Genomic DNA, 144,179 nt, shown 5'->3' on the forward strand with positions numbered 1-144,179 from the left:
AGCCTTTGCATTAGCAGTTGCTTCATCAGTTGTATTTCTTCCTGACAACATGCCATTGAAATGCCTGCTATGGCTGCCTGCTTTTCTAGGAGTAAGGATTTCATACCTGTGCAGTGCTCTCTGCTCCCTGCCTTGTCTCCCTGTGGTCTGTCTATACCTACTCTGCTCCAGGGCAGTGCCATGGGAAGCACTTTGCATCTCATGCTCCATTTCTGGGAGGAGGGAGTAGACAGAACTGGACTGAAACAGGCTCTTCTACTGCACAGAATGTATGGAGTTTACGATACCTTGTGGCATCTCAGGGGTTTATTGGTTAACCGTTTCATACCCATTTTAAGAGTAGGTGATGATTATGCCAAACATGGACTGTCTGCATTTTCCTAGTTCAAGTTTATCAAAATAAATTAAATACCTTTTTTTTTCATTACAGGATGATAATATGGTTTTCCTCTTTTGATTTATTAATACATTTTCTACTATTGAACTATCCTTGCATTTTTGAAATTAACTTTGCTAGGTCATTCTTTTTTTTAAAAAAATTTTTCTTTTTTATTTATTTAGTTTTTGGCTATGTTGGATCTTCGTTGCTACACGCGGGCTTTCTCCAGTTGCGACGAGCGGTGGCTTCTCTTGTTGCAGAGCACGGGCTCTAGGCGTGCGGGCTTCAGCAGTTGTGGCTCACGGGCTCTACAGTGCAGGCTCAGTAGTTGTGGCGCACAGGCTTAGTTGCTCAGCGGCACATGGGATCTTCCCGGACCAGGGCTCGAACCCGTGTCCTCTGCATTGGCAGGCGGACGCTTAACCACTGCGCCACCAGGGAAGCCCCTAGGTCATTCTTTAACGTTTAAAAATATTCAAACTAAATGGGCTCATCTTTTACTTAGGAGTTTTGTGTCAGTTCTTTTAAGGGCAGTTGGTTTGAAGTTTGTATTCTCCTTGTTAGAATGGATGCTAACTTCATGTAAGGGAGAGAAACAGTTTCTTTCTATATCTATGTTCTGGACCAGTTTATATAACATAGAAAAAATTTGTTCCTGGAAAGTTTGAAATAATTCATCTGTAAAACCATCTGCGTCCTGCACATTTTTGAGGAGTAGTTCTGTGACAACTTTATTTTTTACATGAAAATTGATTTATTTAGATTTTCTACCTCGTCAAGGGCCAATTTTGGTAATTTATATTTTCTTAGACTACTGTTCATTTCTTTCTGATTTTATTATTATAGAGATGTGCAAAGTATTTTCTTGGAGTTCTTTTAATATCCTTTCTGTTCTCTTTTTCATTTCTGTCTTTGTGTATAGGGTACTTCTGGCAGCATAATTGCTTTTTGTATGATTGTTAGAAGTCAAGTCATTTTTAGATAAATTCTTTAGATGAAGTCCTATACATACAGTGTTATGAATTGGAGCTCTGGTCCTAATCATGCTATAAAAATACCAATGTTAATCATAAAGTAAATGCAAGGAAATTATAAAATATAGTTAATTAGAAGCAAATATTTATAAATTCATAAAACAAATATTTACAATAAAATATATATTGCAAATATCCCATTTTGAGGATTTTTCTCTGTGGAATTTCTTTAAATGAATTCAGAAAGTTTGGATTGAGATTGTTTTTCTTTGTTTCTTGAAAGGTTCCTTGAAGCAAATACAGATGCTCTTCATTGATCAAGGTAAGATCTTCTGCCTTAAGAATTCCACTGTGCAGGGTTTTTGAATGGTAAATTCTGGAAGGTAGGGCTATTTTCATGATAATTCTATATGACTGATCATAGGGTACAAGGGGTAGAGATGAATCTGGACAGAGAGGCAGAGAGCAGTTCATGATGTGTCCTGTATGTTATGTACCATCTACAAAACTTTGGGCTAGATCCTTGTAAACAATGGAGAGTCATTGAAGAGTTTTAACCATTTGTGTAGTGTGATCATATTGCATTTTATAAATATAACTCTGCCAATATGAGGCATGGATTAGAAGAAAGAAAGCATGAAGGCAGAGAGACCAGTTAAGAAGTCAGGGAAATGACTTAGGAGACAGAAGAGATAGATTCAAACAATATTTAAAAGGTGAAATGGCAAGTCTTAGAGACCAATTAAATGTGAAGGGTGGGGTAAAGGAAGACATTTAGATTGGTTTCCAGATCACTCATGGCCAGAATGATTGGGTGAATGACGGTATCATTTGTTAAGGTAATTTGGAAAAGGAACAGGTGTTAGTGGGAAGATGATAAATTGCTTTGCACATATTGAATGTTCAATGAATGTTCTATGGCACATTCAAGAAGAGCTGTGTGTGGGAGCCAGCTGTATATACTAGTCTAAAATTCAGCAGAGAGGTTTGAGCTGGATCATGAATTCTGGCACGATTAGAATACGCTAACCAAAGGCATGAGATGAGTTTGCCTAGAGAGTGTTTTGTGGAAGAATGAAGAGGGCCAGGACCAAACCCTGGGAAATACCACAGTTTAAAAACCATTATATTTATTTATTTATTTATTTTAAAATATTTATTTATTCACTTATTTATTTACTTTTGGCTGTGTGGGTCTTCGTTGCTGCACGCAGGCTTTCTCTAGTTGCAGCGAGTGGGGGCTACTCTTTGTTGTGGTGCATGGGCTTCTCATTGCAGTGGCTTCTCTGTTGCAGAGTATGGGCTCCAGGCACATGGGCTTCAGTAGTTGCGGCACACGGGCTCAGTAGTTGTGGCTTGGGGGCTCTAGAGCGCAGGGTCAGTAGTTGTGGCGCATGGGCTTAGTTGCTCTGTGGCATGTGGAATCTTCCCGGACCAGGGATCGAACCCATGTCCCCTGCATTGGCAGGTGGATTCTTAACCACTGCACCATGAGGGAAGTCCCAAAACCGTTACACTGAAATAAAGTGTTTTCATCACGCCCTCCCAAAATTCGATCCTCTCTTCTGATGAATATCTTTTGAAGCCCTTAGGCTCAAACCTTCAGGTCATATTCCTTCCTCTCCTGCTGAGTCTATTCTCTTCAAGTGTCTCCTCTCTGACCCTTACTCTCCATTCTCCCTGCCCATTCCCTAGACCCCTAATGTCACCCACCTGGCACGAGCCCTCCAGCCTCAGAAAAGGCTCTCTTATCTGAGATCATCGGGGCCAATGGCTTTCAATGTTGTTTTTCAGTCTGTTTAAGCAGAGAATTGTAAAAATAATGACACTCAGATACCTTATGAACATATAAATATACACTCACTCATCTTTCGATGTAGCCGTAACATTTTCCTGACTGTTGATCCATTTATTGCTATTCTATATTGTCCTCTTAAAAGCTATATCCATAGTGAATAATAATAATAGTAATAATAATAATAATAATAACAGCCCTTCTTTAACACTTTCAATGTAGCAGATACTCTTGTATGCACTTTAAAAAATTTAAACTCTATTAATCCTTACTGCAAACTCTGAGGTAGGTACTATTAGTAACCTTATTTTACAGATAAGAAAACTGAGGCACATAAAGGTTAGGTAAGTCTCATAGACAGCAAATAATAGAACTGGAATTGGATTTAGTAAGTTTAGCTCTATAGGCTCTTACTTGCTGCGCTACACTCTGAAAGTGCAAAACTCTTACAAAGTAACTCGACTATAGAATTTTTTTAGATGTTCATTTCCCCCCCCCCCTATCTTTTACCTGTCTCACCCACCCTTAATCTTACAGCATTTATTACACTCTTATTTAGTCTTTCCCAAAGCAGGTAGTTTCGTTTTTACAGAAACTACCACCCTCTTTCCTTTTGCACTCATAATTAACTTTGTCTTAAAATATTTAAATTATGTAATTGCAACTAAAGTTCATACACAACTTTGGGAACAAATATCATGACTCTTGGTCAGCAAGCAACTCATCTGGAAAGAGGAAGAACACAAGGGCGTGTTTGGGTATATCTTCCTGGTCTCCGCATCCAGCGATTTGAGACACAGCATTGAGAGCAGAGATTAATGAGGCATTTCAGTTACGAGGGGGTCAGTTAAGAGAACTTCTGCTTTCTCTCAATTTCCAGTGTCTTGCTCTTCTGATCCATTCTGCCCAGGACTTTCAGGGTGAGTCATTTTCCTAAATGATTAAGTCACTCACCTGATCGAAAACATGCAACCGTTTCTCCATTGCCACAGAACAAAGTCTTGAGTCCAACAGAAAACCTAAATTCTCAGCATAAAGTCTTCCTTGATTTATCCCAGACTGATCTCGGGTGGCCTGGGCCTGCAGCGGCTTGAAGCAGGGTTTCAGTTCCCGGCCAGTGATTGAGGTCTGGTCGTGGCGGTGAGATCACCGAATCCTAGCCACTAGACCAGTGGTCAGTGACAAAGCCCTGGCCCTACAGCTTTGCAGGAAAAGAATTCCCACAAAGACGGAAAGTAGTGAAACAAGTATTTATTAGGAGAAAAAAAGAAGTACAGTACGTGTGGATAGACACACAGGTGGGCTCAGAGAGAGAGTCGCTCCCTTGAGGCAGTTTGAATCACTGTTATGGGGCATTTCTTCCAGGTTTCCTTTGACCAATTATTTTGATTTGCCTGGTTCAAAGTCCGTATTTGGTGTATCTCAGGATCGTCCCACGTGTGCGGGCACATCTCTTTGCCAAGATGGATTCTACCGAAGAGGCCTATGGGTAGTGAACGTCAGTTGGCATCACTCCCTTTTTGACCTCCAAGGAGCCTTTCTGCTCATGTGTAGTCAGGTCTCCTGACTTTGAGAATGAGGAATATGTGGTCTCTTATCTTCTATCTGGGCGGGGCCCAGCCTCCTCTCTCAATTGTCTTATTGTTCCCATCTCGGAATGGAATATTGGTCTCCAGGGAAGGAGCTCAGACCTTTGCCCTGAGGGCCCATCTATCTCCTGCCTCAAAGCCACCTCTCTAAATACATTTTTCCTCTCCATGCTCCAGGAATATTAATCTATACTGAGTTTGAGTTTTGAAAACCCATAATCAACTTTATTAATAATTCCCCTAGGCAGCATGTAGGCTTCTTATTAAGTCCTCTGCCCCCTCTCTTTATTCTAGAAACTGCAACAGCTGCAAGGGGTATAGGAAAGGGAAGGAGAAAGGCAGAAACAGAGTACACAGGATCGGTTGTATGAGCTCTCCAAGGCCCTGTGGCAGATTTTCCTGATATGGCTATGGCAATATTTCTGCTTCAGACATGTTCTTAAGAACGTTGCCATTCTTCCCTCCAAGAGGTGGGGTCTCTGTTTTCTCCCTGTGATTTGGGACGGGAACTTGTAACCACTTCTGCAATGTAATGCTATATAACTTCCAAAGCTAGGGTATAGAAAGGATATAGTCTACATATGGCCCTCTCCCTTAGGATGCTTGCCCTTTGAACTCTGCCACCATATTGTGATGAACTCAAACTAGCTTTTTAGCCTAGAGACCATATGCAGAAGCCCAAGTGGAGAGGAACTCCAGGCCCTAGCTGACAGCCAGTATTAACTGCACGACACGTGAGTGAATGAGCCTCCAGATGATTCCAGCCCTTAGCTTTGCAGTCTTCCAACTGGGGCCCAGAAAGTATAGAACAGAGGCAAGCCGACCCCACTCTACTCTGTCCAAAACCTGATCCACAGAATCTGTGAGCATAATAAATTGTTGTTTTTCTCCACCAACTTTTGGAGTAATTTGTTATGCAGTCATAGTAAGTGAAACAGGCCCTTTGTACAAATAAGTAGATAAATAGGGGTCCTCGTCCCATAATTTTGAGTTAGAAATGGTTGGAGAAGCCCCTCCCTTTGAAGACTACTTGCTCAATATTTTTATCCCCAACTCCTACTGCCCTTTACTACCGGGTTCCACTGGAGTATGAAGTGGAACTGGGGGCCTGGACTTGAAGTCTCAGCCAACAGCCCCTCACCCCAGGGGCCTCCTGTGCCTCCCCCCACCATCTTCCCTGTGCTCCGATTTTGTCAGATGGCCGCCAGCACAGTATCGCCGGATGATTCTTTTTTCCTTCTGCGAACTCCTTAAGCTCCTGCTTAACGTTGACTGTGTTGGTTAATGCCAACCTCAGTTATCTTGGGCCATTAGAAGCAGTGAAATTATAGTGTATGTGCTCCCTAGAAAATCACTTCTGCTTTAGAATTTCATCACATACCAATCCGTGTTCAATAACAATATTTTCACAACATTGATCAAAAGGGGGCAAAATGATCACAGTATGCTGTGGGTAAAAAAAGGGTTGGCGATATTTTGCTATTCTTGGCAACTCTCTCTTATCACTAGTCCCCCAAAACTCTTCCTGCCTCTTTTTCCCCTGCAGGCTCTTCTTCATGTCCTTGCCTTTGCCTGGAAATCCTTGGAATTTTACCTATCTTTTTTAGCTCTGTTCAACACACCAACTCCTTTAAGTAGCCATGCTTGGTGGCATCTTATCCAACTTTATGCTCCTTCAGAATTTTGTTTATAATGCTTTTAAGTCCTCTTCTTGTGATTAACATATCTGTACATATGGATTATGTCCTTGGCTAGGGAGTGAGGTCTTTGTTAGTGTTTATGTCCTCCGCACTTAGCAGAATACCTTTCACATAAGAGATCCACAGCACAAGTTTGTTGACTTAAATTTCTGAGTTAAATTTCTAAATGACAAGGAATGGTGAAATATTATAATAAGGTTATAATAGTATAATAAGGTTTATATGATATGTATTTATTATATATGATTATAAGCTTCAGAAATTTAAAACTGATTAGAGTCTTTGAGTCTGGTGTGTATGTGTATGTGTGTGAATAGATATATACGTAAGTATAAAAATATATATATATATTTACATGCAACGTAAATTAGTGTCTCATTTCCTTCACATTTCTATAAATTATTGTTCCCCCTATTTGGGCTTAACTTTGTATTTAATTTTAGAAAAGGCTTCAAGGGACTTACCTGGGAGAACCAAGGAATTTTAGTGATGGCAAGTTATCACACACATCTAGTGTTTAATCTGCATAGTTGGTAGAAGTGTACCCTAATTATTTGGTTCTGATTAAGAATTAATAAACCCTTACAGCAGCTGAATGTGAAAATTTGAACATGGAAAGTGATAAAAAATATGACAAGAGGGAGCAAGAAAAAAATGTTAACTTTTTAAAATATTTATTTATTTATTTTTGGCTGCATTGGGTCTTCATTGCTGCGCGCGGGCTTTCTCTAGTTGCGGCGAGTGGGGGCTACTCTTCGCTGCAGTGCACGGGCGTCTCATTGCAGTGGCTTCTCTTGTTGCGGAGCACAGGCTCTAGGTGCGCAGGCTTCAGTAGTTGTGGCTCGTGGGCTCTAGAGCGCAGGCTCAGTAGTCGTGGTGCATGGGCTTAGCTGCTCCGAGGCATGTGGGATCTTCCCAGACCAGGGATCGAACTCGTGTCCCCTGCATTGGCAGGTGGATTCTTAACCACTGTGCCACCAAGGAAGCCCAATGTTAATGTTTTAACATAGCTTTTACTTTAAGTTAAAAAGTGTTATTAGCATATTTCTATTTCAAAATATTTGCTAGAATGAATAGCTTCTACTTTGGAAGTGAGATAAACTACATAAAATAATTGTTTAGAAAAAGTACACATGAATGAATTGTTCCTTACTAACAATATGATATACATCTTCCATTCAAAGATATTAATATCAATCCTTTCTTTATGCAAAACTTTTTCCAGCTACAGCATTTCAATTAACATACCCATCTATTTCCATATGAACAGGGATCTGTGCTAATTTTACACTAATTTCTAAGATGAATAATTGAGATATTGGATGCAACGCCTCAAAAAACTGAATCTTGTTTGGTGCTTGAAGTAACAAGTCCTGAGCCGTGAGTTAATCAAGAAAACTATAGATAGGTCTTCATTAACATACCAAGAATCAGCCCACCAATAACGAAATCACTGAACATGCACATTTAATGGTGCAAAATTCAATCACATTTAACTCAGCCTGAAAATATCAGTATCTTAATAATTCCTTGTGTTTATATAGATGAGAAACTTTCCTGTGGAGAGAGCAAAGTTCTTTTGCATATCTTGATTAACCACATTTAAGAGCAAGTGCCATTATCCGCGCTTGACAAAATATCAAGAAGGTGAAGTAACTTAGCCAAGGTCACACTGACAGAGAGAGATCTAAATCAGCTCTAGACATCTTGGCTGCAATTAACACTCTCCTGAATCCAGAAATAAACAAGACAAAATATATTTCTATACTTGGATGCTTCCAAGATATTATAAGGTCTCAAATGGTACTGTCACCCACCTGTGCCTCCCTCCCAGTGCTATATGCAATGAGTGAGGAAGTGTGGAAAGCAAAGGAGGCACCTGCCAGCGGTTTTGAAGCCTTGATTCTGGAAAAGGATGTAAATGGAAACCAGAGACACATCTATGTACCCAACTATTTTGAGCTGTGGCTTGGTCATAAACATTCTATAGTATGGTTCAAGGGTGCTGTAACGTGATCCTTTGTGAGCATAGAATCAGGCACAAAGCACCCAGTCATAATATGGACCCCTTTAAAAACGCTAGAGGATGAAGGTTGCCATGTATGTGGTGCTGAGGAGCCCCAGATGCTGGTCAATCATGGAATAAGGGGTAGAGGAAGTCTGAAAGGGAGGTGAAATTGGCAGAGTTGTCCTAGGCTCTTGGTATGTCCCCAGTCCTTCCTCAGATGTAATTTTGCGGCCTGGTTGGTACTTGTGTCTGGATCGAGAAAGAGTTAAAAAAAAAAAAAAAAGAGAGAGAGAAGGAAAGAAAAGAAAAACTCAGATTAGAAGTTAGGGTTGATACTAGATCTGGATTGGAAAATAAAAGGTACATCTGTCCTCATTCCTCTGTCCTGTGGCACTGGAAGTGAAACTCATTTGTCACCCTGGACTAGATGCTCTTTAGAAATCCTTCTAGTTATATCATTTTCGTATCCTGCTTAAGTAAAGAGCTTTTGAAAATTACAGAACAAAAAATTTTTTTCCCAAATGCTCTAGTCTGTTAATTGCCCTCTCTGAATGCATGAAAGTGTGATTGTTTTCTTAAAGGTATAACTTAAGGCAGATATAGCACTACAAGGTCATCTCAAGAGGAACAGGTAAAAGAGCAAGATGTCCTCTGTTTAGATACATCAATATCTAAAAAAAAGCTCACAGAGAATGTCAACTGACTGATTCAACACATTTCCAGAAGATGAAGGTATATTAGAATCCTGAAGAAAACAAGGCAGAGAAAACTTTGCTCATTAATCAACAATTACTGGTAGCTAGTCAATATCACAGGTTTGATAAAGTGCCAGAGCCCACTGATGGTATGAGAACATTAAGTCTTTGGTCACAAAGTCACAGCAAGACCTCGTTCAGATTTACTTTGGAGCTGTCTGGGCTTGGAGCTGTTGCTGTGAATAACAAATCTGATATTTTTCTTATGCCCCCATTTCTGTGCTGCACTTGCACTTGGTGAAAACAAAAGCAGGCCAGAGCAGAGTAGCAGCTAGAGATTGGCATTACTGGTTGAGAACTTTGACACATAGAAAGCTAAACTCACCCAGCTCATGTAGTCTTGGCACATGCCAGAATTCAATCTCCAAAACTCTGCTAATACTGGCTGTTGGCTTCCTCAATTACCTTGAAAGAAGGGCCAGCTACAGTCTTCTGAGACTAAAGGGATACCCACTTGGGCTATCACCTCATAGATTTTTCTCTTGCACCGGCCTTTTCAGTAAAATGAAAATAGAATCTAGATTACCTCCCCCTATTCCCAAGGAAATTTAAAACCATCTAAAGGAGTGACACACACATTTAACAAGATTCTATCCACTTACTACCTTATTCAAGACTTCAGTTAAAGTTGAGATATTGCTCTGTAATATTGGTGCTTGGTCATGCTAAATCTTCATAGGTCAGATACAATATTCGCAAGTGAAATGGCCTAAAGCTTTCTATTCAAAGTGTAGTTCAAGGCTTTGTAGCATCCATATAGCCTGGGGATTGTTACAAGTTCAGAACTCAAGCTCCACCCAAAATCAGAATCTGTATTTTAACGTGATTCCCAGGAGACTCAGATTCACATTAAAGTACTGGCATATATGACTTTTACTATTTTTACGACAAATGGTATTTGTCAGGCGTTCCTTGTGAAAGAATGCCTACTTAGATTCCTACTTGAAGTCAGAAGCACAGACAGAGTTGGAATAGAATAAACCACCAAACACAATTTGTATGTAAGGTCCAACTCTCTGTCTAAATGAACATAAATTCTTATTAGTGGGAGAATAAATAGTGATATTGTCCTTACCAAAAAATGGCCCCTCCCGTCTTCAAAATATGACCTTCACAGAAAGTAGCTCAAAAACCCACTCTTCTGAATTTCAAATACTTGTGTTGTTTCCCTAAAGAGGTACTTTTCAGTGACTGCATTAAGCTTGCTTCCTAGCTGCACTAAAGGCTATGGGAAAATATTCATTACTAGGGAAATAGGACATACAAATATGAAATTAGCTCAAGACCTCTCATCCTATAAAATAGTCCAACACTATATGAATAGCAATCTACTTAGTAAATAAAGTGCTCGGTTCCATAACTGATTGATCCCGGCTGACCATTGTTAAATCTTGTCTGGCCCATCTCCAAGACGTTTGTGTTGTCCTGGCAGCCGCAGGCGTTCTCAGGGGGCAGGAGACCAAGAGGAGGGAGGAAGGGGGAACGCTGCCAGCAGCCCATCCTGGATTCTCACCCTCTTCTTTTAGTGACTTGCTTTGTGAGTCATTTAACTTGGAGGAAAGACCCCCTACTCTAAAGCAATCAGATCTGTCACCATTAAAGGCTGAAATGATAAGCAAGAAAAAAAATAGCAGAAAGATAGTGTATAATAGGAACTTTATCCTTGGTAACATTTTGAGGAACCCATTGAAGAAGAAAGTCAATTTCTCCTCAAAACTTGGAAAACTTCTACCAATTTATAACCAGAAGAAAGAGAGAGAGAAAAAAAGAAAGCTACTTTTAAATTTATTTTCTATGTTTCTTTGACATAGAGGAATTTTTCCCAATAATAAGGCACTGAGGATTCTAACCAAGAAATCTCAAACAGTTATAGTATCACAAAGGATGATACTTATAGATACGCTTTTAGGGTGCTTCTTGCCAGATGATGTTTGTCTGCTCACACACCATCCAGAAGAGATAATGCTGGATGAAGGAAATAGGTCGTCAGTGGGTACTGGGTTTGGGGGAAGCTTTATAATAAAGGTTCACCAATTATTGTAAAGATTTCATTTTAAATTATGCATAATAAATTATTCTTGGTTCATTTGTATTTACTATATAGGTGATATTATTATTATTTTTAAAATAAATTTATTTATTTTATTTATTTATTTTTGGCTCCATTGGGTCTTTGTTGCAGTGCACGGGCTTCTCATTGTGGTGGATTCTCTTGTTGCGGAGCATGGGCTCCCGGTGTGCAGCCTTCAGTAGTTGTGGCACATGGGCTCAGTAGTTGTGGCTCACAGGCTCTAGTGTGCAGGCTCAGTAGTTGTGGCTCACGGGCTTAGTTGCTCTGCGGCATGTGGGATATTCCCGGACCAGGGCTTGGACCCGTGTCTCCTGCATTGGCAGGCGGATTCTTAACCACTGTGCCACCAGGGAAGTCCCTGTGATATTATTTATATTAACTTGATGGGGAAAATAGTTATGGCTCAGTAACAAAAAGAGGATATACTTCTTTATGTTCCAATGGATATACGTAACCTAGAAAATCATATTTTCATAATTTTCTTTTAAATAAATACATAGATTATATTACAGTGGGGCCAGGATATTCACACTTGTGCCAGAGCACAAATAAATGAGTGAATACTGAGTGTTTATCTGGATAATCCAGTCACCTCAAATCTTCCACTGAGGACAAAATAGTTGTAAGGGATTAAAGACTTTGAATTATATGGAACATTACTACTGAAACTCTCAGTCACATATCACTTTTGCTTTACCTGTATGGACAGAGAATATTTGCTTTTCTTCTGTCGATTACCATGCCACTCTGTGAATAGACCATAGGGATCTGCCTAATGCAGACACACAGGAGCTCTTTTAAAAGCATCTCCACTTAAAAAAGGAAAAGTAGGAAGGAGAGGGATTGTAGCCTCAACTGGGTTTAGTGGAGGTCCTGACCACAAGCTTCATTTTCACAGCTGTGTGTTCCATCCATCGTAGAACCACAGGTGTGAAGGTACTTCAGGAAGAGATCTATTCTGTCTACTGTCTCCAGGTGGTATTTCTCCTATATTATTCTTGACCAGTGAGAATCATTTATCAATGCTAAAATTTTAAGTAAATGATTCAAGCTATAGAAGAAAGAACAGTACAAACAGTATGAGTTAGATAAGTTATTTTAAAAATATATTTTAAAAATATTTAAAAGTATATTGCAAGATATCCCTTCAAGGCCTGTGTAGATTGTCTAAAGTTTTATCTGGTTAGTTTAAACCATCTTACTGGTTTGTAATTAGTATTCACTTATCAAAGATATTAGAAGTTGTAAGTTAGGAGACCTATATTCAAGTCTTGGCTTTGCCAGCAACTTACCATAAGTCTTTGGGTAAATTAGTCACATTTTCTGGGCTTTTCTCACCTCTGGTGACAATGGGAAGGATTAGACTAGAATGAACTTGAAGGCTCTGTTCTGACACTTTGTACTGGAAAGACTCAATTTCTGATCTTCAACACCTTGTAATAAATATTAATAATATTCATACACTGCATACTACTTTATAGCTCACAGATTACTTTCAAATATATGATTTCTTTTAACTCTCTCCAGTGCCTGTGAGTTAGGCGCATTTCATAGACCTGGGAACAAGCTCAGAGAAGTTGTAACTTATCCAAGATCACAGCGTTACTTACATTGCAGAGCTAGATAGACAGGTCTTCCTACTCCCAAGTTCAATTTTCTTTCTATTGTATTCAGCTCTTTCAAGGTTATGGTAATATAGAAGCACGGATTAGTTTAGTTTTTGTTAAATAATAACATGAAAATGTGGTATCATTAAAAAACAAAAAAGAAAAAACAAAAACCCCAAAGCCTCTGGATTTAAAGTCAGAGAACTAAGTTTCATGGACAGTTCTGACATTTTGATTTGGGGAAGTCACCTAACCTCTCTGAGCCCCAGTTTCCTGATCTGTAAAAAACGAGGTTTGGACTACATGACTTTTGGGCTTACTTCTGGCTTAAAATTCTTATTTTCTTCTTAACGGCTACGACTATTTCTAGACTAATTTTGTGATAGGTTAATATTAAAGTGAAACTCTTTTCTAGACTGTAGGAGGTTTTAAAAAGTACACTGATAGACCACTTTCACTACCTATTATTCATGCTCTTTGGCCACCTGCAAATTAAAAACCTTGGGCTAATATTACTGACTGAATGCCATTTTCCAACAAACTAGTTAAGATTTCACAGAGGGGTAAATTATTTTGGCTGAGTTATGTAGGAAATGTATGGAGTTGCATTTTCTGAGAGGTCTTGACAGAAGAACTTACTTGGGAACCAACGGCAGAAAACCTAAGGGAGTTCACTATGAAGACATTTGGGGTCCTCTTGGCAGCGTATTGAATGACATCTCTGCCTCTCTGGTATAGTATCTTAATGCCATACTTACTCATTGCCCTGAAAGTTTATAACTGGTAGAAATTTCTTTTTAAGATGAAGAAAAGGGACTTCCCTGGTGGCGCAGTGGTTAAGAATCCACCTGCCAATGCAGGGGACACGGGTTTGAGCCCTGGTCCGGGAAGATCCCACATGCCTCGGAGCAACTAAGCCCGTGCGCCACAACTACTGAGTCTGCGCTCTAGAGCCCGCGAGTCACAACTACTGAGCACGTGTGCCAGAACTACTGAAGCCCGAGCGCCTAGAGCCTGTGCTCCGCAACAAGAGAAGCCACTGTGATGAGAAGCCTGCGAACCACAACAAAGAGTAGCTCCCGCTCGCTGCAACTAGAGAAAGCCTGCACTCAGCAACGAAGACCCAATGCAGCCAAAAAGTAAATAAAATAAATAAATAAATATAAAGATGAAGAAAAATCACTTGAAAATAGCAGAGGGTATGACGGTGAGTGTTTCAAGAGTTAGAGACAAAGAAGAGTTTTGAACCTGCTGCTTCTTTGCCCGCCTCCCCATCCGAGCAGAACATTGTAACTTTTGAAGCTAACATAGAATGGATCATAAGCAACTTGCTGAGCTGGTGACTTTATGCACAATTAAGCTTTGTTGGGACTTTCTTTATTTGTAATAGCACTGTTACGGCGTGGGATGCTATTCAGCTCTAAACAACATTCCATTTAATAACGAGGCATTAGTTCACCCATTAAATCAGTGCCATCATGAACTGATAAGTATCACCCTTTTCCTTGGCCTCACTTGGCTCTTCTGCCCAGCAAACAAAGCACGGCAATGGCATGGCCCTTGAGATGAGAAGGATGGAGGGAGGATAGATTGAACAATGATGATCAAAATTCCATCTACTCACAGAAATGGAACTTTGCCATGGTCTTTTCCTTTCCTTAAATATAACCTTATATACGTTCCAAGCAGCACTTCAAGTGCCTTTAAAAACAACAGCACCAACTACTACATCTCTTACACACCAAAAAAAAAAAAAAAAAAAAAGGAAATGTATGGAAGGGAATGCAAAAGATGTGCACTGACAAATATGAGTAAGAATGTTCATAGCAGTATCACTTGTAACAATCAAAACTAAAAACAGCTCAATGTCCATCAGGAGTAGAATAGATAAATAACTTAACGGTATATTTGTGCAGCAGAAACTCGAGAAACTACCACTACACTCAACAGTATGAATAACTCTCACAAACCTAATTTTGAGAGAAAGAAACCAGATTCAAAAGAGTGTACATATAGTGTATGAATCCATCTACATAAAGGCAAAAGTTAGCAAAACGAACCTCTGGTATTAGAAGTCAGGATAATGGTTACCTTTGAGGAGGAGTAAAGGGTAGAGATTTAGAAGAGCAAGGAGAGGCTTCTGAGTGCTAGTAATTATTTTTTTTTTATCTGAGTGATGAATACATGTGTATGTTCACTTTTCATCAAACTCTGCGTTATATTTTGTGTCTTTTTCTAAAGACATTTTTTACTTCAATGAAAAGTTTATTTACAAATTATATGAGAAATGAGAAACTGTTTTAGTAAGACTGAGTGAGTGCTCTATGGACATCAGCTCAATTAAGTCTAGCTGGCAACCATAAACAGTTTCATTTACTTACAATTAATTTATTATTTGTAATCCATTCTTTATTTTAGAATAAATCGAGATTTACAGAAAAGTTGCAAAGATGATACAGAGAGTTCCCTTATATCACTCATCCATTTTCCTTTTATTGTTAATATTTTATGTTACAATAGTACCTTTGTTACAACTAAGAAACCAGCACTGGTACATCACTATTAACTAATTTCCACTCTTTATTCTAGTAGAACTAGATTTCCCACTAATGTTCTTTTCATGTTCCAGGATCCCATTCGAAATACCATGTTACATTTAGTGGTCCTGTCTCCTAAGGGAGAGGGCTCTGGTCTGTGACAATTTCTCAGTTTTTCTTCTTTTTTTGTTTTCATTAACTTGGCATTTAGTTCAGGTTTTTTATAGGATACCTGGGCTTTCTGCTGTTTTCTCAAGGTTAGACAGGGTTTACAGGTTTTGAGGAAGACTATCACAGAGATGAAGTACCCTTTTCATCTCACCATATCAAGGCACATGCTATCAACTTGGCTTATCACTAACCGTGTTAACTTCCATCTGGCCAAGGAAGTGTTTCCCAGCTTTCTCCACAATGAAGCTACTTTCCCCTCCTTTCCATATTCTTTGCAAGCAAGTCACCAAGTGCTGGCCACACTCAAGGAGAGTTGAGGGTGGAATGGGGATTAAGCTTCAATTCTGTTAAAAATTTTCCATTTTTATATACAATTTATACTGCACATCATGTATTAGCTCAGTTCATGTATTAATTTATAAATAAATATCATTATTTTGCCTCTTTAGGAGCAATTAGATAGCAAGTAATGTGTAGGTCAACCTTTCTTCAGTATTAAATGTTTTCCATCTTAATGGAAACCTTGCAATATGCAAGATAAATATGCAAACTAAAAAAAGAGTAATATTGTATCTACTCAAAATACATTAAAATGATTAAGGGAGACCGTGAGAGCATCTTCTTCAACAGAGATAATGATCACGGCCTTCGGAATGTTGGGAGGGAGGTGAGCCTGCAGGAAGGACTTGTATCTGGGACAGAAGAGGTTTGCAAACTTGGTGAATTATGCCTTTAGAGCGCCTATAACTTTTGTTCCACTTTTCCTCTGAGAACCTTAACATCAGTAATCCCTGTGCATCCCCTGACCCAACAACTCTAGACTGGAGAAGTCCTAGCAGGCCGATAAGAGGAAGAGATTATTTCCGCGGTACATTTGCAACCGCTGCCTTCTGGGGAGTAACGGGCAATTTGTAGGGTACGACTCCGGCAGGGAAGGCAGTAGGAAGCTCTTCCCCTCGGCCTAGGAGAGGCGGTCCAGACGCCGCTGTGGCCCCGCCCCGTCCCTGGCCCCGCCCCTCCGCGCAGCCTGCGCTTCTTCCTTCCGGGTCGTGCTCGGCCGGGCGTGCCGTTGCGCCGCTGTGCGGAGCCTGGAAGTCGCCCCCGCGCCCCGGCCTCCCCGCGCCGGCTGGTCGCTGGTGGAGCCTACGGCGCGCGCCTCTACCGGACCCTGCAGGGTACGGCCCTTCCTTTACTTCTCCCTCCTGCGGGTCTCCGTCTTCCTCTTTCGGTGCTGGGGCTGGGCCGGGCCCGGGCGGAGCCGCGCTTCGGGGAGCCCGGGCGCCCGGCAGAGGTTCCCTCCCCGGCCTTACTGGCCCCGCCGCCCGCCTGCGCTTGCTGGGCTTGCTGGTGACCCTGCAAACAGCTTACTTGCTTCGGGCGCTGCTTCTCTGCTCGACTGTCTGCCGGGCGTGAGGCGTCGCCCAGTGCGCGCGGCGCAGGGTTGTTTACACCGCGGGGTTGGCGGGTAGTGCTGACCCTGCAGCCCCGAGTTGGCCACCTGCCCGCCTGTGTACTTGTTGCCTCCTGCGCGTGCTTCCTTGATTTCTTTTTGGCACCCGATGGTTTTTACCTAACCAGGCCCATGTCTTAATTCAGGACTGCCACGAGATACCCGGCAGCAGCCCTGTTCCTATGTTTTAGGGATATCCTTAGAATACAGTGTGATGATGAACATCCACTTAGCCTCCTTGTCAGCATGTTTGCAGTGGGAGTGGTTTTGGATTTCCTTGATGGTTTCCCGAACGCTCGTTGCCACAAAGCCTCGCTTGCAGTCACAAATTAAAATATACAAATAACTAGAAAGTCAAGATGCTATAAACCTGTGGTCAGGTAGTTGCGTTGGCAAGGATGCTGTGTCTGGCTTTATGCCCCGGAGGACTCACGGCAGGTGCGGGGATCTTGCCTGCTTTGGTCTGTTAGAGGACACAAGCTGCTTTTACTGCTTCTTGGTATTCTTAAGTTCAGAATATAAGTACATTTTTTTCCCCTTAAAGCTCACTTCATTGCTTCTGTTGTCCTATATTACATATTGTACCTGTTGGTTGAGTAGAGAGAGATTTTCCAGAGACATCAGTGTTTCTCTAGCCCTTTATTAGATACTAAGTTTTTTGGGGAAAGGGACATGTCCTTATTTTTCTAGTGACAGTATGCATCACCCCGTAGTAGGTGTTCTACTCGTTCATTGAATTGGATCCTTCGTTCCACACTTCCTTTCTGAGTACCATATCTTTTCTTTTCTTTCTCTCTCTTTCTCTCTTTTTTTCTTTTTACTACTGTCCCAAATTTTGGCTTTTCTGAGTCCTGCATTTTCATACTCTTCCCTTCTGTTATGGACTTGAAAATCAGAGAGGTCAGCTCAATGTAAGATGGTTAATTCCTTTTTACTAGCGCCGCGATCCAGTAATGCAATTATAGTCCTCTGTACAGTGACATCGTAAAATGTTCCTGTTTATCTTTTACTTCTAAATATGGCCAGTTAACAAAAACCGCCCTTTCTTTCTTTACTGGGTTAGTCTCATTGCCTCACCCTCTTAAATTTTGCTGTGATCAACATAATCGGTTTTAACTTCATGGATCTAACTCTGATATCCTCTGAAGAAAGACCTTTTGCCACGTGAATTGTATATAAGTGTCCTCCTCTGTTTTCTTCTAGTACTTTTAATGGTCTTATTCTTTTTTTTTTTTTTTAATTTTATTTATTTATTTATTTATTTATGGCTGTGTTGGGTCTTTGTTTCTGTGCCAGGGCTTTCTCTAGTTGTGGCAAGTGGGGGCCACTCTTCATCGCGGTGCATGGGCCTCTCACTATCGCGGCCTCTCTTGTTGCGGAGCACAGGCTCCAGACACGCAGGCTCAGTAGTTGTGGCTCACGGGCCTAGTTGCTCCGCGGCATGTGGGATCTTCCCAGACCAGGGCTCGAACCCGTGTCCCCTGCATTGGCAGGCAGATTCTCAACCACTGCGCCACCAGGGAAGCCCAATGGTCTTATTCTTCATATTGAAATCTTTAACCTACCTCAATTATATTTTAGTATAAGGACGGAATTAAGGCCCTTTTTTTCCTCTCTCCTAGTTGTTAGTCATTGTCCCCGTCATCATTTGTTGAATTCTGTTTTTCCCTACTGATGGCAAGTACTGTATTTATCTGAGGTCCTAATTGTTGTATATTCTTGGGACTTTTTCTGAATTAATGTTTAGCAGTCTCTGGCTTCCTGTACTGATACCATGCTGGTCTTATTACTTTAGCTTCATAATGTGTTTTAGTGTCTAGTGATTCAAACAGTACCTAAATATTTTTGGAATGGACACATTTAGTGAGGGTAAGTTGATTTCCTTTTTTACCCCTTCCTCCCTACTCCACCCCCTCCTTAAAGTTTCTTGCCTCTTGTTGAAATTATTTTTTAGCTTGCCTTTCTCATGGTCAGTTGAGTCATTAACCATTGTTAAATAAATCCCTTCTCTTGCTAACTCACAACTCGCCATGTTAGAGTTGCTCCTCAGAGATGTACCTAGAAAAGCAGCTTGATTCAAATCTGCATGTCTTTTGACTTTGCATTGTGTACTAGTAAGTGGAGTGTGTCTCTCCTCATCAGCTGTGACTCGGGATGTTCTGTACCTGGTTTCAGTAGCTCTAAGGGATAAATGCCTATAGAAGTGATCCCTGGGACTGCACCATGCCCATTTGTATTTTACTATCCCAGTTGAACATCTTAAACGTAATGAATTTTCAAGTGTTGCTATAATAGATACTTAGAAATGTTATTAGATCATAAAATAAATGTATACGTTCTTTAAAAAAAAGTCAAGTAATACAGAAATAGCCAAAGGGGAAAGTAAAAGTGTGGTATGCCCATCTATCTGGTAACCCCATTTCCCAGAGATCATCACTGTTTAATCACTTGTTCTCTTTCCTTCCAGACATTAAAAATACATGTGTATAAGCCTATGTGTGTTTCATAACTGGCAGTATACTACGTATAAGTTTCATTAACTGCCAGTTAGTAATAATTGATGAACATCTTTCTGTGTCAGTGCATATACCATTATCTTTTTAAAGTATTTTGATATTTCATTGTAGGAATAACCCAAAATTTATTTAACCAATCCTCTGGTGATATTTAGGCTATTCCAAATTTATTTCTGTTAGAAACAAAGCCTCAGGGATTACTTTTGTGTGCACGTATTTGCACATTTACTTAGTTCCTTAGTGTGAATGCTTAGACGTGGAATTGCTGGGTCAAAGGCTATACACGTTTTAAAATTATGATAGATTGTTCCATATTTCTCTTCAAAAGGTTGTCATAAGAGTAAATTTATACAGTTTCTGAGAATGCTGTCTGCTGTTGCTGTATCATTGCCAGGAATTGTCAAGGCTGAGTTTTACCCTACTTGCAAGCTCATAGTTTTATGGTTGCTGGTAGAAGACATGAGATCCTGGGTCAGAGACAAAGCACAGCAATAACAGTAACCAGAGGATCATCATTGTCTTGTGCCATTTCCTTGAACCCTAATTTCCACAGGGTGACGTGATGAGGGTCAGATGATTCTAGCACATGCAGTAGATTGCATTACAAGAGAGGAACCCTGAGCTTAGGGAACCTGACTCATTCATAATAGGCTGCAAGTAAACCTGCCTAACCTTTGCCCTAGAGAGAGACATTATCTTTATTATGCTGGATAGTAAAAAAAAAAAAAACAAACCTTCCCTCTACTCCAGAGGGAGACCTCTCTTTATCTGCCAACAATGTTTGCTGTATAAATACCCTTGAAAGGATAATTTGGAACAGAGATTATCAGTGACCCTGCTTATAGGATATGCAGAAATGTGAGAGACCTGTGAAGAATTTTCCTGGAAAAAAAATCACTGCTAAAATGGTATCACTTTTTACATCTTAGTAATTTTATGGATGAAAAGTAGTATTTTTACTGTTTTAATTTTGCATTTTTCTGCTTATTGATGGAGTTGAATATCTGTAAATGTTTTGTTACTTACCTGTTCATATTCTTTGCTTAGTTTTCTGTTGAAGTGTTCCTCTTTTTCTTACTGATTTGTAATAGCTCTTTACATGCCATGCTATCAATGACCTGGTACACCATTTGCTAGTATTTTTTCATAGTTTATTCTTTACATGCTGTTTCTGGGAGCTTTTGCCATGTAGAAATCTTTAATATGTATGTTGTCAGTTCTGTGTTCTATTCCTTTATGGCCTCCTGAGTTTCCATTCCAAGGTTTTTAAAATACTCTTTGTACATATTCTCTTATTGGATATTTTGTATTATATATTTAGATTTTTTAAAAAAATGGTTGCTTTGATAATATAGTTGACCAGTGAATAACATGGGTTTGAATTGCATTTGCTAGTATGATGTGGATTTTTTTTCAATAGTAAATGCTCAGTACTACACAGTCCACTGTTGGTTGAATCTGCAAAACTGAGGATAAGGAGAAACTGTGTATATGCAGGGCCAACTATAAGTTATACATGGATTTTCAACTGCACAGAGGTCCCATGCGCCTAACCCCTGCATTGTTCAAGGATCAACTCTGTATTCTAAATTTACTTTTCTAAATGTATGGACATTTTCCCAAAACATTTTTGATAAGCTGTCCTTCCCCTGTTTTTGGTTTGACACATTCATTGTACTATATCCTTATTTACTGTTTTCTCAAAACTGACAAATCAGTAAGCAAAATATATTAGTCTCTTACTGTGACTGTGAATTTGGTTGGATTCATCCTTAAAGATGTTTGTTCTTAGTGGATTTTAATCTTATAAAATATAAATATTTTTTGTTCTGTTTAATGATTTCTGATATTACTGTTGCCATCTCTGTCAGTTTTGTGTATACTGGATAGATCTTTATTGCCCATATGTTTCTTTCAGTTATTCTACATCATTTTACTTTACTTGCCTCTCTTATAAATGTAAAACATCATCTAGCTAGACTTTCATTTTTCCTTAAAACCTTCCCCCCTCCCAACTTGAAAGTTTGTCTTTATTTATTATTTATTTTGCTTTGTTAGAAAACTTTTTTAAAAAGATAATTATAGATTCACAAGCACTTAAAAGAAATTATACAGGAAGATCTTATGTATATACTTCACCCAGTTTCTTCCTGTGGTAACATCTTGCATAACTATAGCACAATAGTACATGCAGGAAATTGACATTGACACAATCTGCACACTTTACTCAGATTTCATCAGTTTTATCACTACAGGCACTTGTGTGTGTATGTGTGTTCTCTGACATTTTATGTAGATCTTGTCACCACCACCATAGTCAAAATACAGAATCACTCCATTATAAGGATCGCTTGCAAAAGGGCTTACTTCTTAATAGGAAAATTTAACCTATTCATATTTACTTTTTTTCTCCTCTGCAAGTTTGGAAATTCTAAAACCATGTAGAATTGACTTTCTGTTGCCCTCACACCTCCATTTAATAAAGTGAGACCTTGACTCCTTGCCTTCCCCACATTCTTGGTTCTATTGATTTGATTTCCTTTTTAAATCACTTATCTTCTGTTTTATTCCCTAACCATCCTTTTCAACTTTACCACTACTGCATCTATAATGATTTAGACTTAACTATAAGGTCACTGGTTACTTGAATATTATGTCTTCCCTTTTTAAAAATTATTTACTTTAGTTCATTTGTTTTTTGACTGGAATACTTTCTTGAGTAATGTTTTTAAGAAGAGTTATGGGAAGTATACTTGCATGTCCAGAAACAGTTTTCTGTTTGTTGTTTGTTTTTCTATGTGAATAAGAGTTTGAGTCAGTTCTTTTTCCTTAAGGATTTCTAAAATATTACAGTATCTTCTAGCATTTTCTTGAATTTTCATCAGCTTCAATCTCTTCTTGAATTCACTTTATATAGATATTAGGTTTCTTGCATCTGTGTTCCAGGTTACTTATTATTTTTTTCATTTAGATTTTCAGTTTATTTTGAATACCGTGACTTTAATTTCCACGAACTTAAAAAAAATTTTTTTTCTAAATTAGCTTGTACTTATTTTATGGATCCTATGCCCTATTAATTCACACTAAAGATAATAGTTGTTATTTTAAAACTCTTCTATTTTTTGCATTAACTTTTATTAGAGACCACTTGCTCTAATTACCCAAGTTATTTCTATGTCTTTAACATGGCTAATTCTACTCATATATATAAATTCAGATCTGTAGTGACTGATTTGTTCCTGGTCGGGAATCACTCTGAAGTCATGAAGGTCTCTTTTCTGGGCAGGTGGTCCCCAAGGGCCAGGTGAGCGGCTGGGGCTCTGAGATCAGGCTTTGCCCTGTGCATAATGAATGGGCAGGACATGCCAACTAGTAGATACCTTTCAGGATGTGCTGGTCAAAAACAGACTAATAAGCTAGGATGCCCATAAACAAGCCGATTCTGGGATACCAAATCTCCAACTTGACTGTCTTGGTCCACAGCAAAGACTGAAAACAGAAGCATACAGAACAGTTTCATTGCTGTAAAAATTCTTTTGCGTGGCCCCTTTGTAGTCATTGGAAGCAACCCTGTCTTCTCCCCTAACTCCCCGGTAACCACTGATCTGCTTTCCTTCGCTATAATTTAGCCTTTTCCAGAGTATCATGTACATGAGATTAAACAATTAGGTAGCCTTTGTGTGTCTTCTTTCAGTTAAAAAATGCGTTTTAAGAGTCATCTCTGCTATTGCCTGAATCCGTGACTCATTCCTTGTTATTACTGAGTAGTATTTCATTGGATAGGTGTACCACTGTTTATCCATTTGCCTGTTGAAGGACATCTTGGATATTTCCAGATTGGAGTGATGATGAATAAATCTGCTATAAACATTTGTGTACAGGTTTTTGTTTAAATACAGGTTTTAATACACTTGGGTAAATACCTAAAAGTGGGATTGCTGGATGGTTTGGTAAGAGTATGTAAACTTTATAATAAACTGTCAGACTTTCCCAAAGTGGGTGTACCATTTTGTATTCCCACTGGAAGTGTTTGTAGCATCCAGTTTGATATCTTAAAATTTGAATGATCTGTATTTAACTGTTCCCAGATTTAAGATATTAAACACTATCTGTCTTAGGGTTTATTCTTTTGAAACTGCTCTTAAGTAAAACACTTGCTAGGACACACAAAAATATGTCATAAAAGACAAATGATAAATTGCCCTTAAAAATTGAAAACTTTTCTCTTTAAAAGATATTATCAAATAGATGAAAAGGCAAGGGCTTCCCTGGTGGCACAGTGGTTAAGAATCTGCCTGCCAATGCAGGGGACACAGGTTCGAGCCCTGCTCTGGCAAGATCCCACATGCCGTGGAGCAACTAAGCCCACGAGCCACAACTACTGAGCCTGTGGGCCGCAACTACTGAAGCCCGCGAGCCTAGAGCCCATGCTCCGCAATAAGAGAAGTCACCACAATGAGAGGTCTGCACACCGCAATGAAGAGGAGCCCCTGCTCGCCGCAACTAGAGAAAGCCCGCTCACAGCTACGAAGACCCAATGCAGTCAAAAATAAATAAATAAAATAAATGTATAGAAAAAAAAAGGCAAGCACAGACTGGAAGAAACTATTTGCAAAAGATATATCTGATAAAGATTGTATCTAGAATGTATAAAGAACTTTTTCAACTCAATAAATAATAAGAAAACAAAAAACCAATGAAAATGGGCAAAATAGACATTTCACTGAAGAAGATACATATGGCAAATAAGAACATGAAAAGATGCTCCACATCATTACTATTCCATTGAGAAATGCAAACTAAAACTGTAGGGTATCACCACCCAACCACTGGAATGTCTAAAGACTGACAATATTAACTGTTGATGAAGATGTGGAGCAGCTAGAACTCTCACTTATTGCTGGTGGGAATGTAAAATGTTACAGCCATTTTGGAAACATTTTGGTCCTAGAAACAACCCAAATGTCTGTCAGCAGGTGAATGAATATGTCTGTATAATAGATATGATTTAGCAAGAAAGGAACAAACTACTGTTACATGTAACAACAGGGAAAAATCTCAGTTATGCTGAGCAAAATAAATTAGACACGAAAGTACATACATATTTCACTTATATGTTAACTCTAGAATAAAGGACAATCTGATTTATAGTGACAGCAAGCAGATCAGTTTTTTCCTGGCACAGTGAGTGGATGGGTGATTGGGAGAATAGAGATATTCTATATCTCGGTCCTGGTGGTGGTTGCATTGGTATATGTCTTTGTCAAAACTCATTGAACTGTACACTTAAAATGGAGTACATGTTTTGGAATGTAAATTATACCCCAAAGTTAATTTAACAGTATTACGCCATTTTAACTAATGGCTCTTTTAGCTTGAATGGCTAGCAGTGACATACCTATGACCTTGTACTTGGATTTTTGTTAAGAAGGCTAAATAAATTCAGTATATTTTTATTAGGTAAAATGCTCTTTATTTTAATGTACAAATGTATAGTTAGTATTTGGCTAAAATAAACTCACATTTACTTTATGGTTTTAATAGCTAGAGAGAGATTGTTTTCTCTCTTTAGTGTGTCCATTAAAATTATCTGCCACCAGATATTCTTAATTTTTAATACTGTAGGTTTTAGTTAAATATACATTGTGTGTCTGCTAAAGGTTTAGGGTTATTATAGTTCTTCCCATTCAGATGGTTTATTCTTATTCATCATTAAACAATTAAGAAACATGTAAAATAGAGATAATATAGCATTAGTGACATTTGTAAGTAAGGTACTTTATAGTGTCATACCTGTGTAATTAGAAACATGTCCCTCTTCGTCACTCGTGAGATAGTATCTTGGGTAGGAAGAGGGTTTCCAGATCTATTGTATCAGAAAATCACCATTCATTTATCCTACAGTTGTGTGTGTGTGTGTGTGTGTTTTTAACATTGACTCCTTAATTCCTTTTTCTTGCTACTAAAGATTGCTTATGAAATAGTTAATAAGTTTAGATATGCTTGTTAAAGTCTAGGAAAGAAAGAGGAGAAATAAAACATTCTGTAGCACTAACCATTGTCAATTCCTAGTTTAAATTGATTCTAAACCTCCTTTGTTTTCTGACAAGTTTATTCCTAGTTTCACTGGTTAGGCACTTCCTGCTTAGTCCTCACCATTTGTTCATTAACTCAGCAGAAATTTTGAAGAGCCCACTGTGTTCCATACTTTTTGTATTTTCAAAGCTGACCTTGATTCCTGGAAGAGAAATGGATACTGTTTACCTCTTTGGTTTTCAAGATTTTTCCCTGGCCTTTAGGTTTTTCTTCCTGGTTGGTTCCCTTGCCTTCTCCTTCTGCTTTATATGCCTGGATTTTCAAAAAGCCTTGAAGCTGGATAGGAAGCTCTCTTCTCTCTGTTCATCCACATGGTTCAGTTAAGAACTCAACCTGTTTATTCTATATTGGGGCCTTGTTGGTTAAAAAGTATAGTCATAATAAAAATGTTTCAACTGGAGGAGAATTTACTTAGAGGAAGAGAGAAACGTCAAGTAATAATATTCAACCCCCAATAGTCTCCTTCCTGACACTGTCATATTTTTTCAATATAGTACATTGTAAGTAATTAAGGGATGCTTTTGTTAAGACTTTGCTTCTCCTTAGCATATCTAATACCTGAACAATATTAACCTGTCATTTTACCCTTACTCTTATATTATTGCCTCTCTTGGCCTGTCTCTTTTCTTTTGCTTGAGGTTATCCCTTTTTTTTTAAAGAACTTCTTTTTCATCCACAGTTTTTCCAGTTCTCCATAATCACCGTATGTTAAGACTTAACAGAGATTTGGAGTGTTAAAAAAAATCATCATATTTGAGAGAATAGCTTTCTTTTACCTCTCTAATCATCTCTTTCATGAATCTTTTTTTAATTTCAATCAGAGTTTCTTTGTGGCCAAGGTCAGGTCTTTTTACGTATTCAAGGCTGCTTTTGTACTAACAGAAATTAGTACAAAAAGTTACCACTTTTTTACATTCTCTTTGAACAGTAAAATTTCAATATATATACTATTCCTTATTGGAGGGCTTCAAGGAAGGTCATACATTTGGTTCTTACCTATTGTGTTTCCGTTTTTCTTATCCATTTCCCCCCTCTTTTTCTTTATATCAAGATATGGAACTTTTTTTGCTTCATTTTTTGGTCTACATGTGCCTTATATTGAAGGGTTTTATTTCTGTGTCTATTTTAAACTTATTTATTTTAATTCTCTTCTGCCGTCTACTCTGCCAGTCTCCAAAAAAATAAATAAATGTTTATTGAGTATATATTGGCATGTGCTAAGCCCTAAAGATATAGTTCTAATTAAGACACATTCTTAGAACCTAAGGGGTTTGTAGTTTATTAAGGTAGAAAAAATATCTCAGCATGTAAGAAATGGCACACAAACTGTAAGAGCAAGGAAGAAGCGGGTGGTGGTTAAGGTCTGAACCTTAAAGATGAGTAAGAGGGTGCCAAGCAGAGGAAGAACAAGGGAATTCCAGAGCCACGCAGCCTCAGTGGGAGACTCGAAGATGCTGAGGTGTGAAAGCACAAGTGCAGTTGAGGCCGTGGTAGAGGTTCTGGTGGGTCTACAGGAAGGGTGGGGCGTGTAGAAGTGGAAGGGACAGGGAGAAGACTGGTCCAAGGTAGGTGGGAGCTTCTCATGTATCATGTTATCAAAAAGACAGCCTTCCTTTAATGGGACCTCTATATATTTTAGAAGAATGAGGAGGGAGAAGACCCAGAGAGGAGACAGAAGTTACCAGAGGGGTGGGAGGAGATAGGAGAGCATGTGGTGGCGTAGAAGCCTACAGGGGGCAGGCCAGGGAAGGGGGCTGGTTATGTCAGCTGCTGCACCAAGTTCAAGTGTAATTCCATTCTTTTCTTGATTGATATTTTCCTCCATTCCCTCGTGTCTTGATGTCTAGACTCAACTAGAAAAGTCCTTTCCTTAAAGCAGTGTCTCTTGATCGGTTTCATCAGGATTCAGAAATGACAGCACTTAAAGTTCAGCGTTTTTTCTTGATCTGTTACCACATTACGCCTTTTATGACATTTTGGTAACATCCTGCAAGGCTGCCGAAACCCTCGTTTTCTTCTATCACTTCATTGACACATCTCTGTGGGCTATTTTACAAGTAAGTATTGTGTTATGACTTGCCTTTAGTGTAGGACTCTGCCTTTTTTGCCTGGCCTTTTTATCTTTCCCATATCTTTTGACTTTAATATAAGTTGAGAATCCTCTTTGGAGTTTTAAACTTGTTTTCCAGGTTATTCCATCACACCATGAACCTAGGCTTTCGAGTTCATCCCAACTGCCTCCTTTTGTTGATTTCGTGAAAAGCCCTTTTCCTTCCTCCTCTTTCCTCTGCCATCTTCTCTGCAGTTCCTGCCATCCTGCTTCTCTCTGCCTCATCGACTCCCCATCTCACTTCAAATCTCAGTAGTAAACATATGTTCTCCCTTGTCTATACCTCTTAATTTCTCTTTTCCACTGTTATTGCTTTCTCTGTAATTGTATTGTTTAAATTCCATAAGCATTTTATAATATGAAAGATGTGGTTGAAAATAAAGTTGCATTAAAATAAAATCATGTCGTATAAAGCAAGTTGTTTCCCAAGGTGTATGAAAGTCTCCTGATGCAGGTTAAAATGGCTGTTGTTTTGTATTCCTTGATTGTGCTAGTATAAAATTTCAGTGAGTTGTGGGGAATTTCTTACTTCGTAATCATTGTTGACAATTGATTAGATAAAATAACTTGTAAAATAAAGATCACCCTATTTCTATTTCAAACTTTTTGTTAAATGGAAAATAATATTTTTATGTATTGTGAGAATCTTTAAAATTAATGTAGCTTTTTTTTGTTTTGCTCAAATGTTTTATTGCCAAAATTATTTGAAAAGCACATTTAATATATTACAGACATTTCACTGTAAAAATGATCCTTGTATAATGTAGCTTTTCGAATGAACTGGAAAAGAAAGGTATATACCTCCCAAAAGGTATATCTTATAGTCACCCTCTTGGACAAATTTAGTGTACCAGACTAATATTTGTTTATTTGCACCAGGTGGGAAAAATCATTTTGTCTTTGAATTCCATTCTCCTCCTAAAGGGGAGTCATTGTATCTTTTGCGTTTGGTTCATTGCCCATTGGGATATTCACTGGTTATCACAAATTGCCTCAATGCCTTGGCAAAAGTCCAGATAGTACATGGACAATTTAAACTTCTGCATTGGTCGTTGTTGCCCACATGAGTCCTGAAACTGTGGCTCTATTCCCTTTTTCAACTTCATTTCCCAGGGAAAAGTAGAGTGAGCTATCCTTTCTTCTCCATATGTTCGTCCCCACCCCCCAAACACTTTTATGTGTCATCTTAGTTGACTGGAAAGGAGTTTAGAATCAAGAAGGATGTTAATTATGGGTTTACACATTTCCCTTTTTTATTTCTATGCCGTGTTTGTTTTCAAAAACAGGTTTTAACTTCATTACATTTTTCCAAATAGTATGGCTGGAAAAAGAATAAATATATTTGCTTTTCCAGTACTTTTTTTCCAGTGCTTTTTTTTGTTTTTTTACACTGCTTTTCCTTCTTTTAAAATTTTTGGTCATTTTAGCTTTATCTCACAAAAAATTAACTCTAAAGATTATTGTTATCCACAGTTGGAAAAAATCAAGCATCCATTTACATTTCTCTTCTCTACTGAGAAGTTTGAACTTCTTCATATGTAAATGTGAAAATGTAAACTTCATGTGTAAATGTAAACTTCTTTATATGTTATAAAGTTATAATTCACTTTTACATATATTACTTCAGTGCAAAATTTTACTTAACTTTAACAACAGCTTAAACATGATATTGCCCACGCGACAGTCTTGCTGTTTTTGATATTATCCCATGATCTATGATGGTAAAAGCTAGCTGGGAAACAGTTGTAAAGTTCGTGGCTCGGTAGGTCAAATAGAATTTGTCTTTCACAATTTGTCTCAACCTTTTTGCCAAGAATGATTGTGAATATTCACATGAATGATGATATCTTATTTTGCAGATGTTTCTTTGGTTTTATAAAACTATTACTTTCTGATAAATGCAGTTTTATAAAGAAAGTAAAAGGAGCTCAGTTGCAGCAATTTATAGACTGTGGAGGGAGAGGTGATGTCCATAGATTATACAGTCAGACCCATCCATCCACCTTGGCAGATGGGTTTCTGTCCTTCCCTTAAAGATTTCCAGGAATAAAACATCCACAGTCTTCCAAATTAGCTGAGCTGTCAATTGAGTTGGATACTTGTACATTATTCTTTATTTCATAAATTTCATTTTTGCAGTTTAAATTTGCTTCATTAATTCTCTTTTAAGAAAGAGATGGGCCAAGTCGCTTCTTCAGAAAATTATACTTCTTAATTTACCTGGGGGCCTATTTTGAAATAAAGTGTATGTGGTAAAAGAAAGAGCTACTTCATTTCAGGTTTTGGTGTTAAAGGTTTGATATTTGTGCATTTGTAAATTTTTTTATTTGACAGATTTATACTTGTGGTAGGTGAAATGTCTGAATAAAGAGGTGATATTCTAGATAATTATTTTCCCCACATTTATAACCTGTCCTATACTTCAGCCCTTGGTATTGTATGTCCTGAGGTGAATCTGATTTGTCAACTCATGATATGTCAGCATTAGAGCATGTGCTGCAGAAACTCCTTATTTATTTTAATACATGCTTTGTTAGTCTTTTCAGAAAAAGTCTTGTTCAGAGTGTTCTATTATTTCTTGTTTTTAGGGTGCAAGTTCTTCCATTTAGTGCGTCTGCCTACTGACTGTCCGTCCCTGTGGTTCATTTTCTTTTACGGTCTGTAAGTTTGTACTGTGATGCATCTTTAGTAAGGGTTTAGTCAGTCTCGTGTTGTGGAAGCATCCCTGCAAAGAGGTTCACATCTGCCCCTACCAGTTCAGGACCACTCTTTCTTTTTAGATCTTTTGGCTTAGGGATGGTGTAGGGATTCTCAGCCATGAAGACAGTGTGAATTTAGGCCCACACTCTGCATGGTACACGCCTAACAGGGTTCTGATTTCCCTCCGGTGACTTTCCGCCACTGCCTAGGTTGATGTCAAGTGTCCTTTGGCTTCCTGGCTGGTGAGCTAAGTTTTCGTGTTCCTGGTTTTACAGATAGGGTGATTTTTCCTGAATTTGGCTTTATGAAGTTTCTTCCAGATGTGACCTGTGGCTTGAAATAACCTCTCTGCATGCGTGTTAGAAAGTCCCCTTATTACAACCACTAAGACCCATAATTGGTTCCCTGACTCATATTAGCTTCAGCTCCTGCTCTCCGCGCTTTGACTTTCCTCTTTGTTTCTCACAACTGTGGGTTTTCCTCACTTGTTTCTAACTCAGCTCTTTATTTACTGTTTTACCGGTTATATTTTGTCAGGCATTTCAGTGTGTTTGGATCTGGCTGGGATTGAGAGGAAGAGGATGCTGTTATCTAATTTTAAATTATTTTAGATTTGTATAATTTTTTTGTTTGCTCAACATCTTTCTGTCTACATGTGACATATTTTGTGCCTACTGTGTACTGAGTACTTTGATAAATGAAATCTTTGGCTAGATTCCTTCCTTCAGGAAACTTGGTTTTAATGTAGGCCCTTGTGGGACAAGGGTATATACCTGATACAAAGGTGGTATCAGATAATAAGCCGACTTATGGAATAAAGTGGTTGGAAAAGGAATGTAGAGGTAGAGTTAAAGTAAAATATGAAGGGTGTTTAGAAAGTGAAAGAGTTTACTGCATTAGACAAAAAGAAATGGGTCTAGCTTGAGGAGAGCCTTGAAATGTCAAACCAAGGGATTTAGACTATATCTTGTACGTAAGAACAAAAAGCTGTTAGAGGTTTTGGGTTGGAGAGACGGTTTAATGTTTTATAATCTTAGTGTTAACGTTTTCCTCTACTAAAGAAAAGTTGTTTTATTTTCCTTCTTTTACTTAGGAGAAGTTAAACTCAAGACTTTACAGGTAGAAAAATGAGGATGCTTGATTTCCCTGTTTGTGTAGACAAGAGGTTATTAGTCAGTGCAGACAGGGGCCAGGCCTGTGTTGTAAACTAGTAGAGCTGGCTGGGAACAGGAGCGGCCACCAGGCCTCTTCTCACAGGATTTTCTTGATTGTTAAAGGTTGCAAACTCCTCCAAATTTTAAAAATCACTCTTTGGTCCTAATATACCTGCTGGCATGGTTTGACCCATAAGCCATGGGTTTGCAACCTCTATATAAAAAGGGTTCATTAATAATATTTTTATTACATTCTGTCATAAAATTTTAAAAATATATTAATTATTCAGAATTGTCCCCACGATTCAGAAAAATGTGATGTGTTCAATTTGAACGTTCTGTATCTAATAAGTAGCTGTTTATCTATGATAATAATCTTGTTGGGATATTTGACTTCCCAAGTCAGAAATAAAAATATTTTCTAAAACTCTTGTCTTACAGGTAAAAGAATGTCATATTTCAACATTTGTACCTGAAATCAGAGTGAATTGTCAGGCCACATGGATGAGTGACAACTTCTGCATTCCTGGTGTGTATCCTGTGACCCTTCTATCTGGGGTGAGTGATTTCTAAGAGTAGCTGGCAACAAACCAGATGCCAGCCAGCCATGGACTACCCTCACAAATAATGCTAGGGGTTATAAATTAAACACTGTCTGGTGATCTGTGATGTGTAAGGCAGTTAATATAGTTGGTCTGGATTAACTCTCAGCTCCAGAAAACTATATTCCCATAATGTGAAATCTGTACTTAGCATGTTCGGAAGTGAGTCATAATTAACAATAGGGAATCATTTGTTAAAATGTGAAGTTATAAAATGCCTAAGATCCTTTTGGATTTACAGCAGTATTTTAGTGGTTCCCCGTATATTTTAAATAATTTTAATTTTAAAAGTTCAAGGACTTAGTATTTCTTGAAGGATAGTTATAATTTTGCGTAACATAGGTTTTTTTGGGTCATACATCTGCCATTGCCTTATAATATCAGTTTTGATTCCCATATAGCATAAAATTGTATACATTTTCAATGTTCAGTTTTCTTAAAAGTACATTAGATAAATTATACCAGAGAGTCTCATTTACGTGAATGTTGTTGTTTTCAGTTTCATTCTGGGAAGTTACATTGGGTAAAAAGCCTGTTTATTACCTTGTCCATGCATTTTTCTGTTTATTTAAATTATTTTACTTCAACAAGCCATTCATTTTTTTAGAACATCCTTCAGAGAGTTCACGCATCTTACCGAGGACACCTGACCTTTTGAAGCTTCATAATTCACACCTAGATGCCACCAGTCTTTCCCATGTTAACAGTTCTGACTATGTTTTATTATATGTGCCTTCGGCGCCGAGCCAGGACAGCTACAAGAGGAGAAATGATGAACAGCCATAGAACTATAGAAGCAAACAGCCGGACTTCCCCTCTCAATGCAGAGCTGGTCCAGTATGCCAAAGAAGTAGTGGATTTCAGCTCCCATTATGGGAGTGAGAATAGCATGTCCTATACCATGTGGAACTTAGCAGGTGTACCAAACGTATTCCCGAGTTCTGGTGACTTCACTCAGACGGCTGTGTTTCGAACGTATGGCACATGGTGGGATCAGTGTCCCAGTGCTCCTGTGCCATTTAAGAGGACGCCGCCTAATTTCCAGAGCCAAGACTATGTGGAACTTGCTTTTGAACAACAGGTGTATCCTACAGCCGTGCACGTTCTGGAAACCTATCATCCTGGAGCAGTCATTAGAATTCTAGCTTGTTCTGCAAATCCCTATTCCCCAAGTCCACCAGCTGAAGTCAGGTAAGACTCATTTTTTTAATGACCATGTTCTATGGCTGAAAGGTTGTGGTGGTTTTAATACTGGAGGTCTTTTTTCACTGGAAGCATTCTCTTAAGTCATTTAAACAAATTCGAGTTTTAAAATGTTCCTTAGTTTTCTGATAGGGAAAGAAAGGTCAGACATATGCAATGTAATGCATTCTTTATACCTATAAAACCTCACACCATAATAATCATGGATTGTGAGATTTGTGTGTGAATTTACTATAAATGAAAAGCACAATTTGAACTAATTGGGACATGGGACAATCTGAGAAGTTAGTTGGAAATATGATTTCTAACATATTTTCAAACAGGCATCATATTACTGCTTTTAAATACTTGGAGTAACTCAAAGTCGACCTACAGAGTGACACTTTAGAGGAAGTCCTTAGGGGATTAGCTTTAATCTTAGGTGGTTGTTTTCATAACAAGTATATTCATTTAAAAATAAATGCTGGGGACTTACCTGGTGGCACAGTGGTTAAGAATCTGCCTGCCAATGCCGGGGACACGGGTTCGAGCCCTGGTCCAGGAAGATCTCACATGCCATGGAGCAACTAAGCCTGTGCGCCACAACTACTGAGCCTGCGCTCTGGAGCCCATGAGCCACACCTATTGAAGCCCACATGCTACAATTACTGAGCCTGTGTGCCGAGAGCCTGTGCTCCGCAACAAGAGAAGCCACTGCAATGAGAAGCCCGCACACCGCAAGGAAGAGTAGCCCCTGCTTGCCGCAACTAGAGAAAACCCACGCGCAGCAATGAAGACCCAATGCAGCCAAAAATAAATAAATTAATTAATTAAAATAAATAAATGTTGCCTTAAGTGTTCATGCATTCTCCCTAAAGGCGCTCGCTCTCTCTCTCTCTCTCTCTCTCTCACTTTTGTAGTTCAGCCTCCTGATTTTTTAAAATATAATTATTTGACTAGGTAATATATTCACATGGTTCAATAATCTAAAAATTACATAATGCAGTCTTGCATGTACCCTGTTCTCCATGTGCCTCGGACCCACCCCTCCCTCAAAGAAACCACTTTTATCCACTTCCCTTGCATTGTTCCAGAGTTTCTTTATGCAGATACAAGCAAATACAAATGTATTTATTTTACTTTTCTTTATACACAAAAATAAGCACACTATTTGCATTGTTCTGTACCTTATTTGTTTCACTTACTGGTGTATATTGTATCTTTTCATGTAAGTGCAAAGAGAGCTTCATTATTCTTTTCTACAGTTGCAAGTAATGCAGTGTATGTGTACCCCAACTTATTAACAACTCCCCTATTGATGGGTTCTTAGTTGTTTCGATACTTTTGCTATTATTAATATTAATGCAGTGAATAACCTTGCCATGAGTCACTTCGCACGTGTGCAAGTATATCTGTGGGATAAGTTGCCAGAAAGATTGCTGGGCCAAGGGTCTATGTATTTGTAATTTTAATACGTAGTGCCAAATTTCCCTCCAAAGAGGCTCTCCTATTTCTATTCCCACCAGCAATGTATGTGCATGCATGTTTTCCCGAAGCCTCACCTACAGAGTGCTTTAATAAATTTTAGCATTTTTGTCAATTTGTTAGGGGAAAAATGTTAGGGGAAAAATGTTATCTCATGTTAACTTTCATTTGAAATGCTTTTATCATCTCTGAGGTTGAATATCTTCTCATGTTTAAGAGCCGTTTCTATTTCCTTCTCCTTGAACTGTCTGTCATGTTATTTGTCCATTTTTCGATTACCTATTGATCTTATCAGTTTTTAACCTTTATATTGCTTGATTCATTCATTAAATATTTGAGTGTCTACCATGTGCTAAGGCATTGTTCTGGGTATTGAGCATACATTAGTGAACAATGAACAAAACAGACAAAAATCTCTGCCCTTATGAGCTTATTCTAGCCCAAGGGCAGTCTGTGACACCTGTTAAACTGTAGGAGCCCAGCTGCCTGTGGAGGAGTGAGGGTGCAGATCACGTTGCATCTAACACACTGCTTCCTTGAAGTCCCTGTCCCCTCAACTCCCAGGGAGCACCTCCCAGTCTACCAGGAAGCAAATGCAGAGTACAGCTCAACTCAAGCTGGAGACTGCTGATATCATCTTTATCTGTTCTTATCAGAACGATTTTGATAATTCATTGTGAACAGTATTATTAATGGGTCAGTTTTTTTAAAAAAACAGGAAACCAGCATCCTTTAATATACAGGCTTTTTTTCCTTAGAGGAAAAAAAAGTACTTTGAGTAGGATCCTTTCTTATGGGAGAATTGTTTCATTGGACTCTGTCATTGTTTGCCTCTTTCCTACAAAGCTATCTAGTTTTTTTCTAAAAAGATGAACCAGTATGGGGATAAGATCCATGCAACATGTAACGTCTTTCCTCTGATCTAAAACTTAATGTCTGCAGAACTGATTTTGGGTATGAATCATGCTCTTGGGTTCCTAGCTGAGAGCTGTAGTGCGTGATTGTGATTAAAGTGACAACTTTATTTATAGATGTAGCTCTACTTTGCCTAACTGATTTTTAGCCTTATTCCACAGAAAATACCATTAACTTTTAAGAGAAAAAGAAGCTAACCAATATATATTATTGCAGAATAAAAAAGGGCCTTTTAAATTTTACTGATTATGAAATCAGTTTCAGTGTTTAAAAAACTTGTTAGAAAATACCAAAAAAGAAAATATATATAAAAAAAAACAACCCAGTTCTTCTGCCCAGATTCAGTAACTGTTAACGTTTTGGTGAATTTCTTTAGACGATCAGAAACACTGATTGAACACCTTCTCTGCCCACTCACTGCCAGGAACAAAACAGAGCCAGACAGATGTGGGTCTTGTTCTTTGAGTTTTACAGGCCAGCCTGGAAGAGGGCCGTGAGATTGCAGGGTGCATGTACTGGCAGAGGGGAATGCCTAACCTGTGGAGCTCCGAGAAGTCCTCCCAGAGGAAGTGACTTAACTGGGACCTGAGGGTTGAGTGAAGCTTTAGTTTGGGTAGGAGAGGTAGAGAGAGAATACCACGTGCAAAGGTGAAAGCATGAGGTGAGATCTTGGTGTTCTAAGAAGTGAGGAAAGCCCCAGAGTGGAGGGAACAAGCTGTTGAAGGGCCACAAGCTTTGGGATTTCATAGAGCTCTTGGATCCAGTTTCCCAGAAGCAGACCTTGAGAGGACTATTCCTGTACCAAAGATTTGTTAAGAAAGTGCTCCTGGAGAAACTGGTAAGGAGTGGGGAAGATAAGGGAGTGGGGAAAGCACTGTAGGGAAGGGAAGAAGTCACGCCAGGATGCAAAGCCCTGTGACATCCCAGTCAGCCTGGAGGCACAGTTGCCCGGGAGCTGGGCTCTGATGCTCCTGCCTGTCTGTCTTGGGCTGTGGGCTGGGGGAGTGGGAAGGGGGGATGGAAGTCTTCCAGGCACGTGCCACTCTCAGGATGAAGCGGCTCTGGGAGCCTATGTAGATCTCTGTAGAAGGCTACAGGTGGGAGCCCTTAGGAGCAAGCCCGCACATCTGGGACATGGGCACCAGACCTACCAGGAGATCTAAGCAGAGCACAGGTAGAGAAAGTAAACTCCAATAAACTGGTAAACATAATGGTATTGATAATAAAAGAGAACTGATTTAGGGTTGTCAGATTATTTACTTTGCTACCAACATCATTTTTCATCACTATCATTTCATAAAAGAAACCCCAGTTTATACTGAGAAATTAGCATGCTCAGAATCTCGAATAAAGAGCGGTTGGCAACTTACGTGTATATGTGTGCATATCTTTATATATACCAATGTATTCTTTATTTTTCACATTTAATCATGGAAAGCTCTATCACACACTGTGGTTTAGGAACCACTGGACTGTACTGCCTATTACTTTAATTAATTGCATACGGTTTTATTTCTCCCTTAGGAGTTAGCAAATAAGGGAGTGTGTTGGAGTAGCTCAGGAATTTATGGGAAATGAACTTGTCCCAGAACATTTAAAATTTAAAAGCAATCTTTCTCCATTTTGTCTGATTGCATTTCTTTGTTCAGTGAGTGAGGTAGGAAAGTTACAGGTAATTCTGTAAGATCTCAAAGTCTTCTGACTTCGGGCCTAGTGAAGAAAAAAGAAAGAGAAAAGAAAAAAGGTAGTATAGAGTGTCCTGGTTCTGAGTATAAGATCTTAATAGATGCTTGTGCAAGAGTCAGAAAAAAGCCTAGTGCAGGGTTACACATTGGAAGAGAGACAGGGAAAAGAGGAGGAAGAGAATGACAAATTCAGGTCATATTAAGGAAGCCTACTGGAATGAAGCTATTTGGGGATAAAATTTAGTGGTGTGGATTTTTTTTTTTTTTTGAGTGTTGAAAGCATTTTCACTACATAATATTGAAGTTAAGAAAGCAGGGAGAAAGAAAGTGGCCGTCACAGAAGTTGCCAAAGGAAGTTGCTTAAGCAATGATTTCACGAATTGGTCATAGTCTGGTCCCCTTGACTTTGTGAGTCAAGAAGCATGACTTTGTCATTTAAGTCAGAAATGATCAGACCCATTATCGGTTAGTTCTTTTTAAAGCAGATGCCACTTTGTTAGTTACAATCAGAGACAGGCTGGGAAGCAGGGAGTGAGTAGGTATACCTATGAGAGTACTTTAATTTTATTCTAGTTTGTTTTCCTATTCTATCCCTTCACTTTCAGCAGGTAAAATGGAACAGTGTTGGCAAGAGAACTTTCTTTTTGCTGGTTACTAGATGTGCTTACTAACCAGGAGGAATTTTGTTTATAGGGAAGCTCTCTGCATCCATGTGCCTGGCTTCCAACCTGAATATGTTGGAAAACTTGCTTTCTCCGGTTTCCGTTGATGAACGTCTCTCTTCCTCTATTGCCTACCTGCTGCTTCCTGGGAGCCCTAGAGAGACGTTCTCAGTGAGTAACAACAGGTCAACAGTTACAGAGACAGAGTGCTTTGTGTCCAAGCACGGGACATATAGTAGGCATTCAGAGCAATCAACAGAAGGAGAAATAAGTGGGCTGGTAAAGAGAATGCTGGTTACCAACCCAGAATTAAGGACTCCAAGTGCAGACAAAGCACAGCCTGATAGGGATTCCATGCTGAATTTTGCACATGATACTGTAGATTTAAAATACTTACAAAGGACATTAGTGTTTGTCAGATTTGTCCAGTAGATGAATACAGTGTGTGGGCATATATAGTCAGCACATAAATGTGCAGACTACAAAGGCCATGACTTAAAGCAGTTTAATCTCATCAACACTGTTCTGGGTCTAGAGGATTAAGAGTCAGGGCTATCTCATGGAAAATTGTGTGTGTTTGTACACACATGCATGCACATATGCATTTGCTTGTATTTGCTTATTTTCACTGACTAGTTTTTTAAATTCTGGCATTAATTTTCTAAAATAAAAAGATTGGCATAGGAAATATAGCCATTATTTTATAATAAATTTAAGTGGAATATAATCTGTAAAAATATTGAATCACTGTGTTGCATACCTGAAACTATTATAATATTGTAAATCAACCATACTATAATTTTAAAAAAAGATATTGGCATATTCTCTTGTTGGGTAATGTAGATATCTTTCTCTTTCTAACTTTAAAATAATATATTCTAGTTCTATGAGAATTTTAAACAAAATCACCTTAATACAGATGATACCCCCAAATCAATTTGTATTGGTCTCAGAGTTAATGTTAATTTAATTCAACTGGCCACCGACCTATAAAATAATTTTTCCATCTTTTTACCACTTTTCTTTATTACTTCTTAGGTTATCAAGAAAAATCAAAATAAAATATAAATAAACTAATGATACTTGAATTTTTTTATGTTTAGACATTTAAAAATATTTCTAATAACTGATAAGGTTTGATATTTTTCAACTTTAAGAATGCTATCATATTTAAACTTATGATATATGTATAACTAAATATATAATGTTTATGCTATATAAAGTCAGAAGCAAAAATGATGCTAACATAGCATTAAACTTTTAAACATGCTAGAAATGTTAAGGAAGTCATTTTAAAGCATCATCTTAACCTTGTCCATTCTGCAAGGTAGAGAGAGAGAGAGAGGACTTTAATAGATTAATACATTATTACAATAGAATATTTGTGCTCTAATCAGTGCTTGTTTTTAAGCTTGTTTTATTTATAATTTTATAATGTAATTTGCATTGTAATGCAAGTCAGGCTATACATAAAGAACACGTTTTGTCTGTATCTGTATTTATTGCAAAGAACCTGGCAGAGGTGATTTCTATATTACATTTTCAGTGTTTCTGTTAAGGCTCATAAAAAGTTCTCATTGAAGCTAAACAATAAAATAGGCTGGTTTAGTCCACATGTGTTGTGAACCAGTACAGGCAGTTATTTCACAGGGTCCTGAGTGGTCCTTGTTTCTTGGACATGAGACATTCCTCCAACATCATCTTGTGTCATTTTCCAGCAGCAACAAAAGGATGAGTAAAACCAAAATTTGAATTTTCTCATACCTTCCACCATTTACCCCAGGATTCTTGGAAATGTACTGTCCAAAATTAGGAATGCGTTTTCCCACGAACATGGTTTTAAATGTTTCATACTTCTATTCCTGTATAGCTAGCTCTGTTTAACTGTGTGGATTTTCAGTAGAGTGTTCAAATCAATTCCGTTGTTGGAAACCCTAAAGGTTTTTGCATTTAGGCTTTGGGGGCACTTCTTAGGTCTAGGCTGGCATTCCAAATTTGCTTTTCTGCCTTGTCATAGAAAGTGAGAAGATGCCCAGCTAGCTTTCCTTTCCTCCTTAAATCTGCCACAACCTGCTCTGTTCCTTAGAACTCTTCCCCTGCCTCCCAAGATTGGATATAGAGAAGGACCAGTCTCTCCATTCCTACTTTCAGGTTGTCTCTGAATACAAATACTCACAGGTTCTTTATATGTTTGATGGGTTTTATTCCTAGTTTTCAGGAGAGAAGTAGCAAATCTAACAAATATGGGGTGATTATAAGGGTTCTGTTAACTGCAAAAGTCCTACTGTTACGGTTAGTGATATGTTTACTGGAATCCCATTGAGTTTCTGCCTTATGCTTTTATTCCTAAAGGTAGAAATTACCAAACTTCCCTTCTCCCAAGAGTGGTGCTATATGCCTTTCTTGCCCCCATCTTGGCCTAAAGACCATTATGGTACTTGTATGTCGATGACTGCTATAGTCTCAGCTCAGATTTCTCCCCTGAGTTTCATACTCTTTTGTCTATTTCAGTTCCCTAAATGCCTTGCTGTAATCAGTTTTTACCTGGATCTCAATAGGCCATTGGCTTATCAAGAAAAAGAGGGAGAGGACTCAAATGAATAAAATTATAAATGAAAACGAAGACGTTACAACGGACACTGCAGAAATACAAAGCATCCTAAGAGACTACTACAAGCAACTCTATGCCAATCAAATGGACAACCTGGAAGAAATGGACAAACTCTTGGAAAGGTAAAACCTTCCAAGACTGAACTAGGAAGAAATAGAAAATATGAACAGACCAATTACAAGTAATGAAATTGAAACTGTGATTAAAAATATTACAACAAACAAAAGATCAGGACCAAATGGCTTCACAGGTGAATTCTATCAAACATTTAGAGAAGAGCTAACACCCATCCTTCTCAAACTCTTCCAAAATATAGCAGAGGGAGGAACATTCCCAAACTCATTCTACGAGGCCAGCATCACCCTGATACCAAAACCAGACAAAGATACTACAAAAAAAGAAAATTACAGACCAATATCACTGATGAATATAGATGCAAAAATTCTCAACAAAATACTAGCAAACAAAATCCAACAACACATTAAAAGGATCATGCACCATGATCAAGTGGGGTTTATCCCAGGGATGCAAGGATTGTTCAATATACGCAAATCAGTCAATGTGATACACAATATTAACAAATTGAAGAATAAAAAACATATGATCATCTCAATAGATGCAGAAAAAGCTTTTGACAAAATTCAATACCCATTTATGATAAAAACTCTCCAGAAAATGGGCACAGAGGGAACCTACCTCAACATAATAAAGGCCATATACGACAAACCCACAGCAAACATCATTCTCAATGGTGAAAAACTGAAAGCATTTCCTCTAAGATCAGGAACAAGACAAGGATGTCCACTCTCGCCACTGTGATTCAACATAGTTTGGGAAGTCCTAGCCACGGCAGTCAGAGAAGAAAAATAATAGGAATACAAATTGGAAAACAAGAAGGAAAACTGTCACTGTTTGCAGATGACATGATACTATACACAGATAATCCTAAAGATGCCACCAGAAAACTACTAGAGCTAATCAGTGAATTTGGTAAAGTAGCAGGATACAAAATTAATGCACAGAAATCTCTTGCATTCCTATACACCAACAATGAAAGATCAGAAAGAGAAATTAAGGAAACAATCCCATTCACCATTGCAATGAAAATAATAAAATATCTAGGAATAAACCTACCTAAGGAGGTAGAAGACCTGTACTCAGAAAACTATAAGACACTGATGAAAGAAATCAAAGATGACACAAACAGATGGAGAGATATACCTTGTTCTTAGATTGGAAGAATCAGTATTGTGAAAATGACTATACTACCCAAAGCAATCTACAGATTCAGTGCGATCCCTATCAAATTACCAATGGCATTTTTTTACAGAACTAGAACAAAAAAATCTTAAAATTTGTATGGAGACACAAAAGACAATGAATAGCCAAAGCAATCTTGAGGGAAAAAAACGGAGCTGGAGGAATCAGACTCCCTGACTTCAGCTACAGTAATCAAGACAATATGGTACTGGCACAAAAATAGAAATATAGATCAATGGAACAGGATAGAAAGCCCAGAGATAAACCCACACAGCTATGGCCAACTAATCTATGACAAAGGAGGCAAGGATATACAATGGAGAAAAGACAGCCTCTTCAGTAAGTGGTGCTGGGAAAACTGGACAGCTACATGTAAAAGAATGAAATTAAAATGCTCCCTAACACCATACACAAAAATAAACTCAAAATGGATTAAAGACCTGAATGTAAGACCGGATACTATAAAACTCTTAGAGGAAAACATAGGAAGAACACTCTTTGACATAAATCACAGCAAGATCTTTTTTGATCCACCTCCTAGAGTAATGGAAATAAAAACAAAAATAAACAAATGGGACCTAATGAAACTTAAAAGCTTTTGCAAAGCAAAGGAAACTACAAACAAGACAAAAAGACAACCCTCAGAATGGGAGAAAATATTTGCAAACGAATCAACAGACAAAGGATTAATCTCCAAAATATATAAACAGCTCACACAGCTCAATATTAAAAAAACAAACAACCCAATCCAAAAATGGGCAGAAGACCTAAATAGACATTTCTCCAAAGAAGACATACAGATGGCCAAGAAGCATATGAAAAGCTACTCAACATCATTAATTATTAGAGAAATGCAAATCAAAACTACAATGAGGTATCACCTCACACCAGTTAGTATGGGCATCATCAGAAAATCTCCAAACAACAAATGCTGGAGAGGGTGTGGAGAAAAGGGAACCCTCTTGCACTGTTGGTGGGAATGTAAATTGATACAGCCACTGTGGAGAACAGTATGGCGGTTCCTTAAAAAACTAAAAACAGAATTACCATATGACCCAGCAATCCCACTACTGGGCATATACCCAGAGAAAACCATAATTCAAAAAGACCCATACACCCCAATGTTCATTGCAGCACTGTTTACAATAGCCAGGTCCTGGAAGCAACCTAAATGCCCATCGACAGATGAACGGATAAAGAAGATGTGGTGCATATATACAGCGGAATATTACTCAGCCATAAAAAGGAATGAAATTCAGTCATTTGTAGAGACGTGGATGGACCTAGAGACTGTCCTACAGAGTGAAGTTAGAAAGAGAAAAGCAAGTGTATATTAACGCATATATGTGGAATCTAGGAAAATGGTACAGATGAACCGGTTTGCAAGGCAGAAATAGAGACACAGATGTAGAGAATAAACATATGGACACCAAGGGGGGAAAGCGGGGGGTGGGGTGGTGGTGGTGGGATGAACTGGGAGATTGGGATTGACATATATACACTAATATGTATAAAGTAGATAACTAATAAGAACCTGCTGTATAAAAAAAAATAAAATTCATAAAACGTAAATAGGCCATTGGGGCAAGGAAATGAACTGACAATATATTGGAGGGGAAAAAAATTGATATGATTAATAAGCATATGAAAACATTTTAAGTGTTAGTAGTCAGTGAATTATAAATTATGTCACAGAGACCTGGGTCACTGTGAAATTAGAGCTTATTTTTAAAAATAAAGAGTGCTTTCAGTGGTCATTCTTATATACTGTTGGCATAAGCTTCTTTGAAAGCAGTTTGTAGTATGTATTGGGAGACTTAAAAATGTTCTTAATCTTTGACATAAAATCTTTATGTAAAAGTTCTGCTAGCTAAAGTAAATAAATAGAAATAGAAGTATTTATTGAAGTATTTTTGTTTGTGTTTTTAATTTTCTCTGATATATTAGAAAACAATATTAGAGAAATGGTTATTTATGCCATATATTTGAGAATATTATATATCTAATGATGCTATGTTATGAAGAATCTTTAAATAATTTTGGAAAATAATTTTTTAAGACCTATAGAAAGACATGGAATATGAGTTAGGCCTTGAAGAAAAGATGGGCAGATAATTGTAGGTTAGGCATTTCATTGGGAGAGGAAGACAACATGAGCAAACACCTTCGTGTGGAAATAAGTTTATTATCTGTAAAGTAATGATTAACCTGGCTGAAAAGTAGAAGTTCATTTTGAAGGAATAGGAGAAAATGCTATTCACCTGTTATGTGTTAGCTACTTGCTAGGTACTGAGGATACAAGGATGACTAAAAGATGACAATAATGGAAATTTAGGAGAAGGGCATATATGAGACAATTTCATGAAAACTCTGATAAAATTTAATGACTGGATAAAAGAAAATCAAAGAAAAAATGATAGTTTTGGGACTTTCCTGGTGGTCCAGTGGTTAAGACTCCACACACTTCCAACGCAGGGGACGCGGGTTTGATCCCTGGTGGGGGGAGCTAAGATTCCACGTGCCGTGTGCTGTGGCCAAAGAAAAATATAATGAAAGTTTTGAATTTGTATGGCACCAGTAACAGAAACAGAAAAGGGGACCTTCGTGAGGCAAGGTGAGAAGTTTAGTTTCCACAGTTGGTTTAGGGCATGCACACAGGAGTGCTTTCTACTGTGTGCTTTAATACTTCGTGTTTACTTTATCTGTAAAACTGAATGTTGTTCATGTACCTCTGACTACCTATTCTAGTTTTTAACTTACCAAAGTGAAATCTGCCAAAAAGGACTTTCTAGGGAGTTGTAAAAATAAGTTAAGTAGTAAAAATATTTTAAGTAATAAGGTCTATGGCATTTAGGTTTTAAATTTTTTTCATGTCCTGGAAACAATTCTTGGTTTGATCCTATCCACCTTGTTTAATGCTTTTGCTTCACACTGTAACGTATTGGGCTGGGCCCCTAACATTAAGGTAACAGTAAATCTCATTCTAAACTGTATTATAGGGAAGTTTCTTTCTTTGGCAGATGGGAGATTCTTTGGTCAGAGAAACCTACGAAGGTGAATGCTTCCCAGGCTCGCCAGTTTAAACCTTGTATTAAGCAGATAAATTTTCCCACAAATCTTATACGGCTGGAAGTAAATAGTTCTCTTCTGGATTATTACACTGAATTAGATGCAGTTGTATTACATGGTACAAAGGACAAGCCAGTGCTTTCTCTCAAGACTTCACTTATTGACATGAATGATCTAGAAGATGACTATGAAGAAAAGAATGGATGTGGAATGGACAATCTGAACAAAAAGTTTAGCAGTATTGCCCTCAGGGAAGGGACAAGTAATGGATATTTTGATAAACTGCCTTATGAGGTAAGCCAAAGATATTCAGTAGCAATATTGGACATACTATCATTTTACAATGTTTAGATGTTAATGTTTATTTTGCTAGATGTCAGAGAAATCGGAGCATTAGCAAGGTATACATAATCTGATGTATTGTGTATTTTGATTTTGGAAAGACTAGACAAAATTGTGTTCAGTAACTTCACCACCTTTGTTTTGGATTGACTTTAGTGATTCTGGATAAGCTATTAAATATATGTTATTTTATCACTGATTAACAATAACCAAAATACATAAAGCAATGATAAATTACACTCCACTTTAATTCATAATTACACAGTGTTAATATGGGCAATATGTGCTTAACTTGACACCGGTTATGTTAAAGATGATTTGCTATGAAAAATAAGAGTATTAATAAGACTGTGAGAGAAATGCTTATTCTGTTTAATAGTGCGCAGTTTCTCCAAGTTTCATATAATCTTCTATACTAACTCTATTCTATATTCTAACTAGCTATGATTTTTGGTCTAGGCAGGTATAGAGTGCCTTTTACCTAAAGTCTTGTTTTCAGTGTGTCACTACAGGGGTGTTTCCAGGGTATATTTAGCACTCCTGGCTCACAGGCCTCAAATGCCATTAGCACACCCCCCTGGGGTGGGAGTAGGGCCAGGCATTCCTTCCCCTGCTTAGAAGAGCTGTGTGTGGTTAAAAATAATATAATCAGATCTTTTAAAGAAAATTTTATAAACTTAAGCTTTAACCAGTTCAGCTATCCCCCTTCCACACTGGTGGGTATTTCAGGTTTCATTGTAATAATACAAGTAGCTTAACTTGCATGGAACAATAAGGTCGCCTCTTGAGTGCCTAACAGGAACTATAATGCCTGTTCAACATTTCGCAATTCAAATGCTATGGTACATCCTGTGAAGTAGCTAAAGTTGCCACATAAAGATGAATTTAAGATCCAAGGTAATTCAGTCAGTAAGCCATGGAACCAGGATCCAACCCAGGCCGTCTAGGTCCAGTCTTGTGTTATGGAAGGAAGCTTCATAGGTGGACAAGACACCCTGGCCCTTAGAGGGAGGAGGGAGGGAGGAGGGAGGAGGAGCTGAGCTGGGAGAGAGGAGTGTGGGATGTTGACAGCGTTGTTCCCTGGGGCTTCAAGGAGGGTCTGTCCTGGCAGCAGTGGCAGCAGTTCATCTGGAGGAAGCTCACTTCCTTGATTCTTACCCATTTCCTAAAACTACAGTATAGAGATTGAAATTCAGCAAATGTATTTTAAAGAGTTTGTTGAATTTTATCCAGACCTAGTAAAATGCTTAACATATCACATTCAAATGAATAACGGGAACTTCAGGCAAAGGGAAGAGTGTGTCCAAAGGTGAGAAGAAGTGAAACTGTGTGACCTGTTTGGGAACTCCAGTATTTCACTGTGGCTGGAATAGGATTTGATAGCAGAAGCTGCAAGAGATGAACTTGGACACAGGCTCAGGGCTGCCTCGGTGCATCACTCCATAGGCCACTGTCCACACAGATGACAGTGATTGGGACATCCCAGCCCTGGCAGCGCACAGCCCACCCTGCCACGTCGTAGAGGGCTCTGTGGGTTTTACCGAGAGGTTTGCATTTTCTCTCTTCAGCCAGTGGTCCTCAGGCTGCTGTGTCTCTCCTGTACGCAGCAGAATCAGTTGAGGGGAGTCATAGAGACCTTAGATTTTATAAATCATTTACCTTTGGTAAAAAATTAGAACAAATCCAAGATTATACCTATAGTAATTTCACACTCACTTTCTTGTGTTCTCTGAATTCTTCATATGCTTTTTTTAGTGGGAGAAAAAGATGTGGAATAATAGCTAGCATTCCAGAAATTATCCATAATATGCAGGCATTTTTTTAAAAAATTATTTATTTATTTATTTATTTATTTATGGCTGCGTTGGGTCTTCGTTGCTGCACACAGGCTTTCTTTAGTTGTGGTGAGCGGGGGTACTCTCCGTTGCGGTGCATGGGGTTCTCATTGCTGTGGCTTCTCTTGTTGTGGAGCACGGGCTCTAAGCGCATGGACTTCAGTAGCTGTGGAACGTGGGCTCAGTAGTTGTGCCTCGCCGGCTCTAGAGTGCAGGCTCAGTAGTTATGGTGCACGGGCTTAGTTGCTCCGCGGCATGTGGGATCTTCCCGGACCAGGGCTCGAACCCATGTCCCCTATGCAGACATTTTTGCACATGCTTTGGCCCACAGTTAGAATAATTGCCCAGGTGTTTGGCCTCATGTAAAGTTTGTTTTTCATATATGTCATGGTATGAAGAAGATTGTGAACCTTTTCTGTAGTCAGCAGGGAAACATTGAAAGTTTTATTCATTTTAAAAGAAGAAAAACAAAATGAGATTTCCTTCTTAGATTATTCTGTTGGTAAATGAAGAATAGACCAAAAGGAGGTCAGGGTGGGAAGCAGGGATACCAGTCGGGGAGCTACTGCAGAAATTTAGGCAAGAAGTTATGAAGCTTTGGCTACTGGAAAGTTTGGAAAGGAGGTAAGCTGGAGAAGTATTCCAGAGATGCAGAAGGTAGAAATCAAAGTAACTATTGAATGTGGACATGAAGCAGAACATCACAAGGACTTTCAGGCTTCTGGTTGAAATGACCTGGTGGATGGATATGCCATTAATCATAAACGAGTGGGTGAAGGTGGAAGGGTGCATTGACTTGGAGGTGCCTGTGATTCATCAAAGCCAACTTCTCTGATTGAGAAGTTGACAGTAGGCAGTTGCTATTTGAGTTTGAAACTCAGGAGGAAGGTCTGAGTTTACATTTGTGTGAGTCTTCTCAGAAGAGGAGAGGGCTACCATGGTAGATGAAACTGACCAGGAAAGCTCTGAGGGTGTGAATAAAGGGCCAAGAATAGAATTCTGGGATTACTAACATCTAAGAGTCCAGTAGAGGAAGACAAGTCAGAAAAGGCACTTGGGACAAGGATGAGATTGTCTTAAAAGCAACGATAGGAAGCTAAAGAGGTATAGAGAACATAAAATGGGTGTGGTCAGCCGCACCGCTGCAGAGAGCTCAGTGACAGGTGCCCGCTGGTTTTGGTCATCGGGAGATCTCTGATAATCCTTTACTGTTATCAATTCAATGGAACTATGACCATAGGGTGAGAGATGAGAAAAACCTTACCATATCTGGTTAAGGCATCAAGGAGGGGGGGAGAAGCAGAGACAAAAAGTGTTTGCTCTCTGAGCATAAGCAGAAAAATATTTCTGTTAATATACACCAATCATGGGCAAGACTGTCCACCAATAGTGAATAATACTTGGCATCCTAACACTCCACCCCTTCATGTCACACTCAACAAGGCATATCAAAATGATGAAGAGTATGAAATTATTATAGATATTATTTGCTCTAATTTATCTTTTAAAAGGAGAAAAGACGAGTGGCAGAAGATGTAGCAGGGTGGGAAGGTTTCTGTTTGTGATGCAAGCTGGGAGAGATTTCAGTATGCTCTTATGCTGTAGGGAAGGAGCCAAAAAAAGAGTAAAAGCTTCCAGTACATGCAAGGGGTTTAATCAGTACAACAGAATCACATAGATGAAACCAAGAGATAGAATCAGTCGTCCTGAAAGACATTAATTAGCCATGATGAAAGCAGTACAATGCATAAAGAGTTAATGCTGCAAAACACTGAATGATCTCACAGTGAGTAAAAAGAGAAACTCTTTTTTTAAAAGTTGCCCAAATTATAGGTAATCCAAGTTATTTAAAGGAGAAAAAACCCCACATTTAAATATGTCAAGTGACATAATGTTTCCTTAATTGAAAATAATTGTATTATGAGTAGAGTGGGTTTTGAGGGCAGATCAGCTGTGTTTTGAGACATACAACATCCTACATGCAACATCTTACTTTCAACACGGTGTCAAATGGTACTTTAGGCTAGGATAACCCCATATAAAAACATCTTTTGACAGACACTAGATACTAGATGAGTAATAATTAATGGGTATTATCTTGTGGGCCTAAAACCTGTTATCTTTTGCTTAATCAGAATCCAAAAGTGCTTTTTCACATGCCAATGTCATGGTCTCAATAACTTCATTATTCTTTTTCTACTTTGATATTTGCTTAAAATATTAAGGATCAGAAAATTTTCACACAATATACATCTTTTAATATTGGTGACTTTGGAATGATGCCAGCAATTGCTGGGCGTTATTTAAATTATAAATCATCTGGAAAAAAGTAAATTATTTATCCTCTGATACATGGATATATTTAACTTTTAATGCCTCTTTGCACTAACTGCTTAAAATTTTTACTGAAATAGCTTTTAATATTGTAGTTAAAACAACAAATTTTTAATTCATTCTACAAATATTTAAGGTCCTACAGTTGCCAAGCCCAGATGGCTCATAGGTTCTTTCAGACATTTAAGAAGTGATCAAATCCTGTATTATTTAAACTCTTTCATAACATAAAGAAAAAGGAAAGTTTTTAACTTCTTAGTGAAGCTGATATAATACTATGGCACATAAAAATAAAATTACAGACCAATTTTACTTCTGCAAATAAAATATAGTGAATAGAATTATTTTAAAATATAATACAAAAAATCATTCAGGATGTATTCCTGGAATTCAAGGGTGTTTAGGTATTAGAGAATCTATATGATAATAGTACAGTACTATAAAATAATAACATAGTCAAAGGAGAAAAATCCTACGATCGTCTCAGTAGATGTGCAAAATTGTTTGACAAATGGCAGCTGGATAGATATCCAAATTTTTATCAGTGTCTGTTAAAAAGTAAATACCTTATTAAGCTATCTACGAATTGTCTGCTACCAAATATTAGTAACCAAAAGCTAACATCATATTTAATTATCAAACACTAAAAATGCATGGTTCAGTATGGTAGCCACTAGCCACATGTACTGTTGAGCACTTTATGTCTAATCTGAATTGAGATGAGCTGAAAGTATAAAATACACACAGGATTTCAAAGACTTAATATGGCAAAAAAAGATTTAGTATCTCAGTAATAATTTTTATGTTGAACACATGTTGAGATGATCATTTTAATATATCTCATCAAATAAAATATATTAAAATTAGTATCACCTATTTTTTTAGAATTTATTTTATTTTTTAACTTCATTGAGGAATAATTGACAAATATAATTGTATATATTTAAAGTGTACAACATGATTTGATATACATTGTGTAGTGATTACCGAGATCAAGGTAATTGACACATACATCACCTCACATTGTTAACTCTTTTGTGTGACTGTGTGTGGTGAGAATGCTTAGGATTTACTCTCAGCAACTTTAAAGTATACAGTACTGTATCATTAACTAAACTCTTTTGACTTCTAAAAACTTGTAGTTACTAAAAATTTTTAAATTACATATGTGCCTCACATTTATGGCTCACATACAAATTAAAGTCAGGAACAAGACGTCAGTGTTACTTAACATTGTTCTGGAAATACTATCCAATGCTGGAAGATGGGAGAAAGAAATAAGAGGCATGATTTTTGGAAAGAAGGCTGTACAATTATCATCATTTGCAGACAATATGATTTTGTATTAGAATACTCAGGAGAAGAGACCAAAAACTATTTGGAACAATAAGTAAGTCAGCAGGTTACAAAGTTAATAGATAAAAATCAGTAGCTTTAGGAACTTCTAGGATCAAAAAAGATCATTAAATGGTAAATCATGCCATGCCCTTGAGTAGGAAGACACAATGAAGTAAAGATTAAAGATGTCAGTTTTCCTTAAAGTAATCTATGTGTTCAATGAACTTCCAGGTAAATGTTGTTTGTTTTTTAATAGGAAAGTTCACCTAAAAACTATGAAAATGTTCAGGAAAATTCTGGAAAAGAAGAGTGATGGAGGGAGCACTAGTCCCACCAGATAATAAAGCACATTATGAAGCCATAGTACTGATATTTGTGGATCAACAATGAAGATAGAGTCTCATTTGCAACCAAACGATCCAGTGCATTCCCACACATAAACTTTTAAAAAGTCAGAACAAAAGTTATTTGACCCAGAGGGCTATTGATATGGGAGAAATAAATGGAACAGAATAGAGTCTAGAAACAGACCAACGGGAAAGAAGGGAACATTGGCAGTTCCCTTGGCAAAGGATTACATTTCTGTAGTTAAAAACAAAGCAAATTAGGGCATTCCCTGGCAGTCCAGTGGTTAGGACTGTATGCTTTCACTGCCGAGGGCTCAGGTTCAATCCCTGATCGGGGAACTAAGATCCCACAAGCCACGCAAAACAAAACAAACAAAACCCCAAGACAACAGTGCCATACAATTTTTGTTTCTGTTTTATTTTATCCTTGTGTTTTTTTTTTTTTAATAGCTACTTTATTTATTTATTTATTTATTTATTTATTTATTTATTTATTTTGCTGTGTTGGGTCTTTGTTTCGTGCGAGGACTTTCTCTAGTTGCGGCAAGCGGGGGCCACTCTTCATCGCGGTGCGCGGGCCTCTCACTATCGCAGCCCCTCCCGTTGTGGGGCACAGGCTCCAGACGCGCAGGCTCAGCAGTTGTGGCTCACGGGCCCAGTCGCTCCGTGGCATGTGGGATCTTCCCAGACCAGGGCTCGAACCCGTGTCCCCTGCATTAGCAGGCAGACTCTCAACCACTGTGCCACCAGGGTAGCCCCTGTTTTATTTTATTTTTTCCTTCTCCTGCTTTCAGAATGGCAACATTTAAAGTATTGATACCAGTGCTGTCTAGGTTATGAGTGAATGGGTACTTTTATGCCCTGTTTGTGGTAAATTGATGCAAACATTCTGAAGGGCAATTTTGTGTTTATATCAAAACTTTTAAATGCATGAAATTTACCCTAAGATATATTTGCAAAATTTGCCAAGATACACATAACATACACAAAATGATATTGCAGTGTTATTTGCAATAGGGAAAAAAGCAGGAAATATATCAATGAGAAATTAGCTGAATTAGTGTATCACATCTGTAAGGTGGAATGGGGTGGATTTGTATGTGCAGATATAGAAATATCTACAAGATACATCATTCAATGAGAAAAGTAAGGTGCAGAACAGTGTATAAAGTATCATTCTTTTAGTGCAAATCCAAGAATAGAATTTCATACATATTTATGTGGAAGAGATCAGAAAAACTGTTAGCAGTATTTACCAAGGGGCAGAGGGATTATTACATTTGAGGTTGGAGAGGGAAAAACTCATTTTCTACCTGCCTTCAGTGTTTGGATTTTCTAGTATTTTACCTGAATTTTCTTGTGTTGTTTGTATAATTTGCTTGTTGACAATTTGTATGTCATCAGAATGATGAGATTTTAGACTAATTTTTAATTTCCTTATATTTCCCTGTTTTTATAACACATACACACCCACCTTAATGTTATTTTTCAAAAGCCCAGTTCAAATGTTAAAAATAAATAGCAGAGATTTCCCTGGTGGTGCAGTGGTTAAGAATCCGCCTGCCAATACAGGGGACATGGGTTCGATCCCTGGTCTGGGAAGATCCCACATGCCGTGGAGCAACTAATGCCACGAGCCACAACTACTGAGCCTGCGCTCTAGAGCCCACTAGCCACAACTACTGAGCCCGCATGCCACAACTACTGAAGCCCACGCGCCTAGAGCCCGTGCTCTGCAACAAGAGAAGCCACCGCAATGAGAAGCCCACGCACAGCATCGAAGAGTAGCCCCCCTCTCGCTGCAACTAGAGAAAGCCCGTGTGCAGCAACGAAGACCCAATGCAGCCAAAAATAAATAAGTTTTAAAAAATAAATAAATTAAATAAATAAATAGCAAAAACACCCCAAGCCTTCTTATACTAAATATATGTATTAGTCAGCAATCCTCATATTTTATATGTACTCTTCAAGCTTATTTTAAATATGTTGTTGTCACTCTTTACTTTGTCATATTTTGGCCTCAAACAGTGTTATTCTGACCTAAATTTAATACTGGGCCTGCATAGTTAAATAAATCGACAAAGAGCATTTAGGTTAAAGGGCATAATTGCAAATCAAAACGTATAGCTAGATAAATACACTGCATTAAGTAAGAAACCCAACCTTCTCTCTCCTCTAAAGATTTTTTTACCATTTAGCAAATATTTGATTTTTTTTTCTTAGTGTTTCTTGGTTCAGAATAGGCTATTTAGCAGTGATTCTTTGAAAATTAGTTTAGGAGCCCCCGACTGTTCACCATTAAGAAAAAACAAATCTTGAACTAGTTCAAAGAAACTATTTTAATTAGAGATAAAAACCTTTCTGATTCCTCCTCCTTAATACTTTTTTGTATTTGTTAGCTACTCCCTAGTCACTGCCAGTTGCCGTAAGCAGGCCCCTGATTCCTCTTTTCTGGAATCTGCAGTAGCCGCCAGGCGGGTTTCCCTTCCTGCCTCCGGTAGTGTCCCCTGCAATGATCTTTCTAAACCATAAATCTGACTCTGTCACTCTGCAGTTACATAAATCCCTTCAAGACTCCTCATTGCTTTCAGAATAAATCCAGGCTCCTCTGTGAGGCTCTCTGTGACCCAGTCCTTACCACTAACCAATCTTTCCTCTCCCCAGTTTTGCCTCTCACTCTTTAAAGCTGAGCCTTGCTGGTCCAAGTCCGCTTTCACTGTGGTTAGGCCTGTGTCTTGTGTCAGGCTCTAGTAGCAGTCTGTGCGTCTATCCAAGCTATTAAAACATATCATCGTACATACCAGTCCCCACTGGACTCTGGAAACCCTGAAAGTGGGAGCTCTTCTCACCAGTGTTTGACGTGTAGTCGATGTTTAGTAAATGTTAAGTCTGTGAAAAATTGTATTATTCAATAGATTACCAAAATATATCTTTGAACTGTAAAAAAAAAAAAAAAATAGTTGACATGAATATACTTTGAACGCTCTTGAAATGTAATATACATAGCCTTATGTATGTATGGTTACTACTGATTTGGATAATTCTGTTGAATGTTGATTTATTTAGTATGTGAAAGTATTGTTATAAAATGTGTGATACTGTTGTTCTTTATTAGATCATATCATATGCTTCAGAAAGTGATACTGTTTTTTCAGTCTGGGTGATCTTGGTTTCTCTGTTTTATGTAGCTCATTCAACTGATTCTGAATCATCTGACGCTACCAGACCTGTGTAGATTAGCACAGACTTGCAAACTACTGAACCAGCATTGCTGTGATCCTCTGCAGTACATTCACCTCAATCTGCAACCATACTGGGCAAAACTAAATGACACCTCTCTGGAATTTCTGCAGCCTCGCTGTACTCTCGTCCAGTGGCTTAATTTATCTTGGACTGGCAATAGGGGCTTCATCTCTGTTTCAGGATTCAGCAGGTTAGTGCCAAGCCTTGTTGAGGTTATTTAAATCAGCAGGCTATACTTACTATGTAGTAGTTTCGATAATAAAAGTTTGAAATTATATATCATGTACTTTAGATCATGTTCAGAGTGCTTCTGCTTACAGAAGTGGATGAGTTAGTTTCACCGTCCTCTTCAGCTAGACTTCATAAGATGGAGGGAAATTATGCCCTTTACCGCATATTTTTTAAATCCCAAGTAACTTTGAACAGAGCTCCTTTTTTTTCTTTCTCATATTTTCAGCACAGATGATTAACACATTTTAAAAACTATTTCCAAATCAAAATCTACCTCCCTAATGTGATTTGTCAGAAATGGAAAACAATTTATTATAGAACATTTTAAATTAAATCTTAATTACATGTGCAATACATCACCCAAATTTAGAAGCTCATTTAAACTAATTATGTTGAAAATGCAATTGCATGTTAAATAGGCGACCACACTTGCAGACCTGCCCAGGTGTTTCTGCTCCTTTCTATTTAAGCATTTAGTTTCCCTACTATTAAATGTCACCTGTTAAACATTTGAAAGCTTGCACGAGTACATATTCATTTAGTAATGCCATAGTCATTTTTCTTGTGAAACAAACAGGTGTTTTTCTCTTAACCTTGATGGTTATTCTCATTGTATGTTACAGTATAGTCCGTTTCATTAAGTTAAATAACGAAGAAGTAGACACTTTGGGGAAATTACCCGTTATTTTTGATTAACGAATAATCTCCTATCCTGTTTTTAGAAGTTAGAATGAACTACAGCCCTCCCTACACATATCCCCAGTGGATACATTCCTCAACAGTGGTTTATGAATTAGAAATCTGTATTTTGAGCTTTGTTCCCCTTGACTTAGAGTATAAAAATAAAGATGCAGTTCCAGAAATAAATATTTGATACCATCAGATGAAGTCATGTTTGAAATAGTACCAATGTGTTCAAAAGGCTAATATTGATAGTTTATGCATCCAAGTAAAAAATAAACACACGCAGTAATGGCTTATAGCACATGTTGAAACCATGGATGCACTGAGTTTCTTTCTTTTCTGCCAGAAATAGAGCCAGGGGAAGGGGTTCTTAGATAAAACATGATGGGACTGTGGGTCAGAGTGTAAAGATTTTACAACAGGCTAAGTATACAAAATTCTTTTTTATTATGTAAATTTGCTTAAAAGGGGATATATATATAATATATATATTATATATGTATAGTAGAAAAATAAGGCATTTCTCTTTGGCAGTGTGATTTTGGTAAATTTTTATAGAATCCACATTTTGAAAATTGCTGGATCTTTGACAGCTCTCCAGTGGAACACAAGCTTAGTCCTTTTTACTTCCTTTTGCTGCAGACACACCCACTTCATTGGCTAATTTTCCTCGCTATTAATGGGACCAAGAAGAACTGAAGCTAATGATGACTGTGGGTATTCAGAGCGTGCACTATAGATCATAAACCAAGACTAACTGACTCTGAGAGCAGATAGAACCGTTGGTATCAGTAAGCATTATTTTACATTATAAGGACCTTTGGGTGTTTTAATCCCTCATAGCACTTTTTTCAATATTTCCCACCATTAGGAAATTACTGTTTGTTTTCACTCTTGGTGTGTAAGGCATTATGGTGAGTGTTGTGGACCATGTAAAGAGATAGATAATATAGTTCCTGCTACCGAAAAGATAAAGAATAAGAATAAACATTTAAACATATCCTTCCTATATTTTTATAAATAAAATAACAGGGAGGCAACTAATGAGTATAGACATTAAACAAAATATTGGTAATGAATGGCTGAAGTCCAGCTTCTTCGGCAAAATGTTGCATATAACCATGGTATAATGAATAAAATATAGAGATAGTATTAAATCAGTTTTTAAAAACTCTTTATGTAGCTTCTTCTGGTGCATGAGCAGAAACATAAGTTGTGAGAAGAAGACCGCAATGCTATTTTTTAAATTTTAGACACGTGATGGATAAAGATCTTCTTTTATGAGGTTAAAGCTCCAATCTACTTTCTCACCAGCAATTTCTCTTCCATTTTCAGTTCAACCATTTAGTTGCCATGGGGCTGTTTAAATAATCACAAAAGTACATACATAAATTTAAGTTTTCCATATTTCACAGGAGTATTTCAGCCAGTAAAACCATAAGTCTTGATAGCATTCCTTTAAGTATAGTCATTGTTCTCATTAAGAAAATAAAAAGGTTAAATAACAGGGAGAGAGGATCTTCTCTTGGGTGGGAGATACTGGAGTTTTGCCTACTCATTGCTGTTGGCCCCCTTGACTTGACTGCTGAATTGATAGTCATTAGGGTTTATAGGCAGCATTCCCAGAATAAACAATAAATATTCGTGGCTTGATTATTAATGAATAATCTATGAGTAAGTATGGTCTATTTATGCTCATTACTGTGAAGAAGACTTGTAATACTTTAAAGAAAAAAAGTACATTTTTAAAATAGAGACCAATGATGATGAGCTTGCTTTTTGAGTAAGTCCTTGGGAAAAGCTTGATATAGTTTATTTTTGTTACCTGAAAACCTTATCTTCACAAGCTGGAATTGTTTCACTGGATTTTAAAGAACTTAGGAATTTATTTTATTCAAAATAACAGGGAAATTGGAATAATAAGAACTTAAAACTTTTAATCAGTTATTAAAATCCTGTTCTATCTACAGATTTGTGATTTGTAACTTCAAGTACTGCTCATTTATATCATGACTCATTAAAATCACATCTACTGTAATTCCACTTTTCTCTTATAATACACTTCCCTAAAGTCTCGGATATTCCTTTGCCTCCCTGCCTGTTTGTGCTCTGAGGCTTAATCATATCATTGTGATGTTCAAAAAGTCTTAGGTTCTGTTTATTTTTCCTCTATCGTTTTTCTTCAGATAGTTGCTCAAAATAATCACCTTGAGCTCCACCTCAGTTATGTAGAGATTTCTATCCCTCACCCTTCTACTTGTTCCCTTCAGAAAACATTATTGGATGCTTTCTAGATTTAAGAACTTGATGTTTTGACACAGAGCTACAGTTTCATGGACTAGAGAGCTTTTTGCTTATTCATATATTTGTTTATTCAGTTGCCTGCCTGTGTTTTACACTGTTGTCTCTTTTAGATGGTCAATTCCTAGAGATTAAAGACAATTTAAGACTTTCTTTTCCACTTCCTTCTACCATTGCTAGATCGTACCGTACACAGTTAAGCAAGAAGTTTTGTTTTTAATGACTTTATTTTGGATCAGCTATAGTAAATAATGCTCCAGCTATTTGGGATTAAAATTATCTTAAATATACTGTCTCATAAAACTCAAGTGAGTCAGCTAACAAAACATGAGATGAGCAATCAGAGGCCATGGATATTTAGACCTAATTCTCCCCTTTACCTTGATACTTCAGGCAGCTTGTAAGGATTAGTGCCTTTTATTTCGTGATGAATAAACTCAGATTAAATCATTCATTCATGTGATGTTAATTATTTTAGGGTGCAAGTTACCATTTAGTAAATTAATTTTTATGTACTTATATTAATCTGGACAAATGAATTCACCTCATAAAGATAAGCAATTTATTTCTCTCTCCAGAGACTCCATTTCTCGTAGCAAGAGACCTCGTTTAGGAATTGTTTGTCTGAACTTAGGTCTTCTCTTAATACCCTCAGTATCAAGAAATACTCGATGAGAATTCATAACATGGTATGAACAGGCTGCAGGAAGTAGACAAGCTATAATTCTCCTTTCAAGTGACCAATATCACAATTGAGATGAATAAATAGATGACTAAGACAAAAACATGTATGTAATTTTGCGTTAACATAAAACTATGAGGAGCATTAAGGCAAGAAACAAGAGTTGTGTTCAGCTAATTAATTGATTCTGCTCCTAATTCTACCTTCTTGGAGTGGAAATATTATGAAAAAGTAGGTAGTGTAGATCTTGTAAGTTTAGGAAGAGAGACGATGGGGATATTGACCAAATAATCTCAGTAAAAATATGCAATATAGAAAAAGGAAGAGAGAGAGTCATAAAGGTAGATAAGCATGATCATTATCTTTATTGTGCTTCCAGATTTTTTCATTCATTCAATCAATTTGGGATGTTTTCTAGTCTATTAACAGTTGGCTTTCTGGTGATTTACTTTCTATCTTTAGAAGGGAAAAGTTCATTAATGAGAGCAAAGAGAAAAGAAATGTCAAAGTATTCCAAGTCCAGTACCAAAAAGAATTGTAGAACAAAGTGCTTTGCCAAATAATGAAGACCTTCAAGAGATAAGATGCCTAAAGATTTTAATTTTAAGAGTTAATATATACTCATCTAACTTTTGTAATCTGCAAATAATTTTAGAAGTATCAAATCAAAATAGGATACTCCAGATCTCTGACACCCTACCTTCATTTCTAGATTGCTAGCTTATAAATAGTGAAGAACTAGCCATAACTACGATGTATACTCAGAGTAAGGTAAAAACGTTAATTTTGTCACATTTCTTAGGAGTACTTTGAACCTCTTAATGGAAAAATTCTCTGAGTCCATAAAACTTAGTCTGTTCCAGAGTAGAGGAAATCTAAATCCTTCAAATGAATATTCACCATTGGAAGATTTATTCAACAAAGTCATCCAGTGTTTTTTACATGGCTGACATCATGCTAAGTACTGGGTACACCCAAGAATCTATTTCAATTGTCGAAGGATTTGAGGCACCTTATAAAACTCAATGTAAGCAAATCAGTATGTAAGGAAACTGTGGTTAACAGAAAAATAAATTACTGTTGAGAAATAGGGGAGCCTGAGTTCAGTTCAGTATGAAGAAGGTATGTCATAATGTAGTACACACTGCCTCCCTTTGAAATAGATCCTGAGTCTGAATATTGAGCACCACCTTCAGTGCCACCACCGGATCCAGTGCACCGTCCTCTCTTCCCTGGATATGGTCGTGGTGTCCTGAGGGTCCCCCTGTTTTTACCCCTGTTCTCCTTCAGTCTGTTCTCCGCACAGAAACCGGAGTGACCCTGTTAAAGTACAAGCAGGTTGTGCCACACCTCTGCTCAACACCCTCTGATGACTGAGGATCCCATCTCCCTCAAAATAAAAGCCAGAGTCTTTATAGGACACACACTCTGAACTGCCCCTTACCTCTCTGATCTGCTCCGCATCTCCCTCTCACTTTGAGCCTCCTTACAGTTCGGCACTCTAGGCGTTGTCTGAGCTATCCCGCCTCAGAGCTGTTGTGCCTGCCCCTCCCTTTGCCTGCAGTGCTGCTTCTCCAGGGAACTGCTTTGCTCACCCCCTCACTTCTTTTGGGTCTTGATTCACCTTCTCAATGAGGCTTCCCTTACCACCCTGTCTACCCTTGACACTTCCTGTTGTCCTTCTCTGCTTTTATTTTCTCCTTGGCACTTTTCACTCTCTAATATACTATTAATTTTACTCATTTAATTTATTTGTTTATGGTCTACCTCTCCTACCAAAATGTAAGTAAGCCCCATGAGAGCAGGAACTTTGCTTTGCCCACTGCCAACTTCCAAGTGCCTGGAGTAATGCCTGGGTCATAGTTGGAGCTCAATAAATATTTGTTGAGTGAATGAATTAAGGTGCTTGATGCAAACTGGCAATTTAGCTGCTATAATGGCAAAGGACACAGCAGTGAGACAGGTTGGAGGAATTTAAGGAGAGGGAATAGCGTGAGGACTATCTGAGAATTTGAAGGAAGGTGAGGGCGGTTGTGTGAAATGCCACAATAAATCAGGTAATACAAGGACTGGAAAGAAAGGCCGTTTAATTTGGCATTTAAAAGGAAAGGATGAATTTAGGGAGAGCAGAACATACGCTGCAATGGATTAAGAGTAAAGGGATGTTCTTGGATGTTTGGATGTAAATAAGATGTGTGGGCTGCTGAGTTATTTGCAACATTTAAAATAAATTTGTAGCAATTAAATTTTTAAATTGTTGTTTGAATGTGTGTTGGCCAAGATTTCACTTTTATTTTAGTGTTCGTGGGGTACTTTGGTCTTTGCAAACTGCTTTCACTTATTGTGGGATGTTCAAAACCACAAACAGTGTGGTGAATGCTGTTAACATATTTCTAGTCTGCCTTCTACATTGGAGGAAATGCTGAGACTTGGGTAAACGCCTTTTCCAAGGTCACATGCTAGGAAGTGGTGGAACAGGGCAAAGTATCCATCTTTTGACTTAGAAGTCCAGTGTTACTTCCTTTACTTTCATAAGTGATTGATTTAGTCAGTTTTATTTTGCATGTGTATTTGTAAGCTAATAATTAAATCATGTAGAAAAAAGATGCGGCATAAATAAAATAACAGTATATGACTGATGTGACACTGAGATGGGCAAGAAAATGTCAAGAGACCTGGACAGGGATGAGTGGTGCGCTTGTTTAAGGGATAAACAAACACACCACTTGTTGATAAAGTTTCAGGGATATGAATACTCGTAGGCTCACAGTTTACTTTTATTATCAGACGATGATTATGGACAGGACTGTTTTCCCCCCATCTGTAATGTAATGAAGACAAATATTGTTATTCCTACTCTGATAAAGGGTTTTGTGTCCTCCACATGAAGTTATTTCTGTGTATTTTGTGTGAAGCTGCAATTGAATATCTTGTAATAATTTCAACTTCAGTCTAGGCGTTAAATAGTATCAGTTACAAGGAACATATCTCAACAGTATAGTTAAACCAACCCAGAAATTTTCTTAGTTGAGAGGAGGCTAGTCTGATTTGTTTTGAGGTCATTTAGAGATGGCACTTTGTGTGCCACTTTCAAAATAAATTATCCAGTACTGAATGGGTACTGTTTAGGGAGAAATATCTTCCAAGAGTTTAGAGTTTTGTTATGTTTTGTTTATTGGCTCTACCAGCTCAGATGTGAATTACAGGTAAGTAGAAGAAAAACACCCTCTGCTTTCTTAATTTCCCACTTAGCAGTAGCTGACTTTTTATGTGATGTGAATCCATTTTATCTTCTTAGGTTGATATATTTTAGCCTAACTGTGCCTGTTTTGGCATGCAGTAAATGAGAATTTAAGTGAAACAAGTTTTTAATTTTCCCTAATAGAAATCTGTTCTTCTGAAGGTGTCTGCTTAGAGTCGATATAATTCCAAATTGCTTGCAAAAAATATCTTTTAGTTTTATGAAATTCACATGGAACATTGTTTTTACAGGTTTCTGAAGGTCTGTGGATCTGAATTAGTGCGTCTTGAATTATCTTGCAGCCACTTCCTTAATGAAACTTGCTTGGAGATTATTTCTGAGATGTGTCCAAATCTACAGGACTTAAATCTCTCATCCTGTGATAAACTACCACCTCAAGCTTTCAACCACATTGCCAAATTATGTGGCCTTAAACGACTCGTTCTCTATCGAACAAAAGTAGAGGTAAGATTTACACCTCTGCTAGTGTTAATAGCCAACCGAATATTTAGTTACCTGTAATTGCTCATAATAATGTGATTTCTGACTTTCAAATAGTTTAAGTGTATGATGCAACCTGACTATTCTAAAATCATTAGAGCTGGCTGATTCAGTCATTTTAGAATTAGTCTATTGTGTTGTTTTTTTTTTCATTTTAAGAAAATGTTATCCTCTGTGCTCTTAGAATTTTTGTAATGCTGTTCATGTTTCTAGGTAAAGAAGCAAGCAATGGGTTGAGGTGAGCTGAAATGCTGGCAGGGAATGAATTAGAGAAAGAGGTGGGAGGAAAGTATGTAGGAGAACATTTGCTTGGAGTGGGAGGAAGAAAAGTGGAATTTATCCAGGACCAGACTTTGGAGTTAAAATCCCTAATACATAGTTTAGGAGTCTCATTAAAGAAAAATGGAGTCATATAATATTTATTGATCTACTTGCTTTTTTTCACATAGCTCTAGGACATCTTACCAGGTCATTACATATACTACCACCTGACAGTTTTCATTTTTTTTTTTTCTTGGAGAATAATTGCTTTACAATGTTGTGTTAGTTTCTACTGTAGAACAAAGTGAATCAGCTATATGTATACATATTACATTTTACCGTAATCTACTTAACTGTTCCCCAAGTGGTCAACATATCGGTTTTTCCAGCTGTTTTTCTTTTACAAACCATCTAGCAATAACATTATTTTGCACAGAGTTTTATATGTACCGGTTATTATTGCTGTAGGATAGAGTTCTGTAAGTGGTATATCTGGTCACAGTATGTGCCTGGGCCCCTGTGGTAAACATCCACTTACTGCCATATACTTGTTTCCTCTACTCCAGTCATGTTGGCCTTCTTTCTATTCCTTGAGCATTCTGATCCAGTCCCAGCTCACAGCTTTTTCTCCTCTGCCTGTCTGGAATATCCTTCCAGCTCATTACATGGCTGCCCTCTTCTCAACTCAATGTCCAACTTGAATATTTTTTTTTCAGAGATGGCTTCTTAGACATTGATAAAAGGTAACCCTCCCCCCCTTCTAGTTTGCTTCTGTCATATCACCCACAGTGTATTTTCTTTTTAGCAACTTTATCACTATGAGATTATCTTATTGGTTTTCATACTATCACCTGTCTCCTCACATTGGGATATAAGTTTCATGAAGGTAGGACCCTTGTCTGTCTTTTTCATTGCCGTGTTCCTGGTATCTAGTATCATACTTGGTAAAGACTGGCCATTCAGTAAATATTTAAATGAATGCATAAGATAGCCAAATTACTTTTCCAAAATGGTGTACCCCACTCTAGTGACCCCTTGCCTGTCTTGAATGTTGCCTTGGCCAAGTATTCAATCTCTCTGTTTCCTCATATCTAAAGTGGAGATAATAAAAATACAGATCTCATAGGGTCATTGTGAGAATTAATTAGATGTAATGTACTTAGAGGGTGCTGAACACATAGTAAACTCTCAATAAATATTAGCTACTAATAACAGTAGTAAGAGTATAATATTACTATGGCAGTTTTGTAGTATGTTTTACTATGTGTTAGGAAAATCCCTCTATTCTTTTTAAACTTAAAAAAAAATCCTTGTGTATTATTCTTTCAGATATATCTTTCAGCAAGGATTTTATTAGCAGTACCTTTATTATATTTCATTTTGCTCTTTATTTTTTTTTAATTAATTATTATTATTTTTTAAACAGTCATCAATTTTATACACATCACTGTATACATGTCAATCCCAATCGCCCAATTCATTTTGCTCTTTAATAAGGTTCCTATCTGTTCATATAGGTCTTATTTTACATCCAAGAACATGTTATAGTTTTCTTCACTTAGGTTTTATATCTTTCTGGTTAAATTTAACCCTTGTATTTTTTAGTCTCAGATACTATTTTCTTTTATTTAATTTTAATTGGTTATTGTTAATATAAAGAAAAATTAGGTTTTTGTATATTTATCTTGTATCTGCTCACCTTACTGAATGCTTATAATTGTTCTAATAACTTATGTCTTTTGGGTTTTCTAATGATACAATTATATAACCTGGAAATTAATATACTTTTTCTTTCTGTTCCAATATTTAAAGTGTTGCTACATTAAGTAGAACTTCATAAATAATGTAGAATAATAGAGTCACAATAGGTATACCATTTGTATTTCTAATATAGAGGGAATTTTTTTTCTTTTTTTAATATTTATGTAACAAATATTTGCATGCCTGTTATGTGCCAGGCACTGCTCTAGGCACTGGGACTTCATTAGTGAACTAAATAGAAATTCCTCATGTAGCTTACTAATTTTATATATTGTTTGATGTTTCTTTCTGATAAGTAGTCTTTATCATTCTCATTTGATTAAGAATATTTTTATCAAAAATGTATATTGTATTTAAAAATTTTAAAGCCTCCATTATCACACTGATCTTTTTTCTTCTTTTATTTATTAATATAATGACATGTTGAACAATCCTTACATTCCTGTGGTAATTCCTACGTGTTTTAACTTAATACATAGCTGGATTATTTTCCTAATATTTTGGAGTCAAGCTTTATCACTTAGAATCCAATATTTCGGATTCTAGCTTTATCACTTATGAATTATGTTACCTTGAGAAAGGTTCTTGACCCCTTGTGCTTCAGTAAAGTGGAGATAATGATAGTATGCCTTTCAAAGAGTTGTTATGAGGATTAACTGATTTAATATATATAAAGTGTCTACAACAGTACCTGGTTCATTGTAAATATTCTTTAAGAGTTAAGACTTATCAATACTTTTTACATCTGCTTTCTTCAATGAAACTGAGCTGTGTTTTTCCTTTTCATGCCATTTTATCAGGTTTGGAGCTAAGATTATGACACCTTAGCAAAATGATTTGTGACATTGACATCTTTTTCTTTGATCTGGAATAACTTTAACAAATGAGAATTATCTGTTTGATAGAATTTATCTATAAAGCCATCTGGGTGTATAGCATTTTTTATTGGTAGATCAGAGTAGGTATCTTAGCTTGACATAGTTTTTAAACTAATCTATGGAAGTCTGAATATAGTATTCCTGGTTTGGGGCAAAATTTTTACCTAGAGTTTAACTGGTGACCTGCTTTGTTGGAAAGAAGACTTTGATTCTAGTTCTGGCCCTACCAGTGACAAGCTTAACTCACACAGTCTCTCAAATTCCAAGATTCTTTCTTTGTAAAATGAGAGGACTATTGTCCCTGAATGCTAGTTTAAAGATAGTGTTAGCCCATGTTTTCACTGGTCTGTGTTGAAATGACTCGTCATTTATGTGGGTGTAAAATTGTCAGCTATCTTTTCTTGGGTAGACCTATCTATTCTGAAATTATGCTACACCTGCTTTTTACTGGTGTATTAACTGTTTTATATTGCTCTGTGTGTCTGATATCCTCTGAGCAAGATGATGCCTCATTTTAAAATATTCTGATTAAATTTAACTTTAAGAAGAAATGTAGCATATTTCATTAATAAGTGAACCTTCAGGAAGAAAAATCGGGTAAAAACCAAGAAATTATATCAGCTTGCTAGGCATCTTGCATCTGTGATGATTTGTAAAAATATATTCCATGTGATGCTTTTGAAATGTCATAAATTAACATGATTTAAGTGTCAGGGAATCATTACATAGTCCACAGTTTTCTTCCATTTACCCCAAGAAACTGATAGAATATGACTACATATTTTTTAAAAAGTGTGATTTATAGGAATTGAGAAGATTTCATCTCTCAAGAGTGGAGACCTATACATATGTATCCAAGTCTAAATAGCATCAGCTCAGCTTCCCTCAGTTACTTAAACATAGATGTGAAATCACTGTATGACTGCATTAAGTAAAATTTGGTTTGTACCATATGTTACTACCTATTAAAGTTTGTTTTTATTAGTCTATCTGCTAAAATACCATAAAATCATTTATAAATTTACCCTACACAATTTTTCTGACATTTAGTACATAGAAAAAATCATAAAATTGATTTTCATTGATCTACAGTTGACTTACAATAAAATAAAAAATAGTGTCATCTTAGTGATATAAATGGCAAAATTCAAAATTGAGAAAAACCTACCCAGGCAGTGTTTACTTTTACAGTTTCCCAGCTCTCTCTGCCTATACTTTATTCACTTCTGTTATCTTGTCATTCTTGGGATCTGCATCAGACTCCCCCACGGGCACCAAGTAACTCAGAGGAATAAAGGGAAAAGACAACACAATCAGCTGGTCTCTTTTAAAACAAACAGAAGCCACAGCACTGGTATTCGCATCAATCTATAATCACCTCCCTTGTCACTTAGGCAAAGCATTATGTCACCCCCTTTTCCCTTCCATATGTTCACTGCTTCAGTCCTGCACTCAATGATGTTGGTGGATGAGAGAAAACAGAGTGAGAAGACAAGATTTAGGGGATTGGCTTCTCTCTAAACCTTCCACATAATCACTGGCAGTACATTCAGATGTTATAAACTGTCTTGGAAAGAAGGAATAGCAGTTGACTTCAGATGCCTCTGATGGCTCTAAGGAAATATATGAGGAGAAAAAGAAGATATGAATTTGAACTTCCTGGGAGAGGTTTTTTTTTTTTTAAAGGAATACAAATTATCCAGTGCCACTTTTACCCTTGTTTTTCGAAACACTACATAATTATAAAATAAGCAAAAATTAGTATTTAAAAATGTTGACTCTATTATAGCGTATAATCTTCAGAGAGGTCAGATTTATGATGTAGTAGAGTTATATTTATGTGCCTATATATAATTTACATTAATAAATGTAATATATTTATGCCATTTTATAAGATAGAAGCAAATCTGTGTACATAGTGAATATAGCTTTAGAGGATATTGGAGACCTGGGTTTTAGTCCCAAAGTTTGGGAAAACTTACTGAATATGTTGTTTGCTGTCCTAGACGTTTCGCATATTATTTAATCCTTTACACTAGTCTAATGACAGTAGATGTTACTCTTAAATCTTACAGATGATGAAATGAAGGTCCCAAAAGATTAATGTTTCCCAGTGGCACAGAGCAATAAGTTAGAGTCAGGATTTGAACCCAGATTTGGTGGCCTCAGAGTTACAGTGAAAATTGTGAGATACATAAGAGCATAGAGTAGTAGTTATTCTAATAGCTTGGCTGCCTCTATCTAAAATAGAGCTTTTCTCTTTACCACTTAATCCTTTTCTAATCCGTAATTGGTAAGGAAATATAACATTGTAAATAAGATACACAACATTTTGATCCAGTGTAAAATGCAAACTATTAAGTTATATTCTGTAAACATTTTCTAGTCTAAAATACCTACTATAGACAAATGGACTTTTGCCTTTTATTTTTATTATGAACAAACTTAGTTTGAAGTCTTAGTTCTGAATTTATAATAACAGTTAGTTATTCAAATTACATTTAATATCATTTAAATAATAGTTTGTGGAATCCATACATAATGAACTACCTCAAGCAAATGGTTTATATATATAGGCCAACTCTCAATATTACACTATAGTGGGGAGCAGCATTGGTACATATAATTTCCCCAAATATGTTAGCATGTAAAGTGGTGCATTGTTGATGTCTAGGTAGTGTGTTCTTAAGTGGTTAGGTATAGCCAGGCATATTGCAGGTCTGGTTACTCAATAAGAATGAGAATGCAGGAGAACAAAACTATAGTAGGGTCAGAATTGCCTTATATGCACATAGGTAGATCCTGGTGTGCTGCTGTGGCACCTCCCTGAGCCAATGGTGAAACAGGCAGTGGGCCCAGGGCACTGGGCTTCTCTCTACCTGACATTTTACCAACAAGGCCTGCTGCGTTGACCACTGAGCCTCATGTGTAACCTTGTCAGACACTGGGGCTATATCCCAGTGCATTGTACTGCTTAATTGCTGCTTTGGTAGTCAACTATGTGAGAGCAACCTTAAAACAAGCCCCAAGTGTCATTGTCACCAGTTTTTGAGCCCAGCCTTTTATGACCTGGCCTAGCTCATTAAGATTTTTCTCCCCAGCTCCACTGCTTTGGCTAATACCATAGCTAGTACCCTACAGTGAGAGGAAGCAGCAGTAGGATCTTGTTCAGACTTTAGATATGGTTAAAACTGCTTAGCAGTGAGGTCTGGGTGTTGATTCAGACATTATTTGATAATTTAAAAGCTGGGAAGATATTTGTTATTTGGTCTGTATCAGAGACCAATGTCAAAAACCTCAGTCCTAGAGAGTTCCAAGATGGTGGAGGAGTAGGAGGACGTGGAGTTCATCTCTCTGTACGGATGCATCAGGAATACATCTACAGATGCAACAGTTCTCACAGAACACCAGCTAAACACTAGCAGAAGACCTTGGACACTGGAAAAGACTATAAAGATCCCCGTATAACTGGGTATGATGAAAGAAAGAAGGGAGAAGGAGGGGGAGAGGAAGCGGGACAGGACCTGCACCCCGGGGGGTGTGGGGGTGGGAAGCTGAAGCAGGGGAGAGATTCCCGCATCCGGGAAAGCCCGCTCACTGATGGGGAAATCGGTTGGGACAGAAGGGAAGCATTTGAGGCTGTCAGAGGAGGGTGAAGCGACCAATCTGTGGCAGATGGGACAGAATGAAAAAACTCAGTCCTTCTCTTGGCTTTCCCACTTGAAAGATTTTTGTGCTTGGTTAAGTCACTTAAACTAAGCTAAAAGTTTATTTATCTGTTAAAAAAAAACCTTACCCTATCACATAGGCTATTGAGAAGACCAAATTAGGTTGTACATGTAAACGACAACAACACACTTTATAAGTTAGATGGACTTGTGTAAATGTGAAAATGATAGTATAGGTTTACTCAGCATAGTACTACACAATTATTCCCAACTTTGTGAAGTATTCTTATAGGTCTTCCTAAATAGGAATATCTTTTCCATCATGTGCTAAGAGAGATTTAGGCCGATTACTGCTTTCACACTTATGATCTGTTTCTGGTAAAAGGAATGTTCATTCCTAACTTATAAACTCCCTAATGGGAGGGACCATGTTTGACTGTTTACTTTTTACAACCAGTACATAGAACAGTGTCTGGTATTCACTATAGTGAATATATCTAGTAGATATTCAGTAAACTTGTGATGAATGAATGAGTGATAACTCTCGCTTGTCAATTCATTTTTTCTTTATTTGCTAAGTTAGTAAGCATAAGTTTGTCTTTCTACAGAATAACCACATCAACTAAGCAGAGGGGTGGGTGGATCTACAACTTGGAAAACTTGTAAGAAAATATTTGAACTGTATTTGTCCAGAATTTTTAGCTCTAAAAAATAGTGAAATATAGTTCTATTTGTTTTGTTAGTTTATTTCATGAGATCTTTTTCTTTCTTTAGGTATGCTTAGGATTGTGATGAAAAATCACTTCATCAGAGAAATAGCAAATATCTTCTTATAACATCAACCAAAAAAAGAAAATCATTAAATAACCTCTTTTCAGAGTTAGAGGTATACATTTGTTGAATTTCAGCAGTTGCGGAGCAGTAAATGTATGCCTGGTGAAAAACAAGATAGTACTAGGTGATGGAGAGACAGAAATGACCCTCAAGCTGAGATTTAGACCCTGTTTACTGCATGATCCCAACATAACTAGTGAAGTGAGTGGTTAAATGCAGTAATTTTCTTTTTACTAAATTTGGTAGATCTTTTAGAATTGTGTAGGCAAGACTTTTAGGCAAAAGATGGGAACTTAGAACAAACAAGAAGGAGAACTTTAGTTGTGCTTAGTTTCTTCTACCATTCGTGACAAAGAAGTAATTATAGTAAAGTGAGGTATATAATGATTGGAAAGACTTTAAGTACCTTTAGTCCTTTTCATCTCTATTCACAAGATTCTTATTATTTATGATAAACATTAATTGCAAGTACTTCTTTAGCCATACATGATGATATATTCTTACGAGAGGAAGGCTATAGAAATTTTACTCATTAAATAGACTTTTAAATACTTAAAAGGAAAAAGCTTTTATTTTAAAATAATTTTAGACTTACAAAAAGTTGCATGAAAAGTAGATTTCCCTACTATATGCATATTTTTTTCCTGAACCATTTGAAAATAAGTAGAAGATATAATTCTCTTTTACCCCTGAAGGGACATATACCTGCAACCTATTTGTAAATACTTGTGCCATGGGCTGAATTGTGTCTCCTCAAAATTCATATGTTGAAGTCGTAACCCCCATTACCACATAATGTGACTGTACTTGGAGGTAGGGCCTTTAAAGAGGTAATTAAGTTAAATGAGGTCATTAGCATGGGGCCTAATCCAATAAGAGCAGTGTCCTTATAAGAAGAGGAGATTAGGACACAGACACACACAGAGGGAAGACCATATGAAAACACTGGAAGGAGATGGCCAGTTTCAAGCCAAGAGGAGAGGCCTTAGAAGAAACTAACCCTGCTGACACCTTGCTCTCAGACTTCTAGCCTCCAGAATTGTAAAAATTAATTTCTGTTGTTTAAGCTACCCAGTCTATGGTACTTTGTCATGGCAGTTCTAGCAAACTGATAAAACTTACAAAGGATAGCATAAGGATAACTTTTTAACATATTGCATAAAAAGTGACTTCAAGAGAAGTCCTTTGCATTGCCTAAAACAATCTGGATTAGTGTTAGGAATTTGAGCCTATTTATCTCTTCTTTGTTTGGGAAAAAATATCTGAAGTTGGGGGTGAGATGGTAGCATGATCGGTAGCTCAGTAAGAATGTCATTCTGTTGCTTAGCAGCAGACAAGAAAACCAAGAGTGTTTTTTTTAAAAGTTGGAGTTATAAATGGAACACCTGCATCCAATTTTGATTGCCTCACTTCAGGAATGATAGAGCATAAATTGAAAGAATCTGAAGTAGTGCGAAAACTGATTATAGGTATTGCAGGGGACTAGTATATGACAGTAATCCATAAATGTGGTTCAGCAACTGTTTACTTGGCCCACTAGGCTGGGATGACCGTATCAAGGACCCCACTGCCTTCATCTTCATGAACTAGAAGACAAACAAAAATAGCTGATCTTTACTTCTGTTGGATATCAACACTCTCCTCCTAGTTTCTTTTTTCTGTGCCAGTTTATTCAGCAGAGTGAATATATAAGTAAAAATGCATACCACCCTGTCTGTTAATGAAAGCACCTGAGCTCTCCTACAAAAGATACGTAAACTGTCTTTTGCAAGCAATATGATTTGATTTCGTGCCATGAATTTGCTTTCTGACGCATAGATAATGGTGTTCTCCTGACTGCGTTCTTATTTGATTTAGAGAACGCATTCCTGTATACTGGTAAGTAGAAGCAGGGATGGTCTTTCTTTTAGTAGAGCAAGTGCATTTAACAGACTTAAGGAAAGGAGTGGCCTCTCACCAGAGCCAGTGCTGATTATTAACTAAGATCGAACAACTGAAGCAGGAAGAACCTACTTTGGTCACCTAAATTGACTAATGCAGGCTGTCATTAGCTGCCACCTAAAAGGCAGTCCATTTCAGACAGATTTGTTTAGCTAGACAACATATAAAACAAAAGATATTAATAATTACTTTGTTCTTAAACAGAATCAAGAATTAAGATTTTAATAACTTTTAATATATTATATCCTAAAACTAACAAACTTTTAAAAGTCTTTAATATATGTCTCCAGGCAAGAATATGTCTATACTTCTTTTCTATCCTGGATGGATTTACAGAAGTGCCAGTGGGAAGTGCCAGGCTTTTGGTGGGGTTGAGTGTGTGTGACCTGCATGATGGGCTATGATTCAGTCACAGTTGAGAAGCTTCTTGGGGGTCAGATTCATTATCATCCACATTCAAGACAGTAACCAGTATACCGGGTATAAGGAATCTACCTGGTAAGGACACATTCATTAGAGATAGCTGATTAACACATTCTCTCACTGTTGGCATGTCACAGGGGAAACCAAATTACAGTTATAAGACCTGTCTGGTGAGTTCAGAATGAGAACAGTGAGCATTAGTTATGTGACTTAAATGCTTGAAGGCATCAACAAAAAACAGATTGATACCTTCCTCTTAACAGGAAGGAAAGACATGCTTTTGGAAGAAAATAGATAAAGTCTTTGGACCAGTGTACCCTCTTCAGCTGAGCATCGTTTAAATGAACAGTGTCAATCAATGTGTGCTTCAGATTCCTATGCTCCCTTGATGGTCCAACCCGTACCCCTCTGATCAAAACATTCTTTCTTTTATATAGGCAATAAGGTTACAGTCAAGTCCAGCTGGTGTGCAAACTGGCATGACTTTTTTTTTTTTTTTTAAATTTGAAGGGCTTTAGTACTGTTTTTTTTTTTAAATTTATTTTTGGCTGCGTTGGTGTTTTGGTGCTGCACGGGGGCTTTCTCTAGTTGCGGTGGCTTCTCTCCTTGCGGAGCATGGGCTCTAGGTGCGCGGGCTTCAGTAGTTGTGGCTCACGGGCTCTAGAGCGCAGGCTCCAGCAGTTGCGACACATGGGCTTAGTTGCTCCGCGGCATGTGGGATCTTCCCGGACCAGGGCTCGAACCCGTGTGCCCTGCCTTGGCAGGCGGATTCTTAACCACTGCGCCACCAGGGAAGCCCCTGCCATGACTTTTTGACTGCTCATCTCTGCCATCATCCATCATGGGTTGATATGGAAATTGATCAGTTTAGTCATCTGTGAGCAAAGATGTGTTCAACTGTATTATTATAGGAGAGATCCACTACAGTGGTAAAAATAGGTTCTGAAAGGAGACTACAGGGCAAGGCAAATGTGTGTGATTTAGTCTTAGGTTTTGTTCTTTCACACATATGGGTTTTTGGAATTTAACACATTATTTGAACCTTATACTAAAATTTCTGAGACTGTGGTCTAGGGTAGGTCTACAGTTAGGTTTAGAGAACTTTCCTTTTTTTTTCCTCAAAGGCATGTATAAGAGCTTTATTAATTTATGTCATTTATGACCTTGAACATTCTCTTTTTAGAGAACAATCAGAAGTTTTACTTTTCCACCACAATGCTGATCTTCAGGTTTAACCTATAAAAGACAATATTATTTTCAAGTTGTGATTGTGTATCAGTATGTAAACTATACCGTATTGTAGATTTAAACTGTATAAATTTGGTTTATAGCAAATATCTATAAAGTAATTGAATTGAAATATTCTAAATATAGTTAGTTTCAAGTACTTTAAATAGGTCTTAAAATACTTCAACTTTTATTCTATATTTCCCTTCCCCAAATTTAGAGATTGGAACACTGGGGCAAAAAAAAATTAAATTAGAGAAAGAGAAATTCATACATATATGTAGATGGATCTTAAATTACAATAACTGAGTGATTGTGTTCTTAGGATTTCTTTGGTGGTATTTCTTTTGTAAATTTATAAATTTTCATTTAATGAACATACTTTTATAAAATAGTATCTCATTACTTGTAGTTATTGCTGTGATATGTTTGAAATATATCATCGGTGAAGGTATACTTGTGATCAGGTGATGTCACTAGTCTCTCTGTTTTAGCTGGTGCATGTCTGTGATATATAAACTTACCTGTTTCTTTCAGATGCTTTCTAGGAATCATGGTTTGTTTATTTGTTTGTTTGTTTTTGCCATGCCGTGCAACATACGGGATCCTAGTTCCCCGACCAGGGGTGGAACCTGTGCCCCCTGCATTGGGAGCACGGAGTCTTTTTTTTTTTTTTCTTAATAAATTTATTTATGTATTTATTTTTGGTTGTGTTGGGTCTTCGTTGCTGCGTGCGGGCTTTCTCTAGTTGCGGCGAGCGGGGGCTACTCTTTGTTGCGGTGCGCAGGCTTGTTGCGGTGGCTTCTTTTGTTGCAGAGCACGGGCTCTAGGGGTGAGGGCTTCAGTAGTTGTGGCACATGGGCTTAGTTGCTCCGCAGCATGTGGGATCTTCCCAGACCAGGGCTCGAACCCGTGTCCCCTGCATTGGCAGGCGGATTCTTAACCACTGAGCCACCAGGGAAGTCCCGGGAGCACGGGGTCTTAACCACTGGACTGCCAGGGAAGTCCGTAGGAGTCAGGACTTAGAATAGAGAAATATAGACTTGGGATCCTATCTTCCTATATTGAGTGTTACAGGTAAGGGTTGTATTCTTTATTAAAGATAAGCAACAATTAATTTTTAACTGCAAAAATTTTTAATTGCAAAAATTATTAATTAGTTATAATAATTATAAACCTGTATTAATATAAAATAGTGAACACAGTATTGCATATGTGGTTTATGTAAGGTTTCATTATATTATAAAATGTACATGGTATGCATAATTATAACTCTACTAAGCTATAAATATGGAATATCTGAACCATTTATGTGAGTATAATAAGTATCAGTTATCATTTTATTAAGTATTTTTGCTTAGCACTTTAGTAGTGTGGAGGATAGGAGATTTTGAACTTTATGGGTAGCATCTCTTAAAAAGCTGTCAATGAAAATTTGAATTCCTGCCTTCTTTTACCTCTTAATAAATTTCCTTGTAACAAGTAGAGGCAATAATAATTCTCTATAAGTTAATAGTTATCCATTGGATTTTGAGGCTGCTGAACAGGGTTAGTAGGTAGATTTTAGGTTGAATATAAAAGGATTCTTTATTTCTTTTTTAAAAAAATATTTATTTATTTATATTTTGGCTGCATCGGGTCTTAGTTACAGCACGCGGGCTCTTCATTTTGATACGCAGGCTTCTCTCTAGTTGTGGCGTGCGGGCTCAGTAGTTGTGACACACGGGCTCTCTAGTTGTGGTGCACGGGCTCAGTTGCCTGGCAGCATGTGGGATCTTAGTTCCCCAACCAGGGATCAAACCGGCATCCCCTGCATTGCAAGGTGGATTTTTAATCACTGGACCACCAGGGAAGTCCCAAAAGGATTCTTTCTTTATGAACATAAATCCTACTACCAGGTGCCAGCTTCACCTAGAGTATGTTTTGAAAATTCTGTAGAAGAAATTAACATGGAACCATTCACCTCTTAGTGACTCTGGTTCCACAGTGATTTAAATAAGGTTGGCCTTTGTTTAAAAATTGCAAACTCATTTGAAAATGAATCTGCTGCTTTGCATTATTAAAGCTGCTAACTATTTAAATTGTGTTTTAATTTTATAGAGCTACTCTTGTGCTTATATTGAATTTTACAGGTCTAACCAGCAGAATTTGTCAATTTGGGAACCTAAAAGATATCTTAAGTCTTAAGTAAGAGGTTCATAAAATTGTTCAGTTTTTATTTCTGAATACCTTTTTTTGTAGTACACTTAATATAGGTTTAATCCATCTATTTGTGTGTTCTACAAGGGTAAAAGTGATGCAAGTACTCATTAAGGTAGAATTGTTTTAAGTTGGGGGTGGGCGAATTCTTTCTGCGAAGGGCTAGATAGTAAATATTTTGGGCCTTGCAGGCCATATGGTCTCAATACATAAATGAATGGGTGTGCCATGTTCCAATAAAACTTTATTTACAAAAACAACCAATGGGCTGAATTTGGCCCATGAGCAGTATTTTCTCAACTGCTCTAAATCACTGAGACTGTGGTCTCTCTAAAATCAGGTCATTCTATGTCTGGAAGTGAAGAGGAAGTTTCTCCTTTTTGCTTTAGCATCAGTAGTAGTACTTTAATTCTGAATACTAATAGCATAGAGAAAGAAGATACTAAAGATATTCTAGGAGGAAATTGGTTAACTGGATTTGGAGAGATTGCAAGCTGATCTATAGATGTGTGCTCTATACCTGGGTACTCCCACAGTCTCTGGCTTATCATGAGCTCTGCTGGAGAAAGTCAGGAAACTGTTAACTTGTGCTTGCTCACCTCAGTGCTACCAGTCAACCCTTTTATTTATCTCTATTTGACTCCTTGTTACATTCCTCACAGCATCCCTTCCAAGGTCATCCTTATCCCTTTATAGCTTGGTCTCAGCGTTTGATCTCACGTCTCTTATTTGGCAAAGATGTGTGATATTCAATATGAATCTCTTATGTTCTATGTTAGTTCCTTTTTCAAGGTAGGAATGAAAAATGATAATTCTCTCTACTACTAAATGAATTTTTAATTCTCAATTTAATATGCAGACTGTGTAAGTTACTGTAAAATATCTGCCTGAATAAGTATAATAGGCCATGTATTCCTCTTCTACGACTTGAAATTCCTTCAGAATGCAACTACCCTTACATAGGTGTTTTCTAGATACATAATTATGAGAATATTAATTCAAAAGTGATCCATAATGTATAGTAAAGTTATGTAATTTTCAAGCATGTTTTTAAACCCTGAGTCATGATAAAGGTCACTTCTGAGAAAGTATGTGAATGGATGGAGGGATACACAAATAGAGTAGATAAGCAAAGAGGGCAAAATGTTAAGATTTGATAAATCTGAGTTGTGACCACATGGGTGTTTATTGTCTTGGACTCTATACTTGTCTGCATACTTGAGGTTCTTAATTGTAAGTAATTTAAAAATAAATGACCAAACAGTTTCCCTGAATCATGAATGAGGTATGTGTATATGTATTTTTTTTAATTTAAAATTTCTTATCCACAAGAATATATGGGATCCTCTCTAAAAATTCTCTACCATGTTCTGGATCTTGCTCTGGGAAAATCTTATAAAACAACCTTGTGATAAGATCTGGTACTTTAATAAAAACAAACCTAATGTCATTTTCCCATCAGTAAGTTAAAATAGCTAAGTATTATGGAGAATCTGAAACTTAACTTATCTTCATATACCTCTTCTGATGTCAACATTCTGAGAGCTACATGGCATTGTCTTATAAATGTTATAAGTTGTGTTGAAACTTAAGCATAAAATCAATATAAACTTTTTTTTTTTGCTTAAATTTTAAAAAATGCACAACAGTGAAACAATTAGTCTTAAGTCTAGTACCAATCTAGGGCCTATTATAACTATTATTATTTTATTTTTGCCCTAAGTTTATTTTAAATGAAGTACTTCGTTACTTTATTTTCTCTATAAGAATCTGAATAAATATTTTGTGTTGTCATTGGCACATTCCTCAATCCCTCCCCAACTGATAATTTTTTCGTTTCTGAACACTTGGAATAGATTAAACAGAGGCTGTATAATATCATCTTAATTTTGTTAAATATGATTTATTTAGCTCAGAGGTTTAGAAAGTTTGCCACATGTTTGAGTAGTTTTTTTTTTTTATTTATAAAAGGAAAAACTCGAGATCTGAATGCTTTGCATTGCTCGTTTTTAAATTTTTCATGGCAGGCATGTCATCAAGTGAAATTTTGACTGTTTAGAGATATTTCAGGAACCATGATTATGTAGCAGTCTTGGACACCTTTGGGTTTCTTTAGTGGTGAGACCGTTTCCATTGCACAGGACGGATGGGCTGAAATGGCAGAAACATGACTAGAAAGTGCACGTTTCAGTCAGCATGTCGCTAGTGACAGGTGCTCGATGGTTGTTGGGATTCTTGTCAACAAAGAGAATTCTTTGACATTAAAGTCACCGGCTCAATCCTGAGTTGGGGTGGCTATTGGCAGTTCCATCAGCCTGCAGCTGATCAGTGAATGTCAGAGCTGCCACCGTTCTACAGTTGTCACCAACCCTCGGTGCTCTTTTTTTTTTTTTTTGGAGGGAGGGAGGGATGGTTTAGCTTGTCTTGTTCAGTCTTCACCAGGCTTTCAAATTGCTTATGTTTGGAAAATGCACTGAGAGGTCATAGGGAATATAGGTGTCTTTAGGGCATGCAAAATCATGTACAGAGTGACGACTTACTACGTGGAGACGAGTAATGATTACCTTGACTCCAAGCCAATCAATGGTGTGAACACCTGGGGACTCATTAAATGGCATTTGTGGTGTTTGTAACAGAGGTTTTGAGCTCTATTTCAGGAAAAGCAGTGACAGCCTTTAATGTCTAATTGACCTCTTCTCTTTGTTTCACTTTCTTGTCCTTTCCTTATTTGCCTCTGATGTGGTTCCTGATGGCAGCAAACAGCCCTGCTCAGCGTTTTGAACTTCTGTTCAGAGCTTCAGCACCTCAGTTTAGGTAGTTGTGTCATGGTGAGTATTTGAAAATTCTTTATACTCAATTGCTGCTTCTCTTTTTCTTCCCATGGGTGACTTTTATCCTGACCCGACCCTCCGCACACCTGCCCACAGCTTTTCAGATTTATGCATAACTATGTGCACCCCACTTTAAAACATTTTTCTTAAGTGGGAGAATTTGTCTTTGAAGCATTGACATTATTTATATGTGAGAACAAGGAAAGAAGTATAGTGTGGTGCAAAGAGTGTGGTTCTACCTCAAGCCAGATGTTCTCTCAGACAAACTATTTAACTCTCTGGGCTTCTTTACAAAATAATATATCAATCATACCCAAATGCCAGTAGTCTGGTAAGTTTTTCACAAAGCTAATTTTAGTTTTTGAGTTCAGAGATTATTTTCTGGAAATGCTGATGATAGCAGATAGGTTTATTTTGTTTGTTTTACTGTCCTTACTGAGTAAGATGAAAAGATGGACACCAACCTATGTTGGAAACGTTACTGGTCTGTGAAATCCAAAAGCCTAGGGACTGTTGGAATAAATAATCTTGAAAGTCCTTTCAGATACAAAATTATAATTTATATGTCATTGGAAGAGTTCATGGGATGAATTAAATGTTTTTCAACTAAATTACATGATTAATAAGACTGACACTCAAGGGACAGTAGAACTCTGTGCGCGTGTGTGCACACGTGTGAGCCTGTGTGTGTGTGTGCATGCATGCACACTCACAGGAAATGCGTCTCCCAATATAACTGACTGTGGAGCGATCCATTCCTCTTTATTTTCTTACCTGCCCCACCCCATACCTAAAGCAGATTCAGGAGATCCTAAACCATTCCAGTTTTGCATCCACTTATTAGGAAGACCTGAATAAGCAGGATGGTTGCAAGATCAGAGAAGTTTTTAGGCCTTATTAAATCCCACGTATGGGCTCAGGCCCATCCCGGTCTCTGGAAACAATCTGAGAGCCCACTAACTCAGCATTAGGTTTCCCTTCTGGTCAACTTTTGACGTTAGTAAGCCATTTCATGGGCTTCTGTTGGGTCCTTCTAGTGGCTCTTCTGGATGGGCTCAGTGACACTCCATGGCACTTTCTGTGACAACACAGCAGCCAGTTACTGTCACTTGGACTTTGCTTATTGTTAGCCTGCCTTCTTTAGATTGGTAAGGACCCTGCTTTGACTTTGGCCAGAGGTACCTTATTCTGCCTGTTAATTACCTCCCCATAACCTAGAGCAGCATCCTCTAGAAAAGCAGGCCGCTAATCACAGACACTTTAGAGTTGGAATTATGTATGTTTATAGTTGGAATTAGGTGTAGTTGAAGTCAGCATTTTCCAAAGCTGACCTATGGAACATTAGTCCTAAAAGATATTCAAGTTAAAAAGTTGTGTATTGTAGGGGGAAAGAAGGGGGAATAGGAATTTTGGGTCTAAATTAGGAAACGATGCTCCTATATCCTCGCCCTGGAGTTTTCAATGGTATGTCCTACAATAAAGAAACAGTTTGCCTTTGCTTAAACCCGTGTTTGCCAACTTTACCTGACTAATGAACCCATTTTTTCATGTTACATCTATTATTATGTAATATGGTATGGGAAATGCTATTTTAGATAAATAGGCTATTTTTAAATTAAAGTATGTAGTTACCAGTATTGTTACAATTGATATTTATTCGCCAGAAAATGAAGTTTTAAGGACTTGACATTCAAAGTTCAGAAATACTGCTAATACTGCTGATACTGCTACTAACGTGGTGATTGAAACATTTCATACTTGTCACAGAAGTACTGTTCTTCACAGCAGATCTGGGTTCACCAGGACAGTAACACGCACAGCTCTTGGTTGATACTTTAATACCATGTTTATTTCAGTTTCTTTCCTGTCAGCTGACCAAAAGGCAGGATGATTCATTTGATATTTTATTTTTGACTATCAAAATAATAGCAATCAGAATCATGGGTTTTGGAAAGTTTTTAAATTGCTTCTTTCTAAAGAAGCTAATTGGCTGCACTAATGATCAAAGCTACAGTTTTGTGTTGTTCGGGTCCACTCACTTAAGAAGATAGTTGTATTTACCCAAATCTATTTCTCGTGGTCTTCTGCATGATTGTTCCTGAAGAACCTTAGAAATCATCACCACTGTATCTAATCTATCAGCTCTTTGGTTCTGACTCAAAATATAGCCTCCAACCTGTCCACTTCTCCAATGCCACTGCTTCACCTTAATCCAAGACCCGGCATCTCTCCTCTGCGCTAGTGCAGGCCTCTTCACTGGGCTTCCTCCTCCATTCATACCTACCTTAGACCATCCTCCAGAGTCCGGAGGGGTTTTTGTTTTAATGTGAATCATATTTGTTTCAAACCCTCCATTGATCTCCTTATAGTTAAAATAAAAATTCAAAGTCCTTCACGGCCTGATGGTTTGGCCCCTGCGTAGCTCTCTGGCTTCACAGCCTGCCCTCTCTCTCACTTCCCTTGGGCCGTGTACCCATCATATTTCTGTTCTTGAATGAGCCACGCTCATTCCCGGAGATCCCGGCAGCCACCCCTCCCTCCCTCAACCTCTGCCACTCTGATCACTCTCATGTCACCCTGTTTTATTGTTTTACTTATCACTCTCTGAATTTATTTTGCTCATTTATTTGTCTGTATGTCTTTCCAAGAAATATGAACACAGTCTTTTTTTTTTGATTCACTGTTGCTCCTAGTATCTGGAGTGATGCTGGTACATCGTAGATGAAAATATGAATAAACAAATGAACAAAAGGAAGTAATCATTGGAAATGTTTGCTGTTTTGTTTCCTTTGACTTCTGGTGATAATGCTGATACCTGATTATAACAAAATCAAATAAAACTCCTAAAAGAATCTGTTTAAAGAAACATTATTAAAACATTCAAAGCCCATGAACTGAAATGTTTAATTCTTGACTAGTGGAAGCTTATCCCACGATCATGAGGTAAATCATTGGACACCTCCAATAACTGACAGCAGCTAACTTATCACAATCTAAATTATTTTTCAGGTTTCATTTTCAGTCCCCAAATGCCTCATTTAACCCAAAACTAGTATCCTTATTAGTACCATCAGCATATTCACTTACTATTTTAGAGCCTAGCAAAGTGCATACCTTTATCAGGGAGATCTTACATATATCAAAGTAGCAACAGCACGGTCAAAATGGGAGGCATACAAGGACAATACATAATCCTCAGATTCTTTAAGAGGGACTGAGGATTTCAGACTGCTTTGGGATTTAATTCATGAATGTCCTCTGTCTGGAATTCTGTTAAATGGATTTTTGAGTAAGTGATTACTCTCGCTGTTTAACGAAACCGTGGCAGATCTGTGAGATGAGTGGGGAGATCTGTGTTAACAACGATGTGGGTATGTTTGCACAGAAGCAAACAACAGGAGATGATTAAGAATGCTTTAACATGCTCAAAACAGTTTTGTATTTCTGAGCATAATGTGGGAAAGATTGAAATTATTTGGTTTCCAGATTGAAGACTATGACGTGATAGCTAGCATGATAGGAGCCAAGTGTAAACAACTCCGGACTCTGGATCTGTGGCGATGTAAGAACATTACTGAGAACGGGATAGCAGAGCTGGCTTCTGGGTGTCCGCTTCTGGAGGAACTTGACCTCGGATGGTGCCCTACTCTGCAGAGCAGCACTGGCTGCTTTGCCAAACTGGCACGCCAGCTTCCAAACTTGCAGAAACTCTTTCTAACAGCTAACAGGTCTGTGTGTGACACAGACATTGAAGAACTAGCATGTAATTGTACCAGATTACGCCAACTGGACATATTAGGTAAGGATACAATCTGTAAATTTCTTGTAAAGCCTTGACATAAAAACTAACCTCAGACTTTTTATAGGGAGAAAAAAAATTCTTGGATACAATAAAAATGTTGTCCTGATAATTATAACTGTATTTAAGTAAAAGAGTGAGGGTAGTAACAGAATTTTATAGTTGAACCTATCAGAAAGCTCTAAATAACCATAATTCTTGGTCTAGTAAGAAGAGTGAGAATTTGTGTGAGCTGTGTTCTCCATTATTATTGACAGATAAGAAATTAATCCATTTGTATAATGAATTCAAGGCACACACACACACATATGGCTTCTTGATGTTAAATTCTTGATTAAGGAATATTGTGAAATTTCCATCCCTGATGATTCTAGTTTTTAGGAATAGTTCTACCCTAAGGCAGAGCTATTGAAAATCCTTCCCAGTGCTAGGATTCCTTGTGTCTTTTTTGCAATTTACAGCCAGAAACCCTGTGATATTTTGTTACTTCTGACATTGGCCAGAAGTGCTAGCAATGCCACGGTTATAATTGCCCACACAGTGGTGAACCCAAATAGCACTTGCACTGTGTTTCTAGTAATCTATTAATACTAATAGATTAGTCCTTGAAGTGCTAATTATATCCTTTCCTGTTTATTCAACATTCAACCAAAGGGAAACCTGAAGATTTTCAACACTTATGTTTGTAGTTTCAGTTAAAATCTCTCCACAGCCCAGGCTTATGGTACATTTGTAGATGTTGCTTATATAGTTGCATGTTACTTATTCAAGTTCCTTGTAGGCAGAAATTCTTGCTTAAAAATTTAGGAAGGGAAAATTAAGCATATGGGATTAACAGATACAAACTACTGTATATAAAATTGATAAGCAACAAGGATATATACACTGGAATTATATCAAGTATCTTATAATAACCTATAATGGAATATAATCTGCAAAAATTACTGAATCACTGTGCCATACACCTGAAACTAACACAATATTGTAAATCAACTGTACTTCAATAAAAATAAATAAAATTTTAAAAATCAATAAAAACAGTTGACTAAAAAAAAAACCTTAGGGAGAAATTCTTGCCTATTATATGCACACTTTAGTCTAGATACTTCATCTGTGTTATATTCTCCTTAATCTTCATAGCTCAGGAAGCTGGGTATCATTGTCTTTTCATAGATGAGGATACTGGAGCCAGCAGTTAATATGTGGCAGAGCAAGGGTTCACGTACAAGGGTTTTGTCTCCACAGTCAGTACTGTCTTTTCAAAACACCACACCACTTACCTTGCTTGTTTCTTTGCCTGCCTATCTACCTTCCCCCTTGAATTAGCCTAGACTTTTTAAAATAAGGTAATTATTTTGAAACGTTCAAGAAAAAGTCATGACTTCACAGGGACAATGAGGAAAGGCAGTCAAGGGCCTTTTAAAATGATCACTAATTGCGTCAGGCTTCACTTCAGAGGGTGGTGCCAGTGTTGTTTAAAATCTAGTTTACAATTCTCCCTCCAAAAAACCCTCAAATAAACCCAAAAAACATACACTAGAGATGGAGAGTAGCCAGTAGCTGAAAGAGATGCTACCAAAGAAGTCGGTAACACTGATCCCAAAACAAAAGCACCGTTGTGATGAACAGTGGGTTCAGTTGTCAGGTGGCCTAAGTTTGGTCTGTAAATGTATGAATTACTTGACAGAGACATAAAAGAAAAGCAGGTACGGAGTATAATGACTTCTTTTTGAAGACATTTGTGACTTTCATGAGCATAAGAGCAAGGCAGTATCATTATTTATTATGTCAAATCTAATTACCGATGCAAGATGACCGTCATGCGAATATATTGGAACATCTTATTTCAAATATAAAGAGCACAGTGAAAAGTAATATCACTAGTAGTCAATAATTAATATTGTTAACAACAACATGACTATGTGCTTTATACTGTTCTGAGCATATATTAACTGATTTAATCATCACAACAACCTTATGAGGTAGATATTATTATTAGCCACAGAGGAGGAAACGGGTGGAAATAGGTTAAGTGATTTGCCCAGGGCTCATAACTAGTAAGGAATCTGGACTTGAACCAGAGTCTATGCTTCTAACCACTGTGGTATATTTTCTTTACTTTTATTGTTGTTTTTTGGTTTCCTTTCATCGTTTAGTGTTAGAATCCTTATTTTTTTTTTTGAAAAAAAGGATTCTTAGTTAAACCATGCTGATATTCATTATTTTGTCATTTTGTGATTAGCACATATGAATGTTAAGTGGCATATCTTCGTCATACTTAACGTACTTATCGATCAGTACAAAGCTGAATAAGACACAGTCCCTGTCCTCAGGAGTTGAAAACCTAGCAAGAAAGAATAAAACAAGCATATATATAACTGTAGTGCAAGCCAGAAGCAAGTCCACTTTGATGGGGCTCAAAGAAAAGAGAGTATATATATGATCAGAGAAATAAGGAAAAGCCTAATTTAAAAGGCTAATAGATATTTGAAAGGTATCCTTAAAAAGTGAGCAGGAAATTGGGGGAGAAGGGCATTTTAGGCAGAATGAATAGCATGAAACAAAAGCAAAGGAGTTAAAAGTACAGAATATCTTTAGAGAATAGGCAGTCTAATTTGATCTAGAATGTTAGTATAATGGAGGGTATCATGGAGAGTTTTGAACACCAGGATGAGGCGTATGCACAAAATTAAACAAGAGCTTTTACTGGGTTTTAATTAAGGATATGAGTGATGTATTTAGAGCTGTGTTTTAGGAATACTTATCTGGAAATGAGTAGTAGGTGAATTGGAGAAGGAAGAAATCAAAATCAAAGAGATTAGCTTCAATAATCCATCTCACGAGGGTCTACACCAGGGTGATGGCGTTGGGCAGTTAACCACCATTCCTTCATTTTTTCATTCATTACACACTTATTGAGCATATACTGTGTTTGGCATTATTTTAAACACTGGAGATATTCAGTACCCTGAAGGAGCAAGCTGACTGAAAACAGAATTTTGTCCTAAGTGGATAACAAAACAACAGCACACAGTACCCTGGAAACATAGGACAGGTGACCCTAGCCCAGTTAAGTGTTCAATCTCTGACTTCCTTCCCTGGCATTCTCTTAGGCTTTAGGGACTCCTAATTTATCAGGAAACTCAGATTCTAATGACCAAGACTGGCAAATAGAAAAAAGTCACAGCCCTAGGTGAAAAGCTCCACAGAGCCAAATGGCTTAGGTGAGGTTCTCTGATCTTATATAACAGAAACCCCCTCAAGATAACTTAAGCATACGAAAAAGACGATTATTATGAAGATACAGGTGTCCATCTCAGATCCCATGGGTAGAAGCTGGGTATGGTCAGACCTCAGGAGAGACTGGAAAACCATCAAAAGGCGAGGAAGCTTTTTCTCATTTTCGTTCCTTCTCCTATCCTGCATACTCAGGCCCCTGTCCCTAACCCACACCCTCTGCCGCTGTACACTTACAGAGACGTTTGTGTCTGCTTCTCCCTTTGGTTTTGCTTTGTTCTTTTCTTGTCATGCTGGCCATCTCTGTTCCTCTGGGTACACATGGCTAAATATAGCAGCCCTGACCCGGTTTTCCATGTCTTTAGTTCAAGAGATCAAATGGGCACTGGAGGCTTTACTGAATCCCAATTCTAAATTCCCAGGAGAATCTGCATTGGTTTATCATGGGGCCATTCGCAGCCAGGGTAGCAGTATAGTTACAGCTTCTGGTAGAAGTATAGTTACTTCTTCCTTCTCATGGCGGGGAGGCGCGGAGAAAGGATTTCTCAGAGAAAAAGGCATAGACTTGTGTTTCAGAACCTTTAATCCCCATCCCAGGTATGTATATGTAATATGATTGTGATGATTTTTTTTCTCCCTAGAAAAGCTATAGTTACAACAGATGACATCTTAGAGCCTAGTGATATTTGGTACTTATTGAGTGCCTGCCATGCATCAGGTGCTTTACATAATTTATATGATTTATAACCCATCTGAATATCCCATAATCACTTCAGATTTAACATGGGCTAAATAGTACTCATCATCCATCATTTGTCTTCCAGTAATGCCATTTTATACCTACCACTTACTGTAAAACTTATCGAATTGTGTTGTAGTTATTTGCTTTCAACTCTAGTCGATGAGTTCTTTAAGGCAGACACGTGTCTTACTCATCTTTGTATCTCCAGTGCCTGAAACAGAAGTTTCTACAGGGTAGTTGCTCAGTAATTGCACTGCATGGAATTAGAGGTTGAATCATTAAGTATTGCTGCCTGATTTGACCCATGGGTTCAGGAAAATGAGATGTGCAAACAGTTTTGAACTGGGGTGAACAGAAATAGGAAAGTCTGGAGGAGCTGATTGGAAAGGGTAGGAGGTAGGACTGAAGATAGAATGGGTAGAGATTGACAAAATTCAGGTCCTAGATACCAATTTGGCTGGGAAATTTTATTTTTTTTTAACAGGACTATTTCAATATGAAGTCTTGTTTTAAGAAATGTTTTTAATTTGTAAAAGTCCATTTTAAGTGTATTTTAAAAAATAAAAAGGGACTTTTTATCAGGATATTATATAAATGTTATATAATATTTTGTTTGGTTTTTTTTAAACAGGAACAAGAATGGTAAGTCCAGCATCCTTAAGAAAACTCCTGGAATCTTGTAAAGATCTTTCCTTACTTGATGTGTCCTTCTGTTCACAGATTGATAATAGAGCTGTGCTAGAACTCAATGTGAGCTTTCCAAAAGTGTTTATAAAAAAGAGCTTTACTCAGTGACTTCATATATGTCTTATAATAAAATTAATGTGCTTTTGTAGGGTTTTGTTTTGGGGTTGGTTTTGTTTAGTTTTTATAATGGTGGGAATATCTTAAGACATTTGTGGATTTTAAAGAAAAATATGGAACTGTCCATTAAATCATTAAATCAGTGATGTAAACAAATGTTTTCATAGAATATTGTAAGCACTTTCTTTCAAGAATATATGAGTGGCTCATATTATTTTTGTCTTATGTTAATCAGTGATATTATGCTTTAGTCAATAACTACATGTTTAATAAAAGAGTAATATGGAAACATTTTAACTTATTTTGAAAGGAGCACTTTGAACAATAAAGTATCATGATATTTATGCAAAAATAAAGTGAATTTTTCACACCGCCATGTAAAGATGCCTTATTAATAATAAGCCTTATGATCTGGCCAGTATTTCGTTTGGTATGTACAAAATTGTCAGAGTTGGTTGGAGAAAGAATCTTACTTTTTATCTGTTAAGATTATTTTTTACATTGATATACTAATTCTTCAACTTGAAAGTTTTCAGTTTTTCCAATTTTCTTCTGATATATTTATCTATTTTACTACTGGATAATATCAGTAGTAAAATATGGGCATAATCAAGAACAAGAGGTAAACTATTAAACGAAATAGTTTTCCAACTGTTCAGCAGATACCTTAAAAATTTGCCAGAGGGAAAGGTTTAAGACTTCTGAATTATATGTGGATTTTATTTTATTTTTTTTCCTGTGCCCCAGCACCTTAAATAATTAGAAATCAGCAACAGTGGAGAAAACAAACAAACATTGTTTTGTTAAATAGTAAATTGATTTAGTTCTGCTGCTAAGAAAGTAGACAGAAAATATTTTGTGGAATGAAAAAGCAGGGCTGTTTCGAATAGCAAACTAATACTAAATATATAGTGTAACAAAATTTATTTTCCTGCACAGGGCGAAATGTTTATTTCCAATATCCACACATCCTAGAGTGATCCCATAGAACTCTGCTGTCCAATACAGCAGCCACTAGCCACATGTGGTTATTTTATTTAATTTTAGTTAACTTAAATTTAATTAAAAATTCCGTCCCTCAGTTGTACTAGCCACATTTCAAGTATTCGGTAGTTACCTGAAGCTAGTGGTTATCATATTGGACAGCACTACTCTAGAATTTCTTGCTATAAGATGTAGTCATTTAAGAAAAAGCATATTTAGTTTAAAAATTAGCACAGTTAATATATATCTCTAGGAAAGTTTTGAGGATACTCTCAATAGTACATATATGAAAGCATTTTACCACCAAAGTAAAGCTAGTGGATTTATACATACGGAAAATAGTAGACATTCAGTAAATAGTTACTGAATGAATAAGAATATATTATTGAATTAAACCATATGTCAAATTTTAAAATTATAAATGTTATAAATTAATAGTAGCACTGTGTTTATTCTTTTATAGAATATAAAGAATGTAATATGTGACATTTAAAATATTAAAATAGTAATCCAATCTCCTCCACGTAAGAAACCATTGTATGAGAGCTGCTGTCTTGTTGGTATGCCCCACAATGTCTTCTATTTGATGGCAGAAGCAAAGGGCCGTTGGAAAATGGCTTGGTTATCCTCTGTTATTAGCTTCACGCATTTGGATTTCCTTTTCACCCAGGAATGTATGTAAACATCTTAAATGTTTTATTCAGTGGACCTTTTAGGAGGATGAGGTTTATAATTGGACTACCAACTGGGTGAAGCAGTGCTTTTATCTTAAGCTAACAGCTGCCACTGAGTTAATGCTTACTTTGTGCCGGGCACCCTTTCCTGTGTTTTGCATTTACTAACTCACTTAGTCCTCTTAAAAACCCTGTAAAATAGATACCATTGCTTACTCTCATTTACAGATGAGGCAGAGAAAGATTGAAGAACTTACTCATGATCCCATGGCTGCTAGTGGCAGAGCCAGCAGCATACAGACTCAAGCCATCCAGCTTTAGAGACAGTGCATTCAATCCACGCTTTTAAAAGTGTCCAGGTAGTATCTGGTTCTAGAGCAGAGGTCAGCAAAAATTTTCTGTAGAGGGCCAGATAGTAAATATTTTAGGCTTTGTGGGCTAAGAGGCAAAATGGAGATTATTATGTAAGTACTTACGTAACTAAAGAGAAAATGAATTTCCACAAAATTTTTATTGACAGAATTCAAAACATAAGAATAATTGAGAACAGTTTTTTGCATTACAGTTCTACTAAGAAGAAGAAAGAAATACTTTGGGGGAGGATAACATTTCACTTAATTGGGATTTAATGTTAATATTTCCTGTCATCAAAATTGATTGTATGTATTCTTCTGTTAATGTTGATCTATAGTAAGATTTTACATATTTTGTTTTTGAAAATATCTTTCATACAGATAAGTATTGCCAAATACAATTAATCCACGAGAAAATGATTTTCATGGAGCATATTTATCACTTGGAAGGCATTGAAAGAATTCCATTAGGTTCTTTCTTCTCTTGATATTTTTCTTTTAGAATGTTATTACATTGCAGATTACTCACTTCCCGACTCACTTCCTGATTGAAGGTTAGGTGGAAGCTCCTCAATTGCATAATTGAATGGATTTTGACAAATGGGTGTTTCCTTTACACTTGCACTGAGGTCCAGAAAATGCTGCTGGACATATCCTTTGAGCTCAGAAAGTATATCTGCTGCCAATTCATGTGAGAATAGAGCTCCTGCTGCTTATCTTACCTTTGATAGCACAGGAAGTATATAAAGCAGCTTGACATGACTTCATGATTCAAACAGTGTTAGTTGTCATCAAAATTACTTTACTGTAGTCTGTTTCACATCTAAGCACTGTTTTGCTGGCTTCACCTCCAGAGCTTCTGATTCAGTAGAATTTGCATTTCTCATGGTAGTCAGGTGATGCTCATGCTGCTGGTCTGAGGGCCACCGTTTGAGAAGCACCGCCCTACAGCTCTCCTTGAGTCAGAAGCTTTTCCCTGAATCCCAGTGACTCCCACCTACAGTGGGAGGAGCTATTCTCACTGTTGTGCACTGTTTCAGTTTTTGGTTGCATTCATTACAAAACATTATCAAGGCTGCAACAGAAGCTAAATTACAAAGCCATTCAGTATTCTGTAATACTGGTTGAGTGCATTTCTTCTGTTTCAGAAAAATCTCAATATCAACTCTGATCTCAGAAACTCACAATAAAACTACCACTGCTTAGCCAACAGACTGTTGTGTGGGAGGACAAATCAGGATATTCAGCTTCTATATCTGATGAAAAAATAACAGGTGATGACGGTAAGATGCAGTTCACCATTGACACTGCTAGTTCAGTAACATAAGATTGAATCATACATATTCCACAGAGTACCTGCAGATGAATAATACAGTAAATAACCATAGGTTTTAAACATTGCATTTTCACAAACTTCGTAAATTTGACCAACTAAGCCCTTGTTTACCCCACACGTATTTTTACCACCACAAGCTGTAACACATCTTAGCAGATTCTACTTCAGGTTATACTGAACTCATGTTTTCTTAACTTCTTAGAAAATATTCTTGTCTGTAATTGTCCTATGCAGACGACTCATAGAAACCAACCCTTCAGTCACTTCAACGTTGGCATTGACTCATCAAATAAATCACAATAACCAGGCAGTATCGGTAACATCTTTTGACACATCAAGAGCCAAGGAGAACAACTCAGAATCATTTGCCTTGGTTTTTTATTGACTAATGATGTTGTTCTCAATGTTCTCGATTCTTTGAGCAACTGTTCTTGCCAAAAGGCTAATTTAATAGTCTTAAGCAAGTTTACTTTGGACACATTTCTTTAGCTGACGAATCAAAAACAATTTAATTAACTCACCATTGGTAAATGGCTTTCCTTGCTTGGCCAACAAATGAGCCACTCAGAAACTTACTTTGGCTGCAGCTTTATTTTCATTTTTTAATTTTTGTAAAGAAATTCTGCTGTGATGAGATAACTTGTTTTAAGTTTTCTAACTTTTCTGGCCACTGCATTCCTATGAATTGAAAATATTGTGGTGAGCGCTTAGTGTGGTAATTCCACCGTGTATAATATTCTTTCAGAGCAGCTACAGGGTCTTTGCATTTTAGACACAATGCTTTGCCATCTAATTCGTTAACAATCCATACTCCTCCGTGCCTTAAACACATGAAGCTTGAAGTCTCCTTTTTTGTTGTTCCGACGTTATCAGTATGCACTGGTAATAAAAAATTTTGAAATATTGTGGAATGACAGTATGTGTGGCATTCAAAATGTTGGTGGTAATAACTATCACTACAATTTGTAACGTGCTGAGCAGTAGTGCAAAACGATGAGAGCACTGCCTAGGTCTCTGCTGCTACCGCTCAACTCTGCCATTGTAATGTGGAAGGCACCATAGACAAATGAGTGAATATGTGTAGGCACGTTCCCATAAAACTCTATTTCTGCACACTGAAAGTTGAATTTCATGTGATTTTCATGTGTCACAAAATATTCTTTTGATTTATTTATTATTAGCTGTTAGAAAATGTAAAAACCATTTTTAAGTTGCAGTCTGGATTTGGCTTGTGGTCCGAATGTGCGACCTCTGAGGAGATTCTCAGATCAGTTAGTTAACTCAGGTTTGCCCATTCCTAATTTTATAAACCACATTCAAACCTGTCCTCAGCTTATAATCTTTCTCATTTTACCATTTAGATTGTAAAATTAAGGACAGTATTTTACTGACTCAGAGAAAACAAAACTTTTTTACCATAACAAGAATTTTGGATTTTTTCCTTTTTTATTGAGGTATATTTGACAATTTAGAATTGTATATATTTAAGGTATACAGTTATTCAATTGATAATTCGATATACATATACATTGTGAAAAAAAAGTCACATCCAAACTAATTAACCTATCTGTCTATTCAGATAGTTAACACTTTTTTTGGGTGGTGACATTAAGATCTACCCTCTTAGCACATTTCAAGTAAAAAGTATTGTTAACTCTAGTCACATTGTTGTACAATAGATCACCAGAACTTATTCATCATGCATAACTGAAACTTGGTACCTTTTGACCAGCCTCTCCCCATTTCTCCCTCCCAAGTCCCTGGTAACCACCATTATACTCTCTGCTTCTATGAATTTGACTATTTTAGATTCCACATATAAGTGAAATCATGTGGTATTTTTCTTTTTTTTTATCTGAAAAAAAATTTATTGATGTCTCTCTGGAAGTGAATCAAGTGGATGTATGGCAGCAAGAAACACAGCATTGAAAATCAGCTATACACCATTATAAAGTAAATTATAAAAAAGAAATACAAAGACAGTGAGAGAGTGAGAAATACTTACAAAATACGTTCAGGGGCTGTAATGCAACGTGGACTGACTGCACAAGACCCACAGCTGCATGAGACCTAAGGCTGGACGCTCGTGGGGCTGAGAGAATTGGTGAGGATGGGTCAGCAAATGCAGCCCCTTTAGAGTAATACTTCCTGGCCCCCGATTGCATGGGTCCCAGAACTCCAGGTGCAGGGGAACCTTCCTACAGCTGAAACATGCATGGGACACAAAGAGGATGGTACATCGTCTGATCGGGAAGAGTTTGGAAAAGGCCCCTCATCTCCTCATCTCCTGGTGCTCGGGTTCTCCCCACCGGCCTCTTTCCTAACAATCTCCCCACTTGGGGAATCTGCACCTTCAACATCCTGTTTCGAACAGTTTGCAATTTGTCCGGAGGATGAGGGGGAAGGGGTGGGGGGAACCAATGAGAGACAAGCCCTAGGTGTTTGGACAGGCATCATGTAGTATTTTTCTTTCTGTCTGGTTTATTTCACTTAGCACAATGTCCTCCAGGTTCATCCATGTTGTTTGCAAATTGCAGGATTTCCTTTTTTTTTAAGGATAAACAATATTCCATTTTATACATCCCCCCCCCCACCAATGCACAAACACCATATTTCCTTCATCCATTCATCTATTGACAGACATCTAGGTTGTTTCCATCTTGGCTATTGTGAATCTGTGAATAATGCTGAAATGAATGTAGGGGTGCACTCTGTGAGACCCTGGTATCATTTCCTTTGGATGTATACCCAGAAATGGGACTGCTGCATCGTATGGTAGTTCTATTTTTAATTTTTTGAGGAACTTCCATAGTGTTTTTCATAAAGGCCATACCAATTTATACTTCTACCAACAGTGTACAAGGGTTCCCTTAATAAGAGAGAATATATAGACTATCCATTAAAATTTGAAGCCAGATGACCCATTGTTACTAGCATTGTCAACTGACTTTTAAATTTTTTTATAATTATCTTAGAATTTTGGTAAGACAAATTATCTTCCCAGTGGCTTGTAATAAATAAAAGGTATGTTCCTGACTCTGGGAGCATAATTAAACCATCCTCTCAATTTAAATGGCTCTGAAATAAGACCCTAAAAATAGACAACATGTAGCAAAACGTTTAGACAGTTAGTGTTGTTCCTCTCCTTCGGAGTGATTAATTTTGAACCAACATGTAGCAAAGAAAAACATTTCTTTTCAGAAATATTTCTATTTTTTGGTGTTTCCTAGGAATTAGAGACTGAAAACTCATATTTGCAAGTGTAATAATACTAACCAAGGAGAGTCAATAAAAATTACATTTGGTTACCAGATATATTATTAATGAATGTTGGGCTTTTCATTTTTTACTTTAAGGTATAAAAAGGATGCCTATTACTAACAGAGTAATTTTCATTTTCAAAGCCATTTATCACACATTTATTGGTGTTGCATGTTAGTTTCCCCCCATTTTGCACATTTAATATTGCTACTTCAGAACTTTTTTTAGCCACTCCAAAAATTTTGTCAATGACCCTTAACAAAATGTTAGCTATTGCCAAAACACTACTTCTTGCAGCTATGGTTTTATACTTGCAGCCTAGTTCTTTAGCAGTACATTAATGTCAATAAGCAAATGAGGTGATGATTGGCAGCTATAGCTACAAGTCAAAAGGGAAGAGATAAATTAATCAGAGATGATTTATTATATATATTTTATATATTGCTTTATAAATGTGGATAGAGGCCAAGATTTTTCCTTTGGCAGAGCAGAGTGTATTTAATGTTTTTGCCTATGAGTCTGAATTTTTGGCTTAAATTTTTGTGCATATGAATACCATTCATTGTTTATTCGATTTTGAAAGGAAAAAGGCTATTATGTCAGAATCGACATTTTTCAGAGGAAGGAAGATTTTTTATCAATGTATTTGGTAAAGTAAATTAGTGCAGTCTTAGCTATAAAATTTTTAAGGAAAAATTTTAAAGCAAAGCAGTCATATGATCAGATAAATTGAGTAAATTATGCCAAAGATAAAACAGCTCCGTTACAAATGAGAATCTGTGCAGACAACTGACTGAGATGTTTTAAATTTTATTTGTATAAAAATGCTGTTCAGTGTCTAATGATTTTCATTGTTCATATTATCCTGTACTTTAGAATAATAAGATAAGCTTGAGTATCTCATTAGTTCACTTTCAAAACGGATCATTTCAGGACACTGCTGAATATAATGGAAGGTTTGGGTAAATAGGTTTGTGTCACAGCCTCTACGAAATTATTAGACGAAAATAAACCTGGAAGATAAGCTATCATCTATGTGCTGAACACTTAACAATCCATCCTCATGCTATGAAATGGCATCAGCTCGGGTGCGTTGTAAACCCTAAAATTACATGCATCTGCAATTAAACTGTAAACTGCATTCGCACTGTTATTTACTTTTCCTTTATACTTTCTCAGTAGTTACCCCAAATAAGATTTATTTACTTAAAGTTTGTTTAGTTTGTTATTTAAAACAAACCAGGGAATTCCCTGGAGGTCCAGTGGTTAGGACTCCACACTTTCACCGCTGAGGGCTCCGGTCAGGGAACTAAGGTCCCACCAGCCATGCAGTACGGCCAAAATAGTAATAATAATAAAATAAAATAAAACGAAGTTTGATACAGTGTTTTCCTACTTTTATTTATAAGGTGTCATGTACCTTATTTGCTTTTTGTAGAAGCCAATTCCTTCATTACCAATAAGCTCCTAAGTTGTTCCACAGTTCTTCGTCACACCCAAACTACTTTTAGTGAGCTAGAATGGAATAAATGACACAAGATGAAACACATTCATCTATTCATTTAGTCAGCAGTATATACTGACAACAAAAATGTACTGACATCTGTGTGCTAGGCAAAGATGCGGCGGGGGGTTACAGAATGTATATAAACAACCACAGAGCAATTTTCAAAAACGGGTATATGCAAAGAAAATTTTATGGTGAATAAGCATAGGATACAATGGATTCAACAAAGTTAGGTTTCTTTACTACTGAACTTCAGAACCTTTAATATCTAATGGACACTGTGAAGGTGGGATAGAGTGAAGATTTGTAGTGTTTGCCAATTTTCTGCAGAATACCTGTAAACATTTCTTGGAAACTTTAGTTTCTCAGAGCACAGTTTGGAAAATGCTGCTAAGCAGCATTATATGCTGTGTTATCAAAAGTATTCACTACAATAATTTTTAATATATTTGCTAAAGATTATACATTATGATTTGTTTCTAATAAAAATATTTTTAATTTTTATTTAAGAAGATTAGGAAGTTGACTAAATACTTTGATGGTATGAATTTAAAAAAATATTTCTGAGCATGATTACTTTATATTTTGGCCCATAATTTCTAACTCAATTTTTATTCATATATTAGATTTTTAGAATATGTGTTTACTATTGGTTTCCTAAAATCCTGTGAAATATGAATCATGGTCTAGTCATTGGAAATGCCTAAAGGAACTGCTGTACCATCTGATTATTTTTAATATTTTTAATATTTAATTCAGTATTAATAACACTGAATGGTGGTAGAATTTCACTGTCAAGTTGCTTTATTTAATATTTGTGCCAGCCCATAAACAATTCTAATCATCAATTGTGGAGTAATAGAAAAAAGTAGAAATTTTAGATTAACTTCTGATCAGTGACTATTTTAAAAATATTTAATATGTAATATATTTTTTTAAAGATATAGTACCAACAATTCACTACTATCATCTGTTGCTAAAGTCTTTTAATAAAGGAATGTAATTTATTATGAGAATCGTTTCTTCCATAATAGATACTTTTATATGAACTCTATTAGATGTTATTACATGTATATACATGTATTTATTTGTCTCACAAAAAAATATGTGTTTATTTTGTTAAACTTTTTTTTAAGTGGGAAGTTATATTTCAGCAATATGTTCTATAGAATATTTATGAATTGCTGCTAGGATTACAACAACACAAGCTAGAGAACTGTTAATACTAACACACATTCTGGCATACCATTCTTCTTACTTGAGATGTTTTTGCTGACAGACACCCCAAATAAAGAACTGATAGTGTTGAAGCCCTGCTAACTTGTTTAAAAGTCTTAAAAAGAATTGCACCCAGTAAAACCTAAAATAAATATTTATACATTTTTATAATCAGAAGGATTTGTAAAGTTGAAAGACCTTTAAATGTGTGTTTTTAGCATACTTTATCCTTACTGTTTGTCAGCAGTGTCTGACCATGTGTATCTACCCAGAAAACAGAAACACTGTTAGACTATTAGATGACTGTTCAGCTTCTGTCTTTTAAAATATCTTCTGATTTCCCATCTATGGGCACTCCTTGCCAAAATCAAGGGTCTCATTTCTTAAGCTGGGTGCATCAGTTTTACCAGTCTCGAGTCTGAGTGGCACAGGCGCATAATCTATTCTCATGCCTCAGTGCCTTCTATCCTTCTGAACCTCTGTAACAAGCCACTAGCTTCCGTTGTAACTGTAGCCTTACATCCTCCCTCATAAATCAAATTAGGCCATCTATTTTTTAATATTTTGAACGTTAAAATACCAAATGTTAAAGAAGGTGAATTTTTAAGCCCAGTGGTACACTGATAAGTGTTTAAAAACCAGCTCTCTGGCAGAGGGGGAAAACCCCTGATTTGTAGTGCTTTCCAATTTTTGTCTTATAAATTCTCCCACTGTGACTGATTTCAAGCTATCAATGTGAAGTCCCTCAAGGCGAGTTGGGATGAGATGCACACTTTGCTCTTTTGAGTTGTTATGAACTGGCTCTAGTTCACCACTGCCAGGTGACGTTATTAAATGTTGATCTCATAATTTCTGAGAAATAGACATAATAAGCTATTGCTAGTTTTCCTCCAGAGGTGTAATCAAGTGGTCCTTCAAAATCTATGAAATTCTTCCTTGCCATCGAATACATTGAAAGAATAAAATTCAAAAGCATTTTTTCTAAACTAATATTCAGTAATCAGTAGGAGAATTAAAAATATTAAGAAGAAAAACTTTGAAAAAACTCACAAGGAGAAGCCAGTTGTTTTTGCTAATGTAAAACTGACACTGGTCATGTACGTTGATAGAGAGCATTGTGTGTTTGTGGGATTATAATTTTAAAAACCATTTCCCTATATTTCCATGGACTGAAAATTATATCCCCAGATAAATTGTGACATTTCCTTTCCGCATGTTGGTGCAATTTTACATTATGAAATTGTCATGTAGATTCATTACACCTATTTTCCAGACACAAATGACCATAACTCAAATATGCACCTATCATATATCAACCTCTAAACTACATAAAAAACATCACTAACGTATATGCAGGCACATTGATAAGATATTTACACGGTTTTGTTATAACAAAGACTCTTGGCTTGGGACCCTCAAAATTTTTACTTTTGATATTTTTCTGCCTCAGGTACCAGATTTTTGTCCTGGATATGGAAGCATTTGTGTGCTAGCTTTATCAGGTTGCAGTGAATAACAACCTCAAAAATGTCAGTGGCTTTCAATAACGTTTATTTCTCAGTCACGTGGCAAGTTGGCCTCTGTGGGCTGTTGGCTGTGGCTGTCCTTCAAAATGTGGTTCAGGTTCAGGTGTGCCCCACCAGGACCCAGGCTGACAGAGAAGGCCTTACCTGGAGTACGCCCTGTGGTGGCAGAGGGCGTGGATACGGGAGAACTGACAGCAACGGGAAATGCATCTAAAAGTGTCTTAAGTGCTCTACAGTAGGTCCTTGTTGGTTACGGGGAACTCTGCTCAGTGTGATGTGGCAGCCTGGATGGGACGGGAGTCTGGGGGGAGAATGGATACACGTATATGTATGCCTGAGTGCCTTTGCTGTGCACCTGAAACTATCACAACATTGTTAATCGGCTATACTCCAACATAAAATAAAAAGTTAAAAATAAAAATAAAAAATAAAAGCGTCTCAGTGGATATACTGCTCATCAAGTCTGTTCACATTCTGTTGGACAGAGCAAGTCATGTGACCAAGCCCAGTCGCTAGACAACAAGGCTACTCATCCTGTTGGAGCTATGGTTAAGTCATAGCCCACAGTGTTGGGAGCAGATAATTCTGAACAGTGATACCACAATGTACCACACATATTTGCACTCACTATGAGTAGCCAGAGGACGTCAAAATAATATGAAAGGAAATAACATCTTAATGTTTAAAAAAAATCTATTACTGATTATATTGGCTTAGGTTCAGGATTTTTAGAAGGATCCTTACTCTTTGTATTTCATTTTTTGGAAAATAAAATAAATTTTTCCCAAATATCACTATCACCTAATTCTGTAGGAAATTAAAAATATGATAAACTCACAGAAATATTCCTAGATAAGTGATGGTGTAGTAATGGAAATAACAGAGGGGAAACGGGAGTCATGAGACCACAGTCTGGACTGTGCTTCTTTTTGGCTGTTAATTCAACTTTTCTGAGTCTCAGTTTTCTCATCTGTGAAATAAGAAAGTTGTTCCACAAGTTTCCTAAGGTCATTCTTACTATAAAGCTCTCATTCTAATGCTTTCTTATCGTCATCTAATTAACAAAGCATATCCTTCTGCAATTTTTATTATAGTTTAACTCACTGTTTTTTTAAAAATTATGGCAGAGCGATAGAATTTTAATTTTCTTTCATTCATATTGTGCCCGATTAAAAAATAGATTTGAGACAAAGTAATAGAATGCAATCCTACTTGTTTTTATCGTAATATTTAAACTACTATTCTTCCATTACTCTGAGATTTACTGGTTTAAACATCATTATATATAAGAATCATCTGGAAGCTTGTTTAAAATGTAAATTTCCTGTCCCCAAACCCATGGAGATTCTGAGACTAGATAGAACCCAGAAAACTACATTTTAAACAAGCACCCCAGGTGTCCAAACTAGTCTAAGCAGTACAAATCCTATAAATTATTTTGATAATAATAATTATTTTAAAACCCACATACTGGGATACTATACACTTAGCATAATAATTTAAAATTAGTTATTAATACCATGCTTCTCAGTTATACATTCGTTATTTGGTGTTTGTATTTTGTCTTTGTGAATTTAGTTTTTTTATCACCACATTTAGTGCATGGGACCTCTGTAAGTGATGGAATTATTTCATATATAAATCTTAGCAATGTGGAAACTAAAATATCTTAATATTCCTTTGAAGTAAAAGTGCTTAGATTAGTGTTAGCCTTCTCCAAATGCATACAGGGCAGATCCATCTCAGAATGAAATGAAACTGAAATACTACAAACTTAGAACTACTGTTGGATTATTACATCCAGTCCCCTGCTTCTTCCCTTGTTTCCTTTCAATCTAATTTCCATATCCATATACTTCTTTTAACATGTACTCACATCATGTCATTTCTCTGGTTAAAATCCTCCAGAATAAAACCCAGAGCCCTTATCCTATCAGATCTTAGTTCCTCAACAGTCCCCCTCACCTTCAGCATCTCGCTCCTTAATGAAATGCTCTTCCCCATATATCTTCACCATGCCAGCTCTCACTTTCCTTAGATCTCTGCTCAGATATTGTCTACACAGAGAGGTCCTTATTGATCATCCAAAATAAAGTAGCATAGTCTCTTCCACCCATCAATCACTGGCCTCCATACGTTGCTATATTTTTGTTCATAAAAGGACTGTTATGACTATGGCACTTACGACTATTTGACAAACTATGGATTGATTTATATCCACCCCTCTTTCATTTTTAGCTCTATAAGCACAAAGACTACTTTGTTCATTGTTAAGTCTCCAGGGCTTAGAATAGTACCTGATACATAGTAGGTACTCAATAAATATTTGTTGAAAAAAATTTTGGAGATTATCCACAGCTTGGCCTGTCTCTAGTATAAGGGAAGACTATTAAGATCCAAGTTTTATAAAATAGGCAATATTTTAAAAGGCAGTTTTATTTTTTCTTAATTTCCCATCTATTTTGAAAGTCATTTTAATGTATTACTTTCAGATTTATCATCTCTTTTGCAAACTCTCTTCTTTCCATCTTTTTCTTGTCTATTTTTTAATTATGTGTGATACTTTATTTTAAATGGTGGCAATTTAAAGTGGATATTTCATTTCAACAAGTTTTAATTACTTAATTGAATATGAAACTCCAACTATGAATTCAATGTTGGTGAAAGGCACGAGATTTACATTCCCATAAAACTGAGCACTTATCTTCACGTGAAGCATACACAGGATAGTATATGAATGGGTAATAGCATTCAGGATTTCCTCTGAAAACTAGAAACCTTCTTGATTAAAAAACAAACTAAGAGGATAATTTATTCTTCAGCATCCTCTGATACATGCCCGCTAAAACCAACACATATACTGGTAGAGGTTTTTCTGCCATAAAAATAAGCCGACTGGAACAGAACTGAGGTTATTCAGACAATAGGTCCAAAGCACTATGAAAACTGAAGGAAACAAATAGCTGTTGAAAAGTTTACAACATTTTTAGTAAAATAAGATTAAAACACATTAAAACAGTCCACTTATTTGGACATTTCCCCCACCCGAGACTAGACTTCCCTGCTTGTCACTTACTGCCTGGCCTGGTGCCTCAGTATTCCCTATATGACAGTACACTGTCAGGTATGAAGCTTTGGGTCACCTCACCAGGTAAAGAACCAGGACCAGCAGAGGTGCTCGCTAAAGGCAAAGGGAATACGGAATAGGTAGTGGAAGGAAGTAGTCATGAACACCAGCCAGGACCATGTGACCAGTTACAGAAATAAGGACTGAAATTGTCATATTTCTTCCTTATTTTGCTATGAATATGTTTGTGTGTGTGTTTGTATAGCAAATATCTTTGTTTCTTCCTTCTCTTATCTCCTTATCAGGTAATATAAGATGTACTGTCTTTATATCATAATATTTAAGTATTGTTAACTTTCCACTGTAGTATTTAAGTTAAGGATATCAAGAAGAGTAAACATCGTCTAAGGACATTGCATCCTCTCCTCAGGAAAGGGTTAGTGCATTTTTGGTTGTATGCAGAATAATTGTATCATGTTAGGTGGAATTGTGACCTTCTTATTGTCTTTATTTGGAGATAAGTATGGTCTCAGGAGATATGTATGGATGCCAAGTTGACAAGGAGTACATTTGGAATGGTTAATTGTACATGTCAACTTGGCACTATGGAGTGCCCAGATTTTGGGTCAAACATTATTCCGGGTGTATCCTTTGTGTTTGGGTGAGATTAACATTTAAATTGATGGACTTCGAGTAAAGCATAATGCCCTCCCTAAGGTAGGTGGGCCTTACCCAATCAGTTGAATGTCTGAATCGAACAAAAAGCTTGGCCTCTCCCAAGCGAGAGAGAATTTCTCCAGCACACTGCCTTCAGACTTCATTTGCAACACTGGCTCTTCCTCTTCCTACTGCAGACTACCTTTGGGCTTCAACTGGAAAACTGGTCCTCCTGGGTCTCCAGCCTGTCAGTCCACCCCTACAGATTTTGGACTTCCCAGCCTCCATAATCCCATAAGCCAATTCCTTTATGTATGTATATACATACATACATATATATCCTTTCTCTGGAGAACACGGCCTAATCCAAGAAAGCTTATGACCTACATATTATATACAAGAAAATAAAAACATTTTATTAACTAGATTCAAAGTATTGTGTATGTAATAATGACATCATACAATCACTCAAGGCTAGCAGAAGTTTACATTACATATACTTTTCTATCGCCATGCTCTTGCCTACCTTACAAACATCTACTTTATTTTTTAATAAACCTCATTTTTGTAGGACATTTGCTTTTTTATGAACTTGAGACCCAGAATATTCAAGTTACTTTATCACTACAGACATTTTTTTGTAAATTCTATAAGTTAACATAACACTGATGCACAATGAAACCCATTTTCAACTTTGCGTATTACCAATAATGGTAACAATTTATTTCTTACAAAATAGTAGAAATTGTTTCTGTTGTATATAGTGCTAATATCTGTAGGCTGAATACAAGCTAGGAAGGAAAATAAAAATCATATTTAGGGCTTCCCTGGTGGCGCAGTGGTTGAGAATCTGCCTGCCAATGCAGGGGACGCGGGTTCGAGCCCTGGTCTGGGAAAATCCCACATGCCGCGAAGCAGCTGGGCCCGTGAGCCACAACTACTGAGCCTGCGCGTCTGGAGCCTGTGCTCCACAACAAGAGAGGCCGCGATAGTGAGAGGCCCGCGCACCGTGATGAAGAGTGGCCCCCGCTTGCCACAACTAGAGAAAGCCCTCACACAGAAATGAAGACCCAACACAGCCAAAAATAAATTTTAAAATGGTCCACATCAAAAAAAAAACTTAAAAAAAAAAAAAAAAAAAGAATGAGGAAGAAGGCGGTCTTCCCCCCTCCCCGCTTCCCTTTGGTTAAAAAAAAAAAAAAATCATATTTAAATATGTTGGTGACTACAGACATAAAATCAATTACATATGAAATTGAGCCACAGAAAAAAGTACAAAATTATGGGATATATTTTCAGAATCATTTCAGAAACTTCTGTGAGTTATCAGGCTCTGTAGAACAGTTTACAAAACAACATACAAGAAATTAGAGTATAACATTTGTAGGCTTCCTACCAGGAAAAAAGCAATTTTTGAAGTTCCTTCAAGGACAAAAGATAATGGATGTTTTTATAGTTTGCATCTGGACTAACTCTATTAGCATCATTAGTGGTAATGTATTCCAGAAGCCATTTAATGTAATTATGCAGATAATATTTTTTCGTCAAGAATGTTGTAGAATTTCAAATAAGTACATTTTTTAGATGAAATCTTTTAATCTTCTAAGGGTAGTTTCCTAGAAAGGTCTATTACCTCTACAGTAAGAAATAAGGAAACAGTAGGGTAAGAGACAAATAACCTTCTCTTTTGTAACTCAAATATTGATATAACCTATTTCTTTAAGTTGCTAAGTCAAGATAGAAGAGAAAAAGAGCTCTCCAAGTATCCTTACTTTAAGTCATAGCCAACAGATGATTAAAATACAAGTATTACTGTATTAAAAGTACATTGACTATAGTAGACACTTTATTTTATTCCATTTATTTTGTTTATTCAAACCACATATTACCCCTTCCTGAACCACCACCCTGATTTTCTTTAGGAACACTCAACTCTCAGACTCTCAGGACATATGGTTTGGATGCAGCTGATTCCTTGGTTTTAGAAGTTGGCATGTGAACTCAGGACTGACCAGAGCATTGCAACCCTCCTTACACACACCTGTACACACACGCACACGCACACACGCACACACACACACACACACACTTACTGTTTAAAAAGATGGGCAATAAGACTAGTTCGGGCCTCAGGTGGAACTCTTTGAGCTAGGGCTCCTCATGGTACAGAGTACAAACTTACAACTTCAAGCCAGCAGCTCCAGGCACCAGAATGCATTCAGCTGCCAGGAGAGGAAGTGAGCCAGACTCAGTCCTGCTGACGCTTTTTGTCTCCCGGGATTGAGTCATTTCAGAAGGGTTATGTTGTCTGATCCAATAAACTCCCATTTTTGTTTACTTTGGGGTTTTGTTTTGATTTTGAGGGCTTAAAAGCCTGTTTGATTGAATTTCAGTTAGCTGCAAATGGGAGTATCCTAATAGTCAGATCCTACTATTTTGAAGAAATAAGCAACTCCTCCTCCCAACCATTTCCTATAAACAGCAAGTTCTCTGTCTTTTCCATTCATTCCCTCTTTAGAGTACCATCCCACTTCTTCCTGCCAGATCCCATCTTCTCACTTTATTAAACACTGCTAAATCATTTTCTTACCCTACTCTTCCTAGCTTTGGATTCTCCTCCAACTAAGGATTCTAACTGAGTCAGCTGACACATAATACCTATCTGTTTCTGTTTTTCTGGAAATTGGTATGTGTTTGTGTACTTGGATTATAAACTCCTCATGGCAAATATAAATAATACTGATATCAGAGGAGTTCAGGGCTCCCCACATGCTTAGGGAGTCACTTGGACTGGTTGTGTGAAAAATTTCATCTAGTGTAAAGTCTCTGTTCATATTAGACATACCTTGGAGGATTGTGAGTTGGGCAGGAATGGCACCCCAAGAACTTAAAAAATATTTGTTTTTACTATGATGCAGAACTGGTAAGACTTCCCTCTGTGGACGTTTTCCTACGACTTCACCTTACCGCGCAAATGTGCCTGAGCTATAGCACAAGCCCATTCTCATATTACCTTGTTTCAGTTATTTATTCCTGCGTTGTAACCACTTCACAATGTCTGGCTTAAAACAATGATGATTTATTGTTCCTCTTGATTCTGTGGATGGTCTGGGCAGTTCTGATCTTGTGTGAGCGCCCCTGTGGCTGCATTTGGCTAGCTGACTGGCTGGGCTTGGGCTCAGTCAGGTTGTTGGCTGAGGCACCTCATCTCTCCTCTCCCCTCAGAGGTTCCAAGCGTGCAAAAATAGAAGTGACAAGGTCTTTTGAAACTTACCTTGTAAGCCATGTAGAGTCATGTCTATGGCCGCGTTTTCTTGGTAACAGCAAGGACCAACCCAGCTTAGGCAGGAATGGTGGTGGGGGAATAACTCTACCGCCTGATGGGAGGAGTGGCAAAATCTCATTGCAGAAAGGGTGTCGGATGGGGGTTACAGTGTGACGAGCTTTGGAAACAATCTACCTCCCTCTTGTTTTTATTTATAATGGAGAAAGAAACTAGTACACTTTTAATTTCCAAATTGTCGTGATGCATATAGTAGAATCCTTCCTGAACCATGTAATACTTATAAAAGTACTCCAAATGAAAAATAATGCTTTCTATTTGAAAGTACGTATTTCTGAAGGGCCAAGTATTAGGACATACAGTTATTTATAAGTACACATACATTCCAGTCTATTTTCTTTGGCTTATATACACAACCAAGCTGATAATTTATAAAATATAGAGATTTTGCTCTTATTGAAAAAGGCAAAAACGCATTGTAATTACTAATTCTGCCTTTTGCTCTGCTCTGCAGAGCTTCAATTTTTGAAAACATAACTGGTTTGGAAGAGCCATACAGGCCTTTGAACCAATAGGTTGCATTATGTAAGTCTGAAAAGTATAGCAGTGTACCCAAGATGCCTTTTGCATTTGAGATATTTAATATTGTTTCTATGAAGTGTGGTTTACTCAAAAGTTTTATGTCATTTCTATAAAGTTTTTACACATAAAAAAATAGAAATGCATGTGTAAAAAATATGTAGAAAAATATTTTAAAATTCATGGATGGCAAAACTGTATTCAGGATAGCAGTCACCTCTGTTGGGGAAGAGAGGAGAAGGCCATCATGGAGCCATAACTGAGGGGTGAATAACATATTGGCAATGTTTTATTTCTTAAACGGTGTGGTAGGTGTGCAGGTATTTGTTATATTTTTCTTTCGATCTTTCTGTATGAAATACTGCAAGATTATAAAGAGAATGGTATCCATTAGAGTTATCAGCTGATTAAGATAGCATTCAAATCTATGCTACCTGAAACTCTCTCAGAAATATTTTTTAAATTGGTTTCTAAAATGTTGCCTCACTATACAGATTATTCTGATAATGCAGCCCCCATGCACTATCATTTCACAATACCCTTTTCTTTTCTTTCCAAATTAATTATGGTAATAACAAGCAGAGAGGCTCCACTGTACACATACATCTTCCAACTCGGAGCCAAAAGCCTGTCCCGTCCACTTATCTGCACCTGAGAGGTTTTTTTATATGGCATATTTGTAAAATATTGCAGGGGGTGGGGTGGGCTTGGAGTAGTATGTCTACATCTAAAAAAAGTGCTTGTGAAAGTACTCCAGAAAACTTTCTCTTAACATATTAGGACTACATCTTATTCTGACAAATATTGCAGAACATAGTTGCTCATTTTTCTCCCAAGAGCCCCCAAATATTAATTTCTAACAAACTTTTTCAGGTGAAAAGTTCTTTTCTGAATACTACTTAGGATGCTTCTAAGAAAAAAAAAATCAAGGTCCTCTGCTTAGCTTGGTTTTAAATGGGAAATAGCAAATAGAATCACCAGGGAATTCCCTGGTGGTCCAGTGGTCGTGACCCCAGGTTCAATATCTGGTTGGGGCCAAAAAAAAAAAAAAAAAAAAGAACCACTGTAGGTTGACTATCAGTGGCACACAAAAGAGGAAAATATATGATGTGGAAGGCGGTTTGTGCTCTGTCGTTTAAGTCAGGCAGTCTCAGTTCCTTTATACTATATTCAAGAGAATATTGACATACTTGTATTCCACTGGCCTCTATTCAAATTGCCTGCCTTTCCTCCTAACAAAAAGTAATCCACTATACCATTCCTATCTTTTGAAGGCTAGGAAATCTTAGAAAGGGGTTTCTGCACTTTAATTGGGAAGTAGTATTAAATGTAAACAAATATCCCCAAATCTAACCCCTCCTAGTTTTAGATGACTTAACATGTTAAGGAAGGAAATTTAACGGATGTCTAAATTTCCTTAAAATAGACTCCTTTCTTTAACTCCCTTGGAAGCAAATAAAGATTTGGATGAAAATATATGGTAGAAGATATATGAAAAAAAGAAGTGATATGGCTCAAGCAGGCCTCCTTCTGGGAAGTTACAGGAAGCCTGGCTGTGGGCCTTCTGTAAAGGTTTCGCAGCCCGTGGATCCCACCTACTACGTATGAAAAATGTGTGGCCTCTAATTTATGTTCATTTTCTGTTCCTTCCTATTCTCTCCAGCTCAGTTAACAGAAACACCATTTAGGAAAGAGCCTCGCATATGGTAGGTAGGTGCTTAATAAAAATTTCTTGAATTGAAATTAAGTTGATTTTAGTAGGGTCTGCCTTAGAGGTAGGTTCAATAGACAGACAAATGTTGCTGAGAAAGCTGCTATCCTGATGGCTTCATGAGACTCTGTGTGTGTGTGTGTGTGTGTGTGTGTGTGTGTGTGTGAGAGAGAGAGAGAGAGAGAAGGAGGGAGAAACTAGTGCAAGTAGCACATCTGAAACTGAACACAGTTTCTGCAATTCTCCTTGCTTCCCATTTCTCTATCCTGGGCCAACCGATTCCACCCAGGTGTAATCATGGCCTCACCATTCTCTCCCTCCTTTCCATCAGCTGCTGTCTCTTTCAGACTTCTCTGACCACTGTGGAGTCAGGGCCCTCCCGCAGGTCCCCAGCTAACCTTCTTGCTTTCTGTCCTCCCAGACCTACCCAATGCACTGCGCCGACTCTCTTCCTTCCGGAAGCCTGATATTCATCGGATCACTCCTCTACAATGGCTCTTAATTGCCTTTCGAATCTAATTAAAACTTCTTCAAGACCCTCTACTAATTAACTCCATAGGAAGCTCCTTAGCAGCCTTCTCGAGCCGCGTGCCGGCTCCAGTGCTCTGGCCCAGGGACCAAACCAGCTCACCCTCTGCCTTTTCCCGCTTCCCCGCCTCACCTTGGGCCAGTCGCCTCCTACCTAGAGGGCCCACTCCACTTTCTTTTTTCTGCCAAAGCACTCTCTCTCTTTTTAACAAAAAGAGTGCTAAATTACCTTTCCCTTCCAAATTTGATTATTCCAACTAAGGATCCTAATCGATGGAACTTGGGTGTGTCCTTTGGGAAACGCGTGTGGGTTCACGTCCAGGCATTAGCAACGCCTTGTTGCGGGAAGCAGTGCCCACACACCTCGGTTCAGGACTCCACGCACTTGGTAGAAGTCCTGCGGTCCGGGGGCTAGTGTTTTGGCTTTTCCTGTAAACAGGTGACAGTGCATCTAGTGTGCAGTCCTTGGCTCCCGCCCAGAGGCCGTCCGGCTGCCCTCTCGCTTCCCTTCCCCGCCCACGAGGCGCGCTGCCCTCGGGGCCTTCGGCAGCCTCCGCAGCCCCTCTGCCCCCATCGTGGCGCGGCGGGACCAGGGAAGCCTCAGGGGCCTCCAGGCGTTCAGAAGGAAACCATCTAGGCGAGAGCTGTTGGATCACGGCTGGGGCCGCCGGGGAGCGGATCGCGGGACCTCAGGTCATTTCCCGGCCGGGCCACCTCCTCGTCTGCGCGGGGCGGCTTCTCCGGGTCCCGGGGATGCGGGATGCTGGGGCCCCCGATGCTCCGCTCGGCGTGGCGGCTCCGGCCCCTGACCAATCGCCTCTCGCCTCCCCACTTGAACTCCTGGGGAGACAAAGTGTTTGTAAAACTTGGCCCTGGCCCAGCCCCGGCCGCCCCACGTTACTAACAGGAAGAGGGAGTGCAGCTCTGACCGGCCCGGGGCGAGCCTCGCTCCGCCTGCACATCGGGCGCCCCGGGCCTGCCCGCGCCTTTGGGGCTCCCGCGGGACTCGAGCGCAGACTCCGCCTCGCCCGCGCCCGACCCGCACGTGGGACCCCAGCTCCGGCGCGGCCCCTCCCGGCTGCGCGCCCCAAGGGGGGCCTCCCGGGGCCAGCGAGAGGAGGTACTGGCCGGGCCACTCCTTAGGGCGGTGGAAGGACTCTCTGAGTGGGACGGGGCCCCTGAGCGGCGGAGGGTACCCCGGAGTGGGGGACCGACTTCCGCCACAGCGCCTCTCCGGGCGACTCCAGAGTGTCGCAGAGCGCCTGTTGGATCCAAACCGTCTTTATTTGCAAGCCCAGTGACTGGATGTGGCCCTGGAGCGCTGGAGCTTTCCACAGGTGGGGGGCCTGTATCTATTCACGATGAACTGCTGGTGGTTAGTGCTCTTGGGGCTGCTGCTACTTTACGTGTGTGTGTGATTGGTTTTTAAGTGTATGATCCCAGTATTCCCTTCCTGACTAAGGCGGGCTGCTATAAATGACTCCCGGAGAAGGATGCAATAAACGTCAAGAGGTTGTAAGATGTCAAAGACGTGGAGTGGTTTGCAGGAGTCCTGGGATGTGGAGCTGGAGGCCCTCACGACGGTTTTAACTACAAGCCAGGGCCTGAACATCCTAAATACAAAAAATCTCATGCAGCGGCAGCCCGGTTTTAAAGCTACTCAGAATTGGTGATGCCTTTCCTGGATAATGCAATTGAGATGGCCGTCCCTGCATTTCTCTTTCCCCACTCTGGTAGACATAAGACTGCATCATTATTTTTAAGTTAAAAACCTTTCTTGCTGGACAGTCACAGCAGAGGCCTCCACTGGCGTTGGCAACAAGAGCCCTTTCCATTAGACTCACACTTTATATGCATTCCTGGACATTATTTCACTTGAGCCTTACTTAAATCCTGTTGGAAAAGAAAGAAGTGGTATTAACCACATTCTGCACAGCAAGAAACTGAGATTCGGAGATCAACTGACTCCCTCAGGTTGCTCACAGAGAAGTGCCGAGCTGGTGCACAAATGCAGGTGTTCTGACTGCAGGCCCATTTCCAAGTCCATCTACCTCCAGACCCTTGTTCTCCTCTTCTCCCTCCTTGTCATGTTACTTGGCAGAGGCAGAGGGGAAAATCGCCATCCATGGTGAACATGGCCTATAGAGTGAAAGAGGGACTAATTCACTGGGCTCTGAAGAAAGCAAAGCTCAGCTCTGCATGCTGAATTGACACCCCTGGTAGGTGTTGAGGGAGCGGGGGAGATGTTTTCCCTATTTTGGAAAGTTCTTTCATGGATGGGTCTCTATTCAAGTTACAGATGGAAACTCTCTTTTGAACCCTAAAACTGAACAAACCTACTTAGATAGGAAAAAATCACAGGTGAAACCTAGGTTGAGTTAAAATAGCGTTTACTGGACACCCTTTTTCCTGATATTAACCATTGCTTCTAGCCTGGTATTCTGGTCTTGATGGCCCTGAAAAGCTGGGGCTTCTCTGAGAGACTGAAGACTTGCCCACCACAGTCCAAACATGCAGGAACCAAGGACTGGGGGAGCGCGCTTTCCTCTTAACTTTGTTTGGGAACTTTTCTGGTGTTGCATGTATGGTCTTTGCAGACGCAGTTTTTCAAACTCCTACTTAGGAACCGAATGGTTTAGAAACTACTTAGTTTCTAGAACTGGATGTTTAGAAACCTTTGTATGAGTAAGATGCATAGAGTCACCTTCACAAGCGTTTGGTTAGGAGTTGAGGGAGAGAACGCAGAGTTAGGAGGCAGAGGAGGAGGATAGGGAAGGAGAATTGGATCTTCAACAAAACATTTGAACAGATTAGGAGGCTGTAAAACCCAGAGTAATTCTGAGCCGATGCCACTGTGGGGCGCCAAAGTTCTACTCGGCTAAGGCCTGCGGCCGTCTTGGGTGCGAGGACAGAAGTCCTGGAGAACAGATGCACCGGGGGAAGAGAGGGGGGAGGAAGGAGGGAAGGAAAAGGAAAGAGGGGGTGGGGCTGGGGTGTCCTTTATTCTCCAGTTAAACCCGCCTGGGAGACTGTTACATAACAAGTCTGTGAGTGCGGGAAGAGGACTTTGTTAGAAGGAAAGAAGGAGGGTGTGAGTGGGGGGAAGCTCTTAGAAAAGAAGAAACTCTCGGACCACTGAGCTGACCAAGGAGCACAGACGCTCCTCTTCGCTTCAGAAATTCTTGGGTTTCTTCTCAAACTGGGGCCACGACCTCTTTTAAAGAGGGCGAGCGAGGAGGGGAGAGAGATTTGGAGAGGCTCCGATCCCCACCATCACACCAGCTACCCCGCCCAACCTCCCCGCCTCCCACCCGCCATTTGGGGGCTGCCGCATCCGGGAAGCCGAGCGCTTTCTCCTCCGGGACGCCGCGGGGTTGCCCCAGTCCATCTGCAGCCCGGGAGGACTCCTCGGCCGGGATGAAGGGCGACCTCCCCCAACCTGCGAGCGCCCACGATGCTCAGCCGTCAGCTGCCGGGAGGCGCTGATTTCATTCCCGCGCGGCTTTCGCTGAGGGCGGCGGGGGGCGGGGGCCGGGGGGGCGGTGGGGGGCCGGCGGGGCGGGGGGCGGGGGGCGGGAGGCGGGAGGCGGCGGCAGAGACCGGGCTAGACTGAACGCCCCGGCCCCGCCAGGGTTTATTACATCCCCGCCACCGGCAAAGGTTAGGAACGCGCATTTAGAGATGGGATAATCCGAGTTTAAATATTAACAGTAAAAGCAGAACCGGTGGAATATTTACCTAGAAACTGAGCAGATCTCCTTCTGCCAGGGGAGAGGATCACCGAGGAGGCCCCGCTCCCAGGCCTGCGGCTCTGACCCGGCGCTTCCCCGTGGCATCGCCGAAGCCGCCCAAAGACCCACCTCGGGAGCTTCCTCGGATTGTGGTTAAGCGGGGAGGGCCGCAGACCCCCTGGCTTTGCCAAGTGGATCGCAGTTTGTGGGGCTCGCTCCAAATCTTCTGCTTTGTCATATTCTCCGTTTTAAAGGGCCTCCCCGACCAACAAAAGGTGGCGAAAGTACGTTGGATCAATAGCAAAGATTGTTATTTAGATAACGAATTAATCTCCCTGTTATAATACTTTTTATAGTGAACTTTGCACCCCTTCCATAAGGAAAAAGGAATTTAAAGGGAAAAAAGTCTCAAACAGGATTAAGGTTTTAATTACAATTCCCTACCGAAATAGTATGTTTGATGAGCTGATCTTATCAATTAATAGTAACATTAAAGCTCAAGAAACAGATTCACGGGAAATATGCTTAAGGGCGTCTCTTAAAAGTAATCGCAACCGGGGAACTAGCGGGGCAGCGGGCCAGGGAGGCGGCGTCCGAGCAGGTTTCGGACCCGCGTCTGCTCGGACTCGGCCGGTGCGGGGCGCGCATCTGGGACGCAGGATGGGGCGGGGGCGGCGGGCCCAGCTCTGGGAGACTCGGCCGCGCGGGTGGGAGGGCAATAATAAATAACAGACGCCTTTTCCAAGCCGAGGCCCACATCAAAGTTGGGGCCCCGCAAGGGCCGTGCAGTTCACTGCGTTTGGGTCAGCGTTATATTTCAGGGGCAAATAAAGTAATTTGAACATGCACCAACAGTTTTCCATAAAATACGAGTTAAAAGAAGTAATAGAACTAATCACTGTCTCCTCAAATCAAGTAGAAAACATTTCAATGCACTAATTAGAGTAATTAGAATAATAAGCCTCTGCCTATATGTGGTAAGACAATGTGTACAAACAACTTTATTTAATGTATACTGGTAATCAGCGATGCGTGCCTTCTTGAATGCTTAGCGCAATAAAACTACCCTCCGTCCGCCCAAACAATCAAATACAAATTAGTTTAATGATTGTGCCTGCTGAATGTCTTAGAAATCCACAGGCAGAGGCGAGTAAATAGAAGCATCCTTGTTTGCGTGCGTCCCCGCCCGGGCTGGCTCCCGGGCCCGGTGAGTGGCCGCGGGCGGGCGCGGCGGGAGAGAGCAGGAGGCCCGGCGCGCGGGGCGGAGGCCGGGCCGGGCGCCAGCCCAGGCCTGCGCCCCGCCGGAATCCCTGCTTCTGCCCTGGCCGCCTTCCCACCACTCCTCGGCCAGCTTCCCACCTCAGTGGCCCCGCCGCGCACCCCAGGCCCTAAGAGCCCCAGTGCCCCGCTGGGCCTCCCCTCCTCCAGAGGCCGAAGGCCTTGCTAGAACTCCCAGCGCCCGTCGACAAGGGTTTTAAGAAAGGAGTGATTTCCTCCCACCAAGCGATCCTTCCCAGGGGCCTTGGGGGACCAAGGGGGCCATCCGCCTGGGCTTCGGGTACCCACACCCCAGAGGAGAACCCCAGGCCTCGGGTGGTGCGGCGCGGCCCCTCCCCGCTCGCTGCCCTCAGCTCTGACTTGGGACGACGGGGTGCCCAGAGGGGCTCCCAGGTTCCCTTCGCTGGGGAACTGACTTTCCTCCTGTGTAGACGTAAGAGCGACTTTAGGTCCAGCAGGGAGAGATCGGTGTCCGAGGGTTTAGAGGTTCGTTTTCCTCCCAGTTTCAGCGCTGGGAGACTCGGTTCCGCTCCACTGGAGGCAGGCAGCTGAGGTCGGGAGCAGCCACAGGTTTGATGGGTGTGGGCTGAAGGGAACACGCTTCAGAACTTCGCTTACCAGCTCTCGGCTCCCTTGCTCCATTCCTTGACCCTCCCCATCTCCCCACCCCCTCTCCCCCCAAAATAGACAAACAGGACAAGGCCAAATTATCTACTTTACAGGCAGCTTTTTTCCTCCCCAGTTTTCCTGCAGTCGCCTCCTCTGCCCTCTTCTCTTGGGGGTCCTTCTCCCACGATTGCCTCTCTCAAGCACAAAGCCATGTCCTGGGCCCAACTTTGCAGAGTCAAGCGGAAAAGCCGCGCAGGCAGAAAGCTAGGAGAGTCACTCGCCCCTGGACCCTCGACACTTAGTTGCCTCTGTGCCCCATCGCATCTCTGCCCCGGCCACGCGCGCCCCCAGAGAGGCCCCGCCAACACACCGCGACTAGGAACAACTTCCCCGGGGGCGGTGGCCGCACCCAGGGCATCTGCCCTCCTTCTTCTGACCACCAGCTCTACCCTCAGCCTGGGGTGGGCGAACCCACCAATCGCCGACCCCCCTCCGCCTCCCAGGGTCTGCCTGGAAAGGGAGAGTGCTGGAACGGCCCAGAAGGTCCGGGCTGTCCACCCTCCCCCTAGGGGTCGGGGCGTCCGTGCAGTGGGAGCCGCAGAGAATCTCCATCTCTGGCCAACACTCAGGGGCAGTTCAGCGTCCCGGAGCGAAGGCCGGGGCTGGAGTCAGGGAAAAGCCGGGCTCTTCTCTCTTCGGTCCCCCCCAAACGTGCCCGCTGGCCGAGCAGCCTGGGCCTTCCTCTCGGCGGCCGGGCTCCCCGAGGTGGGGGGCGCGCAGCGGGGCTGGGGCGTCTCCCGTGCGCCGGGTGCCGGGCCGACGCCCGCGCGCAGCACACTAGCCTGCCTGGCCCAGGCGCTGTCACAACTTGGAAGGAATATTGTTAGGGCAGCAAACAAACGACCCAAAGTTGTTCATGTCAAATCATTCTCTCCAGAATCCTGTGCTGTGGAACATAAAAATCCTCGGACGGGATGAGATTTCTTAACAGGAGGAGGGAAAGAACTCCCAACACTTTCCACAAGGATTTTTTGCCCGAACCGTAAAGCCCAGTGATTTACAATGGCTAATTTGTGTTACAAACCCGCAAGAAACTTTTTCTTTTTCCCACTCTGCTGCCAAACTTTGGCCATATTTAGCTGTGTGTGGCTTTCTTCTTTCCTTCTTTTTAAACAACAAACCCAGAGGAAACAGTGGTGGGAGGAAAAATATATGCTCCAAATCAAAATGGATGCAGATTCAAATTTACTCCACAGCGAGGTTTCCTATCGCCGCCGTTCTGCACACCGAGAGTTAATCGTATACAATTTATAACAATCAAAATCCCCTCCATATTGCTCAGATGGGGTCCAAGTGCTCCCCTGTCTTTCTAAAATCAGTGACAAGTGAGTCTTTGTGGGGCATTTATTTTCTTCTTTTTTCTAGATGACAGCTCCCCATTCTGAGAGCAGAGAGCTGTTTGCCGCCAGCCACAGACCACTCCAGAGCCCAGGCTCTTCATCTGCGATCCGCGTAAGGAAGTCCCCCCGACCCCCCGCCTCCAAATCCCAGACAAAGAGCTATAAAAACTCAGAAAGACGTGGAAGAAATGAACTTTAAGATATAGATGCACTTTTACTGGTGTATTAAATAACATTTCAGACATTAAAAAAAAAAGAAATACATCTTAATGTTATCAACAACCAGAATTCTAGGAACAATAAGAGAGGCCAGGGTTGTTTTGATGGGATATGATATTGTGTCTAAAACCTCTAATAGCTAAGCCAAGCAGAGTTGTTGGTATGGTAAAGGGAAAGTACTACATGATAAAGTTAATTAACTTTTTTTCTTAAAAAAAAAAAAGGAGGAAACAAATTTCCTAGCTTCCCACCAAACACAAGAACAATGTGAAAATATTCTGATTTTTCTTTATCTCCACAACCAAGCAAAGCCTTAAAGAAAACTAAAAAGCCGTTTTCTGGCCCTTCTGTACCCACATCTACATAAGGGTCATTGAAATAACTCTGGCCCAAGTTCTACAAAGGTGAGCAAGTTAATTCCATGATTTGCTAGCTGAGTGGCAAGCCCCTGCCACTTTTGCATTATTTCCCATCCTGAATCAAGTAGGGGCAATATGTACCAGGAGCCCTGGTTCTCTCCTAACACCATCTGCCCCCTGTTAAGAGACTATGCATCACTGAAAAAGTAAACTTTCCTGAACAGGGAAAACATTTGTATAAATTTAGCTGTACATCCCATTTAGTCATATTGTCAAGATTCATTCATAGTACTTCAAAGATGCATCTTTTTCTTTCATTTTAAATAAACACTGTCCCTTTTGCCTCACTGAAATATACAAGCAGACCCGAAGAAACACTTTTACCTTTGACCCTCACTTCACCATCCTTCTTCCTTTTTCTGTACAAGCTCAGTTCTTTACCTCATTCTTTAACTTGTCTAGGAATTCAATAGAATCTAGAACAGAGTTCTATAAACTGATTGAAAAATCAACAAAGACAAATCACAGAGACCAGTGATAAAAAGATCATTTCTCTCACCCTGCAACCCAGCACTATCCAAGCCGCTTCCACAGTAAGGCAAATGAAAGGCAAATGAATGCAGCATATAGACACACAAGGGCAGGTACCAATGTGCTCACATGCCATTTTTTCCCCATTGTTGCTGTTGCATCTCTTTATTAGTTGCTTTTGAAGACATAAGAAGATAGAAAGATGAATACCTTTATTAAAGCCATTTCACCAGAAAATTTTGCCAACCAGTGTGTGGTTCCCACTGGCAGGAGCGGGAGAGGAAGGAGAAGAGTGCTTTTGTTGTTGAATCTGAAATATAAGGGAGGTAACTTCATGGGAACTGAGAATGTTTAGAAGTGCCAAGCATAATATTATTTATGGTCACTCCCTCCATCTGACCTTCGCATAACTCTCCCACACGATCATTTCTTCCCCATCTTACCCCATAAAATTTAAAAGTGACCTATCTTGAGGAAACACAGGAGCTCTTTCAGGATGGCCGTGCTCTGCATTATTGTCTTTAGGGAAACGAAAGGGTTTGTCGTTGTGGCTAGTCAACATTTTAGGGATGACTGACCCACAAATTTCTCCCAGTGGCAGCCATGGAGTTTTTCACCTTAGCATGCCATACACTCCCCAAACGGGCATCAAAACTGCCCAAGTAGCTCTAGAGTCTGAACCGCAAGCATGGGTCAAAACCGTGGCGTGTCCGTTTAACACGTGATGGTTTCCAGACAGTAGCCCCTGTGACTAAGAACAAAAAAAGCCTTCTCAAGGTCCACTCAAATGCCCTGCAGAGGGCAGATGCTGCTTGTTTTCTGCTTACAACGGAGGGGGATATTGACGCAGAACTCAAATCTATAACCAGCTTAAACATTTTACCCATCAGCATGACTGCAGTCACAAAACACTTCTTCTTTCTGTCACTTCTTGTTCAGACTATTGATAAGATCATTTGGCTGAATCTGTTTGGGACCTGGGTAATATTGACTAGGAGTTAGAAAAGATGATCAGATGTAATAAGCCCAGAAACTACCTTTCAGAATGGGCATATATACTTAAACCACTGTTCCAAGGAGGACTTTAAATAGATCAGCAAACTTGTAAACTAATGCAACACTGCTTGGATTTCTCACTAACCTTAAACCTTGTGATGTTCCATCTATGACTATCTGAAACAATTTGTTATTAGCATCCCGGTCTTGAGTCTTTCCCCTATGTTATTTTCCTTTTTTTCATTTCTTGTTTCAGATCCTGTTTGCTTGTCTGATGAGAAATAGACACTATTGTATAAACCATTGCAAATTCCATCTTTTTCTGTAAGCCTAACAGGAACAATATAGAGGACCTACCTCTAATCACTTTGTAAACACACATAGTGCATATTGTCAGAATCATTCTTTGTTGAAAGATATTTGTTAATTATGAAAAAGAATAATCCTCTTTACTAAGCCTTGCTCTTCTGTAGGTCCCAAATTATGTGAGGACATGTGGGTAAAGATCAAAGTCCACCTAGTTCCATGGATGCTCTCCAAAAAAGCACAATCAGATAAGGTAAAGCTAACCTGGAAAGATGATGCAGGGGCACTGCAGATATTTCAGGGGACAAACACCTCTTTGTCAGACCATGAAATGGCAAACAAACTGAAGTTCAAACCCAATGACCATTTCAATGGAATACTACAGGCTTAGTGACTGCAAGGTTTGGGACTGATAGTTTTTGCAAAGAAAAGTGAATCAGAAGAGTATTCTCTCTTTAAAAAAAAAAGCTCCTGAAAGTTATAAACATGAAACCTGGCAGTATATGTATAAAATTTATTCCAAAACTTTATGAAGTATAAAGGAAGGGAAGTGTTTTACACACAACTCAACTCAGTCAGTATAAGGTCTAGGGTTTTCCCCCCTTAAAACTTGGCACTATTTTTAAAATAAAATAAAGATATTTCAATAATTAGAACAAACTATGAAGGTATTGTGCATTTCTGTTTTATGTAGATAATAAAATATTACTTTAACATAAATATATAAGGATCTCTGCGTTTTTATTTTCCCCACAAGCACAACCAAATGTACCAAAACAAAGTATTTTTAAAGAGACTGAACAAAAAAAATTACATCCCATATAGATTTTGCTCACCTACTCATTTAAAGCTACAGAAAAACAGTTTCCAGAACCTTTTTGCTTTAAAAGAAATAAATATACATTGAGGCAGGCCACTTAAAAATGATATGAAAATATTTCCCTGGGTAGCATTAAAAAAAAAGAAAATAGACAAAGAAACATTTAAACTATTTCTGCATTTCAAAAGACAGATATTAAACATATATACATAGTGGTAAGGTTCAGTGGTAACTTTCATCTTAGTAAACCTATGAGAGTTAGAGGAGCTATAGACACGTCCCCTGAACTCCAGCTTCTGACCTTATCCACTTGGTAATAAGAATGTGAAAATTCATTTCCTCGCTTTACCATTGGCTCTATGCCCTGCTCCGGATTGCTTCACTAAAGGCCAGTTCCCACACCTTAGGAACAGGCGGCATGATGCACCCCGAAGCAGCTCCGTGCCCATCTCCTTGTGACAGTCATTGGGGGAAATGAAATACAGGCAAATAAATATGCCCATTATAAGCCATCATTTATCTTGCAAAAACATTGAAAATGAAACAATCACAGGTGTTTGAAAAGACAATATAAAGCATAGTTCCTAAAACATTAACTACTGATTGCAATGCTAATCTGATGCGGAACAATAATTTTCTGGTAGTGAGAATTTAATTTCTTAAAATAAAAATTTGTCTAATAACTAACCAGAAAAAAAAAGCCCCAAACTTTTAAGATGAATAAAAAGTGTTTTCCCTTTTAGCGCCCTTTTGTGCTGATTATTATTTAATATTTTAACTGATCACAGTTTAATGGTATTTATTTTCAATAAAGTTACAAGTTTTGTTTTCCACCTTCACTTCCCGGTAGAGTCTTTTGTTATGAGAGTTAACCGTTTTCCATCAAGATAAGGTCAAAAAACGCACTTAAAACTGTTAACAAAGGGAGAAAAGGAAGGATTGAAAATAACATTTTTTTCTACTTCATTTGGCTTCTTTAGTAAAAGAGGGGGGAAAACTGTCCAAGTCAAACTGGTATTTTCTGTAATAAATTACAGAAGAAGAGGGTGTGGGACCTTATATATGATTTGATAAACAAATGAGCTAGTGAAGACAAAGTCAGCCTAGAGTGGAGATATTCTCTGTATGCATATGGGTATTTGTGTGCTAAGAATCACAGTCTATGCATACACCATTAAGTTCCCAGATTATTTTCTTTATGTTAAAAAACAAAAGCTATTAGAGGAACAAAGTTTAACTGCTGCTGTCAGCACAAATAATTCCTCATAATTAAGTTATTAAAACCGAAGGCAGAGAACTGTACAGGGGTGTCTGAAGATACATATTTCCCTAGTTCTCTTCGAAGTGCCACTTTCCTTCTGTTGGACAACTCTGGAAATATATTTAACCTCCACATTTCCTCTGAGCTCTTTCACAATGGGCCCGCCTGATAAAATGAAGCAATCAGTCACTCACTATCGATTTTTCTTTTTCTTCCCTCCTCAACCTCCCCCAGAAACACTGCCTGAAAATGAAGTTTACTTTGTGGCTGGTAACAGAAACCAATGCTTCACTTTCATTTTTGTATTCCAAACAGAATTCTTGCCTTGGATAAAGCGGGTAGACCATGCACATTTCCTGAAAGCAGAGAATTATTTATTTTGTATGAAGTCAATCGGTTTGCTTTGGTAAAAGGAGCAAATAAACGTTATACCAATGTAAGGAGGGGGGAATCTGAAGGTAATCAAAGTTCACAAACAGTAAGAATAACTAGAGGGGCAACACAAGAACATTAGAGATGGAGAGTGGCCAAAAGCTGGCTTCAACTCTCTCCAAGGAATAAAAACCAAACCAAACCAAACCAAACCAAACCAAACCAAACCAAACCAAACCAAACCAAACCAAACCCGGCAACTTCAAAATTAACGCTGGGAGAAAGAAAAACATGTTTGTGAATTTGTTCATGTAAACTTCAATTTTCTTGCAGTGCAAATTTATGTGGTTAAGTTTTGCCTACATCAAAGAACGTGTGTATTTTTCCCTCTTTCCTGATGGGGATCCACATTAAATAAACACAGCAGCATGTGCCAACTCCAAGCATCAGGAGCTGTGTTTTGTGTTTCTCACGGTTTGGTAGATTTTTTTGTCTTTTTGGTAATTTATTTAGTTTTGCCAGGTATTTAACTCAGTGCTTGCCATCTCTCTCTCTCTCTCTCTCACACGCACACACACACACACACATTCTCTTCTCACTCTCTCTATGAGACACTCCACTCCATTGCCTGGGTGCTAGCCTGTAAAGGTCAAAACATCATTACACCTGCTACCGTTTAAAGGATAGTCCAGTGCCTTAGTTGTTTTCCTTATTTTTTTTTCTTTTTAAGGGACGGGGAAATAATAATTAAAAAGAAAAGAACAATCAGAAGTTAGAGAGGGAACAAGGGGGCCGGGAAAGGGTCGCGGACCGAAGGGGAGGGGGAGCCTCGCGCTCTGCCCCTCCCCCCCCGCTCGAGTTCACTGGACGGGTGTCTGTACCCCGTGGTGTGGTGGCGTGTCCCTACTCCCCCCGTACACATCCTCGGCGCCCGGCAGAGTCCCTCCGGGAGGGGTCATCCTTTTCTCTTTCTGTCTCCTGTTACAAAACCAAACTCTCACCACCTCCTTCTCCAGCTGTAAGCTGTCCGCGAGGGAGGTGATCTCCTGGGCCGAGGGCTTGGGGCATTTGAGGAAATGGCTCTCCAGAGCCCCCTTGACGCTCACCTCGATGGAGGTCCGCTTTTTCCTCTTGCGCCCCTGCGCTGCGATCTTGTCTATGCTCGTGGGGCTGCCCGAGGACGAGTCCGCCTCCTCCAACCACTTGTTCAACAAAGGCTTCAGCTTGCACATGTTCTTGAAGCTCAGCTGCAGGGCCTCAAACCTGCAGATGGTGGTCTGCGAGAACACGTTGCCGTACAGGGTGCCCAGCGCCAGCCCCACGTCCGCTTGGGTAAATCCCAGTTTGATCCGCCGCTGCTTGAACTGCTTGGCAAACTGCTCCAGGTCGTCCGAGGTCGGCGTGTCCTCATCCGAGTGCGGGTCGTGGTGCGCGCCGGGGTGGCCGGGCGGGCCCTGCGGGGGCGGCGGGGGCGGCGGCTGCTGGTGCGGGTGCGAGTGCGGGTGCGGGTGGTGATCAGCGTGGTGCGGCTCGTCGTGCGCGTCCCGCAGGCCGTGGTGGTGCAGCCCGGCCGGCTGCCCGCCGGCGCCCAGCATACCGTTCACCGTGAAGCTGGGCTGCGAGTAGAGCAAGCCGCCGTTGGACGCTCCCATGGAGGGCGGGAGGTGCGCCGCAGCCGCCGCGCTCCGCCATGCCCCGGGCCCCGGGTGGTGGTTGGCAGCGTGGTGCACCAGATGCGGCGGCCGCTGCTGCTGCTGCTGCTGTTGCTGCTGCTGCTGCTGCTGCTGCTGCTGCTGTTGCTGCTGCTGCAGGGCGCCCGGCCCGTGCAGCTCGTCGCCGCGGCCGCCCTGCTGTACCACCACCGAGGGCTTGATGTCCGGCTGGCCCAAGGGGCTGGTGGACCACGGGGAGCCGTCGCCGCCGCCCCCGCCGCCACCCCCGCCCCCGCCGCCGCCGCCACCGCCCCCGCCGCCGCCGCCGTGGGACAGCGCGGTGATCCACTGGTGAGCGTGGCTGAGCGGGTGCCCGTTGCTCTGCAGCGCGCCGTAGTCGCCCTGCACCAGGCTCTGCGCCTCGCGGTAGCCCCCCGCGCCCTGCTGCATGCCGCCCGGCGGCTCGGCGTGCACGATGGAGGCGCTGGAGGTGAGCAGGCTGTAGTGGTTAGACGCTGCGGTCGCCATGACTCTCGGAGCCGGACTGAGCGCTCTGGTTAAAGGAGCCGCGCATTTGACAGTTACTTTTTCGCCTCGGGCTCCTCTCCTCGCTCGCTCTCTGTCTCTCTCCTCTCTCCCCAGCGGGCAGCTCCGACGCCCGCTCCGACGCCTTCTGTTGCTGCTCCTGCTATTACTGCTGCCGCCGCCGCCGCCGCCGCCGCCTCCCGCCCGCCCTCGCTCTCTTTCTCCTCCTCTCCCTCCTTGCTCTCTCTCACTCTCTGACTAGCTCCGCGCTCCCCCCCTCTCCCTGCTCTCTCCAGCTCTCTCCCGCTCTCTTGGCAGCGCCAGCTCGCAGCGGCACGCGCCTGGGCCCCGCCCCCTCCGCCCCCTCCCATTGGCTCCGCGCCCTTTGATTTACGTGGATACCGCTAGCAACCTCCCAGGCCGGCGCCACTGATTGGCGCAGAGCTGTCCCCTCCTCCTCCCCCCCCGGGCGCGGAGTCCTCTTAGCCCTCCTCCGGTCCCCCCTCTCCACCCAATTCAGAATCTCAGAGTTCTCACCTCCCCTTCTCCCCCACCCCCGGCCTCCTCCGCCCCTAGGATGGGCCCGCCCCCCATCTGTCTCCCAAGCAGACGCGCCGGGCGGTCCCGGTGGAGGAGGGGGGCGCCCCAGCCATCTATCGACCAAAGACACTTGCAAGACTTGGGTGGCGGAGGGGAGGGGGATGTCAGTCCACCTACTCCTCCCAATAGGGCGGGAGAGGGGGGTGAAGAAGCAAGAAGAGAAAGGCTGAGTCCCAACAAGCCATGGGGAGTCCGATTTTTATTCACCTTGGGACACACACACACACACACACACACACACACACACACACACACGCCAACGTCTCATATCTAGAGCCAGAAGTCAGACTAGACCCCCTGTTGAAGTCTCCTTTCCCCCACAGTTAGAATTTCAGTGCCCATGAGCTTCTTGCTCCAGGGTGTGCGGACACTTTTGCCCCAATAAAGGTCCTCTTCTTCCCCTCCACCCCGCCGCTAGCGTAGGATGTCTTCCTTTTAGGTTCCAGGCCTAATTGTCTTCCAGCCCCTCGGGATGAGGACCCCACGAGAGGCAGGCTCAGCCCGTGCCTCGGCTTGTAAGAGACTCCTGTCCAGGAGCGGAGTTGCCTGCTCTGACAGCGCAGCGGTCTGGACTGAAAACAAAACTCTGAAAGTCTCTGACACATTCAAACACTGGGGCGCGCGCACAGTTTTTGGTTTAGGAAACCAGGACCCTGAGCCGGTAGACCTTTGCCCTGTACCAGGCTACAGGAGCGCCTGGCAAGGGGTGTTCGGCCTCCGGGTGCGGGGGAGGCACCAAGGGCGGCTCCAGGAAGCGGAACCGCGGGGACTGCGTGAGCGCTTCCTCGTGCTCCTGGAGCTTTTGGATGCAACTTTTCCGTTAGCTGCTTCGAAAGGGAGGAAGAGCGTGTGAAGAAAAATGGGCAGTACTAGGGGAACCTTCCTGATCCTAAACTTCGGCGGACGCCAGCTGGTGGGTTGGTCTAACTCAGCTCCCAGGCGCTCACTGGCGAAGCTCCGTGCTTAGCCTTCAGCCGTGAACTCCAGAGCGAGACTGCGGGACCCTGCCCTGGCTGCACAGCTCTTCCCAGCGCGAGCGCGTCGCGCCGTCAGTGCCGTAGCCGCCGGGAGCAGGTGCCTGCCGCGGGTTTCGGAGCCTGCTAGCCGGGTAGCAGAGACCCGGGCGCGGACCCGTGCTGGAGCAGCGGAACCACCGCGCAGGCCCGAGTGTACCGGACGGATACTGCAAAACGAATCAGAAGTTGCTGCCGGGAAGGCAAACAAACAAACAAACAAAAAACCACAGGGAAAATGAATTGCGTCCCCACCTCTCACCCTCGGCCTCGCGCGTTGTAGCCCTAGCGCTGGCGCTGCCGGTGGTCGTGGGTTTGTGAGGGAAGCCAAATCAACGCTCAAGGGGAGCACTTTGGGGCCTCCGAGCATCTTAATCTAGACAGCAAAGTGGAACGGGCCAGAGAATTCATCATGACTAACGAGGAGCGGAGGCCTTTGGGGAGTGGCTGAGCTGTTTATAAATCACCACGTTGAGCACCCGCCCGGGCAAGGCGCTTTGGCTGAGAATTTCCACGTGCCCTCTGTTTACGAGCGTGTGTGTGGAAGAGAGAGAAATCGTTAGGGGAGGGGCGAGCCCACAGGCCGCCAACGGAACGGACCTGCATCCCCCCACGCGCGCACCCGCGCGGCGAGGCGAGGACACACACCTTGTGGCGCTGGGTTCCCGCGCAAGCGCGGAGCCACTCCGGCCGCTCGCCTGGGGGCTGCTAGGAATCCCGTAACTTTGCCGGGCTACGAAAAAATGAAAAAGTCCAAGCCCCGGAGCGCGCAGACTCTGCGGCTGGCGCCCGCGGCTTTTCCACTGAGAGTAAAGGGGATGGGCGGAGGGCAGGACCGCCTCCCTCCGCAGCAGTTCCGAGTCCCCAGCGCTGGGCGCTTGGCTCTCCCGGGGCTTTGGGAGCGCACAGGCCGCTCGCCAGCCGCGTCCCGCCCGGCCCGCCGCGCCTCTTCTCACCCCCTGCCCCCCGGCTGCCCTCCTTCCCCGCCTCTCGGCTGGGAGAACTCAGAGCTCCCACAGATGGAAGGATCCAGCCTCCGGGAAGGGCCGCGTCCGGGCGCTGAACAAGCTCACCCCCCTCCCCCTTCCGGGGCAGGTGTCTGCTTTTCTCTGGATTTGATTTCTCATTTCTCAAGGGACAAGGCCCTTTGCAGCCGGTGGGGTGAAACACTCGAGGGAAGAAAAAGGTTTCCAATCTCCGAGGGAACCGAGGCGGCCTGACTCAGAGACACTTTAAAAGTCCCCCTCCCTCCTCTCCTTCTGCCTCCCTTTCCCCAGTCTCGGGCTTTGGGCGCTGGGGTGTTGGGTAGGGGAGCAAGAATAGGCTGCACGTGTACATCCCAACTTCCTGTCTGCAATGGGACTTCACTGGCGATTACTGCTCGGAGATCCATGCCACGCTGACGTCCCGGGTCTCCACTCCACCCCCACCCCCGCCTCATTTCGCTGGCAGGCGACGGAGCCGAAACGTTCCCAACAGGGTAAGCCGGGTGGTTCTACCGGATTAATACACCCAGTAAATCCCGGGGAGTACACAAAGCAATGCTCTACTCCTGGGCCTCAGCCTCTGCATCCCACCCCCACCCCCACCCCCACCCCCGGAGCCGGGCCAATCGCCGGGCCGGCTGGGCTGGGCTGGGCGCGCACAGTGGCTCTGGGTACCACCCGCCCACCCCCTGCGCCACTCCCGCCTCCCCGGCTGTCGCCGGAGGCCCGGTTGGCGCGAACGCCGGGTCCTGAGTAGCCTCGGCTTCCAGTCTGCCTTCCGGCGCTGCCCCTCCCCGGGGCTCCGGGAACCTGGGCTCTCTGAGGTTTCAGCCCCAGATGGGGGCTTCTCGGTCCTCCCTTACCTTTCTCCCCCCATCGTGGGCGCCTTTCTTTGCGGCTGACCCCGCTGGAGCAGAGTCCACACGTCTGCCTGCCTTTCTCCACCCTCATAAAAGCATGTTGAAGGTGTCTCGGAGGGACACCTCCAGGTTTCGATTCAGCTCATTCCCTTTCACTGTTCAAAGCAACTGTTCAAATACAGAGGCTGCTTACGTTGACGAGGAGAGGATTTCAAACAACCCTAAAATGCTTTGAACTGACAAGGTGTCTTGATATCTCCCTCACTCCAGTACAGCTCCCCGAGATCATTGGCTAGGACAAAGGCTGAGCAGGCGGTTCACGCGGGCCTCGCAGCCTCCGGGGCTGACTGAGGGGTCCCCTGGGCCCCCTCCTCGAGAACAAGCTCCAGGCGCCCTGAGAGGAGATCCTGGCAACCGCGTCAGCCCGTCCCCTTCCCCTAGGTCCCAGCAAGGGCTCTACTGAGTCGGTATCCTGACCTGGACGAGTCTAAGGAATTGGTGCGGACTCCCTCCTGCACTGCCTGGAGAGAAACGACTCAGCGAATCCGAGCTAAACCCCAAAGACCGATATTTATCCCCACATTGTCACACTTCTCGAAAGAGCGAGCCGGGCCTGGGTCTTGGTAGTGCCCAGCACCTTGACCTGAGGCCCCCAAAGTCTTCACCTGAGTAACAGTAATGGTATCAACCTATGCATTGTAACCTGAACTCTAATTTATTAACTTGGTTCATCTAGTAAACACACTCACACCGTATGTAAAGTATCATTTATTGTATTTCTCTATACCAGGACTTGGCAGAAAAACCACCATAATCACTCCCATACATGGAGCTGAAAGGACACAGTTATTAAAATAGAGGTGAGACAGTATTCGTTTGATCTTCATTTATTTCTTATTGATGTAGTTTTATGATAACAGAAATCAGAAAACGAAGGAAATTTTCTTAGGAGGTGGCAGCTGGTTTAAACTTGGGTAAAATTGCCTACTGGGACTTCCTTTTTAATGTATCCACCTTGGAAGAGGATTCTGTGAATCCCTTCTCTTTCTCTTCCTTTTCCTCTCCTCCTCCTCTTCCTCCCTTGTCTCAGTCATTCATTCCTGTGCTTTCTGCTCTCCTGCTAGTTCCCAGAAGCTGTTTGAGCTTCGCACGTTTTATGGAACTTCTTTGCTAAGGGCCTACAGAATGTCAAAACTGAGGTTCCCACTTCAGAGCTGCAGCTTTAAACAGCCAATCCACACAAAGAGGCAGCTAGCTCCTTTAATGAAAACCTCCTTAAAGCTCGAAGAATTGCAGGCTTGGGGATGCATTTATAAGGAGCAAGGAACATGCATTTCCAAGTTGCCAGTTCTTGTGAGAGAAACAATAAACATTTACCTTAAAAAAAGGACAGAAATTAATATCTTTAATTATGTAGGAGCACAATGTCTCCTCAATTAAAAAAATCTCACATAGATTTATATGTTACTATCTATACATACATTTTACAAGTTTCTAAATGTGCATCTGTCTCCATGTCATAAACGGTCTTGAAGAAGGAAAAGTTTTCTGAAAGTTGAAACTCCCATTCTTCATATTCTTGGCAACTCTGTGTTTGTCCATGCCTCACATACGGATGATTCTATTTTATCTTCACTACTGTGTAAACCAGTGAGATGTAATGTTCTAAGTTCAGTGTTTTGAAATGAAATTACTTGAATTCATGGATATTAACCTCTTTCTCCTTTTCTTCCAGTTCTGAATCTCATCATTAAAAATGATACCCCCTCTGTAGTCCACAAGTGAATATTTTATAGACAGGCATGGCTTAAGGACTTCTAAAACCACATCGCCCAGGCAGTCTCGCTGTTTCAGGGGTTACTTGGGGTAATTTACCAAAGGAAGCCTGCTAAATTTTGAGTGGTGAATTTGAGGCCTTACTGGGGAGAAAGCATAAAGGACGCATTCCATCAGTGTGCGAGACAAATTCTATTTGGAGATAATACAGCTTGTTTATATTGAAATATCAGGAACAGAACACGAGGGGATTGGTGGCTCCTAGTTCCCTTTCTGAAATTTCGTTTTCAAAGGACTATCAGTTAAATGACTTCCTAACAGTGGAGCCTGAAGGTGTTTCCCACCCCCATCCCTTGCCCTAAAGCAGGTGGATGGCCACCAGGAGGAAATGACAACTCTTTGATACATAAAAGTGATTTCAACAGAAACCACCTCAGCTCTGAAGCTTTTGGAGATGTACTGAGATGAAGTCCTTGCCACCATCCCTTCCCTTTCTTATCCTCTGGGACAATCTGAGAAGCGGAAGGCAAGGGGCAAGAGCACTCCCACACACTTGCGCACAGGCGCGGGGGGAGGGCGTATTTCACGAGGACTCTGTCCAAGGTCTAGGGCTGGGTTTCCATCGCTGGGGGAAACAAAGATGCATTTAGTTGAGGTCGGACTTCATTTTTCTTATTCTGGTTCAACAGAGCACGAATGCAAATCCCTGCTAAAGTGTTAAGAGTGCCCTTAATAGTCTCTTGCTAGTGTCCGGGTGCACGGAGCGAAGTTTTTCTTGTGTACAGTTGACCACAGCGGTAATAGCTGTGGGCCGGGACCTTCTTCTAGGTCTCTGAGATTCAAAGCTGTCATTCTGGGCACTTTTGGACTTAATGAAGTTAGAGAGCACTATTTTTTAAAAGGCAGGTTTCCAGAATGTGGGTCCTGGGAACGTAGAGGCTGGCATTGTCTGGAAGAAGACTCAGAAAAAGGGAGCCTTAGTCAGGTTGGAGCAATGAGACCAGCTCACCCCTCTAGTCTTTCCTGCGAGGTTTCGGTGGTAATCTAGGGCAGCCGGGTCCCAGCATTAAATGCAAAAATAGGAAAACAGGACACGGTAGAGTCACAGGCCTGATCATATTACGCCCTAGGTTAGAGGGAGAGAATAATGAATAGGCGCGGAAGGGAACGTAATGAGCCTTGTGAGAGTGAAAGAAAGTCAGAGATCAAGCCTAGGACCGTGGTTTAGGATGCTTACTTATATTTATGTGAATGTGCAGGGGATGGGGGGAGTAGTCTCCTTCGTGTATTATACTAACCTTTTTTTTTTTTTTTTTTTTTTTTAACCCTGAAAAAAGCTGGAGTTTGTGCTACTCAGGGCCCGCGAACCACTCACACAATCCCTCGGAGAAGTCCGCGGTGGGAGCACGCGTGCTCCGCCGGGAGGCTGCGTTTCCCGGCCCGGGCCTGCGTGGGGCATCAGCCCGGGTGGGGAGAACGGGCGGCGGCGTCCGGGCGCCCCGGCCTGACCTCCGGGGGGACTGCTGGGGAACGCCGCGGGCTGGGAGGGGGCGTTCCCTGCCACCGAGCCACTGAACTCCTAGGCAGGTTCTGGCTGCGATCCGGGGGAGGAAGGAGAGGGCGAGAAGCGGGAGGCCGGGCCATTGTCCAGGGAGGGCGCATTTTTGTCCGGATGCTGCCGGTTGCTATAGCGAGAAGGGAAATCCAAACAGAAGGGCTCAGTTCGCCTCGCTCGGGCCTGGGAGCAGCGTTCCCTCCTCTTAGCCAAAATAAAAGTGCCGCCCGGGGCCTGGCACCCCTTCCCCGGAGAGCTAACTGCGGGCTCCCGAAGAGGGGCCCAGAGGATCCAGGCACAGAAAGAAGGGAGGGGGTATCCAGCCCAGCAGGGAACAGCCGCGCAGGTTACTACTGGAGCGGGCGGAATGCACCAGTCTCTCCCTCTCTCCCATGTCTTCTCTCTCTCTCTCTCTCTCTCTCTCTCCCTCTCTCTTCCCCCCTCGCTCCCTCTCTCTCGCCCTCTCTCCTCTTTCCCTGCCACGTTTTACCTAGGAAAAATCTCACAACCTTCTCAAACTCGGGAGATATTCCGATGGGTAGAACCCCCTCTTTGCCGGGACTGATGGCAGCATCTCCGCGCTGGAAGCGCCGTCGGAGGAGAGAGACCTGCGCGCGGCGCCGACGCTGTACCCTGTACCGGGAGGGAGTGATGACACCAGAGGCAGAATGACCTGTTGTTATAAGTTTAAAAATCATTCAAAGGGAAGTTTGACTAGAAAGGAGTATAGATGCAAATTTCTCACATTTAAAAGACTCTTATTTTGCAGTAGTGTTTTTCTTTTTCTTTCTTTCTTTCTCTTCCTTTCTTTCTTTCCTTCTTTCTTTCTTTCTTTCTTTCTTTCTTTCTTTCTTTCTTTCTTTCTTTCTTTCTTTCTTTCTTTCTTTCTTTCTTTCTTTCTTTCTTTCTTTCTTTATCTTACTATTCAACTTTGAAAACAGTGTGTGAAGGGGTTACAATAAAGGCTCTTTACGGCATATAATTTCTCCAACCACATAGCTCAGAAGAGCTAGGGGAAAACAGCACTATTTAGTTAATTGTGAGCTGTTAGCTTTAGAAAATTTGGAGTTGGTATTTTTTAAAAGGGGGAATATTCGTTTACTCTAGGACAGGTAAAAAGTAAGATTTTATTTGTGGGGACAAGTTATCTACACCAGAAGGGAATCAGATAGTAAAAACTTAAAAAAATTAATTCTCTTACTCTCTTGTGACTTTTAAATCCCCCCCTCACTTTCTCTCCCTTTCTCTCTCTTTCTGTGTCTCTCTTCTCTCTGTGTCTGTCTCTTGCCTAGAAGCTGCCTGAAAAACTAGAGAGAAAACTTTTAGTTGGCTGGAGGAAGCCATTTGAAAGGCATGGCAAGAGAGTTTCTCTCCCTCCTCCATTTAAACTATATCCTTTCCTTCCAAGTGACAAGTCTTTAAAAAAAAAAAGTTGACACAACTTTGTAAGAAGTTCCTTAATTCATAATAATATTCACATTTTAAAAAAATGCTTGAAAGAAATCACGTTAATGAAGAGAACATTTGTAGTAATTTGGTGATAATTATCAGAATCGCCACATATTCGCAGAGGCTTGAACAATTCGTGTTCAGAGAAAAGCAAAACACATTATTTTAATAGTCTGATATGCAAACTATGGACCGTTCAATTACGTGGCTTAATAATGCATACATGATGTGATCTTGTTATTAGGATGGGAAGGTCTGTGGTGAGGCACTCCTAAGACCAAGTGTGCTCTCACATCCAGTAAAATCCATTGCCATGGATCAGGGGCACCTGCCAAACTGCATTTAAGAGAATAAAAATTAATGACTGAGAATTTGAGTGTTAAATTAACATTAATTATATGACCTCCACGCTGGAAAGATTAAATTTCTTATGCCCTAATTAGATAAAGTCTCCTCATACATCAAACAATTTCCATTTTCATTTCCAGGTTTCAGGGATACAATGCAAGGTGGGGAGAGGCAGTAGTGGAAGGTTTTCCTTCTCTGAGGTCAACCTTTGGGGTGTCCAGCCACCATCTACACTGCTTTCCTTTCCTTCTTCCGTTGGCTTCATCAGGAAGAGCCATCGGGTTGGAGGTCATACCGTAGAGAATGAAGTCGTTCTCCACCTGGTACAGACAGTGGTGGATGGAGAGCAGGGAGCTTGGTGGGCGGTCCCCAAGTAGACCTGGAGCACCAGAGGGACCCGTTGCAACTGTCCGGGAGGAGGCTGGGCCACCAGTCAGTGCCTCAGGCAGGGAAAACTAGGCGGGAAGATCCCTGCAGGCACGCGGAAGGAAGGAAAGTCCTGTCAAAACATACCACGAACGCCTTTGAGAAAAAACGTCTAAGTTAGAATTTTGCAGGGATGCAAGTGATCCTCGATGTTGTGTTTGCAAAAGAAAAAAGGTTTTCTTAGGTGGGGAACAACCAAAGGCCAAGACATGGGCACTCATTTCCTTCGTGAAGAGGTCTGATAAGAGGTTTGTCTGCCCTCTCCCCAGCAGTGCCCCGACGTTTTGAAATCTCAGACCTTGTTGGCCACAGGCGTCCACGCCTTCAAGGCCAGTCTAGCCTCAGTCTGACCCTGTCTGGGGCAACACAGGGCGGGGCGACGGCCACAGGGCGGGGAGGAGGACCAGGTGTGTGTGTGTGCGTGGGTCTCCGTACTTGGAAACCTGCTGCTGATGAAGGGTGGCAGGATCAGGGCGAGCAGTACCCGCACCGCCCCTCAACCCCAGGACAGATGGTCAGTGGTGGCGCGCGCGTCCGTTCTCCCGGTTCCTAAGACGTGATTTGGGGATCCCAGGGCTCCGAAGAAAGCTGCCATGTGCATTTGGCTTAGAAACAATGCACGGGACTTAAGTTCCTGGGATTAGGATTTGGAGTGTCCTCGTGGATATTCCGAGTGGCCCCAGACCTCTCACGTTGCCTCCTCCCCCCATCCTTCTCCCCTCACCTTCCCCGGGGGCAGTAAAGAACGCCGGGACCTTGCGGACAGCTGCCCCGAGCGCCAGGCGGGACGAGCCGAGCAAGATTAAAACCTCAAGGCGGCGGATGCTAAGTCACTCAGAATAGAGTTTTCACGTGTCAGTGTTTCCATTCAGCCACTTTCAGGCTTCTGGGGAAAGGGCAGGCGTGCGGGAGTGCGAGTCTACACGGTCGTCAATGGTGTGTTACGTGGCAGGGGAAGGAGGTGTCGGGGCAGTTAGCAGATGCGGGCGGCGGGGGGCTCTGCCTGCGGGGTCCCCTTCCCGCGGGGCCGTCGGGACCCGGGGTGGGGGGGGAGGGTGGCCACGGAGGGGGTGGGGAGGGGGCCCGCGGCGAGGGGCTTGTTCCCGGGCGGGGCGGGACGCTTCCCGAGGCTGCAGGCGGGGCCGCTCCCTCCCTCCCGCCGCCCGGCCGGCCGGCCCCCAGCGCGCCGCCCCAAGCTCGCTCAGACTCAGCAGTTACTTCACGAACCCCGAGCCCCCGGTGCAATCCAATCTCAGGGTTGTAATGGACCTGAAAGTTAGGCCACCGTTCCTCTGGGCCCCGGGGACTGCAGGGCGGGGAAGCCGGGAGGGGCGCCTGCACGGAGTCCCGCGAAGGCCGGGGGCTTCTGGAAAGTTTGGTCGAGTTTGAAATCCAGTGCGCGCGCGCTCCCCGTCCCCGGTCTCTCCCTCTCTGCTGTGCAAGGATGGGGTTCGGAGAGGAGGGCGTAAGGATCGGGGTGATCAACGTGAGGCGGCCGTGAAAACGGATGGAGGACGGTTCGTCCCGCCTCCCTGAGAAATACAGAAATCTCTCTCTTTTGGCAAAGGAACAGCTCTCCCGGCAGGTCCACAGAATTAGAGCGTCGCAGCTGTTGTGGCCAGAACTTCGCAGCCTCGATACTTGGGCAGAGAGGAGCCGCGGCTCGCTCACCGCAGCTCCCTCTTCCCCACTCCTCAGCGCTTTCAGTTTGAAGTGTGTTTCCCCTTCACACAGAGCACCACTCCCCGCCACCTCCCGCCCCCAGCGTGCTTTTGCTGCAAATGGTTACTCCTTTTAGAAATTGGAAAATCGATACCAGTTTAGCCTCTTCCGTGAGATGATGCACTGTCTAACCTTACAGGGAGGGAAACGGCCGAAGGCATGACTCCAGCCCCTGGAGAATTTTACGCAGAAATTTACAATGAACTGTACTCAAGAGCGCTGCTGAAACACACTTTGGTTTACTAGCACTGCTATAAACCCAAGACACATCGCTCACATACTCTCTGTTTGGTTGTGGTTGCGGTTTGGTTAAACGATTGATCAGAAGCTTGCACGGTGGGTGTTTATTCTTCCAGTTTTCTTGAACCAAATCTTGGATGGCTTCCTGATAGTTTTCAGATGCCATTTGCGGCACAGACAGATTTCATATGCCTACTGCAGATTGTCTTCAAAGTTCTAGTTTAAAGAGCATTATGTAAGCCTCTTTCTATTTACATAAGAGCTTTAACTCAAACCTCTCAGAAAACCAGTTATTACCAACTGAAACCCATCCAGGGGAGCAGTATAACCGACCTGTATCTTTATGACACTCTCAAGAACAGCAGTAGTTCATTCTTCTTGAAAAAGGGAAAAAAGTAGATGTAACAAAGAATTGGAGTATTTTGCATTTTTATTCAGCTTGGCTTTATATAATTTGAGCATCATTCTTAAGCTTAATTCAGACAGTGGGGACCATTTATAGGATACACTTTTTCTCCATGTGGTCAGCATTTATCTAGGCCACAGAGCTGGCCGGGCCTCTGTCAAGTTTAATCCCAAATGTGAGAACAAGTTCTAGTGGGTAGAATCAATTAAGTGCAGATTTAACTAAATTCTAAATTATTACAAGGATTCATGAATACACCATCATGGTAAACAAAAGTCAAGCAATAATAAAATATGTAGAATAAAATGTAAATTTTCTTTCCCACTACCTTCACCTTCATCACGTTTCCCTTCCCTTAGGTAACCACTGCTGATAGCTTGAGTTCCTTCCTTTCTCTCTCTCTTTTTCCACCTACTTACTAAACTTTTGGGAAGATTTTTATTGTTATACTTTGTTATAATTCCCTTTAGGAAGATGGGGCCTGGTGAGATAAGAAACTTAGTAATGAAGAGTTCAAGTTTGGGGCCCTCTAAAGAAGGAAAATATCTTGTCCCAAATGACGTGGGAAGCTAGCTTTGGGGTATTGCTCTCTCACTGTTGCTGCATTAGCTGGAAAAAAACAAAACAAAACAAAACGTCATTTAGGAACTAGCACTTTCATGTCAACAGAAAAGATCAACAAACGTTCTGGGAACATCTTTGTTTAACTATTAGAAGCTAGGAATATTTCAAGAAGGTTCTTAGAGTCTGAGGTTCTTTCTGGTGAGCATTTTCTATTTAAACAATCTCCCCTCTCCCTGCAGACCCAGGGCAGATGCTGTTCTACAGCCATGTCTCCAACATGGAACTTGTTTTGTTAGGCGAAGGGACTAGATTCCCAAACGTCCTCTCAGCGGATACCCTTTCTAACACACAATTAAGTGTGTTGTGGGTAACGTTATTACCAAGAGAAATTGTGAATCAGATAGGCTGTGTCTCGAATGTCCTGTCACCTGCCACTCTTTTCACTTTGCCCCATCACCCTGATCACACAGTTCCAGGTCTGCCCTTTGTGATATTTTAGCCTGGTTAGACTCTTTCCTCGGAGGGACTCCTCACTTGTTGCCTTCCCTGTCATCATCCATCTGACAAGGTAATCAATGTCAAGGTGTGAAAAGCTGATACATGCTAAGAGGTATTTACATGTTTTTCCAAAGCAGCTTGGAGGGTCCATGTTATAGGCCCCAAACAATGAATCTCAGTAGTGGAATTGGAATTTAAGACTGTGGTTGGCAGATGGGGAAGATATTTTAGGCAAGAGGAATTTGCAGCATTCCTAAAATATAGCCACATGGCCATGAGTCACCTTCTTTGTCCTCTCTTTAAAGACCAGCTCTACCTCTGTGATCTACCCAGATATGAAATTTCTACTGGAAAACAGTGCCATTGTAGAATTCTTTATTAGTAATTGGGCAGTGTTGGAACTGTTTTAATGGGATTGGTGTTGTAGTGAAGAATTTGCTTTTAGTAACAGGTTCCATGGGACCAACCCCATGATCTGGGGAGAATGACCTATGTTTGGCCAATGAAAGTGTTTGCACCCTATAGTGATTGGTTTAGGAAAGGCACATGACTGGAGCAGGCCAATTAGGGCCAATGAACATCAGCCTCATAATTTTGGCTAAAATGGTGAGGAAGAAGAAGAAAAAAGTTAAATCTCTGGTTACCCTATATGCTAAGGTATAAGTATTCATCCTCTAGGAGCTCTGTTGTGAAAAGGAGATACTTGAACAAAACCAATACAGAGAAAAGCAAACGACAGAGTAACATAAGATGATATAATCAAGCCCTTGGATTCAGCTGTGCCTAAAGTCTACCCTTGGATTCTTTTGTTACATAAGCCAAGAAATCACTCTTTTTTCCCGCTGAAGTTAGAGTTTCTGTCGCTTGAAATTGAAACAGCCATGACTCTTTCATGATTCTCATGCTCTTAAGGGCAGAGGGTTAATTTAATCATACATCTCAGTTCATGGCACAGCATTATCGTTGGGTCATGCAAAGCCCTTCTCATATCTATCTTCCTCCCTCCCTCCCTCCCTCCTTTCTTTCCTTCCTTCCTTCTTTCCTTCCTTCCTTCCTTCTTTCCTTCCTTCCTTCCTTCCTTCCTTCCTTCCTTCCTTCCTTCCTTCCTTCCTTCCTTCCTTCCTTCCTTCCCTCCTTCTTCCCTTCTCCTTTATCCCCATACCTCACTCAGATTCCTGTCTTTCTCATAGGTCACCATTCTAATATGTTTGTATGTATTTTTATTTTTTCTTTTTCTTTTTAAATCTCAAACTCCTAATTTATCCCTTCCCCACACTTTCTCTCTCAATTTGTTACCATAAGTTTATTTTCTATGTCTGTAAGTCTTTTTCTGATTTGTAAATAAGTTCATTTGTATCATATTTTGGAGTCCACATATAAGTGATATCATTTGATACTTGTCTTTCTCTTTCTGACTTACTTCACTTAGTATGATAATCTCTAGGTCCATCCATGTTGCTGCAAATGGCATTATTTCTAACTTTCTTTTTTATGGCTGGCTAATATTCCGTTGTATATATGTCCATTGGACATTTAGGTTGCTTCCATATCTTGGCTATTATAAATAGTACTGCAATGAACAGTGGGGTGCGTGTATCTTTTCAAATTATAGTTTTCTCTGGATATATGCTCATGAATGGGATTGCTGGATCTTATGGTAGTCCTATTTTTAGCTTTTTAAAGAAACTTCATGTTGTTTTCCATAGTGGCTTCATCAGTTTACATTCCCACCAAGAATTCCATGTATTCTTGAAAATACGTGTTGTTTTTCTGAAGGAATTATTTTCAATTCATGTAAATGACATTGTGTTGAACATCTTGTTCTGTTTCTTACATTTTCACTCAGTACTGTATATTTAGTATTTATTTATGTTGCTATGTGTACATCTAATCTATTGTTTATAATTGCTTCATAGTTCTCTCTCGTGTGTGTATCTGTCAAGCTCCAGTAGGTAAAGAAGAAACCGCACTAGGTATTTCAACAAATAATTTAACTTATGGGTTTGATTACACAGGTGTTGGAGAGCTGAAAATGCAAAAAGCGAAAACTAATGAATAATAGAGGTAATAATTGCAGCAAAAAGTAGGGCTGGGGGAGTAAATATGAAATATTGAGGCTACTAAAACTTTAGAGTTTGGACGAGGGGCCCCAGGGAGAGGGGATTCAGACCTCTGTAGAGAAAGTGCTGCTCAGCTAGTCTTAATACCTTGAGGTAAGAGGAATAGTCTTGAAGAGTTGAGACTCAAAGCTCAGGAGGCATTGGCAGCTGTTGCTGGTGCTTCCAAGGGAACCAGGGCTGATGAGGCTGCTCCAGAAGTGCCCAAAAAAGTTGGAGGTTGAGACAAACTGCTGTGGCCAGGGTGAAGTACCTTTGCTTGGATGATACCGACAGGAAGAACAAGCAAATAAAAAGGACCAAACCTCTCTGGGCTCTCCCTGTCTTCTGGTCTCTCTCTAGGCTCTCTTTTGACAGAATTTAATAAGGATCCAACTGACAAAGTAATCTAAAGAATCTCAGCCCTAGTTTTACAAAGTAAGATCTACAAGGGGGAAAATTGGAGTTAAAGAACAATGGTGTAATACTGTGTTCCTACACATATCAGAACTTTTATACAAGAACTTTATGCTTCTGCCTAGTAAGTTGCAACTATTCTTTACAAGATGCTCTAACCCTCTCATCACCTCCCCCCAACCTGCCCCCCGACAAAGGAGACCTAATTTTCCAACAGGTATTGTTTCCGTGTATGGGCCAGTAATTACTCTTGTATTTCAGTTACAAAAACAGTAAATTGCAAATTTAACTAACACCAACATTCCTTATAGAAAGTAATAGGAAAATAGGAATAGAAATATATATATAAGCAAGGAAGATAAAAATATATAGCTGCTACTACTGTCCATGTTTCTACAACTGGTCACAAGGCTATAGTTGATATTTCTAACTTTCTTTTTCTGGTACCCATTCCATGTTTCTTTGGCTTTCAGCTGGTACTTCAGCTAGTTCTGTACCTGGCCAAAGGACCCATACTTTCATTTATGAAAGATTTTAATCCTCAGTGGTTCTGTCTTTTTTTTTTTTTATTACTTTGGTTTTCCATTAACTTTCATTCTTGGAAATGTAAGTTCTAAGAGGCATCCCAATGAGTCTCCTGTTTTCACTACCTGCATTTTGGGGCAGCAGGATCAGTCAGGATCTGTCAACCTAGTCATTAGAGCAATCCCCTTCTTCGCCTATTGGCTCAATGGCATAAGGAACCAAGAAACGGACAAGTTGACAGTGTCAACTTTCAGTTCAATGGAATAATTGTTATGTCTATTGGTATAAACATTCTTCCTGTGGGAACTAAGACCTCTAAACCAGCAGAGCACAAAGTTGTGAGTGTGGAAAGCAAACCTTCTGCAGTCCTACCTGCAATGGAGGCCATTTGGTGAGCAGGTGTCTTCACACTCTGTGCTCATTCTATAGGTCTAGCCACAAACCTCTTCCCTAGTTGTTCTTGGCATCGATAGTCCTACCTTGTCCTTAACTGTCAAACCAAACTATTAGTCACTGCGTGTAAGTCAGATGCATATCTCTGGCCATATCCAGTCCTGACAAAGGCGGCAAATATACTGCTCTAATTTCTGCCCATTAGGTGGATTTCCCTTCACCATGATCTTTCAGGGACAGTCCTGATTGGGGCTATAATGTGAAAGGTGTCTGCTTCTGACCACTGGGTGGTGCCCACTCATTTAATCAGAAAGATTGATTTAATCTTTCTGATTAAATCAAAATAACTGATTAGGAGCCCTAATTACATCAGCAAAACCCCTTTCCCTTTGCCACACAAAATAATGTAATCGTGGAACTGCCATCCCACCATATTCGCTGGTCCCACCCATAGACAAGGGGAGAGAATTGTACAATAGTGTGGGTCAGTGGGAGTCATCCTACATACTATCATGCTATTAAAAAAAAGTTTTCACTCAGCATTGTCTTAAGTATCCATCTGTGCTCTTATGTTTACACCTTTTGTGCTGCTTCTAATTGCTGTATGGCTCCTCATGTGTCCTCAGGTTTTACTTTTCTACTCTCCCAGTTATGGATACTCAGATAGCTTCTAACTCTTTGCCACTACAAATAACGCTACACTGACCAGCTTATTATTGATACATGTTTCTAATGGACTTTTGTGAGAGTTTCCTATATCTATCTATCATCTATCTATCTATCTATCTATCTATCTATCTATCTATCTATCTATCTATCTATCTATCTATCTAATCTCTCTCTATATATCTATATCTATCTATCTATCTATCTATCTATCTATCTATCTATCTATCTATCTATCTATCTATCCACACACACACACACACACACATACATATTTTTCTCATAATCCAGACATCCAGGGGGAAATTTCTGCATCACAAGTTATTTAAATACTTAATGTGACTGAATACTGTGTCAGATTGTTTTCCCAGATGGCTACACCAGTCTACATTACCCCAGCAGTCTATGATGATTCCTCTATCCCAGGGAGATCATGTGATATATTGTCCAAATGGAGACACTTTTGACAATGAAAGCAGATATTAATAATTATGATGGACAATAAATGTAAACTAGGACTGTTTCAGACAAATTGCTCTATTCCAACATCCAGGCCAACTCGATGTTATCCAGCTTTCCTATTTCTGCCAATCTATATGTATGAAGGTGTATCTCCCTGTTATTTTATTTTGTTTTTCTCTGATTATGTTTAAGAATATTTTTCATGCTTGGGTTTTCTTTTCTGTAAATTACCCATTTATATCCATTGTCTATCTTTCTTTGGTTGGGATTGCTACAGGAATTCCTTGTACATTCTAGATATTAGTAATTATTAGTTATAGACATTGTTGACATCTTCACCCTTTCTGCTTCCTGCCTATTAACTTGATCCAAAGTGTTCTTCACCAAACAAAAATCTTTAATTTTAATGTAATCATATGCATCAGCAAGGTGGCTACAGAGAAATACCATTCAACTCCCTCTTCAAGGAGAGAAATTTTACCCCAGCTGCTGGGGGTGCTATTAGTAGACATACTTTAGTTCTCAGCCACTAATGGCCTCAAATGGATTCTCAATTCTATTCCATTGGCATTTATGTCTACCCCTATGTCAGTACCACACTGTTTTGATTACTGTAGTTTTGTAGTAAGTTTTGAAATTGAGATGTGTGATTGCTGCAATTTTGTTCTCTTTTGTGAGATTGTTTTGGGTATTCTGTGTTCCTTGCAATTCCAAGTGCATTTTAGAATCAACTTCACCATTTCTGAAAAAAAGGCAGTTGAAATTTTAACAGGGATTGCATTGATTTGCAGATCAGTTTGGAGAATGTTGCCATTTTAACAATATTAAGTCTTCTAAATCATAAATATGGTGTATCTTTTCATTTATTTAGATCTTCTGTAAGTTCTTTTAACAATGTTTTGTAGTTTTAGTGAACACATCTTGTACTTTGGTTAAATGTATTTCTAAGTATTTTATTCTTTTTAGTGCTATTGTAAGTGAAATATTTTTCTTAATTTCATTTTTACATTATCATTGCTGGTGTAAAGGAATGCAATTGATTTTTATATATTGATCTTGTACAATCTTGTATCCTGCAACTTTTTGAATTCATTTATTAGTTCCAATAATTCTGTTCTACATATAAGATCATATCACCTATGAACAGAGATAATTTTACTTCCTCCTTTTCAATATGGATGACTTTTATTTATTTTTCTTGCCTAATTCCCTTGGATAAGACTTCTAATACAATATAAGTAGAAGTGGTGAGAGCATACATCCTTGTCATGTTTCTAATCTTGAGGGAAAGCTTTCGGTCTTTCAGCATTAAGTATGATGTTAGGTGTGGGTTTTTTACAGATGCCCTTTCTCAAATTGAGAAAGGTCCTTGTTTGTTCAGTGGTTTTATCATGAAAAGGTGATGGATTTTGTCAAATAACTTTTCTATGTCTATTGAGACAATCATGGGTTTTTTCCTACCTTTAATCTATTAATATGGTGCATTGATTGATTTTCATATGTTGAACCAACCTTGCACTCCTGGAATAAATCCCACTTAGTCATGGTGTACACTCATTTAATATGCTCCTGGATTGAGTTAACTAGTATTTGTTGAGGATTTTTACATCTATATTCATAAAGGATATGGGTCTGTAGTTTGCTTGTGATGCCTTTGTCTATCTTCAGTATCAGGGTAATACTGGCTTCATAGAATGAGTTAGGAAGTATTGCCTCCTATTCTATTTTTTGGAAGAGTTTGAGAAGGCTTGATGGTAATTCTTCAAATGTTTCGTAGAATTCATCTGTGAACTTTTTCATTGATTATTAAGATCACTTTGCATGGTATCAGCTTGAATGGTTATTTTTACATTCCTGCACTACTATGCAAAGTGAGGACTGCCCCTGTGTGTGTGTGTGTGTGTGTGTGTGTGTGTGTGTATTTTGTGGTACACAAGAGCAGACTCTACACAGGGCATATATCAGTTCTCAGTTTATAATTATGAGAAGAACTTCAGATCTTTTCTAATAGCTGACCCAGTAAGATCTGCTCTTCAATAACCTTGCTAAGTTAAGTTCAGCTGGGCCGTCAGTCTTACTATGCTAGGCATTTGTACAATAACATAATTGCATAATAGGATGTCAAAATTCCAGTAGGTGGAACTAGTGGCTCTCTAAGGAAAATAAATCAATTTATTGTATAGATGTAGTTACCATGAAATCATCATTATTCAAACACTTGGTAGATTTTATGTTTTGGTTTTTATTTTATATATGTATTTAATTTAAACTTTGCTTTCATAACAATTTATACTTACATACACAACTTCCTGTGAGAATTTCCTTTTAAATGTCATGATAATTCTATCAAAATATTTAAAGGAGATGAATTTACCAAGATGTATAAATAAAATAATGAGAAAATAAATAAATATACACATGTGCTTTTAAGCTAGTTTATGTGCTGAAGCAAGAATTTTGCAGGATAGATTCAGTAAATATTTCACCCTCAAAAATGAGAGTCTCTCTGGCTTTGTCTCACAGAATTCAGGAACATTCTAGCAGTATTTAGCCCAGGAGAGCAAGTAAATCTCATCTAATTCACACTGTGGATGGGGGGAACATAAGAGCAAGCATTCACTGAAATTGGAAGCAGGCATCACTGGCTACTCAGGACAGTGTATAATAAACGGCCATCCAGTAAAGGATGCATTGTTTACATTAGTGTTCATGAGCTGTGAGCCTGGCCTCCTTGGATGATGTGCTCGGCTCTTCCAGGAGAGCCCAAGGAGGTCTAGTTAAAAGCCAGAAAGGATGTATTTTCCCACTTGCTTCATGATTTTCTCGGAGTAATCAGTCAAGGCCAAATTGTCTGTTGTACACTGACTATTAAGTACGTAGCTCTATGTTTATGGAGTTAGCACACAATACGTATGGAAGTGGAACTCTTTGTTCTCTTCTTTCACTGGAAACACATGAGCAAAATCTAATCTTCTCTTAACTATCTTCTTCTACTTAAAAATTAAAAAAAAAATTTAATTGACCAAGAAAACTCTTTTCTTCTATTTCATGTTAAATTATTTCAAACAAACACTGAGCTCTTATATATGCCAAGGGATGTAAAGGTGAATGAGACACTGTGTTAGGAGATGGGGATAGAAAACGCAGCTCTGTGGTTCTCTCGATGAGCTCACAGACTGCTGAGGGAGGTAGGGAAATATTACAGTGTGGTCTGTGACATCTTCACTCATTTACTGACTAAATTTACCTACTCATTCTATGTAACATGCCCACACACCAGTGCTAAGCCTCTAAAGCAGTAATTGTCAACCTTGGTTCTCATTAGGAGAATCCCTTGGGAAACTTAAGAAAAATGTCTTGGTTCATCCTCAGAAATAATGGTTTAAGTTGTTTAATTTATTTATTTTTTATTTTTAATTTTTTTTATATTTTATTTTTGGCTGTGTTGGGTCTTCGTTTCTGTGCGAGGGCTTTCTCCAGTTGTGGTGAGTGGGGTCCACTCTTCATCGCGGTGCGCAGGCCTCTCACTATCGCGGCCTCTCTTGTTGCGGAGCATAGGCTCCAGACGCGCAGGCTCAGTAGTTGTGGCTCACGGGCCTAGTTGCTCCGCGGCATGTGGGATCTTCCCAGACCAGGGCTCGAACCCGTGTCCCCTGCATTGGCAGGCAGATTCTCAACCACTGCACCACCAGGGAAGCCCGGTTTAAGTTGTTTAAACGCAGCTTGGGCGCTGGGACTGGGAACAATGCCCCAGGAGATTCTAATTGCCCTCAAGGCTGAGAACCACTGCTCTAAAAGAGAAAGATATTCTTCCTTTCTTCAGGGAACTCGCAATCTCAGGAGAGAAACAGACAAGTAACCAATTACAATACAGTGTGAAAAGCCTTATGATAGACGTGAGTGTGGGGAGCTATGGTCCTTCTTCCTATTTTACAAATGAAGAATCTGAGGGTTTCACATGTTAGTGGTTTTTGACCAACATCATGGATTGAGCAGGTAGGTGATAGAGTCAGGACAGAAACCTGGATCAGTCAGATCAGATCACTACACTAACTCCCAATAAAAGGAAACTCTACTTCCCGATAGAAGGAAAAGATTAAAAACCAGGATTTATTTTCATTATTTTACAAGGGAGTTTACAGTGTTCTAACATGGATAAAGTGCTCACATGAATTTCTAAAGGTTTGCAGGTGAAAACTATAACAATGATAAAAATGCTTTCATGATTCCAAGTTCTCAAAATATTTACCAAATTGGATACCTGTAATGTGAGGAAACCATGCAAAGGCAACATTTTTGCATCATGATTCCTACGTCTCTCAGAATATCCACCTCACACACTTGGGCAATGTTTATTTACTTAACATTCTCATGAAAATATGGTAATAGTGAATACAATTCTGGACTTTAGGGTGGAGGCCTCTCTGATAATCTGACCCATAATGATTAAATCTTGAACTATACAACACCATGTACTTTGGACATCCCCCAGGCCTTCTTAAAAGCACCGTTCTAGGTAGGCTTTCTTGTTTTCCCAGAGACTTCACAGCATCCTCTAATTTTTATGCAGGAAACTGTAAAAATCTGAATGCAAAGTTTCTGTTTATTCTATTTTAGGCTTTTTTTTTTAATAGTTTTTCTTTAGGAAAACTTTTGCCTGTGGAAAAACATCTCAGCTCATCATAAAAAGGGTATATGCAGGCAAAAAGCAAAAGAACTTTTCTACATTTTGTACTGATGTTTTATACATCAGTGAGGTTGTGCATGGTATGTCTAAACTGAAAAGAAAAAAACTGAAGCAGCATCTCTGCGATGATCATCTGGAGGTTTCCTGAGTAAGGATTATTAGCTAAACTCTAGAAGGAACCCCTAGCCCTTGCCAAAACGAGGCTGGAGGTGGAGCTGACAAAAACATAAATAAATAAAGAAAGAAAGCAGAATTTTCTATCCAGATTGCAGCAGCAACCCAATCTAGGTAGAGATTCAATTTCTAAAAGTGAGTTTAAAAAGAAAAAAACCCAGTGATGCAGATATTTTATGAGAGTAAACATTTGAGCGTCTTTGAGATATTTAATAGTTATATTAGAATGCTTTTGATTTGGAGATTTCAGAATGTCTGAAACTTAAAAATATCACAGTGATTCAAATTATGCATGTCTGTAGGGTTTCTTTTAAATGTCATATAGCTATTCCGTTTTTATCTGCGAGACTCTGTTGAAGTTCTATGGAGCTGATTGTATGAAAAGGTCCTACAAAGTTCAAGATAAATTTTCTTCCCTAGATCTCATAATAATGATAAGCAACGGTTACTGCTTTTGGTAATTATATGTAATAAAACTTTAGTTATTTCCATCTATTGGTTTATATATATAAACCAGCTTCTTTTGGAGCCATACCCAGGAAGCAGATGTCCGGTTTTGTTGTTGTTGTTATCTCAAAGAGACTGGGGTCCACATGAAATTTAACGTGGGTAACTCAGCATGAGATGCTCCACGATGGGCATTCGATTCTGAGGAAGCATTTTACAGAGTATGGAAAGAGCTCTTCTAGGATATAAGGTTATACGTGGGATACAGAGCTTGTCTTATCTGTAAATTGTGTAACTGGGCTGTTGTGTAGCAGTGTTCCTACAGAGCGCAGCCCTCTGTATCAGCAAGGATGTACATA

At 39.8% G+C, this 144,179-nt stretch overlaps 2 protein-coding genes across 4 annotated transcripts; one reads left to right on the top strand and one right to left on the bottom strand.

The window, feature by feature from the left end:
* Nucleotides 1–16,611: 16,611 nt before the first annotated feature.
* Nucleotides 16,612–87,143, top strand: FBXL4 (F-box and leucine rich repeat protein 4). 3 transcript variants are annotated; one of them, XM_082475229.1, is made up of 9 exons: nucleotides 16,612–16,761; nucleotides 32,054–32,170; nucleotides 32,822–33,405; nucleotides 45,035–45,377; nucleotides 54,468–54,712; nucleotides 61,913–62,126; nucleotides 78,111–78,182; nucleotides 81,672–81,984; nucleotides 86,595–87,143. In XM_082475229.1, the coding sequence occupies exons 3-9, from the start codon at nucleotides 32,894–32,896 to the stop codon at nucleotides 86,756–86,758; spliced, it is 1,863 nt and encodes a 620-aa protein (XP_082331355.1). In that variant the 5' UTR covers nucleotides 16,612–16,761; nucleotides 32,054–32,170; nucleotides 32,822–32,893; the 3' UTR covers nucleotides 86,759–87,143. The 3 variants fall into 3 exon arrangements, with proteins under 3 accessions (XP_082331355.1, XP_082331357.1, XP_082331356.1); XM_082475231.1 differs by having other exon boundaries at nucleotides 32,054–32,141; XM_082475230.1 differs by lacking the exon at nucleotides 16,612–16,761 and adding an exon at nucleotides 18,887–18,905.
* A 32,404-nt stretch (nucleotides 87,144–119,547) lies between these two features.
* POU3F2 (POU class 3 homeobox 2) lies at nucleotides 119,548–121,683 on the bottom strand. Its single transcript, XM_082475723.1, has one exon. The coding sequence runs from the start codon at nucleotides 121,511–121,513 to the stop codon at nucleotides 120,194–120,196; it is 1,320 nt and encodes a 439-aa protein (XP_082331849.1). The 5' UTR covers nucleotides 121,514–121,683; the 3' UTR covers nucleotides 119,548–120,193.
* Between the last annotated feature and the right edge of the window lie 22,496 nt (nucleotides 121,684–144,179).

This window comes from Balaenoptera physalus, assembly GCF_965194825.1.
Source record: "Balaenoptera physalus genome assembly, chromosome: 9".
Classification (NCBI taxonomy): domain Eukaryota; kingdom Metazoa; phylum Chordata; class Mammalia; order Artiodactyla; family Balaenopteridae; genus Balaenoptera; species Balaenoptera physalus.

Bases quoted from the DNA above. Each gene is read 5' to 3' on its own strand.
- FBXL4 (XM_082475229.1), top strand. From the start codon at position 32,894: ATGCCACCAGTCTTTCCCATGTTAACAGTTCTGACTATGTTTTATTAT. The intron at 62,127-78,110 runs GTAAGATTTACA...TCCTGATGGCAG, and splicing joins TCTATCGAACAAAAGTAGAG to CAAACAGCCCTGCTCAGCGT. The intron at 81,985-86,594 runs GTAAGGATACAA...TTTTTTAAACAG, and splicing joins ACGCCAACTGGACATATTAG to GAACAAGAATGGTAAGTCCA.
- POU3F2 (XM_082475723.1), bottom strand. From the start codon at position 121,513: ATGGCGACCGCAGCGTCTAACCACTACAGCCTGCTCACCTCCAGCGCC.